At 36.6% G+C, this 144,179-nt stretch overlaps 2 protein-coding genes across 2 annotated transcripts; one reads left to right on the top strand and one right to left on the bottom strand.

The window, feature by feature from the left end:
- Positions 1 to 980: 980 nt before the first annotated feature.
- Positions 981 to 26,388, top strand: LOC134530943 (GPI-linked NAD(P)(+)--arginine ADP-ribosyltransferase 1-like). Its single transcript, XM_063366277.1, has 2 exons — positions 981 to 1,257; positions 25,327 to 26,388. Exons 1-2 carry the CDS (start codon positions 1,122 to 1,124, stop codon positions 25,899 to 25,901), a joined length of 711 nt encoding a protein of 236 aa, XP_063222347.1. The 5' UTR covers positions 981 to 1,121; the 3' UTR covers positions 25,902 to 26,388.
- Positions 26,389 to 42,260: 15,872 nt separating this feature from the next.
- Positions 42,261 to 119,516, bottom strand: LOC134530944 (heat shock 70 kDa protein cognate 5). Its single transcript, XM_063366279.1, has 14 exons — positions 119,156 to 119,516; positions 109,074 to 109,129; positions 108,839 to 108,984; positions 107,802 to 107,925; positions 102,120 to 102,321; positions 100,235 to 100,341; positions 83,154 to 83,316; positions 75,449 to 75,604; positions 67,831 to 67,977; positions 67,021 to 67,248; positions 48,364 to 48,586; positions 46,289 to 46,476; positions 43,855 to 43,995; positions 42,261 to 42,870 (listed from the first exon to the last, which is right to left on the bottom strand). Exons 1-14 carry the CDS (start codon positions 119,255 to 119,257, stop codon positions 42,772 to 42,774), a joined length of 2,082 nt encoding a protein of 693 aa, XP_063222349.1. The 5' UTR covers positions 119,258 to 119,516; the 3' UTR covers positions 42,261 to 42,771.
- Positions 119,517 to 144,179: the final 24,663 nt, after the last annotated feature.

The following is a 144,179-nucleotide window of genomic DNA, read 5'->3' on the forward strand; positions in this document are numbered from 1 at the left end:
TTCGTCAGTCCATCAGCTCCGACTGACCAGTCCACCGTTCTTGCTCACACACGACAGTTCCGACTGGTCGTGTGTGAGGGGCATTAAGGGCACGACTGTGGACTGACGCGGTAACCAAACATTATATGGCGGAGGAATGAAGACAAAGGTTTAATGCAATCCCCTTGAGTGCTTCCTATAATCTCTAACTGGGAGTTTAATGCATTAAATTATTCTGAAAACTCGCGTCTTATCCATTTTCACTATCCTAATATTACAGTTTAAAAATGAAATACGGAAACATAACCAATCATCCGCCCTCAGCGTATTCTTAAAAGCTCTTCGTAAACAGACCTCACTCTGATATCTTGAGCAGTTATAAAATCGCGTGATTTTTTTCTGAAACCCTGCACACCGTGTGTGTGCCCGGATATGCGGGGCTCTTAGGGCGTAACGTCTCGTCAACATAGAGGTCACTGGAGGCGACGCGGGGTGATGGAGCATGAATGGATCGGCGAGAGGAAACGGGAACACCCCGAGGCAAGCCACCGGCTCACGGCAACGTCCGCCATGTTTACCTCCTGCGAGCATTCCCGGGAATCTCCTTGGTGGGAGTCTGTGATCTGGCCTAAACTCCCGAACAAAGTTGTGTGAGAAATTTACTTTTAAAATAAAAATTCATCATGAATTTCCTATGCACTACCATTTTACGAAGCATATGTAGGGGATTGGAGGTATGAGGCGCCCGGAGAGAAGGCAGCAGGAGGGGTCTGAGACAAGCGGTCACACGCTGACCCGCAGCTCTGCTGTCGGCGGTCTCGCGAGTCAAAAAATATAAACATAAAAAAATGTTTTCAAATATTTTTTTGGCAGAATCAGAAAAAAATATATATTTGAGTTTTATTTAAGTAGCGAGTTTGTTCGCAAAGATGGAGCTCGCGGGCGAGTGGCTAGTGGAGTCGCCCAGTGTGACCAACCTTGCACTCGCGTCTGTGAACGTGGCAGCACTGACGCGGCAGGGCCGTGGGGGTTGGTAACGTCAAACGCGCGCTGGTCATTAAAGACTCGTCCGTGGCGGAGCGTCGAGGTTCGGCTGACACTTGGAGCTAGGGACTTGGTACTTTGCTGCCGCTCCGGTAGAGATGGCGCACCGCAAGAAGGTATCGAAGCCGACGTCCAGATACGTGGACAACGATTTCCCGGCAGGAAACTTTTCCCTCGGTCGAGAGGATTTCTACGACTTCATCGACGATCAACACTACGGCTGCCTGTCGCCGCGTAAGTATAATTAGTCTAATAGACCGTGTTTCGGTGTTTCTAGTCGGCCATACTTCTTAAGTATAGTAATTTCTCAAACTCCTTTGAGTTCAATTGTTCAGGGTGGCTTTTCACTGATCGTTCTACGCATTTTGAAAGATTCGAAGCGCAAATTAAAAAGTAAATCGATTAATCAAATATTCCCTATGCAGACTTAAAAATTGCTAAAAATTACTAAACGTGTTATTTTTTGGAATGATTACTGTAACAAAGTTAAACGTTTGATATTAATTTTTGTATAACAATTCTGGTACGAAATGTCGGAAAACTGTTCATTTTGATATTTTTGCTAATTAAAAAAAAACTTCAAAGACGAATATTTTAAAGTTAAATGTTGTGAAAGGCATACGTGAATTTGTGGAAGCCATTATATTTAACTTCATATTCAGCAACGCTAAATGATAATCGCTATCGTCAGCTGTCATATAGCCAAACATGGTACTTGTAAGTCTTGCAATCACTGGTGCATTTTTAATAAAACCACCATAACACTCGGGACATAATGTAGAGCGAGACCATTATCGTTCGCAATCAGCTACGAATGCAGGAACGCAGAAATCGGGTGCATTCATTATATATCACACCCAGTGTACTGAAATGTAGACATATGTCTTCGTAAGAAACTTTCCCAGTGTCATAAGCTTTACTCCAGTCAGTAAAGTTGGAAAACTTACGTCTACTCTTCTCGCAACTCCGACATTATATTGAGTTTTCATTGGTAGTTTTGAGTGTTTATAAATCTTTGAAGTACTAAATTGTTGAACGTTGTATTGTTTAATTTTCAAATAAAAAAATAGTTAAATCAATTGCACAACATGATTCATATATAAAATATATAAGCTGCGTAGATCTCGTGGGCGAGTGAGCCAGTATCACTCGCCTTGTGTAATCGACACACGCTGCTCTAGTAACACGTACTTACATGTGCACGAGCTCTTTCGTCGACGAGCAAATATTACTCGTCCAGTGTAACCGAGGCTTTATCCACTTTGCACAGGTGGTAGTCAAATCGAAGATTTGCGGCAAATATATTTTGTTATGACAAATATTTTATGTTAAAATACGACTGGATACGCGATGAAGCACGCAGTCTGACAGAAAACTATTGCCCTATGAACACGCAGTTTTTAGCCGTGCGAGAAACTTAAATAATATATGTAAGATATTTCTTGTCACTATACTTGCACTATATTTACAGCTATTAGTATTTAAAAGGTGATTTCAATTGATTTGAGTAGATTTTTTTAAATATGTATGATGGCTCATTCAAAACCCAAATTCTGACTGATTTCGATGACATAGCACCCGCGAGGTGACGGAACTAGAAAAAACAAATCGGGAAGTCTGTTGCGTCCTCGAATTTTTCCGCCCTGACGTAACAGATGTGTTGTGTGTGATTAGTTGGAAAAAATATTTTATTCGTGTCGCGTCCTTCGCGCGCTGTTGTGCTTCCACCGGTGGACAGATCAACAATATGATTTGGTGGTTTAACAAACGTGTGCACTTAAACCAACACAAATTATGGCCTTCCCTTTTGCGTGTACGCGAGCCCGTGTGGTCAGTATTGGGCTGTCTTGCATTTGGTCTCGCCGTCATAATACGACTGACGGAAGGCCGCAGGTTCGACTCCAACCCGAAAAACATGGCTGTTCACGAGCACTGAGTTCCAATTGGTTCTTGGATATTTCGCCGTACCCCTGGATCAGTGTTGCCGACAGACAGCATTTGGCTGCCAGTGAGAAGTTACCGTTATAGAGCATGGGTGACGCCCAAGAGTATAGCAGTAGCACGCGGCAGTGACTAGAGGTACGATCAGTTGAAATGTGCGTATAGTGTAAGGCCGGGTTTGTACGCTACGCGAGACGCTGGTAAACATCGGCAAGCTTTAAACTTCTTCATAAGTAGGACCCGATTTACGACCGGGCCGACCGGGTATTTCTGCAGAGTGCCACTCTTTGAGAGGGCGGGAAAAATAATTTTTTTTTACGTACGTTAATGTTTTGATTTTCAAAAATACATGTCAAGGGGAAAATTTAGTTTATACCAACTATTGCAGTGCAGTTAAAAATTAGGCCTTAAACTAAATACGTTAGAAATAGATTTAAAACTCGTTTAAAATTATGCGTGTTTTATTACGGTAGTTAACAAACGACCTATGTCTTTGAAAAAAAACTTAGTATTTAGTTGCATTATGCGCTGTTTTAAAACTTATAATAAATAAGATTGAATTAGTAAAATTTTATGACGTTTGAGGAAACTGGAAAATTAAGGGGGTCGACTAAAGATTATCTGCCTGAGCGCTAGCTGCCTGGAATCAGGCCCTGCCTGTATGTTAGGTGAAATGTTACGAAAACATTTTAAGATGCAGCGTATAATTGGTCTTATGTTTTCTTTTAATCTTACGCATCACGTTTTTACTTATTAATCTCACAGCTAAAGCAAATAACGCTTTTGTCTCCTAAGAGGGGTTGACTTTATTGACATGTTCTATATTCTTTTAAGAATCTGTTGAACGAATTTTGGAAATAAATAAATAAAAAAAACAGGTTTTCTTTGAGAATCCTTAATTATAAAAAAAATTGATTTATACAATTTAACAGTTTCAAGTCGTAGGGTTGGTGCCATCTTGTGACTTGCGTGTCTCACAACCTATCGTAGTCTTCTTTAATTTGTTGCGTTCTTGCACTCCTTGCGAAGTTTATAAGCCCGGGGCTACCGAAAGTGTTTCTCACATTGGTTAAAATGCGATTATTTTTTTGCGTGGATTTTATTTACGACTCTGCAAGCGGTCCTTATTCTCATTTGCAGCCTGGTGCATTAATTGACTTCATGGTCTATAGCTTAGCCCCGGTAAGCACTATATGGGTGCTATTTAACATTCGGACATTTTAAAGCGTGGTATTTATTACTGGGCTGAAGTAATCGCGTAATGACCATCGGTGGCCCTGCAGTTAGCACAGTCACCCCGACTGCGATCAGGCTTCTAGCCCCGCGCTGTTCCGATGTCTCCGTAACAGGCGGGTGCTGACAGGACTTCGCCCTTTGTTTGTTCAACTGAATTGGACAACTTATAACTCAATGATCATGGATTAATTAAACTTTGAATGTGTGATGTAGTCATTCTTTAGGGCAACAAAAAATGTTTCATTAAGTTATGTTATAATATAAATATATATATGCATATTTATTATAATTATAGCTTAATATTACTACATTCAATATTTAAAAAATTAGTTTGACCTTTCAGTAGAATAATGTAAATATTGTAAGCAAAACACGCTGCGTGACACACGACGCGAAGCACGCGATGCGACAGGAAAATATCGCGTTATTGTGAACATGCGGTTTTAACCAATGCAACAAGCAAAACTAAACAATTATGTATAAAATATTTCTGAACATTTAATATGCACCACACATACGACAGCCATAAATTTTCCCAAGTCTTAATCGGCATTATTGAGAATATGTTAAATCAAAATGTTTCGTTTGTTCGTAAAAATTGTGCGTGAACAAATTTCAAAGATTTCACAGGTAAGATTTGTAAACAAAACAAATCTAACCATCCGTCCCTAGAAAACAAAATTATGAAAATCATTTCAGGAACGTGGCAGCTGCAGAGCGGGTTTATGTATAAAAATAGGAAAATCTAAAGCATCTGAGAATTTTTCCACATTGGTGCCATAGTTACGTCGAACGTGTTCAAGTTGTGCTTCGAGCATAGAGCTGGAGTCACAATGACGGACGGACACGACACGACAAATCAAATTACACAACGTACAATGTTCCAGCGCGACAGAGTTAATAGCGTAGGGTCACAATACCACGACATCATTAACACGAACTCTTAATATGGCTGTTGCAAATATTCCCATGCCAAATTCGTTCATAAAATGCAGTATATAATAAGCTAAAAACTGTGTAGGCGCTACAGAAAATTTTTATTTCGTGTTCACAATGAACGTAAAAACGAAGTAATGAATTAACTCCATTCTTAGTTATGTGAAGAATTAAAATTAAATCTTGTCTAGATGTAGAATATAAACGTTGACCATAAACACGATGATGTATCCTATCATGTAAACAAGTTGAAGGCACACTACAAAAGTTAAAACGAAATTTAGTTTTTCAGCATAAAGATTTACTAAATAGGTAAATATTTTTTTAAGTTTAGTTTTGCAAGGTTTCGGGTTTCTTTCAATCGTACGGCACGACACGGCGAAATTAGAAAAGGAATCTACTTCTTGCGGATCGTCGGGGCGCGTATTTTGCCGGGGTAACGTCACTGTGACCTTGTATTTCATTGGCTACTGAGCGTGTCGGGCCTGCCGTGTCCATCGTGGCATTGTGACTCCGTCTCAACACGCTATAATTAAACAACTATCAACTCCAGTTGTAATTCAAATATGAAAATCACTTAGAAATCTTTGTTAAGTGAGACTAATTTTACATAAGAAAACTATTGTAGTAGAAATATCAGCTTAATTCTTTCTGTGGTCATCAGCTATGCAAATTACAACTCTTCATTCTGAAAGTATTTAGTCTTGAGTAAAGCTGTTACCTTTTATTTTTAAATGTTTTTTTATTTATTTTATAACAAGCTGTAGTGCCAGTTTTCCCTTCGGTTGGATGTTTGTTTATTCGCTTTACCTCCTTATACACTCAGCTATATTTTACGTTATTTTATATCAAAACATGGTTATTTTGCACGGTTCTTGGCGTCACTGAAGCAACATCATGAGATGATCGTAATTAATTTTTTTTTACCAGATGTCACTACCGCAATTAAATTTCCATACATTACGAGTGTTTTTCGAATGTGATTTTACCAATGGTTTGGCAGTAGTAACTTTCAACATCGGCAAGGAACACAGCTAATCCAGTTCACAACACAAGCCATTGAAACGGGACCATCTGTATAAAGTGAAACGTTTCGAAACTGCTATAGTCCTATGTTATTTGCCAGTTTTATAATTATGTTCTTGACCAATTTGAGCTCTTATCAGTTGAGTATTATTTTCGGGAAAGTGTAACAGAAGCCGCGCTAGATTTCTAGTTTAGGTGCGAAGTAGCTACCAGAGGCTTATGCACTTCCTAACCAAGAAGCCACTACCATTGCGGATGCACTAGGCAACCTCATTTGCAGATATGGGGGACCAATGGAGCTCAACTCAGACCAAGGTCACAATTTCGAGTCGACAGTATTTCAGGTGGTGTCGGTTACTGGGAATAAATAAAACCAGGACTACAGCCCTACATCCTCAGTCCGATGGCATGGTGGAGAGGTTCAACATAACTCTCAAGGAACACCTTGCCAAATTGTGGCCGATCAACAACAGAATTGGGATCAACACATCCAGTTATTTCTAATGGCATATAGATCTGCCATCCATAAAACCGCTATCCATGACTCCACTATCCATGACTCCACTGGACAGACCCCTGCGTGTATTGTGTTTGGACAGGAGTTGAGGCTGCCCTGTGACGTCAAGTTCGGTCGTCCTCGCAGGGAGCCGACCAGCACCACTGACTGTCAATCGTCTGTATGAGCGTATGACACTCATACACTAACAATATAGTATGATCCTCCGATTAGCGACAAACCTAATTAAGACGAGGTACGACGTGAAGGTTTAACTCTACTGGTTATCAGAAAGGCGATTTGGCGTGGCTGTACAACCCGCAAGCGGCATGGGAAGACCCATTTGAAGTACTGAAACTGATAAATGTGGTCTATCGCAACCATGGAGGTAAGAGGACGAATAAAAGTGTTACATTTGTACCGATTGAGAGAATATGCCGGAAGAGATGTGTACATGTACGGGTCGAACAGGTGTAAGAAGGGGGCAGTGTTACGAACGTGGGAGACAAGGGCGCGATGTGCCCCGCACGCCCGCTGACGTCACGGAGATTAGCGGCCCGGCTTCACCACTTCTCCCGCGCCCTCCTCCTTCGAGGCTTTTATATATCCCCTAGCGGCCTGGGAATTCCGCGTGGAGTGGCGTGAATAATCGCCGTTATTCTGGATGCTTCGAGAACCGCATCGGCCCAGGATGACGCGACACGTCACAGTCACTCAAATCGGTTCCAGAAAGACTGCCCAAGGTATAAAAGCGGCGACACCGGCCTACGCGTGAGTTCAGAGAGTTCGTACAGGCGAGTGGAGGGAAGTGAGAGTTCGGTACGACGCGGAGTGACGGGACCGTGCGAGTGTGACAGTGGCGTGAGACTGTGTGTGCGGACAGGTGCGAGGTAAGGGGCGAACCACAGTCGAGCCTAGCTCCAGTGAGGAGTGTCAACTGCGGACTGGACAGATATAGTGATTTGTGAACAGACATTTTTAAGTGCGAGTGATTTGTGAACAGACAATGGTGATTTAATTAGTAATGTAAATATGAGTAATAAATAAAACTGTATATTCAAGTTACTAAGGGTATTTCACAAAAATTGTTATTGAATCATTAGCTTAAGAGGGAGATAAAGGGCTTCATTTAGTGCTGTTTTAGTGGTCAATGCGACGGCAAGTAGAGGTCAAACCAGTTAATGCAGATGAATGAGATTTTTACACTTCTTTGAGGAAAGGTATAATGACTGATCCCAGTTGTCAGAATGCGGTTAATGTTGTTATTAATCAAAATTAATTAGTAAAAAGGTTTATATTAGCGCAAATTTGACAACTTGCAGAAAATAAAGTAATCGGAATAACAAAAATGTAAAAACTGAACGATTTACATGTAACATTATTTTATAGTATATGATTTTTGGAAATAATTATCTTCATACAATTGCGAATTACTTGCACACGCGTAAGTCACTGCACATTCATGTTTGAGCCGAAAATTTGCCAATTCACTGTTTGGAGATAGGAAACTTTTATTCCATCCCATCAGCAAGACCCGAGCGCTGTAGATAATCCTCGCCATTAGAGTGGTCGGGTTCTGGCTGTTATATGCGCCTTGTTTAGGAATGTGGGGAAGGGGTGTAGAGGAAGGTCTGGTTTTCGATAACACATGTCTTGTCGGGTTACTCTGCATTTCTCTTGTCATCGCATTCGCGTCCACCTCATTTACATTACTCTTAAGAGTATTCTTTGCACATATATATATTTTATAGTACCGTTTATTTACAAATATTTAACTGGATTGTGGATATACAATTAATAATTTTTATTTGCTTTTAGGTTACTTGGCATACATCTTATTTTCAACCAAATAATAATAGTTGTATAAAAATGAAATGAACTAAATATACTGTGGGATATTACGTTGCAAGGCATTTATTGGGGGATAAGTTTTACAGATCTTGCAGTTCAAACACTATAAGCACAGCACAAAATACGAATAATTACACAAAACTGTAAAGCTGATTTGTAAACAAAATACATTAGTTACAATAGTTTACCTCGCGGTTACATACAAATTGATAATATACATAAAAATATTACAAGTTTTCAAAGCTATCATGTTGTTTCATTACGTAGCATATAAAATTATCTATTGTTTGTATCCCATTTAACACTTAATAATGGACATATGTACTGTCAAATATAGGACGCTAATAAATGAAATGAAAAAATGAAAAAAAAAACTAAAATGTATTTTATATTTAATGTATCACATATATAACACATGTATATTTCATGAATAGTAGTTACTGAAGTAAAAAGGTTGTTCCTTTATTACAAAATAAAATACACAATATAAACTATTCATAACGTAATTTCTTCTTGCTTTTAGCACTCTCAGATGTTTCTGCAATTGACGTACTTTATTCAGTCTTTGTGCTTTCCTTTAAACTTAATCAAGTAAAAAAACATATGTTTTTATTTTATCTCCAATTTGCTAGATTTTTACCTCTATGCCGTTTTCTTCGCACAGACAAATGCAATTTACCACGAGCATTACCTTTTACAAAACGTGCGTTTGTTTTCACTATTTATAAATGAACATCATTCATATATCCCAAGCTAACACAGCGACAGCAAGGAAAACTAAATCCGACTGCCTCGCAGTGCCACCCCACCGCTTTCGGTCCTTATCGTGGGACTGAGAAGTGTCGCCTATCGCGAGGGACTTAGAGCAATATCGGTCTAACGTACAATATCAGGCGCACATGTTACGCTTCAAGCAGCTGGAATTTCTAGTAGCTATTTATCCCACTCTTAACACTTAACTTTTAAGATCATGTTAGAGAAAAAGAAATTTTCTTTTGAGTTTTGACTACTATGCTTGTACCATACTCAGTACAGGTATGGTTACCGATGTAGTGATACTCTTTGTGTGATACAAAACTGTTATTTTTTTTTATTATGTGAAGTAAGACGTGTTACAAATTTTCCAAATTGATCATAAGTTTCTTTTATTTAGTACGTGTTAGTTCGTACCTCTTGTATGCTTTCCATATTCGATGCTTTGCAACCAAGACAAGAAATCAAAATTATTAAATTTATGTTAGACCTAATTAGGAAATTTTCACCCGTATCTATTTAGGGAGGAGAACACGGGCAAGAAAGGAACAACCTATTGCAAAACACTTTGCGAAGCTATTCGGCTAAGGTGATCTTCCAGTCCCGCAAATTACAACCCTTTATTCTGAAAATATTTAGTCATAACTTGCCTCCATACCTTAAATGTTGGTTTCGAGCACTGTTAATGAACCATGGGCAGGGAATTAAGAAAAACTTTCATTTAGGAGGCAAGTAGTAACTGTGGAAAGTAAATAATCAACGTAACAGCACCAAAACTATAATTTTATAAAATGTTCCGTTTTTTTACATTCTAGGCATAGACTGCCTAGTGAGATGACTCACCATTTAACACCCCCCCCCCCCCTCCTCCACCAAAAAACCCTTGGGCAGCAGATTCGGTGAATGGTACAGATTTGCGCCCTTCGTACTGTATCATTGTCACAACTTATAAACACTGATGACACAGATTCCAAAAGTGCTAATTGGAACATTTTGGACTCTACATCTGACAAGTTATTCCTGTTAACTACTGCATAAAATTTAACTATGCTTGTCTTAAACCCGCCACGATTGACTTTGTAGCAACAAGTGCGTAGGGCTACGAGATGAATAGGAAAGGCGTGGGAGACGATCCCTAGTTAGAAACTTCGAAACTTTTCTAACATTTAGCCTATTAGTATGTTAAATTTTGGAATATTATTTATTGGAATATATTCTCTCATTTCATTTTTCACTAGCATTTTCACGTACAGGCCGAATTTCGCAACGAATAATGCCCCTATTTCGTATAATGTGGGGGAATTCTACAACCGACTAGTCTCAAAGGTTTGTAATATACACATACATATATATAAATCATTATTTAGACATTCGTCAATCATATCCAGTGGATTTATTAAAAAAAAAAAACTATAAATTCAATTTCCAGGTGTCTTTAGCTCCCTTAAAATTCGCGTTGTTGCTAAATATCTGTTAATTTTTCGACATCCATCTCGTGGTGACAGACCTCTTCTAGCAAATGTCGTAGAGCGTCTCGCAATAAAGAACTATGGAAACGATTCTACGGCAACGCGAGATGCGTGACTTTAATGCTTCAGAGAGGAACTGCGCTTAGCTCAAAAAATTAACAATATTACTGGCCGTTCTCGCTGAAGGGATGCCAAACGAAAAGTGATGTTTTAGGTTAGTAAATCGTTCAACTTAAACCAAAAAAGAGCAAAACGGTTTGGAGTATGTAAACTAAGATATTATGACTTGAATAAGAAAATGACATTGAAATAGTATTGGATCACATATAGAAACGTATTAAATAATAAACTTAAATACATTTTTTTTAGAATTGTAATCTAAAATTGCAGGTGTGATGACTAATGATAATATTTATGCTTAAATGATTAGTTAATTTCTTTTTAGGTTGTTTATATTAACTGGATGTATGTTGTTTTTGCAAATTTCTAAAAGGTCTCTCATGAACGCCATTCCCTAATGTTTGACATTTTACAAAAGGTAAGCTGGTTTTGTGATGAGACAGAGAAAATAACTCCGATCTACAAGCTAAATCTAAGTGTTACGATTTGAAATTTTTTTAAATTTCGCTACACAAGATATTGACCACGGACCACGTAAGTGTGCATGCCCAGATGCCAGGATCAGCTTGCACACAATGTGTGTGTGTGTCCACTGTTCGGCGGTCAAAGTACTGAAACCACGAAACAATACTGCCAACGCTAGGAAGGCGATCCATTACGAGAAAAGACTAAAACACATTTCCATCTCCTTCATTATCACGGAGTTGGCTACCTTGAAAATGAAATTTTTTGAATCCTTCCGAGAAAAAAAAACACTTATTTCGACTAGGCAATAAAATGGGAAGAAATAAATTTTCCCAGTAAAAATTATCTTAATACTTGTGAAAAGTTATTGACATTAATTTAGGTTCACCACCCACTTTGCATGTAATTTTATAACATAGGCCGTGATTGATTTTTTATGGAATACTTATAATCGTCACTCAGCATCCACATTTTGAAGGAACACTTTAGTAAGCCGTTTTCACGAAATGCATACGTAAGTGTCGAACGCGATGTTTGAATTGCGTGACGAGTAGGCAACATGCGGTACACGGAGACGGGACAGCGAAGTGGCATTAGACTTGGTGATGTACTCGTGTAGCTTGGAGTCGCCTGACACCGTCAGGCATGGTCAGCTGGCAGACATGTTGTGCGGAGGAAGCGGTCGTAACGGATGAGTTGAGACATCTGCAAGAAACTGTGGAGCTGTGGGAAGGACAGTGTGTGGTCCTGGGTTCGACACGTGCGTCTCTGGTGCAGACATGGCCGGTTCAAGGTAAATTGGCGCCCTAGGCGAAAAACCTTAAGGGCTCGGTTCAAGGTCACGGTTGTGATTCTGTCCCGCTGGAGAGCGCTAGTAGTCACGATCAGTTGAACACTCGTTATCACAGACATATATTCTTCCCGGGCGCCGCTGTCATCCGGGCAAAAGCGGGGGGGACACGATAATTACAACGCGGTGTTGCCAAGCGTTATCTGACACGTGACTCTCGCACCAAGGGCTATGGGCTACCGAAGACAGGCGGTACCGCGGTCGCTCTGCTAGCTATCCGAGGGCAGCTAGGCAATGCCTTCTGCTTCCGAATGGGCCCCAATTGGCGGCGTGTGCTATTTGCTTGCTGGTTTAACCATGGATATATTGAATAGCAGTCCGTGGACCATTTGGCCGGCTGGTGGGAAAGGCAGTCTGGTACGATTAAGGAAAAGTTAAATAGAATATTACCTACAAAATTATATTCAAATAAAAAAAACACAGAACTAAGGGCAAAATCCTAATACAGTGATTCAAGAATTAAAACAGAATTATTTTTTTGTGTATTCTCAGTTTAAAGTTATTTCCATAAAGGACATATATGTATTTATTTCAATGGTTTCGATTTTGGCAAACAATATTTTAATAAGTTAACGTAATTTTTTTTAGTTGCCTGATATCATCCCATCGGTTTTACAATTGTCTAAATATTTGATACATTCAGCAAAATACGTACCGTTTGTTTGTTTTGAAATGTTACTATATTTATATAAATTTGAAATTGTACCGTATTAAACTAACACTGGATTGAAAATAATATGTTGTGTGACAAACAGAAATTCTTCAGTGGAATATATACTAATCCAGGCTAATACTTTTTACCAATAAAAAATTTATATCTTTGAGGCCTATTGACTCGCGTTTTTATTAGGCTGGGATAATATGTTACAAAACGCAATCAGAATTAATAATAAATAAACGACATTTTAGCATTTTTTTCTACAGTTTATTTTCATCTCGTGGTTCCGGGTTATAAATGTCCAGAACATTTAATGCAATACTTTACTTGACCCAATATTTTTCACCCAAGATATATGTAGCCCGCGATTGCCTTGAGATCCTTACAATCTGGAGCCTCGGCTTATAACTTATATTGGACACAAAAATATTTCCTTCATTGCTGCGATGAACTTCCCCGTTTTTCACAGTCATTCGAAAGGAACCTTGAAATTTGACTACTGTAAACGTATACACTGCTTTATATTAACATAATTCCATGTAAACAATTTAGTATTTATCGAAATAATTTAGGCATTAAATAAATAACGCCCAAAAGCACCTCCTGTACTTTGAACCTCCGGAAAATCACGAATTCTACTCATTGAAAACAGAGACTTTACCACTCGCATCGGAACTACACATGCAGGTTTTATTTAATTCCAATAAATGATTGATATGAACTTAACCACGCAATGTTATGATTTATTTTCATTACCTACTTTCATTTTCTTACAAAATGAATATGACTGAATTATGCACAAATAATCAAATACCGAAGTGTCACGTTCACCCGACCTTTTCTTATCCAACATTTCGTATTATCCGACATCTCAAAAATAAAAATAAACTATTCTATCGGAAACATAAACGACAATTTGTGTCATAATAATTTTTGTTGATCCCGACTCTAGGTACTGCAACTTATTATTCAGCCAGATATTTTTGTTATTTTTTTGGTTTTAAAAATGTTTATTAGGTTTGAAATGTTTAAAACATTAGCAAATTTTTACGTTTATAATGTTTTTATTAGCAATTCCCTATTAATCCGACATTTTAACTATCCGACTTTCTGCTGACCGGTTTATGGCGGATAAGCGAGACACTACTGTACAACACCGGGACGGCCTCCACTGGGTGACTGAGGGGTCCCAGTGTGATTAGGCGCCAGCAGTGCTGCTCTAGGTGCTAAGATGAGCTGAGCAAGCAGGGGGCCGAGGTAGTGGACATGCTGGGAAGGGTTCCTCAGCCTCTGTGCATAGCCGGAGCTCTAGCGGCTTTTCTGATTGCGTATATATCGCATCCATATGCACGACCGTGGGGGCCCGGGGCGGCAGGGCCTTATGGCTAAGAGCGCCGGGTCAACAAAGAAAAGGGGGGAAACCCCTGACAGGTCTATGTACGACCACACCAAAGATGTATAATGATTTTGTTATAGGTATTCGATGAAACTCAAGCAATATTTAGTTTCCCAGGTAAACTTGTAGAGTTACAAAGTAGATCGTAATATATATATATATATATATATATATATATATGTATATATATATATATATATCCATGGTGCGATTTCGGTTTGTGATTATTTGAAGTATCACAATTGATTTGTCTACTGTTTATATCAAATATGATGTATTAATTACACTTAGCTTTATGCTAAGTAAAAAATTGGCATTCCAAACATATAAACGCTCGTCAGTGTTTTAATGTTACACAAATTTAGGTAAGTAAATATAAAGATTTACCGTGATAAATGTTTCAATTTTTCAAACATCATACATTTCACTGATTACAAAACATAAATTCAATCACAGAATTTGATTCAGTCTCATATTACAATAAATCCAGCTACAGCTTCCTTAAAAATAGAATAATTGTGGTAATAGTTTTAAGTTGTTTTCTAGGAGTTGTAAGAGGCCTGAATCGGTCTGCACTTCAGAGTCAAGATAAATCTTCTACCTGTGTCGCTGTAGTTACTTCGGGATCAGGAGGCTGGAAGTGGGGTCAGTATAAAAAATACAGGAAAATTCGTGAACACAATGCACAGTGATACAAATAAGGCCACAACTGTGATTAATCAATCACACAAGTACTGCAGTCTTCCTTACTTTACTCTCTAGTTTTGAGTTCATTTCAAAATCGTACTATATGGTAGGAACTCAATTAATAAACGTTACCCACTAATTTTGTGAAGCTACGTAGTAAATAATCAATATCCATGTTTAACTTGAGTAAGTCCCATAAAGAATACATTATTATCAGTTAAAAGTAATAGGAATTAAATATTCTAAAGACCATGACGAATTTCTTTTTTGAACTGAATGGTTCCTGCAGTGCACTGTCTTGTGTGTTTTTCTTGTTGGTTTAATAAATATGGCATTACATATGAGGGTCTGAATATCCCGTTTCCTTGTAAATTTATCCATGAGGAACTCTCAATTTGGCTGTTTTCAACAATGAGGTTTGGTAAATGCTCATTAAAATCTTCACAAACAGCCGAACTGTAAAATAAAAATAAGAATAAAATGTGCTTAACAATAATAAAATAAGAAATTAGTACAAATACATATTTTAACTAAATGTTGAATACATGACTATTGTTAAGAAAGCATGCTTATTACACAGTTATGATTTGGTATTTGATTCGGAAATATTGTTTTCAGACAGACGTGTTAATGATGCAAAATGGTCATATGTTAATGAAATGCATCGCTACAAAACCTCGATATTGTATAATCCTATCTTATTAAACGTTTTTAGGGCTTAAAAAACAAACTTTTTTAAAATGAATATTAGTTCTGATTTTACTTAAAGACTTTATTATTAATGAAATGCTCAGGATAACATGCTATATTTTGTTCTTGTGTTGAAAATGACAGAGGAGAATATTCTGTATGAAAACTAAAATTATTCATAAAATGTTTGTTCACATAGTAATTATCACTGGAGACAAGAATGATTCATTTAAGTGCATTTAAAGTAAATCTTAATTTCCGCATCGTAATAATGTAAGATGTAAACTAGCCCTATTATGTTAAAATTTTCCGTAGCAGGTTTCCTTTAGAAAAATTACTGAGATGTACATTTAAATAGCCTTAGTTAAATATTTATAATTGTTTAATTATTTCATATATTAAAAATAGCAAGACGAATAGTGGAACGATAATAATGATGTGGCTATCAGTCCTCGCGTATCTTTATATTATTACTTTTCTGTCGAGGTTTCCCCACTACTATACCGAAACACACAAGACCTTAAAAATCACAGTGAAAACCTACAGCTATAACGAACATTTCTCTACTTATTAAAAATAAAAGTAGCTATTTTGTAGTGTTTTTTTCCTGTGTATAAAAAATAATTAATAAGTTGTGGTTCCCAGATAAAAATGAAATAGCTTCACACGAATTCTTAATTCACACTTTTTTTCCAGCTCTATTTAATTCTATTTTAGCTTTTTAGCTAATTTCCTCAACTCTTTCAGCTCTAATATGTATTACAGTTGTATTTTGTATGCGCCGGCTTGAATATATGTTCTTTTTTGGGGGAAATAGTTATTTGCACTGATCTGACCTGAAGAATAAAATTTAGAATACATTTAGATTTTAAATGCTCAGGCACATTATAAAATGTTCATAAACTAATTCTATCAGTTAAATAGTTCGTTCATGTTTATCTTTTTCAAATACATGGTGAACAGCGTGCGCTGTGGATGTAAGAAACAACATTTATTATTTTATTTAACAGTCTGAAATAAAAGATGGAATTATTCAGTTTACCTATCTATTTACAATATTAAATGAGTTGTACAATTTAACTTGCTTTACATATAATTTAAATGTTCAGTATTTTGAATATATATATTCATAAATTAAGAGGTAAAAAAAAAAGCTGCTTCTAATAACTGTCCAAGCAATATCACAACGACTCATCCATCTAGTTGCTCACTCAATGATCCTCAGAAAAGCACTGTTCACCGTAGCTTAAATTGCTAACAGCTCGGCTGTAAGCAGACTATTACCAAGATAACGACTGGACATTGAGTCAGAAGTTCTTTGATGTGGTAATGCACAACATCGTGAAAATTCGCCCGCTAAGAAGTTTGGCGCAAATTATACTGAAGATTATGGGAGAAAAGAAACGTAATTGCAGTTACTATGTGACCACTTCACTACATGAACCTAAATGTAATTATATATATATATATATATATATATATATATATATATATATATATATATATATATATATATATATATATATATATATATATATATATATATATATTCCAGCCTCATGAACCATCTAAATTAACTTACAATTAACTTTGTTTAACATAGGCCTAATCAATGGCTACCATATCAAAATTATTTTCAAGGGCCTGTCGAATTACTACAATTTCGTAAATATAGTTTGTAAAGAAAAATAATTTTTCCTGTTGTTCAAATCAAATACAACCATGTTATAAAAAGAGCAACATAATAACATTGTGCGTATTATAATTGTAGTAATTGGCATGATGATAGTATTACATTCTCTTGTAAGTAAGAAATTTTTTAACTGATAACAATGTATTAATATCCTTCTTAGTAATATTAATTTTAAAACATCCAATATTTGAACTCCATTAATTTCAGCACTGACTAGTTTTAAAAACTTTGATACCTTATTTTATTTTACAGGTTCCCGTGTGCCGGCGGGTTTGTTAGGGCTCGGCGTATCAACTACCTAATCTTAGGAACACTAATGCCTAAATTTATTGGCCAATAAATGCAAGACAATGGCCGCGAAAGCCGGCGGAATCTTTATTACTTATACCTAAAATTTATTTCAAAATCTCTGATCCAGGTTTAGACGTCCATAGGTTTTTTGATAGTTTAAATAGTTTCATCGCATTTTATGCAGTAATTAAGCTTAGATAGTTTCTTGTGAAATTGTTGCTTTTCAACGCTCGCTCTTTACGTCTGCCAGTCTGGGGCGGATGGACAAATAAATTATATTAAAAAAATTATACAATTTTAACTAAATTCATGGCACACCCGAAATTCTGATCCAAATTCCTTCCAAAGGTACATAGCGACTTCAGCTACGGTCACCTGAAATAATACTGGGGAATATCGCATAGAGTGGTCATTTCATGTTGCACATTTAAACTGTATTGCTTGCAATCTTTTAAAAAGGCTTGCTGAATTTATAGGCAGGCAAAATAATAAAACTTTAAAATGTGTATTGTTTTTCTTGTAAGGCTGCATGTACCAAACACAACCTATAAGGCCAATAAAAACATTTTACGAATGAAATATATATTCATTTCCCGCTGGAAACCTTTAGCCCTAAGCCGGTTGTTCACTACAGAATTATATACTGTACTGACTGTTGATTTCAAAAGCATACTCTAGCCGTAAAACCCATAAAAATCATATGGACGAGTGGCCGCTATGCGCGTTAAAAGTGATGTATCAATATATGTAAGTGATAGGGGAATAATAATGTCTACGAATGTGTGGATTGTGTGCAAGTATGCAAGTGAGCAAGTAGACAAATGCGCAAGTATTCAATTAAGCGAGTGTGTTAATGCAAAAATTAAATTGAGCACCTCACTCCTGAGCCCCGTTCCCCTATCCTCCTTCGAGCACGACACTGCTGATAGTTGCCCTGTAAGCGTTACGCTTTTGTTATGCTGATTACAACATCGCCTCATCTTACTTTACCAGCTGTAAAAAGGTTACAATTAAATTTTCTTAAAATAATTGTTGCATCATATAAATATATACAATTTACTTTGACGTTTAGATGCTAGAAGGAGCTTCATTCGATTTTTCATGGACTTTCTACGGTGAGATAAAGGTCGCGAGATCTTGGAACACTTCCGCCAATTTCTTCCCATGGCTGTAGCGTAGCAACTGGAGAATTGAACCGAGGAACAAAATCACTTGAAGTGCGGGTTTACTGTCGCGTGAGAGCTGAAGATAAGGGGTGGATGAGGGGGAGATAGGCGAAGTGGCAACTAGGCCGTTCCTTCTCTCATTCCACGCGGTCCTTATCTCTTGTCCGCCGCCGGCGGAGCACGTCATATTACCAGCGTGCATTGCAGCCTATACATCAGGCACTTACACAATATACATTTAAAAAAATTCGTGTTGCTTGTATATTTAACCAGATACGTTGCCAAAGCCAAGGACTTTTCGTGAGATTGAGATATGACCAACGTTGTTACGAGATGATTAGGGGGGTAGAACATACTGACTGATAATTGTGACAAAATTAAAACTTAATTTTACAATATCAAACTTAAAAACTTAAATTAAATTAAAATTGTTTTCGTAGAAACCTGTATGCTTATAATATCTACAATTTGGTGTTTGTTTTAGTTTTCTATTACAATAACTGACGGAATCGCGTGCATTTAAGTTTAACCTGTAAATCCCTATCCCGCCATTCGGCTAGCATGGGAGTGAACCGAGCCCTTAATGCCTCCCCGCCGGACACCCCAAAAAAAATTTCCTTGCCTCAAAATACATCACGCAAGCCTAAGATTTTGTCAACAAACAAATGTAAGCAGGGTTGTATTATTTTTACTTTTATACTTATTACAAATCGTAAACAGGTCACCTTGGACTTTAAATAATTACTTATATCAATATAAACATTCCAAACTGTTACAAAAATCCATTTTCATCTAGTTTCAATAATCGTTAAACATATTATATCAGCTGTTGTGTGTCGTGCTGCGCCGCCCCCAGCTACTTGGCGCCCTAGGCGGTTGCCTAGTTCGCCTATATGGACGCGCTGGCCCTGCGTGCAGAACGCCAGCAGCCAGTGCACACACCAACACACACGCACCATATAGGCTAATATGCTGGACTGATGACATTTCCAAGATTTTTGTGTAAATTTAGTATTATCAATAGAGCTGTTTAATGCATATAGTACCAACATTGACAACGAAGATAACGTTATCTCTTAGTAAAACTTATTTTAAATTTATGCATATTTATGTGGGGGTGAGGGTAAACCACCGGTGCTTCAAATTTCTTTAAAAAGTGAATTGTTTGACATCAGAAAAATGTAACATATAATTTAAGGAATTATTTATAAAATATTTCTGTAGTCGCACCTCTTGCCGCTAGGTTATTTTTTTCACACTATCGCCTGTGTTGGTATAGAGATGTCAGGTATTAGTCTCTAGTGTGTTTGATATATGTGTACAGCCACAATCCCGCCCGCAGTTTCTGCAAGGAACAACTCCCGCAACCATTCACACCCGGGAAGAATAGATGCACGGAGACGGCTACCAACATGGCGTTTGTTTTCGCCCTTGTACATAATAATAATAATTTATTTCCCATTTTTTTACACTTTGTTAACAATATTCACTTAATTAACCAGGAAATTTAGCACTCACGAAAGCAAGCTTGTATGTGAGTGCATCTAGTCACTTCAAATTACATGCGGTATTTTGACGATTGTAAACATTTGTAAATGTATAATAACTGAGAAATAAATATATAAAATATAACCTAAGAAACTAGACATTAGTTATATAAAGATGAAAGTTAAAAAGAGCAATTTATTAAAATTCAATATTATGTATAAACTAAAAACTTATAAATTACTAAAATTATAACATTTTTACATGAATAAATGAAAATATAATTAAATAAAAATTAGTATTTAAGTAAAGTACAAGTACAAAGATATAGCAATATATAAAACTAACTTAAATACTAAAGCCATCTCTTCATCAGTTAAATTATGTAGCCAAATATTAACATATTTTTTTTAATTTGAAAATAATTTTTAGTTTTTAGTTTTGCAGGAAGAATAACAACAATTTTTGGAAGCAAAAATTCTAAAGATCTCTGAGATATTGTTTTATGAAATTGAGGGATTTGTAAATTTATATTTTGTCTATGCCATGTAGGATAGTCATGATCTATATAATTTAACTGATTATCCCTTTGATACATATTAATTATTGCCGCTCTAATAAACAATCTTTTAATATCAAATACATTTAATAATTTAAAAAGTTCCTTGGATGGGTACATGTGGTTTTTTTTAAAAATAACTCTTAAAATAAGTTTTTGAATTGTTATGTGACTTAATTGACGTTTTACTCATCCCTCCCCAAGCCAGAATGCCATACTGCATAACAGACTGAAAAATAGCAAAGTAAACCATTCTAATACCTTCAATAGATAATATTGTTCTTAGTTCAACGAATTTATACACCATTTTTCGAATCTTGTTCGTAAGATAAGAAACATTTTTATTCCATTTTAGAAAAGAGTCGAGCACTATACCTAAGTATTTTATATCCTGTACTATTTCTATGACACTAAATTTTTCACAGTTTACGTTTATTTCGTTGCATACATGGTTTTTTAGTTCATGTTCGATAGGTTGACCCAAAATGTTGCCAGAGAAAGTAATATATTTGGTTTTATTTATGTTTAGAGATGTTACATCGCTATCGTTCCTGTGGATCCGCTTCGCGAAATTTGTACGTCGACGAAGTCACTTTCATGCGTGAAGGTATTCGTGTTTTCGCAAGCATGTATGAGCCTACTATAATCTACATATGAACACCATTTCCGGTCAATCGGTGTTTGAAATAACTCTCTCGTGACGTGTGCGTGTGGAGACATTTACCTAGCGGTTCTCTACGAAACTTCGTCACGGTGGCTGCAGCGTAACGGTCCATCCACCCGCTTTACATAAAAAAAAGTGTAAGGTTGCTCTACACATGTATTTGGTGCTCGCTGGACTATTCGCAGAGGTCTTACGAACTGGATGATCTCCTGATATGACGCAATTCTCATCAATATGTTTCACGCTTAGATTGCAATACAGAATAAGTGGCGAACACTGTTGCCAGATTGATTCTACCTGCGTTGTTACAAAATAGTCTTATTTTGTATATCATCGTTAATCATAAGTTTTAATATATTTTTAACAATATTGTTACGAATTATTAAAATGAAATAATCTTCGTGGGAAAACTACTGATAGCCCAATTAAAGATTTTACTACACAGTTTTATTGATTGCCAATATTAACATTACTAACAAATAATCTTATAAAAATGCCTAATAATCAATAACACTTAAAAATGTTTACTCCCCAGTCACTCGGTTCTTACACACCGCACGCCTCGCTGGGCCGCACCTCTGGCGCAACTCTCGCCGCAGCACCCCTCGGGGACCACCGTCGCCGCACCGCGCCGCCGCCGTCGCACTCCCCTTCGCCGAGGATCCGCTCGACGTTTTGCTCGGAACTTCGCTCGGAACTCCCGCCGCACCCGCGGCACCCTCACCACCAAACTATCGCCGAGAAACTCGCTCGCCGAGGAACTCTGCCGCACCCGCGACCCTATCGCCCAGACTATCGCCCCGGAACTGAGCTCTCTCGCCGAGGAACTCCACCGCACTCGCTAAACTATCGCGCAGACTATCTCGCCCCGGAACTCTCGCCCCGGAACTCCGCTGCACCCGCGGCACTATCACCGCGAGCAAATTCCCCCGGAGGCCGACGTCCTGGACTTATTTAGGCCCAGGCGCCAATTCTAGAAGTCACGAGCGCGGCTGGGTCCAGTCGCCTCATTCTGCGCCGACTCGACGCCAGAATTATCGAGACAGGCGTCGGCAGCTCGCGCGACGGCCCGTGAAACTCCCCAACTGCCAGGTGTCAGGTAACGGCGCCGAGGCAGAGCGTCGCGTGGGGTGTTGAAGGGGGGAGGGGGGAGCGACGACCCTTGTAATCCACCAGGCGCGCGCGGCATGTCTCACGTTGCGGCGGCCACGTGACGTCAGTGGCCGTGCTGGGCCGCCAGCCAGCTCCGAACCTGCGCGCGCCGCGGCCCTGCTCACGTGCGTAACAATATTATTTCTACATTGTTCTAGGACAATAAAATAGTTATTAGATTATATAATGCAAACAGAAGCATTCAAAGTTTGTTAAATCTGAGAATTTTTTTCCAAGCAATAATACAAGGAGATGGTAGGATAAATTTTATGTACGCATTAAGTGTGCAACATAATGGGCTCCTACGAAATGTTAATAAACTAAGACCTAATAACATTTAAATGCTGTCTACATAAAGTCCTTGACAATGAGTGTTAAGTAAATATTTTATTGCAGTCATCGAAAGATTTATCAATTTATTTGTTACCAATATGATATAACAGGCGCCAGTTCGCCTTCTACTGGCGTCAGGTGAACCTGCCGCTCCATCCCTCCTGGAGTGAGATCCGATGCGCAAGCTCCAGATTTTTTTAACCTAACTCATTTCATACAATTGTTTTTATAAGCGCTGAACACATTCTTCCTTCCTAGCTGTAAGCACACGCGCTGACTGGCAGCCGAGCCTGTATGACGACGAGTACTGTCGCCCGCCGCCAGGGGCGCATGCGTCACTGGTGCACATCCAGATGCAAACAGGCACCAATGCGGACCGAAAAGTCCCAGCTCCCGACCCCAGCTCCCAACCACCACTCTTCTTCCTGGACCATCCTTCTTGTCCTGTGCTGAACCTGCCCTATTTTACCCCGCATGAATGAGCCAGCAGTTTTCCCTGTGTCGATTCAGGTTTTACCTGGACCCAACTTAACTAAAACAGTCGAGTTAGTCATGGCATAAATTGCTGTCAAGGCTGGATAGTTCCCGAACACAGCATACGATGCATGCTACCCTTTCTGCATGGCTGAAACCCACCATGATTAGGCATAAAGGCTTCGGCCTGGGATGCAAATTGTCTTCCCTAACAAAGACCCCTGCCAAAAAAATACATTTAGTTTAAGTTAGGTTAGGAAAAAAATTGTTGCTGCGCTGTGATTGGCCGAGGGCTCAAAGCCCAGCCAACCACAGAGCACTACGGTGGTCGGTGCGGAAAGCACCATTGTAGAGCGTTTAAATGTTGGCATCCCATCGGGATCGTAATTACCGAGAGATAAAAAAGTGGGTTTTGATGCGTTTTGTATTTGTCAAGATTTTTTTCTTGGTTTGGACGTGAAACTCAGCAAGGTTTCTGTGTTCATCTCATGATGTAGTGCCTCTAGTGTGCAGTATCTGATGGCGTCTGTAACCAAGCGAATACATCTGTTTTGTACTCGCAGTCTCAGGTGTGTTTTGGCTGCAGTAGCCCACACTGGGACTGCGTATGTCATAACTGGTTGGATGAGGGATTTATAGAGCAGCAGTCCATTTTTTATGCTGTCAGTCAACGCTCAGCTTGTCCATTGTTTTATAGGCATTTAAAAAAAACTGTCTACATAACACATGTTGGGTCTCAAACTTCTTTCTTCACTCTTTACTTTAAAACTCTGATCTTGAAAAATTGAGCTTTTATATTTAGGTTAAAATGCAGTTTTCGTGCAAATTATTGAAAATGCTGAGAATTTCAAGTTACCGGAGTAAATTGTGCAATGCTTTGGTGGTAAACGTATGGTCACTTGAAGTACTGTAAGCACAAAGTAAATACGGTGAACATCCTAAGATATGGTTTGCTCCTAACCACTTGAACACGGACTGGGACCTCATTTACATGCTGGAGTTTGGGGAAGTGCGATCCTCACAAGTGTCGTGCACTAGCGATCCTCGCCTCGCGAGGACCCTTACAATTGTTAGGAAGTTGTTTTTTGTATTAGTTTTTTGTTTATTGCCAATAACTAAAGTTGATGCACGAGTAAAAGCACAAAATGGATATATCATCCAGTGTAAATGCATACGTACTTAGCATGTATGTTAATTTTCTATCTGGAAGTTTCTGCCCACATCATTACGAACCTTGTGATAACAAATCTGTAATTAAATCACTAGAAAAGTAACACTTTGTTAAAAATACCTGAAGGAACTATATAGTATTGTTACATTGAGGTTTGTATTAATCAAACTATTACAAAATTTAATGTATTTTTAAAATATAATTTGTTAATTGATTTTTATTTTTATTTATTTTGTGCATAACTCATATAAAATAAATATAATTTCTTCAAGTAAAATTGCACACAATTTTAAACAGCACCAAATGTAATTTTTTAGTGATTGTAAAATACAATTTTAGTTAATCTTATACCCATTGCTCAAAAACATTCTTTTCAGAGGATGTAAGAGGAGGAACTATCAAGACATACCATAATTTTGGAAGAACAGTGTAATTTTTCAGCTTCTCCCCCTCCTTCCATCCTATAGGCCTACTAAACCAATGGCATCAGTATTATTTTTGTTGAAAATTTACGTTTGTTTACATATTTCTGGGATGATTGTATTAACCATACTTAACTACATGTGTTTACCCTTAGACCAAACACAATTTTGTCTTACACAATAACCCTACTTTTATATTAAACCAATCACAGCATTTTAACACCTATGTAATTTCTAAGGTCTGTGAAACAGTATTAATGCAAGTTTTGTAAGGTTTTATTAAATGAGATTTTACTGTAATTGTACTTTCATGTTGCAGATCGGCTGGCTTCTCAGTTCACACGCCAGATAAAATCATGTGGTATAGATTTTGACTACGTGTATGATGAGTTCCTGCTGGATCTCGACAGCCGTGAGAACATTCAAAAGTCTGCGGTGAAACTGTTTGCATGCGATGAACCAAAAGCTAGACCTCTTTACAAGCAGTTCAATGAGGCTACCAGAGCAGCACTCCAGAGAGAGATGTCGCTACGTTCCTACAAATTTGGATTATTTTTCTGGCTTCTGAACTGCATCTACGAGAAGAGGAACACCTGGAGGCAAACGAGACTTTATCGCGGTGTTAATTGCGAGTTCAATTTCTCTCTTAGGAACAGTGTGTTTAGCTTCAACCAGTTTGTGTCTTTCTCGGGACAAAAAAACATAGCCATGAAGTTTCTGAGTGAAGGAGGCACATTGTTCTTCATTGACGGTGTCTCTCAGATGCCCATATCAAGGTATTCTCCGTTTCCTTCTGAAGACGAGCATCTCATTCACCCTGACCAGGCCTTCAAGATAGTTAATGTGAGCATGTGTGACAATTTAGCTGTAGCACAACTCAAAGTACACAATTAAGTGGTGTTTTAGGTATAATTTTATATTAGAGAACAATAATATTCATCATTTTACTTATGAAAAAATTAACAAATAACTAGACCCAGAAGTTTTAAGAAAAAATAAAATTATTTACTCATATATTCTGTTTTGAACAATATGTAATGTACTCTTAAGCGAGTCCTTAAAATTCAATCAACGAGAAGGAAGACTTGAATTAGTCACTATGAGTGTTTGTTTTATATTTTAGTGGAACGTAAGATAAACAATGAGAAAGTACAACTAAAGATTTTAATGTGTTTTTATACCAAATATTTAAACATTTGTATTCATGTTTGTTACTTAAAAACTTAACGAAATTAAATAATTATATTAATGTTACATGGTGGAAGATACCAATTGTAATATATATAAAAAACGTTTCTGCATCCACCAAGCATGAAATAAGTGGGAAAACAATGTTTGTGAATTCTTTTTTTTTAAGTTTTGAATAAATTTCTCATACAAATTTGTATTGTTTAGACATGTTTTCTTTCTATAAAAACTTCCAAATGTTTTTTGGTGTATAAGAAGGGAAAAAAAATCTCTTTAAAGCTTAAAACTGAAAAAAAACATTGGCAGAGTTTAATATGACATGTAAGGGAGAGAAAAAAAATATGTTGCAATGACTCATGGCCAAATCCAAAGTCGTCTTCGATTATCCACTCGACAAAAGGCTTTCTAATAGAAATTGCTCGTGAGAGATGTCTTTCGATTGTTGGTTGACTGCCGGATCAGTAAAGCCAACCCCTTGAAAGTAAATGTGGTCAGGTGCTCATTTCGATGCTTGTTCAGTTGAAGTTCGGCGAGATAGTTGACGTGGTCAATACATAAGTTTTCATTAAAACATTTTCGTATTTGCTTATGAATTGCAAAAACATATTTGCAGCATGGCAGAAACGTAATTTGAATTCCTGTAAAATCTGTTTTGAAATAAAACTGGTAGGGAGAAAAATAATTTCACCCATAAGGATTACATAGGCAACTTGTGTTGTAGCGATGGAAGTAGATTTGGAGGAATTAATAAAGTGGACAAGTTTTGTGAATTCTTCGAAAGTATGAAAATCCATGCATTTTATTTTGAAACGTGGGTGACCACAGTTCAAAAAGCACGCTGGTCAGCACCCTTTGAAGATTTAAGCACAATTTATATACTATCTAAATATCACTCTGGCCAACAGCGCAGTGGCCATGAAGGTAATGTGCTTGCTTGCCACCCAGACGCTAAAGTGTAGATTCTTGTTGATTGTCACTTTTTTTAAAGTAATTTACACTTTATTAAAATATATTGTTTACAAATATTTATAATTAAAATATATTTGAATTATTTATTACATGTAACTTGATATTTTAACTACAGTAACAATTAAACCTTTCAAATATTTATTTTAATGAGTAGGTATAAAAAAAGTTATAAATAAAATTTATAATGTAATTAAAATTTATTTAAAAGTTTTAAAATATTCCATCTAAACACTTATAAAATATTTTGTTGAAAACAGATTTGAACTGACCTGAGCAGTTGTTTCCATCAGTTACGATTGTTTCTATTGAAAAGGATAATGGGATAAATTATTTTCCTTAGCCCTTTGTATATAATTATTCTACAGTTCGATCATTCATATTTCTTTGCTAACTCTGAACAAACGAGCCAGTTTATTCTTGAATGATAATCAGATCTACTTAAACAATGTTGTTCGTGTAAAAAATCTTTTATTAATTGTAAAAGATGAAAAAAAAAATTTGTTTGCAATGTTTTTATAATTATCTACCATGTTATTTCTTATAAAACAAAATATATGATTAAAATTTCTTAATAAATATCCAACTCTCGAATTTAACTCTTATTAATATAGCCCGTAAGTTTTATATAAAATAATATTTGATACCTAAAAATTATGTATATTTAAATTACTGATGTAAACAGATTTTTAAAATTTTTTAATTATTAACAAAAAAGTCACTCAACGAAAATCGAAACAGAGCGTTTGGGCAGCAGGCAAGCATGTTACATACCACCCTAGACTGCTGCGCCATTTACCAGTGTGAAACTTGGCTACTATATTAACTGTGCTTGAATTTTCAAATGCTTTTTTTTTCTGAATTGAGTCGCCAATGCACTTTATTAGTTTAAAGGGTTGAATACCTCATCGCAAAATGAAATTCCCAAGTTGTGCCCTTTTGTTAGCAGTTCATCAGAGAAAATGTTGAGCAGTGTTGCCAGATCTCTGCTGAAAGTGGAGGGGAACAGGCTCCCAGCTGGCAGTTGCTCAAAAAGCATGTATGAACTAAGAGGTGGATAGGCTACCAGGTGAATGTAAGTAGACTGCGCTTTCGAAAGACTTCTCAAAATTTGACCCTCAATGAGTCTGTCATCAATTTTATCACCCTAAAAATTGGGATTAAAGATAAAAATTTATAAGCATTGGAAAGTTATTTTCATCAGAAATAAATGATTACCAAATTTATTTCAGTAATCAGCTAACCTAATGCTATGAGACACATCTGAATGAAGTGAATGCTTAATATGTGATTCAAGAGTCCAAACAAGTATATTAAGCATTTTAACCAGAAAAAAAATTATGTATGTAGAAAATTAAAACATTCTGGTATGATATAAAGTTCAAATTATACCATAAACTTCTTGTTCTTGTCAAAATTTGTTCCTAAAGCTTTGATATTATTAAAATAATGTTACACATTATTTAGATGGTCTAAAATATCTTTGCAGTAGATTCATATTTGTTTCGACACTTAATGCATTTGAGGCAAGGCTTATCTTATTTCTCAAGACAGAATCTTCAAAATCCCAGTTTTTAAAAGTTGTAAATTAAGGAATTTTTTAAAGGCAGTGTGAAAGCAGTGTCTTCTAAGGCTTCTGCAAATATTTTTCTCATTAGAATCAAATTACATATCGCATATTACTATATTCTCGAAAATTAAATATTTTTTTAATTAAATTTTAACATACAGTGAATTTTTTCCCCACACTTCTCACAGGAGTCCAAGAAAAATGTATACAGTAAAATACAGGAATATACATGGAACCATAAGAGGTGTAAACTGTAGGAAAATAAAAATCTGACATACAATAAAATTTTAATTTTGAAAATTGTTTTGTTTATACAACTGATATATATATAAATATATACACATATATAAATATATATACACATATATAAATATATATACACATATATAAATATATATACACATATATAAATATATATACACATATATAAATATATATACACATATATAAATATATGTACACATATAAAAATATATACACACATATATAAATATATGTACACATATATAATTATTAGGATTGTTAGTGATTTTAAATAATTACAAATTTGTTAAACACAATCATACAGAAAACAAATCTAAATTTATCAATAAACTAGCTGCAGTACCCGGCATAGCCCGGGCTGAACACAGGGTGAAGGGGACCATAATTGAAATCAGATGTAGACAGTAATTGTCTTCATGATTTGAATGTTGAGTGTGCAAAATAATTATATCACTGGTAGAACCCGGTAGACATTCTGCCAGTGTTTGGTTATTTACCTCTATATATCTAAAAAATTGGTGGTCTGTATGTAATGTAGACTCTATAAAGCACTATAGATTACTTATATGGAAAAGATTCCATTATCTAGCTAATGCTCGGCATTCGTTGCAATGCCTCATTCAGTGTTGTTTTGTAATATGTTTGAAGTAGTTACACACATACAATCATCTATCCATCTCTCTACATATATATATATATATATATATCTTTTTCTCTATCTACATATATATCTATGTATCTCTCTCTCTATTTATCTCTCTATATCTACATGTATACATCTATACATCCCACCATTTCTATCTCTTCTATATATCAATCACTATATAGCTCTATACATCAATATATATCTCTCTATCTAACTCCATTTCATTCCCTATACCTAGTACTATCTCAACCTATTTCTGTCTCTCTCAATCTCACTCTATATCTATCACTCTATCTGTCTTTCTTTTATATTTAATTACATTGTGTCATGCGTGCACACTTATACAACGAAAACTGACGAAGTGCCGCTATATAATATGAAATAAACACATTTATTGAAACCACTCTCGGGCTACCTATTGTTTATATCACACATGAACTGAAATGTCGGTGTTTGTATTTTATTCAGTTCAATTCTGTGAATTATCACTGTTTATATTTAATTCAGTTCAATTCTGTAATGTATGCGCACTCATACACCGAAAACACACGAACTACTGCTAAAATATAAGAAATACAAACATTTTTTGAAACGATTCGAGCTCCAACTATTGTTCTACCCTCTCAGAAACCTTCACCGGCATGCGCATAACAACTCACCAAAATTTCATCGCAATCGGATGAATGGTATAGGAAGGCATACGACACAAACAAAAGAAAATTCAAGACATGACAAACGCATCAAACAATGGCAAGTTTAAAATTCAAGGCAACTCTATCTATATAGGAAGTTAAGAACTGAACTGCTATTAGTGCCGTTAGTTTGCTAGCCGCCGCGAGCTCCACTAAGCGGGCTGGTCTCACCAAGGAGAAGGATATGAATTTGCCAGACCTTAGTATGTATGCGATCGTGTGGCAGACATAGAGAAATGAAACTCACTCACTATTTGTATGTCTATGACCTATGATTTTTTCTGTTATAAAATTAAATCACACTTTCAATCCAATATGGAGGGAATTTCACATGAATATGTAGCCTATGTGTTAATCCAGGTTATAAACTATCTGTGTGCCAAATTTCAATCAAATCCGTTCAGCTGTTTTTGCATGATTGAGTAACAAACATCCATCCATCCATCCATCCATACTTACAAACTTTCGCGTTTATAATATTAGTAGGATTATCTTAGCCTTACCATAAACACCTCTAAGTCTGGCACCATTTGAGGAATGCACAGTACCCAACATCCCAATGTTCAGTCTTGCTTTTAATATGTAGACAGTAAGTTCATCTTTCAAGATGACAAATTTGCTAAACCTCCTCTAAGAGGCTGTCGTCTACAGAATTGAATTGCCTGTGATGTCTCTAGAAACCAATCAAATGCTTTAAAAGTTTTTAAACTTGCATTGCAATATGTAAAAACATTATGATTTGCTAGACTCCTGGAGAGTTCCTTTAGGAGAGTTGGCAGGAGAACAGCTAGTACTTACATGATGGCCACTTTTTGCATAACCAAATTCTAGATATTTTTGCAAGATGTTAAGGTTTTCCTAAAAACTTTTATGAAATGTTTACTATACATTAATAAGAATATAGCTAACCATTGATGGTTACATCGTACTACTATATATATGGGAAATTTTGTGAGGCAAGCAAAAACTACTGAATGGATTTGAATGAAATTTGGCACACAGATAGTTACCTGAATTAACACACAGGTCTCATATTAATATGAAATTCTATTCCTAATATAGTTAAAACGTGATAAATTCATTTTAATCAAGAAAATCAATGGTCATACACAGTGTGTGTCATTTCTCTGTCGGTCTGACAACTTCATATTCTTCTATTTGGTACGAACCAGTCCGCTTAGTATAGCTCACGGCGGCTAGAAATATAAAGAAGATACTAACAGTTTAGTTCTTAAATTCATCAGTAGCTAGCGTAGCCTTGAATTACAAATACACTATCATTTTTTAATGCGTGTGGATATTTATTTAACACACAGGCTACTAGCTTACTAATACTTTTTAGCAATGTACATTGTGTGTTGTTTCTCTGTCGGTCTGGCAACTTCTCCTTGGAACAAACAAATTTGTTTTTTTGTTTATTTAGATATTAGAATAGTATTTAAGTTAGTTTAAGAATAACTGTTAGTTTAGTTAGATACTGGAATGGTTTTAGTTAGATTGAAAATTTTATGATTTTTTTAAAAATAGTACTTGCAAAATCCCGCGAAAGCGTAAGTCTAATCTTTCACAAAGCTCTAATAAAGTTTAGCTATGAAAATAGCTAGAAATAACGAGACGTCTGAACAAGCCGACCTGCGAAGGCTTGAACAGGCGATGCGTGAGAAAGCACACAATGCTGCAGACACACCAGAACAGTTGCAAGATCAGCGTCAACAGCATGCTGAGTATCTAGCGTCTCAACAGGATGCAGACACACCAGAACAGTACCAAGCTAGATGTCAGCAGCAGGCAACTTGCATGGCGTCCCAAAGAGCCACAGAAACTTTTGAAGCGGCTGAATCTCGCAGACGCGCTGTTGCTGTAAGGACAGCACATCGTCAAATATTAACCAGAAACACATGGGAGGTGTTCCATAAAGCTGCATTTGAGTATGATGAAACTCTTGATAGTGAAAGTCACCAGCTTTAAAAAAAAAAATAGAATGAATGTGCAACGATTGCAGATTTTGCGAAGCTCTTAAATGGAAAGAGGAAGCAGCAGGTATGTGTTGTTCGGGCGGAAAAGTAGCCATTCCTTCCATAGACGAGCCAGTTGAACCTTTGAGATAGCTTTTCTCATATGAAACAGATGAGTCTCGCCGTTTCCTGAGAAGTATAAGTAAATACAATACGCGCTTTCATATGACATCTTTTGGAGATGATAAAATTCTCAATGCCAAGATTTTTCCCGACATTCACAATCCAAAGACAAGTATATGGCAGAATTGGTTCTTTCCTTCCTACTACCAATATACAACCACAATTTTTGCAAATTTATTTCATGGGTGATGAAGAATCAGAAGTCGATAGGCGTGCTGAGTATCAGCAAGATGAAGGAATTAACATTGTTCAAAAATTATGAGTTCTACATTATTGAAACATTTTGGTGCATGAAATTAAAACAGCTAGGGACAGAATGACCAATGATAATAATTACAAGGTAGTGAACCAACCAGACCGTGTACCACGTGGTCAACATGAGAGACCGTTCAATATCCCGACCAAAAATGAAATATCTGTCGTACTAATTAGTGGTGAACTAACTACGTCTCGGGACATAGTTGTACAGACGCACGATGGCATGATCACTAGGGTTCCCGACACACACAAATTTTATGATGCACTGGAGTACCCGATAATTGACATACCTCAGATAAATCCATTTGCCGAACTTCCCATGCCAAACATGTGTCCTGCAAAGACTTTTATGCTTATCACTTGATACATTGTGACAATTTTAATTTATTGCTTCGGTGTAGGCTCCTCCATCAGTTTTTGGTAGACATGTATGTAAAGATGGAAAGTGAGCACTTATAATTTATTTCTTTAAATAAAAAAAATGCGCACAGAAAACTACATTCACTTACAAGATGCGATAAGAAATGATGCAGATTAGGGGCCAATAACTTGGGTCAGATGGTGATTCTCCAGTCATCATTTGTGAATAGCTTGAGATACCTTCATGAACACTAACTGGATGTGTTCACATACGTGCTTAGTTACGGGAGGCCTGATCTATTTATTACAATGACATGTAACCCCCCCCCCGGGCCAGAAATCACCAAACAAAATTATTTCTGATCAAAGTTCAACAGACAGGTATGACTTAACAGCTAGATTATTTAAAATAAAAGTAAAGAAGTTGGTTGCTTTACTTACAAAGGATGAAATATTTGGTTACATGCAGTGCTTCATTACTTGATCGAGTGGCATAATCGAGGTTTGCCTCACATGCACTTACTGCTTTGGTTGAAGGAAAAATTGCTTCCTTACCAAATAGACGAAGTCATACATGTGGAGATACCAAACACGGAAACCGATCAAAAGCTCTATGATATGGTGACCAAGAATATGATTCATGGGCCCTGTGGTGCACTAAATTCTTAATCGCTGTACATGAAGAAAGGAAAATGTTCTAAAATTCTAAAAAGTATCCGACAATGCTTTTAAAAGATACTCAAACCAACAATTAAGGCTATCCTCTGTACAGGCGTAGTGCACAAGAATATAGTGGATGCACAACTCAAAACCCAGGCAGGAATACAGGAAATATTGGTGGACAGTAGCTGTGTGGTCCCATATTCTCCCCTCCTGTCTAAAAATTTTAATTCCTATATAAATGCAGAGTTCTGTACTAAGGTAAATATGATAAAATATATTTGAAAATATATAAATAAAGGTAGAGACCAGGCTACTTTTAAAATCCAATAGCAAGGGAATGTAAACATTGACCTGAGAGATGAGGTGCAAACATTTAGATGCAATCGATATGTTAAAACTAACGAAGCAGCATGGTGGATCTTGGGTCTGCCTCTGCACAAGAGACACCCAACAGTCACTCATCTAGTGATACATCTACCCAATGGTGAGGTTTACTACACTCAAAATAATTTTAGAGAGAGATTAGCAGCACCACCTAGAACGAAACTAACTGCATTTTTTTCTGTTGAGCAAAATGACGCATGTTACTATATATGGAATACATCGCTGAAGGAATGGAAACGTCATTTACAAGGAACACCTTTAAATGGCTGGCCAGGTGTATACGCAGGGGATGCTGTTGGCCGCATTTACACTGTGCATGTTAGCAAGTGTAAATGTTATTGTTTGCGAATGCTGCTAAATGTAATAACTTCTTGGATCTAAAAACTGCTGATGGCCAAGAACTTGAACTTTTCGACAGGTTTGTGAAAAGTTGGGGTTGTTGGAAGCTGACAACCACTGGGATGTCACCATAGAAAAGGCTGTGTTGTGTCACTCACCAGCACGAAAACTATTTGCCACATTGATATGCACTTGCAGTTTATCCAAACCTCTGCAACTATGGGACAAGTACAAAAATGCATTCTCAAAGGATATCTTTCACAGATTTAAAAGAATCTATCAAGTCAACAATGATCTTTGTTTCAATGAGGCATTGGTACTTATCGAGGACCAAATAATAATTTCCGGAATGTAATTGTCCGATTTTGGTATGTCCACACCACAACATAAAGGAGAGCTGTCAAACGATTTGATCAGAGAGTTAAGCTACGATCACACTATATTAGATGCTCACATGAGCGAAACTGGACAATGTCTGCTACCCAAGAAAAAAGAGATTTACCACGAGTTGAGTGGTGAAGGCAGTCTTTTTTCCTTGATGCCCCGAGTGATACAGGCAAAACTTTTTTGCTTAATTTGCTTATAACAAAAATTCGCAATGATATTAAAGTCGCACTAGCTGTGGCTTCCTCTGGAATCGCTGCAACATTGCTAGCGGTGGGCAGACGGCACAGTCAGTCTTTAAATTACCTCTTAATCTGGCGAGTGAAGAAACCCCAACATGCAACATCAGTAAGAGCAGTGCCAGTGGCGTCCTGTTGAAATAGTGAACGTTGATGCACAAATGTGCTACTGAGGCTCTTGATTACTGTATACAAGACATGCACAGGAATCAAACATTAATGGGTGGCGTGGTGGTGTTACTGGCAAGTGATTTTAGGCAGACTTTGCCTGTCAAGTGAGGCACTTCCGCAGACTAAATTAATGCGTTTAAAAGCATCATACATGTGGACCAAAGTTGAAAAGCTTCATCTCACTACTAATATACGTGTCCAGTTATGTAGCGATGTATAGTCAGATGCGTATGCTCAGAAAATGCTATCTTGCTCACGTGTTTCTGGGTCGCAAAATATGCATGTTTTGCTGAACTAAATAAATCATTTAACATAGTTTACAGGAGTATATTGCAGTATTTCACGGCTAGACCACTTGTGATAAAATTTGACATGGGCGAAGCAGCAGGCGGAAGCTTTATTTTATCAAGAATAAATTCCACACGTATACATCAATAATTGTATATAATGTTTTCCATAGTTTGCAAACATAATTTTGTGATGATATTTGTAAATTATAAATTATAATAAATATAATATGGTTTTACATTGTTTGATTCAACATAAGGCTTGACAAAAAACATTATACATATATAGTAGCATCCTATTGAAATCATTTTTAGTTTTTTTTTCAAGAGAACTACAATAATGGGCACTGAGGATTGGTGCTCTATTGACAAAAAATCCATTATTTTAACCACGGGAGCACACCTGCGGGTTACAGCTAGTATTTAATAAAACCAAATAATATTAAATACACCATTTAATATTCATTATATGAAATAAGTCATTCCAGTTAGACAGTATTACTTCTGTGGTGTTTTACCTGAACATAATTTAGAAGCTCTTGTATGTTGCTTAAACTATAAGAGTATCAATAAACTGCAAAATTTTACAAAAAGACAGCATTGGTATAAATACATAATGCCACAATTAAAATTAATTCCACAGTTGCCACCAGGTATAAAACAATTCACACATGACAATAAAAAATATTAACATAACTAACAAAAATACTGGCGAGAATTTTAAGTGTTACAAAATACGTTCCTAGCTTTAAATTCTTCATAAAGAACCTTTCAACACAGTATGAATTTTGAGTTGGACAAGTAGGAAGATATTATTTCCTATTCATCAGAAAATTGTTTTAATACTGGTTGCAAAACAAATATATTTACAAATTAATTTTAATAGAAAATCTTAAACATGTGTTTTTCTTAACAGCCCTTTAAAAAAATTTATATTAAAACACTTGAAAGCATAATTAGGGCACCATCCGATAGTCTAATTTCTTCCATGTTCAACAAAAAATTTGTTTTATTCTGCAATAGAGCTTCTAGTTTTTCAAGTGACAATTCAAGAATAGTTTTCAGTTTTGGCTTCTGTTTATTTTTACTGTTGGCGAAAAGCTTCAGATGTTACAGTAAAAAAAGTGTTAGTGGAGTCCACATGCAACAGAAATGAAACTTCTTGCTTATTAGGCATAGAAAGAGATAAATTATTTTTTTTATTGAAAATAATTGAGAACAGCAAGTATTATGATCTTTGAAAAAAAAAGAAAAAAATGAGTATTCCATAGCATTACTGCTGCGTCTTTTCTACCTCTCCTCTGCTGTCTCCTCTTCCGGCCGTTACAACTAGCTTATAGCATGCTACGCTACATACCTATTCAACCACTAGTGCATGTGTTGGAGTGGCATCGCCACCGATACTCTCATCCTCTACCGGTTCCCCCACCACATACCTAACTATTGCTCTCCCATGATCTGAATTTTCATAATGCTTAAATTGTATCCCCCTCAGCAAAGAAACACGAGAGAAGAAAGAAATTGAGTGGCGACTTCCTACATCTCCGACAACTCATAGTTTATCAGATGTCGTATTCCTTACATCTGCTGCACTGGGAGGTTCGCTAGTAAAAATTGCTCAGAAATGATATAAGGCAGTTTGTACGCACAGCATGCAGTTTTTCAACTAAGCTGTAAAGAGCACTAAAAGTTGATACAAGTGTGACAGTTTGTAAGCAACACTAGCAGTTAACCAAGTGCTTTCCAAATTTCTAGAGAGAGAGATACTTCCCTAATGGCTTTCAAATATTGATAGGTCTCTTGGCAGCAATAAAATTCACACCTAATTCAAGGTTTCTCAATTTTCCTTGTCAGGTGGCCACCCTACTCTACCATCTTGTGCCAGCATGCCAAGAAGGGTTAAAAGCACACTATCATAAAGGCTTAAAGGTGCCATCTGGTCGGGGTGTATGTTTAAGTGAGGTGGGATGATAAGTGCGACGCTCGCTGGTATTTTGAGCGCTGTATAGCCTCCCAGTGCAAGGCTCTGAACTGGCAGCCAGTCTTCTCGTCACAGGAAAACTGTGAAATTTGAGCAGTGACCGTAACATATGTCGGAGAAATGAAGATACAGGTGTAATGCAAGTACCTCAAGTGCTTTCAATAATCTGTACCGGTTGTTTTATACCTAAAAATTACTCCAAAAACTGCCTTTTAGCTATTTACAGTTATAAAAAAAAAGTTAAAAAAAAAAAAAAAAAAAACAATCTGAAATCAAAAGTACTTTTCATCCTTCATCAAATTCTTAAAAGCTTTTCGTAAACAGACCCCACTCAGATATCTTGAGAAGTTTTGAAATTGTGTTATTTTTCCTGCAACTCTGCGCACCGTATGTGCGCCCGGGCAGACAGCACCCGTAAGGCCCATTTACACTGGACGTATATATTGTACAACTAGCGGACACACTAACATTACCAATGTGAACATGCCAGACATTAAATGTCGCATACATATGCATCGCCATGTTGCACTAATGCATAAACACTGGCCAACCTGAGACCTAGTGTTCAATGAGAAAACTTGCAATATCTCAGATGCTTATTTCATGCAAGTTTGTATCACGTGTAAAAACACCATTAAGGCAATACTTGTATATCTGAGTTTTAAAGCTTTAGTTCAAGGGCTTTCTACTTTTGAGGTAAGTGTCAGACCATTTGTGAGTGCAATGGAAAGGAAAAAAAAAATGGCCAAATGGTGGTGATGAGGGATGTTCATGCTACAGAATATAGAAACAGTTGCAAGAAACATGTTTTGAAAGAAATAAGCAGAGAAATAGGACAATACCTAGGACTAGGAACTAGTAATGTTTCTAAATGGCCCCACTATGTACTTGAAATTATTTTTTAAAAATATATATTGTTTATCCAGTAAAATTATCAGTGTAACCTGTGTGTGCTGGAAATAAACATGATTGAGTGTACTTCTAGCTTTATTTTTGTAGCCGATACTTGATCCAGTACGATTATGTACTAGAAAGTAAGTGACACTTATAACAAATATATATAATGTGAGGTGTCTAAACACTAATCTCAGACAATGACATCTAGACACAAGCATCCACTGTTCTGATTCAGATGGTTTAAAGGATACATTTTCCAGAATTTGGGCTTAATTGAAATTTTTTAAGTAAAATGTGTTTTGGTGACAGCATGTATTTTCATTTGTTTGCAGTAAACTGTTGGCCACGTACTTGTGCAGAAATCAAAGTACTATTAAACTTTCCAGTAGGTAGTGTACATTTTTCCCACAATTAATGCAATATTGTCTTAGTATGGTTTTACATTCAAACCAATTACACTGTCCAGAAAACTACCTGCTACTTACAGAAATTTTTTTTTAATGCTTAAAAATATTTAATGTATTTCAACAGTAACTTTTTATTTAGATGTTTAGTACAAGGCTTTAATATTGTAAACCAAGCATTTACATAATAAAATTTTCCAAACATGCCTTTGCATTAGAAATGACTGATATGTACAAAATACAAATACAAAATAACTAATCGGTATTTCTCTATCCTAAATGAAACATGAAAATAACATAAGTTAAAAGTTATAGCTTCATGTTAAATGTCATCTTAGCACACCGGAGACAATTTGTGAAATAGTATGCAAGAGAATCTATAAAATGAAGGAAATGGCTACCATGCTTCAAACAAAAACCGTGACCTGAACGTGAGCCGAACTAACACGTAACTATAGTCGTCGTACTCTTACCATGAAAGTGTGCGGGCCATCAAATGTAATTTACTTGGCACTTGACAGAGTGCGCGTATTGCATGAAATCTGTGAGCTATTATTATCTATATTCAACTACGTGCACGCACTCAATATGGGCATCAATGAAACCAAACATGAATGATGCAAACTAGCGCTGGCTCCATTTTTATAAGTGATACATAGCGGTGACAAAGACGAACGGATAAAGGTTATATTGTTGGAAAACATCTTCAAAAGAATATTTACATATCAGATATCTTAGTATTTCTGATAATTAAAACCAGTAAGCTGTAATATCCAAACAAAAAAAAATTTCAACTTCAGATTGCTATTGCACAGTGTTTTTATCATATCATTTTTATTACCTAAACAAAGTGCTCACACTCTTAACAGCGCGGGATCAAAAACATCAAACCACATTTATGTAAATTTTTTTCTTTCAAATTTTAAAACATTGATGCCCTAAAATAACGGTGCAACGATTATGCAAGTGAAACGATTATGCGATAAAACATGGTAATTGTTTTACTGTATGCAAGGAATTGAGACGTAAAAATATGCCTTGCAGAGAGGGCTTCCTTAATCACCTTGGGCTGTACAACACAAATATTTTATTTCAGACCAGGTAACAATACTATGGTCTTAAGACAATTCACTTATATAACACCACCAAAAATTTTAAGGGTTTAAAAAATTATTTCAATTTCCCGTATTTAGGGCAATGTGTTATCCACTTATTAACAAAAAATTTAAAATTTGATTCTTAAGTGCCTCAAATCCAAATCTCAAGATTAGAAATAAAGTACATGAGCAGAAAAATAGAAACAAATAAATTTAAAAAAAATAAATTTATTCATTCAGTAATTTTTAAAATAAAAAAAATTGCCTGTGGGGTATAACATTTTTTTTGTCAAACATGTTTCCTTAAGTTCTAAAATATTCCCGGAGTACTGTATCTAATGACAGATTCATTTTTAGATAGTTTCTGTAGAGATAAATAATACCGTATTGGCCCGAATATAAGGCGACCCCGAATATAAGGCGACCTGCAGTTTCAGGAGGCCAAACAAATGTAAAAATAATTTTTGGTAGAAATTAATGTGAAAATTCATTAGACATACATTTTGTGTTGATAAATCGTTTTTGCATTTATGTATAACAATTAATTTATATTTATCACATTACTTATTTAAAATAAGTTTGAATGGCCTACCCTAAAAGTCAAAAGAAAACAATTAGAAAATATTTACATTTTTAAGTATTACATTAGAAATTTTTTCGTATGTTTACTCTAATGTAGCTGCATAATTGTCATCTTCAGAGCTGTTTATTTGTCTAGAGCTCGTTCCCCGCCGTTCCACCGATGTGTGATTCTGTGATTGTTCATTTTTCACAGTTTACTGTATCTACGAATTTAAAATTTTTACAATGGCTATTAATCACTCTTAAAATACAGCATTTAACTTTCCGTTTGACTTAAGCTACGTATTACCACAGAACAAGGCGTATTACTATTTAGTAGTGTGTTAAACGTAAAAAAAGCAAACAAAGAATGCATCTTGCCGGAACAAAACAAGTGGCTAGCTGACATGATGAAGCATACGGCCATGAATAACTCGGTTACGTGACCGCGTATATTTGTCCATATTACTCTCTGACAGAGAGAGTCTGTTCTATGAATTTGAAAGAATAATCTATTATAATTATGAAAGGTTTTTACATAAATAAAGAGTGGATTATTAAAATAGCTTTTGAAGCAACGTACCAAATTCCTGTTAATATGGCGTCTTCGTGCGTGTTCGGCAATGTTCGTTTTACAACAAAGAAATATTGTGGAAAGACAGTTGGCAGCCGTGAATTTCCAAACATTACATCCGAAATGTTTGTAAACGTAAACAATCGTTCTGAAAATAACTGTGATATTTTAGTACAAATATTTCCGTTAAAAATCTGAAGATAAATTACCGTAAATGTTAACACGCGATTGTACACAAAGTACAAATATGAATTGTGAAATAAAAGGTTGCCATTTTGAGATGCTTCAACATTCACGTTTTTACTCAAGAACAAATATTTTAATTTTCAACTTCAAACAATTGTGAATTACTGCAATATTAGGTGGATTTATCGTTTTTCCCCGTGTGAGGTAACAAAGTTTTAGTTAATATAAAAAATTGTGAACGTTTTGTTAAACAATGTTTCTACTGTAGCTTTCAGCTTGGAACTAATGTTTGCGGTTCTGACGTCTTGGGTGCGAAAATAAGGCGACTTCCAATTTTTGCATCTTTCGTTTATGTAAAAATGGTCGCCTTATATTCGGACCAATACGGTACTTTGTGAAATACTGAATTGCTAGCATTTGAAATTATGAATTTTCCTCCTTTAAATATATTTCCTCAAATATGAAATCTTTTTAATACTAAAGATTTGAGGATTTGTTTGGCCTATCTTTAATATTTAGCGTACAAAAATGTATTAACTTTGGTAACTTTAGAATCTAAAACTGAAATACAAACCAAATATATTTGGGCAATAGGGTTCTGCAAGTGCAGATAATTTAATTATTTGATGATTCTTGGGTACAGAGACAAGTTTAATAAATAATTTCATTCCAGCACTACAGAAATAGAATAATAAAAAAGGCACAGTTTCAACAAAAAATGTAATAATTTCTCTACTTGTAATTCTCAAATGCAGTTCTTATCCAGTACAATTTACTGTAAAAGTAATTGTTACAAATACAATGAGGAATGTGAACACATCACTATTTTGATGGGAATTAACTGTTAATATTTGTGCATATGATCAATTTGAGTTGCATATTCACAAGTCATGACTTCTTGAGGATGTAGCATAGCTAGTCAAGATCATTGTAAATACTAGGGGAATTAAAAGGAATCTATAAGTACAATTTGAACCTTCATATAGAAAATAAGAAATTAAAGAAACATTTTAAAGACCACAAATGTATTATTCACATATCACTAAAACTAACTGTACAATGGCAAAAAGTTCAATATACAAAAAGAAAGATACAAAAAAAATTCTAACAAGGTCATTCACATGTTCTGATACATTCTCTTTCACACTAATAACCATTCAATTCACTTAACTGTCCACTGCACACGGTTATTGGTACTATTCTCACAATGCCCTGATCGGTGGTGCTTCGACGGTCTACTATAAACACTCCATTCTTGGGTTGTGTGTGCGGAAGTCACGTGCAAACATGCCGTGCACAATGACAGTTTTTGGAAGAAAAAAAAAAATCAACTTTTAAGATCTGCAAGATTTTTTCGAGTCGAGCCTCATGAGCTCTTATGACTTGGGCACCTCTTACAGCCATCTAGCTGCAGTACATTTTTAGAATTTATCGACACGTTCAAAAATACAGAAAGCATGGAACCTATTGTCCTCGCATTTGACTCACGATTTCACAAAACTAAATCTACCCCATTCAGTTCTTGTCTTCTTTCTTCTTCTCAGTCTCTTCGCTTGTCTGGCCGTCTGTGCTGCTGCTCGTGCCCTCTGAGCCACCCTCGCGCTCAGCAGCCATCTGCAGCGACAATAAACCCCATAAACACATTGAAACATTATACTATATACTTACTGCAATTTTATACCAAGTATTATTCACAAAGCATTCAAAAAAGTGTTCCTGACTAATAAAAATCCTTCCACCAAGGCGACCTGGTATGCTTGATGCTTAGCTGGCACTTCCAGGATTTTGGTCTGCCTCATGACAGACATCGGTGGGTAGGGGTGTTTTCTCGAGGTGCACTCTCATTCATCCTCCTAGACACTCTCTTACTGGTTTACTGAAGAGACTCATTCCACAGAACCTTTCAGTGTATGGATGACCCCACCAAGCCTACAACTTAAAAGTTTGCCACTCGGCAGATAATGCAATATCCTCATGTTAACCTTTATCAATACTTAAAATATTTAAATATCTGATTCCGCTGGATAAATTGTCTATCTGACATAAATGACATACATACGCAAATAATTGCATTATTGTGTGTCAACTATAATAAAGTCAAATTTTTAAGTCATGGTGACACATATTACACTTTATATTGGAAACTACAAAGAAGAAAAAAGTCAACTTTCACGTGAACTGTACTTTAAACTTAACAAGTTCTACAACTGAACCAACACAATTGAAACACATTTCCTCATGGAATCATGGAACTTGAAAAGTTACCAATTACTAGAGACCTGGAAAATTTGCGGGTTAATTTCGTGTTATGCTAAAATTCAAATAATTATACCTTAGTGCTGCTTCTGTCATTGGTTCACTGTTAATCTGGAGGACTGAGGGCCAATTAGAGACCCTCACTCATACAAGTGTCGAATCACAGGCCACCCAGTCAAGACGACTCACAAGTCAGCAGCCAATGAACAGTTGGCATTTGCCCGAGTGTGTAGAGGATATTGGAGTCTATCCTGGAGGTCATTGAACCCGCAAATTTTCTGGGTCTCAACCAATTACTACTTGTAAACAAGAGATACCAAATAGGCAATGAAAAGGACCAACCTTTTTGTATGCCATCTCAAATAACTTGAGAGATGCTTGTTGCAGAGATGATGTTTGTTTGCGTATTTCTTCAGGATCCATGTCATCCTTCTTCGAGAGCATCTCCCGCACTTGCGTAATCTGCTCAGTTAGTTTATCACACTGCAACACAACCAACATGCAACACCATCAACAATACTCCTACTAAAGTAAAATGCAAGAGAGTCCAGTCTGTTGTTTTTTATCTTATTAGCCAACCATAAACCTTATGTCTGAGATAAGAAAAACTGCGGCTAAGATGACGGACATGTTGTATTTGTGTCTTAACTGAAGTGCTGATAAGTCTTACAAGGTTTTCTCGTATAATTGTTGCACATTATATACTAAAATCAAGTTTGAAAAGTAAGGGTGCGTCGTTTATGTGGGAACAAAATTTTTTGTTAGGTAAAGTTATTCATAAAAACAAAACCCATTCATGGAAAGTACGCTTATTTCCAACTTTAAATAGAAAAACAAAATCTGACCCGAACGCAAGCCACTTGAATCTGTGACATGAACTAACGCGTAAACTATCGTCGTAGTACACACTTACCACGAAAGAATGTAGTTAACTCGGCACTCGACAGAGAGTGAGTGTTGCATGAATCAGCGAGATACCGATATTCGACTATGTGTGCGCGCTCTATACGGGAAGAAACATAACCAAACATGAATAATGCCAATTAGCACTGGCTACATTTTTATAAGCAATACACTGAGGCAACGCAGATGAACAAAAAAAGATTAAAATGTTTAAAAACATCTTTGAAAGAAAATTTACACGTTAAACAACTTCGTATTTCCATTAATTAAATAAGTGGTAATGACCGAATAAATATTAGATTTCTACTTTAAAATACATTGTTTTATACGGAAAAGATACCTACACAAAGTGCTCGGAGTCTAATAGCAGGACCAAAAACATCATGTGAGGTTTACATGAGTTTTTTTATCAAAATTTTGAAGCCCTAAAATATGGATGCGACGATTATGCGATAAAACAGGGCAAGTGATGGATATAAATTAAAATAATTTAATTATACGTGCACATGTGTCCTGGACAAACTGCAAAGTCAGAATATAATGTGAGTCAGGTCACTGAAATTCTTCAACTTCTTTATAATTGTGTAAAGATTTATAATATACAACAATTTTTAAATTTTCAAAATAATGTATACTTATATTATATGAATAAATGATATTAATGGAAAATAGTATAAAAAATTAATTAACTACTATATTTCCTCAAACCACTTGATATATTTATAACATTGAAAATTGTGTATGTGTTATGTCGGCTAAGAGGTTACAAGCAACACACTCACACAATGAACGCTTATTACTTATTTCTAGGGGTGTGCGGGGACCCGACATTTTTGATTTCAGTTCGGTTCCATGACTACCCGAACTCGCCCCGATTAATTTTAATGGATTCGAAATGCTTCGATCCAAAGCCTAGACTCGACATTACATTTCTGTTTTTCTGATTATTGAAGAAAAATTACTATTCAAGTTCATTTACTGGCCAAGGAACAACCATTCTAGGAGAAACTATGGAAGACTCAGAAATTCCTACATACTTGGTGAGCTTAGCAAAGGTGTAGGTGAATATAATGAAATGTGTATTGATGCATAGCATAGCTAAAAATTGAAAATTTAATCAAACAAGAAAAAATATATATATAGAGAAATGAAAACCAAATATAAAAAATATAAAAATGAAACTTCTAGATACAACATATCTGGCTAAGAACTGGGTTGTTCAAATACACAAACTTAATACTATGACAATATAAATTCAAAAGTAAAAATATATAAGATTTAAATAAACACTGATTTATGAAATAAGAATAAAAATAACACTTAAACATATCCAATGTTTACATGAGTTATAAGTAGGACTGTGCAGTACCCGTATTTTTTGATTCTGGTTTTGGCTACTTTAAAATACAAAATAAAAAACTGACTAATCTGGGTAAACGGTTTAGCTGTTACGCTTTCCATATATAATCCAAGGATTATATATAGTGTTCCCAGTGCTGGTTAATTGGTTAATTCACTGAGGGCGGCAGACATTACCAAGAACCATCACTAGGTACTAGAAAGTAATCAAGTGAATACTCTACTCCACTTTACACAAAGGTATATCAACTAAAATCAGCTAGATCCTAATATTTGTAGACTCAACCATCTCTATTAAACACACATTTTTAACACAAATACCAACATCCAGAACATTAGACAATTTTCAGACACTTCCCAGTTCTTCCGAGCCCTGTTAACTGTTTTCCAGGTTTCCATGAATACAACCACCTTGCCACATTGAAATATTGATCTAAAAGTCAACTTGGCTACAAATTTTTAACTGTGGAAAAATTGTTGGCAGGAATACACCCAAAGTAAATGGCACACAGACCTCGTCTTTGGGCAGCTGATCCTTGTACTCGTTCATCTTGGACTCTGTGTCATGGACGATTCCCTCTGCCTGGTTCACAGCCTCCACCCGCTCCTTCTTCACCTTGTCCTGGGCGGCATACGTCTCTGCCTTGCGCACCATGTTCTCTATTTCATCCTTGCTCAGGCCTCCAGACGACTGGATGATAACTGTTGACAACACAAGCGTTCATCACGAAACTGGAAACAGTTCCAAATGTTACAGAGCAGTTTCAAATTAAATCCTACCACCATCACCACATTCTGGGTACACTACATATTTTATACCATCTGCCATTGACATCTGCACAACTGTTGCTAAAAATAGACCATAGAGAAAAAAATTTCAGAAACATTTATATATATTTAAGAAAATGATAATGTTTCAGTAAGGTCACAAAATATTTATTGAAATGTATCTGAAACATTGAATGCTGCATGAAAAAATTTAATATGAGAATTTTGGAAAACCACTATCTTATCATATTTCAGCAAAATCATTTGATATTAAATTTTTTATCGCATAATCGTCGCACATTTTATTCTAAAATCAAGTTTGAAAAGTAGTGGTGCGACATTTATGCGAAAAAAAAAATTTTTTTTGGTTAGGCAAAGTTATTCAAAAAACAAAACCCATTCATGGAAGGTATGTACGTTTATTTAAAAAAAAAAAAAAAAAAGTGGAGTATGCAAGAGCATGCCAAACAATTTATATTAATAAGTCATACAATAAAAACATTTCTTCACCTTCAAATAGAAAAACAAAATCTGTAACCTGAACGCAAGCCACATCAATCTGTGACGTGAACTAACGCATAATTATAGTCGTAGTAGACACTTAACACGAAAGAGTGCGGGCCATCAAATGAAATTAACTCGGCACTAGATAAAGAGCACGCGTTGCATGAATCTGCGAGATATCGATATTCGACTACATGTGCGCACTCTCTATATGGGAAGCAACATAACCAAACCAAACATGGATGATGCCAACTAGCGCTGACTACATTTTTATAAGCGGTACACCACGGTGATGCAGACGAACAGAAAAAGATTATAACGTTTAAAAAGTCTTTCAAAGAAAATTTACACAACAGACAACTTCGTATTTCCGTTAATTAAATAAGTGGTAATATCCGAATAAATATTAGATTTCTACTTTAAAATACATCTTTTATACGGAAAAGATACTTACACAAAGCGCTCGGAATCTAATAGCGGGACCAAAAACATCATGCGACGTTTACACTAGTTTTTTAATCCAAATTTTGACGCCCTAAAATATGGGTGCGACGATTATGCGATAAAACAGGGTAGTAAAAGATTTTTTTGTCCAGTGACTGCATGCTTGTGTGGAATGCCCCAATGTCTTTTTTTTTTTGCCTCTGTACACCGTGAGTTGACCTTTTTTTTTGTTAGCTTGGTTGAAAGAAATAATTGCCTGAGCTGTCAAAAGAGGGGGGGTGTGGGCATTGTAAAGAAGGGTGGGGGTATCAATGAGGGGGGTAGGAGTGGTCGAGCATCCATGACATCGCTGTACATTATCTTTCCAAAAAACAGTTCTCATTCATTTTTTAAGGCTGAAGTGGTTCTCTCCCAGAACAAAAACCGCAGTTAGCAGACACTACAGATGTTATTTATGGCCTAAACACTGGCATTGAATAAGTTTGGTGTATTCTGCTCTAAGAACATATCTTTGAAATCCTTTAATTTTCCTAAAGACTAAGTCCAAGAAAATAAATCTGATTCAACTTTGACTTTAAAAGGTCCAGTTATTGTGTAAAAACATAAGCATCTCGGGAATTTTATTTAGTTTTGTTTATTAGCTTCTTATTGTTACCATAGTAAGATAAAAATTTTACACTTCCTTTTTCTTATACATTTTATTGTCCTAGGGTCCCTTGAAATAAAAAAAAAGTTTCACTGTAAGTGTAAGATGCTCTAAACATGCACGAAAGAAGCCGATTCAGCCAAACTTATTGCTAATTTAACGGTTAAAGGTAGCAAACAAGAATAGGCCTCAAGAATATGCTAAAATACCAACTTGGAGCCACTCACTCTGCTGCTCCTTGCCGGTGCCCTTGTCCCTCGCAGACACATGCACAATTCCGTTGGCGTCGATGTCGAAGGTGACCTCAATCTGCGGGACGCCCCTCGGTGCAGGAGGGATTCCCACCAGCGTGAACTGCCCCAGCAACTTGTTGTCAGAGGCCATCTCGCGCTCCCCTTGGTGGACCTTGATCTCCACCTGTGTCTGCCCGTCCGCCGCCGTGGAGAACACCTGCGAGAGCAAACCCCGTGTGAGACTGCAGTCCCCACCATCACACAAGGCTACTGACATGCATTTGTGATTTCATTTCATTCCACAAAGTGATGTTATTTTTGCCTGAAAGTGGTGTTATATTTTTATATGGAAGAAGTGTTGTTATTTGCATATTTACTGCAATATTTAACAAAATATTTACATTTTTCTTATAAAAATACCAGTAGATACAGTTTAATTTCCAAAGCACTACAGCAGTATAAAGCAGGGCTGCCACCACTTTGAAAAAAACATCCTTGTTTTGAATATAAAATATCCTGTAAAATCCTGTACATTAAAAAACACAAAAAATGTGCAATTTTTATGAAAATTACTCAATCATAATGTACGTAATTATACTTCAATCAAAACATCACAATTTTTAACACTTTATACAAGTATTTACACACACACACACACACACACACGTAGCCTACACTTCACCACTGGCAGTATTTAAATATCACTTTTTCAGATGTTTTGCCCTATTCCTCATTTCTTCTGTTGGCTGGAATTCTGCCATATTCTTCCTAGAAGAGATATGCAACAAAGCATTTAGCATTGGCGATTCAAGACATGACTTGTGCGCTGTCTTGATAAGGTTGAGCTTACTAAATATCCTTTCCACCCCTGCATTGCTGTGTGGAAGAATAAGCATTGCCTTTGCAAGTTTACAAAGCAGTGGAACACATGGTTTCCCATTAATTTCATACTGTGACACTTTATGCCAATATTTGTCAGGCTCAAGAGTCTTAGCAGTGCTCAATTCTGCTGGTGGATTCCACAGTGAATATGCAACAAATTCAGAATTCAGTTCATCATATTCATTGCTTGCGATGACATTCGAAAATGCTTTGGCCAAGTTTTTCACCTTTACCCATTCTCCAGACTGCTGTTTAGCTGGATCAAAAATGTCTATGTTCTTCAAAACATCATTCTTGAGTGGGAGAAAATGATGCAACTCTTTTGTACCCATCTCATAAAACTTACAGAAACAATTGAAAAATTCTGTCTCTTCCTGTGAGTTTATTTGGTTATTTTCCATATGTGTTCGTGTGGCATGACCAATGAAGATTCCTGCATTTGGAAGTTGGCAGTCAACAGCTGTTATATCAGGTGCTTGTTGAATTGCACTGAACTGAACAAAACTAGCGGTGAACTGGCGTAACAAGACACTCATTTTCGAGTATAATTTGTGCACATAAGGCCGTTCCTGTTGAAATAAAAGGTTGAATTTCAAGAAACGCGATAGAGTTGCACTTAAAAAAAGAAAATACAGCTATGCTGACTGAGTGCAAAATTTTTTTTATGCGCTGTACTGACTCCATATTACTCTCTCTTGGTTCAATTTTCGAATCAAAATATTCTTAAAGTGCTGACCATTGTTCAAGAAGGCGATCAACACATTGCAGCATCGCAAGCCACCTGGTAAAACATGGGGGTAATATTTTATGTTCTGGTACATCAAGCAACTGCTGAATGTTTTTAAACTCATCGGGCATTTTGACAGATACTTTAAAATGTGTGTATACATCTTGGGTTAGCTGTTCACAAAGGTCTGGCAATTCACTCCAAGCATGTGATGCAGCCAAGTGGGCTACGTGGCAAGTACAATGAAGGAACCACACATTTTCTTGCTTGCCTCGAATGCGTGACAATACAGAATTAAATTCTCCTACCATTGACTTAGCTCCATCTGATGACTTGATAGTACAATTCTGCCAGTGAATGTTGTTTTCTTCGAAGGAATTGTTGACAACATTAAACAGGTTTTCCCCTAAGTGCAACTACTTTGTAGAGGTGAGTTTCAACTTCTGTTGTGAAAATTCTAGCCATTACAACTTGTCTGGTGACAGAAACATCTGTAGACTCGTCAATTAGCAGGGTAAATTGAGATTTTTTCATGCTGCAAATGAGCCAAGGGCTTAAGTAATAATTTGACTTGTTTTTGTACAGTTACAACTGAAGTTCACTGTCTGGGAACATTTGGGCCGCTAATTTAGAAAAGCTGTCACTTAGCTTAACTGGCAAATTATTTTTACATATAAAATTAGACCAGCGCAGTTCAGCATCGACGACTCCATGATTTTATTTTGTTACAAAATTTAACATTGAGCTACTACTACTATTACTACTGCTACTGCCACAAGCGAAATTTCTTTTGTGGTAATCCCTGGTTTCATGCCGCCGCAAATCCTTTAGTCCTCCTTTGGCGATGTCAAACTCTGAATTACAAAATTTACACACAGCATGATATTCATCTTTTCCTTTCTTTAACCACGGACATTCCGATTCCCACTCACGTTTATATTTCTGCCTATACACAGACCGTTCTTGAGATGTCTTAAATTTCTTCTCCATTGTTAAAAGTACCGTTGCTAGCTATGGACGAATATAAAAAAACATTTCAAATCAATAGCTATCGAAAGCAACGAACGTCACATTTCGTATTCCAATTAATGTTTGTTTTTGTCAACAAACTACACAGCCGCTAATATTTATCTTAGAGCCAGAAAACGCTTATTGTCGCTTTCGACTCTCACAATCTATCAATTTTCGTAAACGTCTAGTGAGTAAAATGAGCACACAAATCGATATAACCATGATGGAAAGAAAAAAATCGCTGTCGGCTAACCTGAAATAAAATATTAAGTTGACATGGTGACGTGATGTTTACTGTTTGCGGTTCGGAGGTTAATGTGATAGAAACACGTAAATTCCAAAACTTTTTGAGGAACGTATAAAAAAACGTCTGAAATATCCGTGTAATTTAGTTCTTTGTCCGCAAATCCGTTTTAACCTCTAAATATCCGCAGAAACAGATAAAATCAGTGAAAACTGCAGCCTTGGTATAAAGTATTACAATGCTCAGGGAAAAAAATATTTACACCAAACCATTTTATAATTAAATAAAAATGTCACATCTGTACATTATGTTCACGAATGCCAAAGCTGATATTTTGGAGGTAGAAGGAGGAACATGGCCTCCACATTCGATTACGGGCTCTGGACCCAGGATCGGAGACGGCTTCCCCCCCCCCCCCCCCCCCCGCGCGCCCCTACAATTTTACAGTCACATGCTACATTATAATTGCATGGTTATTTCTTACCTACACTCTTTCTACAATGTTATTTAACCTGAAAATACAGGGTAAAATTATGGTTACTATTTTATAACTCCAAACTAAGCTTTATTTATTAAGTTATTTTACTTTAAAATAACCACAGCAAGTATGTACGAGGGTTAATTTTTGTTCAACCTCCAATCGGCTGTAATAAAAAAACGGGAATGAATTGGGAAATTATTTTAATGTCAAAAAAAAACGTACATCTTTACTCTATTTTTCCACATAATCACCATGCAGATTGAGGCATTTGTCGTACCGATGCACCAGCTTTCCAATACCCTCTGCATAAAATGATGCCTCCTGCCTATTCAGCCACGTTTTAACAGTGCTCTGCAGTTCATTATTGGTGTTGAAGCATCGTCCTCGAAGCCACTTTTTCAACGTGGGGAAAAGGTGATAGTCACTCGGTGCCAAATCCGGACTGTAAGGAGGGTGATCAAACATGTTGACATTCCCATAACCAAGCTTCAACTGAGGTGTGAGTTGGGCGCTCCACATGGTTGGTGGAAGGGGGTAAACACTACGAGACGTGTCGATTCGTGTACGAGCGATTAGGGTATCGATTAATGGGCATGCCATGGAGAAATGAAACTAATCACACTGCAGGGCACTGTTAAAACGTGGCTGAATAGGCAGGAGGCATCATTTTATGCAGAGGGTATTGGAAAGCTGGTGCATCGGTACGACAAATGCCTCAATCTGCACGGTGATTATGTGGAAAAATAGAGTAAAGATGTACGTTTCTTTTTACATTAAAATAATTTCCCAATTCATTCCCTTTTTTTATTACAGCCGATCGGAGGTTGAAAAAAAAAAACCCTCGTATATTTATTTCACACACTGAGATAAAAATAAACAGGGCTGGGACACCCCCCCCCCCCCCCCAGGGCGGACCCTGGACCCAGGGGTCCACCCATCCCCACCCTTGTGGGGGCCATGGGTGAACATAACTGTGAGAAGTAGTCAAAAACTAAAGCTTGTAGTGTGTTATTCAGTTTAAAATTTTTGAAGTGAAACTTCCTTGGGTGCGATGAGAGTAAAATTTCAAGGCCGAATTTTGATGCAATGTTTTCGTAAAACATTGTTGTGAAACTTTGACGCGAACATAACGGAGAATAGGTAATTGGCCAAAGAGATATAAAAAGAGAGCACTATGCTATATAAGTTTCTGGGCTAGTTTTCATTCTCCTCTTTGTGCGATGATTCGTCCCCCACCAAAAAAAAAAATCTGAGAGAAATATATGAACAAAAGAATAAGAAAAAATGTGTGCATGTGCTGGTTTCAGAAAATAGATATAGCTATCGTATAGTAAGATGTGAGAGCCTTGAATTTTATATTTGTTACTAGCATGCTCATGTCCCTTCTTGTTCAACCAGCAGCATAGAGAGCACTGTCGAGACAGTCCCTGCATTTCCTGCATAGAACACACTACCTGTTAAGAATTTCATATTGCGTTCAAAGATTTGGCATGTTCCAAATGACAGAATTGTTTGAAGAAACAGTCACACACACAGTTTTTCTTTATAGTGTATTTCAGCAGTGAGTAATATTTATTGTTTCATTCCCTTTGATTCCATATGGCAACACAAATTTTAAACCTCTCTTGTGAATGCAAATATAAATATAAAGGAAATTCTGTTTTCCAATGGTTGCCATATGGCCACGTCCTCAAAATGTATATATATTTTATTAAATTTCTTTTTTTAATATAATTGTAATTATATATATATATATATATATATATATATATATATATATATATATATATATATATATTCATCCGTATTTTACCTAAGAATATTTTTTCTATTTTCAATAATTTGGGAATGAAAGGGTTAATCATTATTGATTGGAAAAAAAATTATTGATTCCCTTTTGGAGTAACAATGTTCATAATTCAGGTTTATTTAGAAAATTGTATTATTTCTCTCTTCCTCTCTCTACGGCCGTCTTAACCCTTACGATACACTTATGAGTCGAGGTTTTAATTGCCAAAGAAGTTCCACTTCTATCGAGTGTACAGAGTTATGCGCGCTCTTTTTTTATTTATCTTGTTACTGGAGGCTTGGGGTACAAGTACAAACATTATCCATCATATTTCAGAAAACCATACAAAATTAAGATGCGTGAGGCCAAATAACATGTGCTGACTTTGCTTTAGAGTAGACCTAACCTCAAAAAGTTAAAGAAACAAAAATACTTAACCTATAAAGTTAAGCAGTTGATAAATGACCAGTTATTTTTTAAAAAAAGTACTGCTTAATGAATCAATATTTTCATCAGAACTCTTTCAATGCATATAAACAAAACCAATGTACAGAAGTTGAGACAAAAATTCCATAGAACCATTGGTACTCAATCTGTTCCTGGTTATAAGCAAAATGGATAGAAACTCATTAGTATATAGACCGAAATATTGATTGTGTAGCCTTCCACATCTGGCTGCTGGCATTCACATATAGAAGGACTCAATTTTTGGTAACAGTGGCATATTTTTCAACAAATGAAACTGACCAATTAAACTCAAAACAATAATTAAGAAAATCGTGTATGCAGACATTTTTTTATTGTTTTATTGTAATTTTTGGGCCCAAATGATTATGGAAAGAAATGTAAAAATATTTAAATGTAAATTTCACAATATTCTGAAATTTGGACGTGAATTCTCGCTATTTTTTTAAAAAAACGCAAAACAATTCACTTTTACATCCAAAAAGACCAAAATTCACATAAAAATTTGTGACATCGCAAATGTGATAAATGCATGACCCTACCATGACAGTCATATGCTTGTTCACATTCTCCAAATGTTCAGAGACAAAAAATATTTTGCATTATTGCACATCTGCTGATAAACATAATGCATGTCCCTTCTAAGCAATAACAAACTTTACACTATAGTTAGACAAACTCAGTTTACTGTCTCCACACTTTTAAGTAGTTCAGAGATGAAAAATTATTTGCATTATTGCTGGACAAGATTTTATTGTTTTATTTTTAGTCTAATTTTTTTTTTAAAATGTGATTTCTGTTTTTTTATTTTTTTATTTTTATAAAAGCTGTTCTGTAATACTTACTCAACAAAATAGTGGTAACATTATATGCTGCAATTTGACTTCAAATTAATGTGTGTTAAATTGGTCTAAAACAAAATAGAAACAATAAAAATTTGCGGTTTGAAAGTGATTCAATAAGAGATACACAATAAAACAAATTAAATTAATTTTCCTGATCCATGCACTTTGGTTCAAATTTTGTTCGGCAATGACAGTCCTCCAATTTCAAACATTAAAAGCTTACTTTTTTTATAATTGGAATTAAGTTTTGGTTAAATACTACTATTAATTCCTATAATTAACTTGCATTTCGGTGCTATATAGTAATGTATTAACTTGCGTTTTGGTGTTATACAGTGTTAAAAACATGCTTCTGTGTTATTTCTGTTTTATCGCAATTCACCACATAATATTGTCCCTAATAATTTAACATCTGTTGATAACACGATACACTATATGTCCCTCTTACGCATAACAACTTCACACTATGGTCAGACATGCTCAATTTACTTTCTCCACACTTCCAAATGGTTCAGAGACAAAAAATAATTTGCATCATTGCACATCTGTTAATATATCTACTAAGCAATAACTACACACTATGATCAGACATGCTCAGTTTACTTTCTCCACACATCCAAATGGTTCAGAGACGAAAAATAACTTGCATCATTGCACGTCTGTTAATATCTCTACTAAGCAATAACTACACACTATGATCATATATGCTCAGTTTACTTTTTCCACACATCCAAATGGTTCAGAGACGAAAAATAACTTGCATCATTGCATGTCTGTTAGTATCTCTCCTAACCAATAACTACACATTATGATCAGACATGCTCAGTTTACTTTCTCCACACATCCAAGTGGTTCGGAGACGAAAAATAACTTGCATCATTGCACGTCTGTTAATATCTCTCCTAAGCAATAACTACACACTATGATCATACATGCTCAGTTTATTTTCTCCACACATCCAGTGGTTCGGAGACGAAAAATAACTTGCATCATTGCATGTCTGTTAGTATCTCTCCTAAGCAATAACTACACACTATGATCAGACATGCTCAGTTTACTTTCTCCACACATCCAGTGGTTCAGAGACAAAAAATAACTTGCATCATTGCACGTCTGTTAATATCTCTACTAAGCAATAACTACACACTATGATCATATATGCTCAGTTTACTTTCTCCACACATCCAAATGGTTCAGAGACAAAAAATAACTTGCATCATTGCATGTCTGTTAGTATCTCTCCTAACCAATAACTACACATTATGATCAGACATGCTCAGTTTACTTTCTCCACACATCCAGTGGTTCAGAGACGAAAAATAACTTGCATCATTGCACGTCTGTTAATATCTCTCCTAAGCAATAACTACACACTATGATCAGACAAGCTCAGTTTACTTTCTCCACACATCCAGTGGTTCAGAGACGAAAAATAACTTGCATCATTGCACGTCTGTTAATATCTCTCCTAAGCAATAACTAGAGACCCCGAAAAATGGTGAAGTGCGAAATTCACGAAATAACACGAAAATTTGATACTTTAAACAAATTTTGTGACTTTCCTTTGATTTTGACATAGTCGCGAAATTCACGAATTTTCGTGCAAAGTTCACGCTTTTTCGCGCAAAGTTCGCACTTTTTCGCACAAAATAATGTCCTTATGTCGCAAGTTCTATTTATTTACGCCATCAGAAACATAGTCGTGAAATAAACATAGACTGAAAGACTAGTGCCGTGATATTATCTTCGTTTTGACACGTTACTGAAATCCACGTATTTTTATTACTCTGTTTACAAGCAGTAAATAATGCCATCGCAAATGAAAACAAAATGTAACAAATGTCAACAATCAATATGTAAGCACTACCAACATAAAATTGACTCCACAGTTTTAGTTTTTGGATAATGGTCGTTTCTGCCGTAAGGCGCACTGGTGTCGATTTTTCTAACCTAATTTAATCGCATGGAGCTAAGATGGCAGTCATTTTTGCGTGCACATATCTATGAGTGTTTACAACTACCGTCCACATTTTGTAAGTTTTGTGATACAATTGAATTTAAGGCTAAGATGCCGAAAACTTCGACAATGTTTGATCGCGAAAGAGAGATGAAATTGAATGATTTTATATTTTTGATCAGTGGGACAAAATTATGATGTGCAAGTTCTGCAACGTGCGGGTTGATTGGGCACGCAAAGACACGTGCAAAAAGCATGTGGTAAATGACACACACACAAAACAAAACAAAAAAGACAATTATTTTGTCAAGCATTCTACAGTGTCTAAACAAATCTCGATAGGCGACAGCGTGAATAAAGCAAACAAGCTTGAAAGTGCAGAAAACAAGAATTTTTTTCTGATTTTGTTAATATGATGCTGTAAGTTAACATTCCTTTGGAAAAAGCTGATCATCCAGCTATGAGGGAATGGTGTAACACCCATGTTGAAGGTTAGCCTTATTTATTTAGAAATGTTTTCCCCCTCTAACAAAAGTTCATAAGCATATGTAGGCCTACAATATTATTGATTAACTTACCTTTAGGCCCAACTTACCTTTACTTCAAATAAATATGCAAGTATCTCAGATTAACAAACACATAAATAGGATGGATTGCATTGTGAAATGGTGGGCACACCACAAGATATTTTTGACTGATTGATTGATGGTTTGACTCTGTAATCCAGCAGTAATCTTGAAAAGGTTAGGTTATGTTTGGCTAAGAATTGTTTTGAGTAGTGGTGCACCAATATGACTTTACCGATTACCGATTTGATTACCGATTATGAGAGCAATAATCGGCAGATACCGATTCAGTTACCGATTATAATGAACAAATTTTTTAATGTGTAATAATGCACACAACATTTTTTATTCCCATGTAAATTTAGGTAAAATTGAGAATACAGTTATAATAACAGTATAAAAATATATAAAATACACTATTAAGTCATTGCAAAGTGTAAATTTAATTAACTTCTATTTATATTTGTTATTGTACACAACTTGAACTACAGTCTAATAATTGTAATTTACAATGGGTACGTATTTGTTGCGGAAAACTAGCATTATTATCAACTATCACATAAGGTTGCATCGAGAAATTACCGTTTAACAATGTAAACATGTTGCTTTATTTTGTTCACTTGAGTTTATAGAAAAATGTTTCCACAGATCACTTTTTTTCTCCCTACTCGCCATCTCACTATCATTATATAAAAATGACTCAAAACCAATTCTAGCACATGTGATTTTATTTATGTTGACTGAATATATAAAATTATAAATACTTTTTCACTTTTCACGTCACGTACAAATAACACAACAACGGATAAAGTTACCAAAGACGCCCATTACGAGTTTGTAAAACGCAGTGATAAACTCTAGAAGGTATCGGGACCACGATTTTGAACCGCTACTACGACTCGAAAAGATTGATTGTCATAGAATCCACTGCAACTGTTTGTGGTATTTTGATTGCGTGCCATCTATTTTACGTCTCTGGCTATAGGTAATGTACAAGACCACTAAACAAAAGACAGAACAAAAGACGAAACGTAAATAAACGTGTAGGAAAAATGTATTTTTTATTGTTCGAGGCAATGAGATTTATTAAACTTAACGAAATTTCTGTAATCATGACATGACGGAGTTAAATGAATTTTGTAATATATACAAATATTACCGTATTTCGTCTTAAAATGTGTAACAAAATATTACACGGTAAAAACCTACTTAATTACGGCGTGAAGTAGATAATCGGCAAAGTAATAGTTAAAATAATCACTGATTACAATAAATCGGAAAGTACCCATAATCGCCGATTACCATTCATCGATATCCGCATCGGTGCACCACTAGTTTTGAGTAAATTAGCCCATTAATATTTTCAGCTATAACCTTATAAATGCTATTTATAAGTATATTGTAAGATATGTATACATTTTAGGTGCAGGGGATTTGCCATCATCAGCCAACACTCTTACAGAAACTTATGTCCCAAAAATTGGCCAGGCAAATAAGGAAGCAGTAAGGCTATGAGGTTTTTTATACACCGCCAATGGCATAATTTTTTCACAATTTTTTTGGGTCTCTACTGATTGCTTATTTTTACACCGATTTTTTGCACCGCTAGCTTATTTTTACACTGAATTTTGCACAGCTTTTATCATTTTTTTACACCGAAATGAGCCCGTTTTATTTACCATTTTCTGGGGTCCCTAGCAATAACTACACACTATGATCAGACATGCTCAGTTTACTTTCTCCACACATCCAAGTGGTTCAGAGACGAAAAATAACTTGCATCATTGCACGTCTTAATATCTCTCCTAAGCAATAACTACACACTATGATCAGACATGCTCAATTTACTTTCTCCACACATCCAAGTGGTTCAGAGATGAAAAATAATTTGCATTATTGCACATCTGTTGATAAACACAAAATATTGTATCTCACTCCTATGCAATAACTTATCTCGCACTAGAATCAAACATGATAAGTACATATATGTACGTTCTCTACATTTCCAACTAGTTAAGCCTAAAAAATAATCTGCACCGCTGCCTTTCTGTAATCTAACACAAATTACTTATTTTCCACTCCTACAACACAATTTTAAATTTCATGTGTCAATTTGCTCAGTGATATCTTCCTTATGAATTGTATAATAAGTACTTTCCAGTTTATAAGGAAAGTTTACAAAACTTCAAAATACACATAGAAAATACTTTTCCACTTTTTTTCTGTTGGCTGTGGCATCAATTCAAGCTAAAGCACAAACATCTTGTGTAATACATCCTATTTTTGTTTCACCTCTTTTAAATTAATAACTCAAATTTCTGAAGATGTTGATAGCTGCAAGATACCTAAAATAATTATTTTTTAAAATATGAAATTTGTGTTTTTATTTTGAGTTCATTTTAAGACAAATGGGGAACTATAAAAATTGTAAAGCAAAATGCTGGTGACTGTGAAAAGAAAAGAAAAACTTTTTAAATGTTTGATTAGCTATATTTACAGTATACAGTAAAACAATAGGCAGAAATATTAAAAAGAGGCAAGTTAATTTTAGGTTTATGAAAATATGACATAATGATTATTATTTTTGCAGAATATTATACATTGCGTGAAGAAAAAAAAAACTACTGCTAGCATTAACTCTCAATGCACAATATATACCAGGGTTGCCGTTTTTACGGATTTTATCCATTTTCACGGATATTTTGGAGTTACACCGGATTAACGGATAAGCACTTCGAATCATAGATATTTTAATTGACAAACGCACAAACATAAATATTTACTTATTGCTCCCGCTCCACTTCATAGATAACATGTCATCAAAAGACACTTCACTTTGCTACGGCGTTTCAGTTTTTCTAAAATGATAACAATTCACGCTCTACCTTTTATTTCTGGAAGCATTTTTTATTTCACGGATAAAGTATACCGTGCATCGTATTATCTATGACAATTGTTTTAGACACCGTGTTCTGTTTCTCTCTTTTGCGCAATGGTGCATTCGTGCGTGTAGTGGAACACGCCCAGTAATATTTGAGCGAAGTGATATCTGTGACGGTGTTTTTACAGTTTGTGTTGTTATACCGTGTAATCACGATTTCTATGATGGGTTGACGGAGTGTTTACAGTTTGTTGTTGATTTTAAAGTAATTGTTACGTACAAAAAATTCGGCTTGCATCTTTGTGAAGATTGTAATTGAAAGAAATGGAAAGAAAACGCAAGGCATCTCCAGATCGAACGCTGTATAAACAACGATATAAACGTGAGTGGGAAGTAGAATTAAAGTGGCTGAAACCCGGTAAAACGGACTTTACTGCAGTGTGTTCATTGTGTCGGTCGTACTTTATAACATTCAATAGGGTGGTCTGAAAGATCTTCGGCATCACGACAGCACACAGATACCAGAGAAATCAGAGGGCTGCTGAACAAAGTACTTCTCTCACATCTTTCATCAGCAAACCAGACAACAAAATTGTGGATGCAGAGCTCATGTGGGCAAATTTAATTTGTGTCTGTGTGTATATTTTTTAAGTGATTTTTGTGAGAACCTCATACTGGTACTTAAACTTTATACATATAAACTTATCAGTTATTTACCTACATTCATTATTATTACAGTCAAACCTCTATCTATTGTTTTTCAGGGGACCAACAAAAAAATTCAGTAGATGCGGACTTCACTCAAAGAATTTTTAAAAAATATTTCAACCTCAAAATTAGTGTCAGAAATATATCAGTTACTTATCATTAAAGTTAATCAGTTGAAAAATAAATAAAAATGGAAGTATTTTACTAAATTCAATTTACACTTGCAAAAAAAACAACATACGCACAATAAATCTACATGGAAATTAATGTCTTTTTCAATATCCTGAAGTCTGAAATGTGTTTACTCATGTCATCAAATGTTGAGCTGTACTGAAGAAGCCGATTTTGCCAATATTTAGTTGAATCTGCATTTCTGCCAACTTCCGATACGCTTGTTAATTTTCGGCCGAGATTACTGAAAAACGAGAGAGACTGCCATAACCTAAAAATCCACGATTACCCTTTTCACTTTTCGTAGTAGTACTGCATTCTTTCAGATCGCATTATTTCTTCGCAACATGTGCCAAACGTACATATAAAAATTTAACATCCTTTTTTTCAATAATGTTCTTTAATTTTAATGTCAAATAAATACATTACCGTCACGGTAAATATACATCTCAGTTGTTACGGTAACTGTAGTGCAAATGTGGTAGCTATCGTGCTTCAGCAGTAATTATGGTATCGACAAAGAATCTTTAGTTCCTTTTATGGTAATTATCTTAGGATAACAATTGGGTTTGTACTGTAGTTATGGTACATCATCCATATTTCTTCGTAAGTTGTTGTTCATTTGTCTTTTCTTCATATTTACGTGCTCCATTACTTGGCTGCAGATTTAAGGTGATTTTTACTACTGTATACTATTGTTACTGTTTTTATGACGGTTTCTTTCTAAGATATGGTTATTTCTGCAAAATCTTTATGGTTAAACGATCAACTATTATAATTTATAGTGACGGGACCACATATTTTGTACGATCAATGCGGACAAAACGGTAATTCGAACATCGGTTCAAGCAGACTTTTTTAACCTTAGTTGTATGGCAATTTTGCCGGGACCGTAGAAAGTATACGATAAACACGGACAATCGATACATGCGAGTTCGACAGATAGAGGTTTGACTGTACAGTAAACTCCCGGTATATCGCGCCCCGATTGATCGCGGAATCGGGTATATCGCGGGTCAAACCATGTCCCCCAGTCAGAAATGAATAATAATGGAATAAATGGTTGATAGCCGATTATTTTGCGTTGTAACTAACAAACTAAGCATCGGGCAGAAGAAAGCCTAGGCGTAGAAAATGTTCGCAGTGAAATTCTAAACAAGATATCTCCGTACATTATTCCTCTATCTTGTAGGGTTTTCAAATTATGGTCCAATCCAGCCCAGTGATATTTTCTGAAAGACTAGTTCTTAACGTCGCTTTATCTCACAAATGAAGCAGGGGACCTGATAAAGCCCACCGTCCAGCGACATTATCCAGCGTGACTCGGCTGGGGATTGATGTTGGATAGGCTTGGTTGTCTGCAAGCGCTGGATAGGGAGAGGCAAGCCGAGAATATGGAGAGAGGTAGAGATTAGAGCGGGCAGAAACAGGCCGAGGGGGAGTGGGGGAGGGAATGTGTTCACGCAGCACACAGGCAGAGCATGAGTCACTTGACTGAGCAGCGTCCCTGCGTACAAGGCAAAATCAGGTAGTCCGGTGTTTAAAATTCCACTCCAGAATCTTAATTGGTACTTTACTGGACATCTGTATATAAATGTTTTGTTACAACTTAAACCTACAGACGTAATATTATTGGGTAATTCATTGTATTATACACGTTCATCTTTTTACTTTGGTATAATGTTTTAACATTAAATGGTAAAGTAAATCAGCTAGCGTATTTTTAATCTTTGCCCAGGAATTCCCAGTGGTCCAATACTTACGTGAATCATACTGTACCACTTTTGCCGTGAGGTAGTAAACAATTCCCGGAAATGTTTGTGTGTAGCGGTCTCCCGACCTTAAACCAGAGGCTGGGGAATATAACACTTGCCGATCCGAGCCACACACACTCAGCAACTCGACACAGTGTTTGGTGAAATAAGTAAAGACATAGTTTAACACGGTTTTTAATACGACGTCACTGATTGCGCTAAAATTAAATTGGCTCAATTTTTGTTTCCCACACGTAACCATTTATAATTTACTGTAAGCATGGATAATAAAGTTTAACCACTTGACACGATAGACGATTCTTTATTTTTTATTGTACGAATGCTAGAATAGTTTTTTCCTGTATCTGCAGCCTACTTCTGCAAAAGACAAGCTATCTGTAAGTAAATATAGAATTTTTATTTTGTCAATCAAACTTGGTACTTTGCGATTCATATTCGGTTTGAATTATCACTACGGCCTTTCTTTTAGAAGACTTCGACCACAGAATCGTGTGTAACCGCACACACTGCACTTACTTTGTTACGGACACTGACGAAGCAGATACTGTGGCTGACACCACGAGACTGGCAGCAGCTTGTGTGCCGCACGTGTGTATGGCGGCGTGTGGCGCGCTCGTAGGCCGTGCGACAAACTGTGCGTGGCACGCGGAAAAATAAAAACAATTCAACATTTAATATTTATCTTTAAAATTTATTATTTTTATTTTTTCACCCGCGTTTAGTGAAAACTGCGGATGCAAAGTCCGCACAACGGCGGGCCGTCTATACTGTGCGTGCTTGCCGACCTATTAGAACACAGGCGGTGTTTTATGCCTTTTGACCTTAATCACATCGAAACATCGCGGTTATGCAACAACGCGGGTAAAAGTTATGTCCCCCGACAACCACGTTAAATAGGGAGTGTACTGTATTTTAAATTAGGTTAATGCAACTGGAATGAAGGAAAAGCTGATTTTTGAAGAAATATGCTTATAATACTTTGTTTTCTCCTGTGTCTTAGCTGTAAAAAAAATGTTGGCGCGAATGAAAAACCTGGTTACAGAAATTTTCTTCTTACAGGATATTTTATGGTCTAATACAGGATTTTATAACCATTCTTGGTGGCATCCCTGATATATACCATAACAGTGATATGTACTTTAATGTGATAAGCAACTTCTGAAATGCAGTAATTGCATTTCTGTGACTGGTATCTTGTTTCCTCCGTAGGGGGAAAATGTTTTGAATGAAGGTGTTGATATATCTCTTAGATTCATTTGATGGAAACTATGAAATTTGATTGGATCTTCCAACAAATCTGAAAGCTAGTACATTGGCCCCAAGTTATGCACATAAGTTGAATTTGTGACCCATATTTTCTTTTTTTTTAATTTGCGCTGCACCAGGTATACATTAAAATATTGTGTTCCTCATCAACTGATGAAACAACATGTAGGTATTCCACACCCAGTATTCCACTGGTGTGCGAACATGTCTGAATCATGACTTGAGACAATTTCAAAATTTCAAAGTATTTTTTTTTTAATTTTGATTAATTTTTTTAATTTTTTTAACATTACTGCACAACAGTTTTGGCATGTAAAAATATAAAATAATAAAAAAAACACTGGTATCGGAATGGTATTGGGGTATCGGTATCGGAACAACTAACCCTAATTAGGGTTGTGCGAATGTTCGGTATACCGATACCGAAATCGAAATTTTGCTACTTTCATTTTCGATTTCGGTAAGAATTTCATCTGTCGAAGTTCGTTTTTAGCGAAATATTTCGAGCCGAACGAAAGTTCAATAGCTTACCGAAGTTCGTTTGTTCTAGTTGAAAAAGAAATTGTAATTTAATAAAAATGTACAGTATAATACCGGTACAATAACGTTTCTTATTATAAAGTATATTTCACTTAACGAATTTTTTTTAAGTCCCCGCCAAAAATCGTATCTTCGCCATGCAAAACGGTTTCAGTTTAAAGTATCATTTTCACTATAACGTATAAATTCTACTAGTAGCGTGGCATTACTACACCAAAATTTACTTAAACTGGTAAATAAATTTCCAGCTAAATGATTAATGTAGTGGAATAAAGATACACAAATACCACCACAACGTATTTTCTAACCTCTAAATTCTCAAAACAAAGTTAACAAACAGTTGCGCGCACAACCATAGATTATACCGTACGTAGTATGCGACGTGAGCAACACAACACCATTCGATACATCGAAAGACGGAGGTTTGAGAGAAGTATTAATTATTTAGACCAAAGTGTTACGCTACGCTAAAAATACTGTTTGATGTCTGTGCCGGGATTGTTTATTGTTATTGTTGAGTTTATTTTCAGGTTACGTTATTTAGACACCGCATTGTATTTGTGCTACGATATGAATGATCCTGAAGATAAAAATAAACGAAAGCAATTCACGCTTAAGGAAAAAGTGGATATACTCAGAGAACTAGACACGGGGAAAAAAGCAAGTCGCAGTTGCGAATACATATGGCATTGCGGCTCTCCTGTAGCTATTTTTTTATATATATTTTTTTCTCTTTGTAAAGATATGTATGCATGTTTCAGTGCTAAGTACAAAAACTTGAGGTACCTGTAAGTACTTAGCACTGAGATTCTACTGTAATGTCTTTATGATTTGCTTGTTATTACTAATAATGTAATAACATATGCAAATCATATAAAGACATTAATTAGAAAAAAGATTTCCATTAAGATTAATTTACGTGGTGATGAAAAAAACTCACGTTAATGAAAATACGGTAAAATCATAATTTGAACAAACATGGCAGATAAAGTAAACAAAATTCAACCGTGATTACAGTAGGTCTAGGTATCAAAACAAAATCATGCAATATTTGAAAAATTACCTGATTCATTTGCTTTCAAACAGTAGTGTAGGTACTATATTCGTAAAACATACATTCCAGAACTGTTAGTACACTATTTAGTATTTACCGTATACACATAAACAAAGAACGTACCTACTTTTATTCGTGCACAGCCAAACAAAAACATTGTCGTCTGCTTTATTTAAATTTTACATACTCTGACTGGCATATATAATCCTCATAATATACAGCCAATTAGACAAAAAGGTCAACAAGTCACTGCATGTAATGACCACTTGGCAGCAACCATTTGTTATGTTTTGACCATGTCCCTTGCCTAGTTTACAGCTTCCTGAGCTAGCCATGTGTGACAGTGGTGCAAGATGGCGGCCGTTCCGCAGTATTCACGTATTTTTTCATCAGTACCATGCACGTGATAAATATATTATCATAGACTGCGACATTACGACTGTAAAGGAAATAGTCTGTGCGCTGAAAGATCTGGATTGATTCTTGAAATTTACGAGTGACATGGGGCTGTGTTGTGTGGTCTAGGGCGGATGTTGATTTTATTAAATAGTAATATTTATATATACATCAAAAGGTACCAAAATGATTTATGTAATAGAATTTATTACTGAAGAGCAAATTTTGGGGCACTTTTTTTCTTTGTTAATTAAAAAATTTCGCTTAACTTTCGTTAAGAATATATTTATCTCATAGAAAAATTCATTTTCGTTTCACTTTCGCGAAACTTGATAAATTTTCTTTCACTTTCATTTCGTGTGGATAAAGTCACTTTCGCACATCCCTAACCCTAATGTTACAAATCTATAACTTACCATGAGATACTTTCAAAATTGGTGTCAATAAACACATAGAGAATATAAGTATATTGCGTAGAACTTCGGAGTTTCCACAAATAGGCTGAATTTTCACTGGAAACTTTGTTTTTTTGTTGTGTATTTCACACTTTTACTGTTTCTTGGGGTTTCGTACAATTACCTTAGTGTTAAGGTAGCAATTCACTGTTGATGTTGGTTTATTTACCGAAAGAAAAATATCTTTACTGTAAGTTTTCTATCTGGATATATGGTTCGTTTTTCAAGGATTCAATACAACTTAAAATACTTTCAACGGTAATAGTACGTCATGATCATTTTAATTATTAGCTTTCTTTTATAAACATAACCCCAATGCTATGTGATCAAAATTATTTTATTTTTGTATTAATCTCGATACGAATCCCACGTCAAATATAAGATTCAAACCCCCACTCCTACTGTTGACAAAACATGAAAAAGCAGCTATGCACCTACCTGACTCTTCTTGGTGGGGATGGTAGTGTTCCTGGTGATGAGGCGAGTGAACACGCCTCCCAGTGTCTCGATGCCGAGAGAGAGGGGCGTGACGTCTAGCAACAGAACGTCCGTCACATCTCCCGCCAGCACGCCACCCTGCACCGCCGCCCCAATCGCTACCGCCTCGTCCGGGTTCACCGCACGGCTGGGCTGCCGCCCGAAGATATCCTGCACCGTCGACTGCACCTGCACAAAACGGCCCCCCCAGTGACGTGATAGCCTGCCATGCACGAGTACGCAAAGCCCTACTTTACTGCTCCAAGCTCGGTGGCTTTCCACCACCTTGCAAATGTGTTTAGAGGGAAAAAAAACATCATTGCTAAGCAAATACAAAACCTTTAGAACCTGGCCACACAGAGCTTCACTAAATAAGCAATGGAAATTACTTTTCGTTGTTAGTTTTCCCACCAGATACATTACATACATTATCTTTGTAAAAAGTAAGCATTTATTCAAATTTAATACTAATGCCTAACGAATAGCTGCATAGTCATTCATGCATTAGAGGTTCTGTGATTTCATATCTGGGTAATGCAAACAAATTTACTTCTATAGTCTCATTTTAAAAATATTCTTTATAGATATCTGGAATAAGACCAAAAAAAATTAATATATCCCAGATGGCAGGTGAAACATAAATGTAGCATTTGAAAAATTCTAGTATTCCTACATAAAAGAGCTATAAAATATAATCAAAAAAACTAAAAACAAAACTCCAAAAGCAGTTTTGTATGAGTGCCATGGGACTTCACAGAGGACTTCAGTAACCTTGGGCATCCTCGTCATGCCTCCAACCAGCAGCACCTCCCCGATGTCGGACTTTGGCACCTCCGCATCCTGCAAGGCCTTCTGGCACGGCGACACTGTCCTCTTGATCAGGTCGCCCACTAGGCTTTCGAACTTCGCTCGCGACAACTGCAAAACACCACCAGGGCAAACGATGCAGCCACCAACATCACCATGCTATTGCAACTTCCCTTACATTTTGCTGAATTAAACCAGCCAACTTTCAGCAGCTGCCAACTCCCAGGCATACCCATTAGTAATCAGTAACCACGTACACCCGAATAATAAAATACGATTCAGTTTACGCCAGATACTAAACCTAGAAAATAATTAACACACTTATACAGTAATAAGCTAATCCATCTAGTAAATGGTTTAATAATTATAAAGGTGTAAAACTATGTTCAGAACAAAATTAGATGTGTATCAAGATTTATAATAATGTTAAGTAATTTTTTACCTTATTATTAACATTTGCAGGGATGGAAACAAACTGATTAGCTCAAATTACTGACTTTACTGATTGGAACAAGGAAAAAAACTGACTTTACTGACTGGAGCAAGGAGAGGAAAACTGACCAAGTACAAACTTATTTAAACTTTACAGTGCATTAAAGATGCAGAAAAAATGTACAAATTTCTGGCCTCTACCATCCTTATAGCCAGCCAACTCGCACCTTTAAATGCTTCAAAAATTTTAATCATACAAATATAATTTATAATACTATTTACATAGTCATAAAGTTCACAAACTGGATTGTTACAACATTTTCATAAACTTATCAGTTTGCAGATGTTACAACATTATCAAAACAAAACTTGTTACATGCTATGTCTATTATATAACAATGTCCATTAAATTAAAGCATACTGAATATATTAAATATTAGTTACAAACACCGCTGACCATTCACAATAATCATAATATTACAGCACACACTAATTTAATTAAATCTGTCTAGTTACATTGTTTGCAATATAGTACACTTTATTACTAATCAAATAATCTTAATTTTTGTAATATTGCACTTAAATTGATACAAACACTGTTAGCAATAAATGTAACCATACACACATTTTACTTAAACTTCTTAAAATTGCACAAATACCATATAAAAAATATTGCAGATACATCCAAAATTATTTCACAAGGAAAGATTTACTCTCAGTTTCTTAATGCATCATATAAGCTACTTTAATGGAATAAAACAGCACCAACACACAAAGTATAATTTTTTATTTGTTTGCTTTTGGTTTTTTGTTGAAAAAACTTGTAATAAGAGTTGACATTCTTTTCTCTAGAGACCTCTGTACTTTATCAGCATGTTTTTTTCTTTTCCTCTGTCTCCTACCTTACTTTTGTTACACTGTGTACTTACTGCATTGGTCCAAAAATTTATTCTTAGAAAACAAAAAAAAAAGAAGGTAAAACTACAGAAAAACTGACTTTACTGACCATTTCTCATTTTTACTGACTAAATACTGACTTTGCCAAAAAAAACCTGACTTTTACTGATTTTACTGACCAGTTTCCATCCTTGCATTTGACAAATGTATGCTTGGAATATTGAATCTTTTTGAGAATAAATTTATTTGCACATTCATTTCACTATTCCCGAATGAACATCGTCAAACTTGAGCTGTTTTGGAGTCAAAATTTGTTGGATGCCGAACAATTTTTGTTTTCATCGCTAGTTGGGTTTCTTCCTCATAAGAAGAGGATACATCTATTACTGAAGAAGAATAAACAGCTGTTGTAGAAGAAGTACCTGATGTGAAACAAATTGCTGAAGATATTTCTACTGAAGTAGAATGACTGGTTAAAGAAATCTGTGTGTCTGCAGTAGACTGTGTGACAAAGATTTCTTCAGATTCCGATGGTGATTCATCTTCAAAGGTTTCTCTATCAAAATAACTGTTAAGGATTAGTTCAAGAGCCTCCTCTACAGTAAAAAATTAAAATATATAAATATAATTTTTCATCCGTGATGTATTTACGTACATCCGCACAGCTCGTAAGGGTAATGGAAAACAATGAGTAAAATAATTTATTCATTACCATCCTGTCAGTTGTCACCCCAATAGGGTAGGGCAGGCAAATGCAGAAGTAGTTTGTCAAGGCCCAGTGATGTGCCGGTTCGTATTAAAACTGCTGGGAAAAGGTTTTAGTAAAAAAAAATTGGTTGTCTGTAAAGTCGGTTTACAGACGATAGTTTAACGTGACATCATAACAAAACATTGATGAAATGATTGCATACTTTTATGAATAAAATTGAATCATTTTTATTGAATTATCACTATTTTGTATGGATACAAAGAAGGAGTGAAATGAAATCTACAATTTAATTCATAAATTTAAATTTATTTTCACTCATTAATTCAAACATGTTTATTACTTTAATGAAGAGATTATTTTAACTATAACTTTTATACATGTTTGCTATTTAACTTCTTCCAATCTGTGTTATTCTGTTAAGGATAGGACGATGATAGGAAAAGTAGGAAACGAATGGGAGTCTTTCAAGTATAATGTGCCTCGAAAAAGTCAAACTGATGGTTGTTCCAATCGAGTGGAAGAGAGATAGATGTAGCGCAAGCGTACAATGAGCGTAACGGGACAATGAGTCATCCCTTTTCGTGCATGCAGCCAGCGTTCATCAATTTATTAGACGTTGTCACGTCAAAAAAGCTTAAAACTGTAAACCACTGCTATTTAGCAGCTCCAGTAATAACTAAAGACTCATGAGACAATCACTATATGGTTCTAAGGTCAAGCTTCCATTAGCTTCTCTGTAGTGAAACAGAAAAAAACAGATGGCCTGACTACTGAAGCAGTCCATCAACTGGCAGGGCCGAGCGAGGACAGACCAGCCAAGTCTCAACTGCTATACAAGTCTGACTGGAGTTAAAAGGGTTAGAAAAAAAATTTTAATCACTTACATAAACAATTAGAGATATATAAGTGTCCCTTCTAAACTGAAAGCTATTATTTTACAACAAACACACAACATAATTAAACATCAAAATTCAAATTAATTCATGTTCCAAAAACATGTCCATAGAAAACATTAAATGAATTCAACATGAGAGCCTTTTAAAGTTCAGCTAATTCCGCAAACCAGAACCCATCAATCCATTTGCATACAGATTTTATTACATGGATACTGTCACATGGATATGTTCACACTAATATGCTGCTCGTATGATTAATTAGCTCAAAGTTTATCAGTACTGTCAATTACCAGTTCAGTAAAAAATATTCTGTTTTCTAGTGGGTTACTTATAATTTTGCATTTGGTATTCAAATTCAATCTGAATTGATTTTTAATAAATATTTGGTAATAACTGCTGTAAAAACTTGAAAGCACAAATATCAAGCAGTCAAAACAGTTCATCAGCTTCAGAACATTAGACGTGATTTATCGTTCCCTCACAAACATTTCAGGATGTGTGCTGTATCAGCAAGGCATCATCAACTAAAATGAACTGAAGGACACAAAACAGGGAATATACTAATAAAAAATATTTTTAATAATTGCAGATGGCATCTTGCAAGCACAAATGACAAACAGTGAAATCAGTTCAACAGTTTCAGAACGTTAGAGGTGATTTATCATTCCCTCACAAACATGTCAGGATGTGTGCTGTATCAGCAAGTCATCATCAACTAAAATGAACTGATGGGCACAAAACAGTGAATATACTAATAAAAAATGCTTTGTAGTGATTGCAGATGGCAACTTACAAGCACAAATATCAGCTTCAAAATGTTAGGTAGAGGTGATTTATATTTCCCTCACAAACATGTCAGGATGTGTACAGTATCACTAGTCATCAACTAAAATAAACTGACATACAAAAAAGAGAATATACTAATAAAAAAGACTTTGTAATAATTGCAGATGGCATCTAGCAAGCACAAATAATGTCAAGCAGTGAAATCAGATCATCAGTTTCAAAATGAGAGGTGATTTATCATTCCCAACAAACATGTCAGGATGTGTGCTGTATCAGCAAGTCATCATCTACTAAAATGTTATGATGGGCACAAAACAGTGAATATTCTAATAAAAAATACTTTGTAATAAAAGCAGATGGTATCTTGCAAACACAAATCAGTTCATCAGCTTCAGAACGTTAGAGGTGATTTATCATTCCCTCACAAACATGTCAGGTTATGTGCTGTATCAGCAAGTCATCATCAACTGAAATGAACTGATGGGAACAAAACAGTGATTATACTAATAAAAAATACTTTGTTATGATTGCAGATAACATCTTGCAAGCACAAATGAAAACAGTCAAATCAGTTCATCAGCTTCAGAACGTTAGAGGTGATTTATCATGCCCTCACAAACATTTCAGGATGTGTGCTGTATCAGCAAGTCATCATCAACTAAAATGAACTGATGGACACAAAAGCAATGAATATACTAATAAAAAATACTTTGTAATGATTGCAGAAAGCATCTTGCAAGCATAAATGTCATCTTCAAAATGTTAGGTAGAGGTCATTTATATTTCCCTCACAAACATGTCAGGATGTGTGCAGTATCGCTAGTCATCAACTAAAATAAATACACACAAATAAAAAAATATACTAATAAAAATATTTGTAATAATTGCAGATGGTATCTTGCAAGCACAAATCAGTTCATCAGCTTCAGAACGTTAGAGGTGATTTATCATTCCCTCACCAAATTGTCAGGATGTGTGCTGTATCAGCAAGTCATCATCAACTAAAATGAACTGATGGACACAAAACAGGGAACATACTAATAAAAAATATTTGTATTGTAATAATTGCAGATGGCATCTTGCAAGCACAAAAGTCAAACAGTGAAATCAGTTCATCAGTTTCAGAATGTTAGAGGTGATTTATTTCTCCCTCACAAACATGTCAGGATGTGTGCTGTATCAGCAAGACATCTTCAACTAAAATGAACTGATGGGCACAAAACACTGAATATACTAATAAATAAAAAATACTTTGTAGAGTTTGCAGATAGCATCTTGCAAGCACAAATGTCAGCTCAAAATGTTAGGTAGAGGTGATTTATCATCCCTCACAAACATGTCAGGATGTGTGCAGTATCAGCTAGTTATCAACTAAAATAAACTGACATACAAAAAAGAGAATCTACTACTAATAAAAAATACTTTGTAATAATTGCAGATGCCATCTTGCAAGCACAAATGTCAGCTTCAAAATGTTAGGTAGAGGTGATTTATCATCCCTCACAAACTTGTCAGGATGTGTGCAGTATCAGCTAGTTATCAACTAAAATAATCTGACATACAAAAAAGAGAATATACTACTAATAAAAAATACTACTGTAATAATTGCAGATGGTATCTTGCAAACACAAATCAGTTCATCAGCTTCAGAACGTTAGAGGTGATTTATCATCCCCTCACAAACATGTCAGGTTATGTGCTGTATCAGCAAGTCATCATCAACTGAAATGAACTGATGGGCACAAAACAGTGATTATACTAATAAAAAATACTTTGTTATGATTGCAGATAACATCTTGCAAGTGCAAATGAAAACAGTCAAATCAGTTCATCAGCTTCAGAACGTTAGAGGTGATTTATCATGCCCTCACAAACATTTCAGGATGTGTGCTGTATCAGCAAGTCATCATCAACTAAAATGAACTGATGGACACAAAAGCAATGAATATACTAATGAAAAATACTTTGTAATGATTGCAGAAAGCATCTTGCAAGCATAAATGTCATCTTCAAAATGTTAGGTAGAGGTCATTTATATTTCCCTCACAAACATGTCAGGATGTGTGCAGTATCGCTAGTCATCAACTAAAATAAACACACACAAATAAAAAAAATATACTAATAAAAATATTTGTAATAATTGCAGATGGTATCTTGCAAGCACAAATCAGTTCATCAGCTTCAGAACGTTAGAGGTGATTTATCATTCCCTCACAAACATGTCAGGATGTGTACTGTATCAGCAAGTCATCATCAACTAAAATGAACTGATGGGCACAAAACAGTGATTATACTAATAAAAAATACTTTGTTATGATTGCAGATAACATCTTGCAAGTGCAAATGAAAACAGTCAAATCAGTTCATCAGTTTCAGAATGTTAGAGGTGATTTATTATTCCCTCACAAACATGTCAGGATGTGTGCAGTATCAGCTAGTTATCAACTAAAATAAACTGACATACAAAAAAGAGAATATACTACTAATAAAAAATACTTTGTAATAATTGCAAATGCCATCTTGCAAGCACAAATGTCAGCTTCAAAATGTTAGGTAGAGGTGATTTATCATCCCTCACAAACTTGTCAGGATGTGTGCAGTATCAGCTAGTTATCAACTAAAATAAACTGACATACAAAAAAAAATACTACTAATAAAAAATACTACTGTAATAATTGCAGATGGTATCTTGCAAGTACAAATCAGTTCATCAGCTTCAGAACGTTAGAGGTGATTTATCATTCCCTCACAAACATGTCAGGTTGTGTGCTGTTTCAGCAAGTCATCATCAACTAAAATGAACTGATTGTTTACAAAACAAGGAATATACTAATAAAAAATACTTTGTAATGATTGCAGATGGCATCTTGCTTACAAAAAAGTCAAATTTATTTTACCAATGCTGTGTATATAACAACAAAGATAATAGCAAATTTTTTATTTTTAATAAAATCGGAAATTTATGTACATATTAATTACTGTGTATAATGTAGCATTTTTTGGAGGCTTACTTTGCAGTGTCAGTTCAACGTGGTTATTTTGTTGTAACTCAAATAGTTTTACTAGCAAGCTAATAATAGTCAATTTGGTTGTTTATTTCTAGTGTTAATTAGAAACAATCCTACATCATATGGAAAGATAAATTTTAAAAATTAATATAATCTATGTCCCTCTAAAATAAAATAGCAGTACAATAGTAGAAGACCTTTTAAAGCCCGTCCAGTAGTTTCCGAATTAAATTTTTATATACAAACTCACATTCTCTCTTCAAATTGTCAGAACAGATAATGTAAAAACTTGCTATTAACTATTTCATGAAAAAGTGCACTTTTCTGACATTACTGCAAAGTTAAACTAAGCTGTCAAACCACACAATATTAATATATTAAATAAATTTAAGTACTTTTTTTTTTCTTCAAAGTACTAGGCTAGTCAACCATTAAACAGTATTTGTATCCATAAATAATGGAAGAAAATTCAGCAACCTATCTAAAATGTAGATAAAGTTACCTTCATAGAAAAATGTACTTGCTCTTGGATCATGGGATGTACTTATCTTCAATAAAATAAGCATGCTTAGTTACATTAACATAAGCTGAAATAAGACTAATATTAGGTATTGAAGTGGTCTGTAACCAGTACAGAGGACATCATTCGAGCAAAATGGTATGCAATCGTGACAATTTCAGAATGTTAAGAGATGATTATCAGTTCCCCAGAGTTAAGTTGGAAAAGTGCTTTACCAGCTGGTCATCATCAAATGAACTGAACAGAACAGAACAAATATTAGATTTAAAATCATTCCCACATATTTCAGTTATTATTAGGAACAAAGAAGCAGTATTCAATTAAATAAACTTACCTTGAGATTCATGTGTTTTGGTCCTGAGGAATCCATCGTCAGATAGGGCAGACTAACATCTGTTTGCAACGAAGAAGACAACTCAATCTTAGCCTTTTCTGCAGCTTCTTTTAAACGCTGCATGGCCATTGGATCCTTCATGACATCAATACCTTGCTGGAACACAGTTACACACAATATCAATTTATATCCAGATATAAAAAATGTAGTGATATACATTTGAGGTAATATAATTTAATGTGTCTAAACTACTTTCTTTGTTAAAATACTTGATTTGAAAAAAAAAAAAAAAAAAAAGAAGCAGCTTAATACTGTGTCCGGCAGATAACTTGGCGTCTGAGCTCCCTAGTCCTGTCTGCGAAAAGGGGAGGACGAAGAGAAAGCGATACCCTATTGTCAAGGTCAGCGGCCAGGTTTGTACTAGCAGAACAGAAAACATTCGGCACGTGACTTCCTACACTACCTAAGTCTGTATCCACGCCTGTGGGGGCCCCAGCGCGGTAAGACCTTTTGGCTAAGAGCGCCGGGTTACCAAACCAAAAGTGAGAAATCCTATGAATTGTACTTGTACTACATAAGTGTAACATTGTGTAAATTTCAGTGGTTGTTCTCGAATATTTGTACTCATCTGTCAGGAAAAGTAACAAACTATTATCTAAACCTGCAATGTTTTACTTTGTCCCATCAAATATACTTACTCATTATGCTAACTATGAAAACTATTATGAAAACTAGGTCACTTAGTATGTAAAATAAATTTGAAACTATGCTTCTCAATTCATTGTGTTCTCAAAGTTATTTTAAACAGTCTCACAAGAAAAAAACCAAACGACCAATACATTACGCAGTTGTAGCTCTCCGCGCGAAAGCTATCTCACTGTTGATGATGCAGGAGCCATTCTAGCCCTTATCATTCTCAGGTTTCCATACCTAAAACGTGCCATTTAGCGCTGGATTTACATTTAAGTAAAAATGGAGGTTGTTATGTTATATTTGCTGCTTTAACTTCATGTCAAGTCGTTTAGGAAACACCTGACTACCAACGTTAATGGCATTTAAAAAATGCTTGTGTATTTGTGGCTTTATATTTTAATGCACCTTTAATCGATTATTTATTATAAATGTAAATACAATTTGCATTGTACTTCCACTTTAGAATGCATATTATAACCTTTAAAAACTCATATATATTATATGATTTGTTTAATGTAAGTGTGAAGTTTTCTTTCCATGATAATTGATTGTATTAGGTGACGTAAAACAAAATTAAGTTAAAATTAATTACTATTATTACTATTCGATTGTCAGCATTCATAGCGTACAAACAATGCAGAACATATTATAACTTACAATTAAAACTTTCAATTTAAGCCAGTTTTGCGCTTTTTTGGAGCAATAACAACTTATACCATAGAATAATAATGTATTAGTATAATAATTACATAATTTAATAAATTCTGGGAAATGTATCCAAAATCACCCAGAGTGCATTACCGACAAACAAAAAACCACAAAACTTCATAAATATCACAAAATATCTGAAGATAAGAGAGTGAAGTGAAATGATATGAGACAACGCAAAATTACGTATCACATAACGTTGGTACCCTTTACGACTTGAGACCTTTATTTTTCGCTTCTTCATCACAACACTGCATCATGGTTTTTATTATTTCCTGCCCTCCGCTATGTATCACTTTACCGCACCTCTGCGAGCTGCCACCTTCGCCTTCCATTTTCGGGTTTACACTGAAGGGCGATATTTTCCTAACAGCCACTACACGGCTCTCGGCTACGTGTCGCCTGCTTACCCCCTCTTCTTTCTCCGGTCCCGCTGTCCCCGCACCCGCACGCTGAGAGACGCCAAGTTAACTGCCGGGCACAGTATATATATATTCAAAAACTACCACATATTTAGATAGTTTTTAGGGTGTTAAGGGTTCATCTTAAAAACTATATTAACATGCTATTTTTTTTTAACTTCTATACTTTTTATGATTTTACTGTAAAAAGATAGTGCAATATTTCGAGTAACAGTTTACCAACTAAACAGTACTTAAAGTTAGCTACTAGGGTATGAAAAGCTTCGGAAAGAAAATACTTATTTTCTTTGACTTTGCAAAAAAAAAGTAAAGTGTTTGTCCATTTGATTAACCTGCAAAGTTTTTGCTTAGATATAATTACCTGACTCTGCAAACGACCCTTAGCATCCCAAATTCAACTCTATTAACTATACAGCTATTTATTTTTTAGTACATTTCACTTGTTAAATTTTGAATTCAACTCAAAGAAACCGCACAATAAAAAAAGATAACCTGAATTCAGTCCTTTCAAGTTTGATATACTGAGGTTTTACTGTACATGCTAATGAAAAAATAATTCTGCCTTAGGTTATGAAATATTACAATTATCACTTTTTCCTTTCACAGAATGATTAGAAAAAAAAAGAAGAAAATGGAAATTGGTTTTTTATTCCCATGCACCACTCTCCTTGACAATTTTAAGATTTTTTAAATCTTACAAATTGAATATATATATTTTTTATTAAATATAATTAATGCTCTATAACAGGCCTGCCACCAAATTAGGTTCCTAAATCCTCTTTACAGCATTTAAAAATCCTGTAAAATATATAGCCTTAATTGACATATTTTATTTTTTGCGGTAATTTTAAATATACATTGCATTCCAAAACACAATTTAAAAAAAAATCATATGAATGTAAATAAATTGTTAAGATTTACTACTTACATTACAAAATTAATGGTTGGTATCACAATAAAATGGAAAGTAATTTGAAAAGTTTCTCTTCAGTATAGGCTTTGGTGCTTTTCATATTTACAAACTATAAAAACATCCATACAACTGAAGTTATTTACAAGTTTAAAAAACAAATGTACAGTAAGTCCTCTATTTACGTCGTACCGATTTACGTCGTTTCGGATTAACGTCGCTAATGTTTGAGTACTCATGTTTCAATTTAAGTTGTCGCCGATTCACATTAACGTCGTTTACAATGACCGTAAATCTTTATTTTAACCAAAAAACCGTATATAATTCGTTTATAATTCTTTGTTTCCTTCGGTAGTTAATTTATGCTATGTAGCGTAAGCTACACGTTCACCGCTTTATCTTATCATACATCATGAGGGACGCTTCCTGCTCTCCGCTGCTCTCCGCGCGGTGATGCAATACTACCAGCCCGCCCGCTCGGCCACCCACGTATCTCGCACGTAGAAGTGTTATCTACTTCCCGCAACGACACAGCATTTTCTCCTACCCCTTTTCGTCCAACTCCTTGGCACTTCAGTAGAGGTGTAAAAGTAACTAAAAAAAGTGTACCCGTATGTATTCGTTACTATAACAATTAGTACTCGTTACTTTCGTATCGTTACTCGTTACTTCTGATACCGCATAACATGGCACATGCTATGTTATGTAACAGCAACGAATCGAGTCGTATTTCGTACGCGTACAGTATGACGTCGCGTAAATAAAAATAAATCGAATATAAACAATTAAAAGTATTTGATAATTAACAGCTTTTGTTAACCAATAAACAATAAAATCTCATTAGAGCAGCTTTATTATAATATCTCTTTTAAGATAAGAACAAAAAACGTGAAAATACGCAATAAAAAACAAAAACATACATATTTATAATATGTAAAAAATATTTTGTTACGTTGTTTCTGTTCCAATCTCAAACTTTGTCTACACACACAATACCTTTAATAAACAGTAAAAAACTTGGACGACGAATTTCCAAATTATACTTTTCTTAATAAACAAACATCGTTCTTTGTAACGAATAAGCGCGCGCATGCGAAAAATGCGAGTAACGAAATGCATTCGTATGTAACGTTTCGTTACTCGTTACTAGATGCCGCACCCGTTACTCAGTAACGAATACATGCGGTTTGCTACAGGACAGCTCTACACTTCAGTCGCTATGATATCATTGAGTTGGCCGGAGTTTTAAACGTTCCGTTGTTAACTTTATAGTGATTAAATGCGTTTGTAGTAGGCCTACAGTATCAGCTCACTGCAATTTATGATTTTTTCTTCATAAGATGTCTTCCAAACGACTATATATCTGTTTTTATATTTCAATCAATTAAGGTAATAAAGCATCTGGTTAAATAACCATTCTATAAAGCAAAGAAGTACTAGTTGGACTTGTTTCCCACGCTGTCGGTTGTCATTTGCTGATAAAATTTCCCGTTGTCACGTCTGTATGCCAGCGCTTCCGGCCGATCTTGGGCCGTGGTCGGCCGGTGGCATGAAACATGGCTCATTTTGCGTCGTTTCTATTTACGTCACGGTTTTCAGGAACGTAACCCCGACGTAAACCGAGGACTTACTGTATTTCACATCATTAACTAGCTACTTTTTCATGTTCTGTGCTCTTTTTCGCATCTCGTCAGTGGGCTTGAAAGCCAGACCTGCAGATGTTCTCATTCTGCAATGCAACAGCGCATTTAACATGGGTGATTCCATTGATTATCTGTGAGCAGTTCTAACCATCTTGAGATTGCTGAAAACCCTTTCCACAGCAACATTGCTGTGGGGAAGAATTAACATGGTTTTTGCAAGTTTTGAGAGCACAGGGAAAACCACATCATTTTGCCTGTGTTGAGACACTTTGCCAGTAGGAATCTATTTACTGATTTGGTAAGGCTAGTACAGGTTCCCATCATGAATAAGAGATAAACTCATCATTAGGTCTGTCCAGGTCATCTGGCCCGATGACATTCGGAAACCTGTTGGCAAGCTTCTCTACTTTGTGCCAGTCTCCTGATGACTTGTTGCAGGAATCAAAAACCTTAATATTTTTTAACACATCATCCTCAAGAGGCAGGAGGCGATACAGCTCTTTAGTTCCTGTCTGATAAAATTTTCTGACATTCCCAAAAAATCTTTTTTCGGTTTGGTGGCTAATTACAGGTTTCCAGGAAATCTCTGGTTTTGTGAAAAATAAAAATTCCTTCATCTAGCTGTTGGTTTTCACGCTTGTCTACTTTAGTGATACCACATTCCTGAATTATTGGAAATTTCACATAGCTATCAAAAAATTGCCTGAGCAGCACACATGTCAGGATAGAGTTTATGGATGTATGGTCTTTCTTGCTGAAACAGTGTTGAATTTGGAAAATCTTGGCAGTACAGCTTGAAGGGAAAAAAAAGTAAAGTTTATCCAAATCTGAGTACAAAGTACTGACAATGTGATAAACAGAATCTAATTTGCTTTCTTTCCCATCCAAATTATTAAAATACTTGATCAGTGCAGGCCACTGCTATAACAAGCGCTCCACACACTGTAGGAGAGCCAACCATATTGTGAAACATGGTCAAAGAATGTTGTGGGTCTCCATTACCAACATTTCCTGAATATCCTTTAATTCATCTTTCCGCTTTCCTAAGGTTTTGAAGTGCACGTAGACATCTTTAGATAACTGTTCACACACGTCTGGCAGCTCACTGCAGGCATGAGATGCTGCTAGGTGAGCCACGTGGCATGTGCAATGTAAGAACCATACATTCATTGCCTTGTTGTTTCACCCTGGATAGCATTGAATTGAATTCTCCAACCATCGCCTTTGCTCCATCAGCTGACATACCCGGTACTTAAACAATTTTTCCAGGGAATTATATCCTCTTCAAATGAGAAGCTCACCAAAGAAAAGAGATTTTCTCCAGTTGTAGCACCACTCAAAGCCATTACTTTGTACCGATGAGTTTCAACAATCTTTGACAGAAAGAACCTTGCTAACACTACAACCTGCCTATTGACTGTAACATCAGTTGATTCAGCAATCATCAGTGTGAAAAATTGTGTTCTCATAGCATAGGAAACAATCTGCAGCTGACGTACCCAAAGAATGAATAATTATCTGGCTAGTTTTAGTAAGATAACAATGAAAGTTTCTTGCGATTTCGCTATCTGGAAACATTTGCGGGACAAGTTTTGTGAAATTATCACAGAGTTTCACAGATAAATTGTTTTCACAAACAAAGTTCGCCCATAACAGTTCCGCATCAATTATTTTGTTTGGTTTGGTTACAAAACCCATCAAAGAACAATTCTGATCTGCAGCTCGTTGGATTTCACAATAACTTGCGTATTTTCATGCCGCCGAAGATCCTTCAAGCCACCCTTTGTCACGTTCAGTTCCGAGTTGCAAGTCGAAAAAAAGGCTGAAAATTCAGTTTGGCCACGCCTCAGCCATTTCAATTCTTGCTCCCATTATTTACAATAACGCTGTTTATAAAGTGACCTGTCCGGCAAAGCCTTTCGTATTTTCTCCATCACAATCAACTAAGCCCAAAACTACTACTTAAATAACGTAATAAGATTGTAAACGAATGCAGCACCTAAAACATTGAAATGGCACACCAAGAATTCAAATGTTTACTGACGCCATGACACTTCTTAGCGTTTAACTCAACAAAAAACACTTCCCCCAAAACCATAGATATTGTACTTCATGAAACTCTATGTGGGAGTATATGTTTTTGGTTTGTGGTTTATAACACTTCGAAGTTCCATGGTGCTACACCTAATGTGAGTGTTGCTTTACTGTTGGACGCTTGTATGGTTTTACAACTTCAAATCGCTAGGTGAATGTAAATATATACACAAACGAAATTCAAATTTGAAAATATTGGCTAAGCATCATAAATATCCATGAATGTCACTGTTTATCGATTAGTCTGTTTTAAGCTTCAAATATCCGTGATAACTGATAAAATACGTAAAAAGGCAGGCCTGCTCTAAAATAAGACTAGTTAAAAAAGCACATTTTAAAATATGATTTTTTTTTAAATTAAGACATTTATCAGCCCCAGATAATATAGAAATGTGCACTTAAATGGGCATTTACTATATCTTTCAAATGCAGGATTTCTGCCTTTAGTGCTGTCCTGGTTCCATTGTGCTCTGTTGCCAGATATACCCCAGATAGTAAAAATATTTTAAACACAACATTTTAATACAATAAAAATTCATTAAAATGTATATATATGAAATATTTTGTAAAGTAAAATTTGGGATGAGAATTCTGAGAATACATTTTCCTGTTGTATTTTATCAAGAACATCATTTGATAATTTTTTTTTTCTAAGGGGTTGAAATTGAACACCATCATGGTTTCAATTGTTTTTGTCAAAAATTTTTAATAACATTTAAAACTCAACAATTTTGTTTTTTTGAGCATAGCACATAACTTTATGGAATGACTTTCAATTAAAATAGTTTCTTCTGTGAAAAGTAAGTGATGTTTATAATTGAATTATTTTTTTTTGTCAGAATGACTAAAACTGTGAGAATACTGACATTAGACACCATTTTATGGTCTAAGAGTAAAATCTAAAAAAAAATATATATAAATATAATTTAAGAATGTACACAAAAAGGTTTTTAATGTTAACAAGCAGATAGTTACAATCTGGCAATAAGGGTCACAATTTACTCTGTTCTGTGCAATCTAAAGGTAAGGCACAGTTAAATAATTTATAGTAAAGTTTTGGTAGCAAACTAACACTTCCTCCTCGAGGGGCTAAAACTAACCCAAGTCACTTGGAGCACTTGCCAAATGAACTAAATGACAGCAGCAGCTTTCCTGGTCTAAAATACAGCAAGAAATCCAAAAACTCACATTTTTTTTTATAAATTTACCTATATCTTAGCACATCAAATACTAACATCTTTCTTGAATTCTGCAACAAGATAATTGACAAGAGCATTGTCAAAGTCCTCCCCTCCCAGGAATGTATCACCATTTGTTGACTTCACTTCAAACACTCCTTTCTGGATTTCCAATATCGAGATGTCGAAGGTACCGCCTCCCAAATCATACACGGCGATTCTGAAACAGAGAAAATACACTAGTCAGAGAGAAAAAATAGGCTATTTGGGGCAAAAGTACATAAAGCATTCTTTAAAAAATCTTTTATGTCAAATTTAAATACTATGTTTATAAAATATCACTCACTGTTGCATGAACTCCATTACATTAGTAACATAATAAGGGTCTGAAAGTATTCAACATTTGTGTATAATTTAAAACTCAATTCAACATTTCAAATCAAATAAACAATATAAATATATATAAAAAGCAAGTGTGTGTATGTACATACAGGGTTTTCTTATCACCACCAACTAGAATCTACTCCCCGTTGTGGTGGTAGATACCCCTTGGTCTCCTGCTGTGAATAAGGGAGTTTGGACGGAAGGGATGGAAGTGGGTGGTTGTGGGTGGTAAAAGTTTTGTAATCTGTATGTCTATTCTTTTCTATCACATAAGGACTTTTCTAAAAATTCTAGATTTTGCCAAAATGTTCTAGAATTCTCTAGAATGATCTAATATTCAAAACTGTTAAAATGATAGGTGATCTATAATCATCTAGAATGTTATTTAATATTTCAGAATGATCTAGAATAATCCAATTAAATTCAAAGACTTTAAAATGATTTTCATTCAGAATGCTCCTAAATGTTCTAGAATGTTCTTTAACATTCTGGAATGATTTAGAATAAGCAAATTTAATTCAGAGACTCTAAAATGATTCAGAATGGTCTGTCATCATCAAAAATATTTCTAAACGTTCTACATTTTCTTTAAAATTCTGGAATGATCTAGAATAATAAAATTTAATTTAGAAACCCTAAAATTATTCAGAATGGTTGGTCATCATCCCAAGTGTTTTAGAATATTCTATAGTAATCCAGAATGATCTAGAATATTCAAATATACACATACAAAGTTTGATTTTCGTGAAATTTTTTGGATTTCTGAAATTGAATATATCTGAATATTCTAGAGTGTTCTATTACTGGAAATTTCGATTGTTGACAGTATATAAGGAGCAACTCGGTGAATTTTCGTCAGTTTCATTCTGGTATCAATCAAATGAAGATCAATGGGAATTAAAAGTGAAAGTGAACAAAGTCCAGTGCTTTCTAGAACATAGTAAAGAACAAAGTATCTGAATCTTCTAGTGTGTTCTGGTACTGGAAAATTCGATTGTTGTCAGTTTATAAGCTGAAACTCAGTGAATTTTGGTTAGTTTTATTGTGGTATCAATCAGAAAATCAATATTTATTCACTTTTATTTCAATTACAATGCCAAGGCGTAAGGAAGTGTTTACACAACCTCATGTGAATCTAAAAGGCAAAAAGTAGCACGTAAAAATGAAAGGGAAGAACGGCTTAGGAAAACTCGTGAACGAGTAGAAAAAATTAGAGAAAATCAAAATGAAGAGCAAAGAGCAAACATTAATGATGAAACGTGAGCTAGAGTAAGAGCAATTAGAAGACGTCAATCAGCTTATCAACATGAAGAGGAAAACGAAAGAAACAAGGAAAGAATGGCCGCTTTACGCCAACAACGAGCTGCTGCACGTCAAATCGAGAGTTTATTAGAGCTTCAAGCGTTCTATTATGATCCTCAAAAAACAATACAATGAAAATCCAAATATTGTCATCGGAAAAATGGATCAAATATGCGAGTATTGTCACGCAAGGAAATTTAAGGGCGAAACTGCTGGTATGTGTTGTTCGAGTGGTAAAGTCAGATTACCAACATTATGTGTACCACCACCAGAACTACTCGCTTATATGAACAAAACTGCACCAGATTCGAATCATTTTCTACAAAATATACGTCGATATAACTGTTGCTTCCAGATGACTTCATTCGGGGCTACATTAATATATAACGAAAAAGATTTCTGCTCTGTTTTCAAAGTTCAAGGCCAAATTTACAACTGCCGAGTAGGCTCACTTATGCCTATGTCCAATAAAGCTCTAAAGTTTCTTCAAATATATTTTATTGGTAATGAAGAACTTGAAATAGATCAATGTTACACTTACATTCAGGGGCTTCAACGAGTAATTATTCAGAAGTTACAACGCCTACTTCATAACCATAATCAGCTAATCAATGTATTTAAAACTTCTCTTGACAAAATGGTTGCAGACCATTATAAAATTGTCATTTGAGCAGATAAAAGGCCAGTCGGACAACATAAACGAAGGTTCAATGCACCTCAAACAAATGAAGTTGCAGTAGTAATTGTTGATAATGAATATAGTCATTGTGCTAATGTTATTCAACACTGAAGTAATCAACTACAACATATTGCTGAAACACATTGTAGTTATGATGCACTACAGTATCCTCTAATTTTATGACAAGGTGAGGATGGTTACCACTATAACATTCAACAAATCAATCCAACTACAGGTGTAAAAACTAACAATGCAATTTTATGCTTAGCGAATTATGATTATAAATTGTGAATATAACCATATTCTAAATTGTCGACAGTTATTTCAGCAGTTTATTGTAGATATGTACGCTAAAATTGAGACAGAAAGATTAGAATTTATTTGACATAATCAATGGAAGTTGCGTTTAGATTAATTTATCCATTTAAGAGATGCAATGATGAATAATGGAAGCATCGATAACAGAGGATAATTGGTTATCTTGCCATCTACATTCACTGGGAGTCCAGGACATATGTATGAATATGCTCAGGATATGATGACTTACGTAAGAAAATATGGCCGACCAGATTTATTTATAACTTTAACATACGACTCTTCTTGGGTGGAAATCAAGGACAAATTACAATGTTAACAGGCAGCCAGTGACCAACATAATATTTTTGCCCAAGTTTTTTGTCAAAAAAAAATTAAATTTGTTGACACCATAGTAAAAAATCAAATATTTGGTGATGTCATCTGCTGGATGTATTCAAATGAATGGCAGAAGCGAGGGCTGCCACATTCTCACAACTTAGTTTGGCTTCAAAATAAAATACAAGGAAATCAAATAGACAATATCAAGGCTGAGTGTCCAAACCCGGAAGAGGATCCCAAACTTTATAATATAATTGTGAAAAATATGGTTTATTGCCCGTGTGGCGAGCTAAATAGAAATTCTGTGTGCATGAAAGATGAAAAATGTACAAAAAGTTATCCGAAGGCATTTCTGAGCAAAACACAAACAGGCAAAGATGGGTATCCAAAATACAGATGTCGATCCCCAGAAGAAGGTGGATTTACAGCAAAAATTTAAAGTGTGAGGTAGAGAAGAAATTGAAGTTGTAACGTGTACACGTCCCACAATTAGGACGACACTTTTTGTAAAGGGATTAAACATAACCTTAAAATAACCAACAAAATTGTGCTCTGTTATTTCGACTTGTGTAGGTTATATGTACTAGCTACAATGAAAATCATAGCTTTCTCTAAACAAGCATAAATAAAATATTATTTTATTAATTAATAAGTTTTCATAACTCCTCCAATAATATTTACAATAAATATACATTGCTAACTTCCATGTTGCCAGTAAGTTGCACACACTTTATCAAAAGTTTTTAAATGAGCAATTTTTACCAAACAAAATTAAATTATAAATCTCAGGTTAATTTTAGCAAGCTAACTCAATCGGTAGAGTTTGAAATTCACATATCTGGACCACTGAACCTGGCAGTTGTGTACAAGAAATTATGAAGTTTTACAAATTGAAACACTGTTAATTTAATAATAATTTTCCAAATGCACGACGTTCTTAGCAGCAAAACACTTCTTGAATAACCGAAATAAACGGTATAGAGTCACTCCAAAGTTATGATGTCACCATACCTGAACTGAAGCCTTAGTAACGTCTGGCCAAATATTCGTGAATACTTTATTCACAAATGAAAATTATTATTTCCAGACGTATTAATCATCAATATTCGCCGTAGCACACAGTTCTACAAGACGTAGCAAGCAATAAAACTGACGAAATCAAAAATTTTGTCGCACACATTTTCGTCTCTTGACGCCATTGTCATAGGCCTTAACACACTCTTTCGTTCTTTTTCGCCTTGGCCAAACACAAATCCAGAAAATTAGCGTTACTTAATTAATAGCCAATCAAATCATAATGAGGCCACTTGTGGCGGCCTCAGTCGTCTTGGATATTATTATTATTTTTATTTTGCGTAGAGTTTATTCTTAAATGATTTAATTTTTTATAACACTATTTATGTCCTTATACTATTTAATGGTGTATTTTAATATTTATTTATTGTAACTTTTTAACAGTATACTTGGTTTATTTTACGTTAAGTACTCTTACTCTGTAGTGGGACCAACAAGAAGTAACCAGAACGATCTAGCGGAGTGAGGGGTGGTAGTAGAGGAGGGGGGTGACGTCCAAGGAGCATGTAAGAAGATCTGGAGTGGACATGTGTAGGGCGAGAGCGAAGCCAGCCGGTTGCGAAGAAGGGATGAAAAGAAAGAGGAAGAGAGCGTATTTCTACTGCAAACACAGCCCCAGCCCACTTGTCCTTGTTTGAGTGGCGCTGGTGTGCGGCTACAATGGTGATTTCCTGTAGCGCATATGGCTGTACAAATCGATGGAATTCCAAGCCGGATGGCGTTCTTTTCACAGGTAATATAGATTTTTTTTTTTCATTTGTTAACTAAATTAATTCCCAAAACTTTTGAAGCATCAGAAAAAAGTGGCAAATGTTTTAAACAGAAGTACATAACTAATCTTCAAACTTTTTGACAAACCTAAGAAAACTAATTAACAAAGAGAAGTTGTTTCAGTTGTAAGTACAATTCTTTACTTTTTTCATAGATTTCCAAAACGTGACAATCAACGACAGCTCTGGGGAAAAAGCGACAAAGCAGAAAAATTGGACTGCGTCTCCGAACCATGCATTGTGTACAGTGCATTTTGAAGACAAATGGGTCTTAAGATACGAAAATCGAACTAGATTAAAGGATGGTATGGTGTTCGGTATATTAAGGTTTCCCTCAGAGGAACGGTTTCACAATGCTTTTAAGATATTAGTTACATCCCAACATAAGTTAAAAACATTTCTCTTAAGAATGTGCTTCGTAGCATTAAAAGACGCGCCTTAATTATTTTGAAAATTTATAATTGTTATGGTGACAAGGTCAGGGTTTTTTTTTTTTTTTAGATATATAGTACAGTATTAGCAACTACGTTAAGAACTGTCATTTTATTCACACAGACAAAAGAAATACAAAATGCTAAAATTTCGCATCTGTCTATTTATATCCTATATACTTAGGCTTGTTGTTATATGTGTGTTGTAACATGTATAAAAATGTTAAATATATTCAACAATATTTGGTAATTATATATTTTTAAAAACTTTTATGTACGCTACTTGAAACTACGTGAAAGTTTTTCATTCTATAAAGGCATATTCTATGATTTTTTTAAATTAATAATTCTTATGCAAACAATTAATAAAATTGAAAGTTTCTTACATTGTCAGTATATGCATAGCATTACAGTTATTCCAAACAATTCTCTACCAGTGTTTAGCCAGGTTTGCATGTTACGTTGGTTGAGTAAGTAGACTGGAACATGAACATATTGAAAAGACTTCTAACTTCTACTAATACACGTATATTACAAGAGATTTGTAATAGATTAAATGAGGTAAGTAAGAATTTGTTTTTATAAACGTGGTGTATGAAATTATAAATTTTGAGACGTATAATAACAAAAATAAGTGCATTCCGAAGACATGTCGGTAGTGTTACCCACTGAAACATTACTCCCACTTCAACTCTCTGTAAAAATAAAAGTATGGGGTTGAATGCGTCAAGAGGGGTATATAAATCAAATTTGAGGCTTCTTCCTTATTTCATACGCTGGTGTCCCCCACTTATAATTGCAAACAAAAATGTTTTCACGATGTTGTAATTTACTCTGCGTATTCACAAAAATGTTTGGCAGTAAATAGGTATTTAATTTTTAAAAATGAAAGTGTTCATGTTTCGAAAAAAATATTAAAGCGGTGTGGGGAAAAATGTTTACAGATACTCCAGTAAAATTTTCAGTTTGATTGTTTTGATAGTTTCGGAGCCGATGCGAGTTTAGTTTGGAGGATTTTTCGGCCGCGCGAGGCAAGTTTGGCTCGTTTTCGTTTTCTTCCAGCGTAGGAAGCAGGGAACAAAAGCCGATACCCGGCTTCACCTCGCATCCTCTGCTGGCCTCCCCTTGTCCTCTCCAGATGTATTACTGTATATTAGCTCCATGGTGACGTCAGCTGACGTGACAAGGGGAGACGGCTGCCAGCTGTTTGCGAGGGGAGTGTGTTTGAGACCGCCGGCCGCGGAACTGCTCGTGCTGAGTAGAAATCGCTTCCCAGTAATGGGCAAGTTGTGTTACGTTACGTGAACAAGAATTAACGGCAATATGAAGGTAATGCCATGACACGTTTGGCGAAGCTAAATAAGTGGTGGTACACGAGCGCGCGATAGTGTGGGCCTAGTGCACGGGCCACAGAAGCATTGCGATGCAAGAGGCGCAAAAAGTGAGTGGGGTTTACACCCGACCCTGGCAGTCACCGGCTTCAGAGGTATGCTTCAGTAACAAGCAAGTGTGAGAACTGGATTTTTGTACTTTTTTCCCCGGCTGTTACGATTTACAGAAGATGTGTATTAAAAACAGAGTGCGGCGACGGGATTTAGTGGTTGGATTATCTAGGCTGAAGAACGTCATAATTTCGGTTCTCCCCCCCCCCCCCCCTCCACCGTAATAGACTTTTTTTTGACTTTGGATTAGAATTAATTATAGTGCAAGAGTGTCTGTAAACCAACATGTCGTGAATGTAATTATACCTATTTAAATGATACCTAAAATTTACCTTTAAGTCCCTTTGCCTTTTTACAGTATTTAAGTTTGAGCATCTTAGATTTGGTAATTCATTATTATACCTATCACGATAGAGTTTCCAGGACTGTCGGTAAATTTAGTATGCTAATATTTTTTTTTGCACACTTGCCAAATGTTAGACCAGTCAATGCGCGTCTGTTAAACTTAATTTCTTTACACTCTCAGTATCAGTATGTCAGTGGTGACGCGTACACGGGACTGGCGTGTGCAGCTACCCCGGTATAAGGGGAGTTGGCCACAGTAATTTTTAAAAATGTTAATTGTTGTCTCTTGGCGTCCTAGTCACGGCGACTGTTTATTTTTGTAGTTGTCCCGGCAACACACGAAAATGAATGCCGGCCTAGAGTACCAACATACAAATAAATAAATACCGCACATGCAGTTGAGGCTGTGAAAAACGTAAAATAAAGAAAAACCTTACTCTGTACTGTGTATCAGTACAAAGTTAACAATCAATGGGTAGTTCCATACAATCCACTTTTATCTAAAATGTTCAAAGCACATAATGTTGAATATTGCAGTTCTGTTAAATCCATTAAATATGTAGGCAAATATATTAATAGGAGCAGTGATATGGCTGTCTTTACACTAACAAAAGAACATCAGCATGATGAGATAGTACAGTATCAATTGGGTCCGTACATTAATACTAACAAAGAAATTTGGCGAATTTTAAGTTTCCCAATACACAATCAGGATTCACCGGTAATTCATTTAGCTGTCCACTTAGAAAATGGACAATGCGTGTTCTTTACTACAGAAACCGCAAAAAAAAGTTGCAACACAACCAACAGCGCGAACAACTTTAACAGCATTTTTCAAACTATGTCAAAGATATCCACTTGCTAAGACCTTACTTTACTCAAAAAAAGGACCAAGCTACTACGTATACGTGGGATACAGCAAGTAAACAATTTAATCCACGAAAATATGAAGTGCCAGTGGAAGGACAATAGGTCGAGTTTACTTCACACTATTCGTGGCTCAGCATGTTTTAAAGATCTAGAAACTTTCAACGGTTACATTTGTGAAACATATCGTGAAGCACGTCAACGATTAGGTCTACTAGAAAACGACTATCACTGAGAGTTGGCTATGAACGAAGCAGCACAAACTGCAAAAGCAAATCAAATTCGCGAACTATTTGCAATTAATTCCGTATTGGCCCGAATATAAGGCGCCCTGCAGTTTCAGGAGGCCAAACAAATATAAAAATAATTTTGGTAGAAATTAATGTGAAATTCATTAGACATAAATTTTGTGTTGATTAATCCTTTTTGCATTTATGCATAACAATTAATTTATATTTATCACATTACTTGTTTAAAAAAAGTTTGAATGGCCTACCCTAAAAGTCAAAAGAAAACAATTAGAAAATATTTACATTTTTAAGTATTATACTAGAAATTTTTTTGTATGTTCACTCTAATGCAGCTGCATCATTGTCATCTTCAGAGCCGCTTATTTGTCTAGAGCTCGTTCCCCGCCGTTCCACCGATGTGTGATTCTGTGATTGTTCATTTTTCACAGTTTACTGTATCTACGAATTTAAAATTTTTACAATGGCTATAAATCACTCTTAAAATACAGCATTTAACTTTCCGTTTCATTTAAGCTAGACATTACTATTTAGTAGTGTATTAAATGTAACAAAGCAAACAAAGAATGCAGCTTGGCGGAACAAAACAAGTGGCTAGCTGCCATGGTGAAGCATACGGCCATGAATAACTTCAGTGACGTGACCGCAAATATTTGTCCATATTACTCTCGGACAGAAAGTCTCTGTCCTATGAATTTTAAAGAATAATCTATGATAATTATTTTGTTTGAAAGGTTTTTACATACATAAAGGGTGGATTACTGAGAAATTATTAAAATAGGTTTTGAAGCAACGTGCCAAACTCCTGTAAATATGGCTTCTTCATGCGTGTTCAGCAATGTTCGTTTTACAACAAAGAAATATTGTGGAAAGACTGTTGGCAGCTGTGAATTTCCAAACATTACATCCGAAATATAATTAAAATTTTCTGTTTGTAAACGTAAACAATCGTTCTGAAAATAGCTGTGATATTTTAGTACAAATATTTCCGTTAAAAATCTGAAAATAAATTACCCTAAATGTTAACACGCGATTGTAGACAAAGTACAAATATGAATTGTGTAATAAAAGGTTGCCATTTTGAGATACTTCAACATTCACATTTTTACTCAAGAACAAATATTTTAATTTTCAACTTTAAACAAATGTGAATTACTGCAATATTGGGTGGATTTATCGTTTTCCCCGTGTGAGGTAACAAAGTTTTAGTTAATATAAAAAATCGTGAACATTTTGTTTAACAATGTTTCTACTGTAGCTTTCAGCTTGGAACTAATGTTTGCGGTTCTGACGTCTTGGGTGCGAAAATAAGGCGACTTCCAATTTTCGCATTTCTCGTTTATGTAAAAATGGTCGCCATATATTTGGACCAATACGGTATTAACTACATGTAATCCATCAAATCCAAATTGACTATGGCTGAAATATAGAGAAAGTATGAGCGATGACATCTTGGCTGAACTACAACACAAAACCCGGACTTAGAAATTAATTTTAATGACAAATTTTTAAAAAAAGCTTTGATATTACTGGAAGATAAATGTTTAGCAATATCTAACCAAACGCTAATACAATTGGGAGTTCAATCGCCTGAACAAAGTAATTTGGATGCTATGAACAGTGAATTTTTCAAAGAAACAAGTTATAATATCAATGAATTGGAGCTTTATATTCAAAACAACAAACCCTTATTAGTTCAGTTAAAAACAGGCATATGATATAATAATGGATTATTATAAAAAACAACAAGGTGGCATAATATTTCTAGATGCACCTGGCAGTACAGGGAAAACATTTTTGATAATTTTAATTCTAGATGAAATCCGTGCAAACAAAGAAATTGTTTTTGCCCTGGCATCATCGGGAATAGCGGCTACGCTTAAGGATGGTGGACGAACAGCACATTCCGAATATAAATTACCTTTAAATGTAGCTGATGAGTTTCCGGTATGTGACATTACAAAATCATCAGCACGTGGAAAAATATTATAACAGTGCAGGCTATCATATGAGACAGCACAATGGCTCATCGAAAATTTTTTAGAAGCACTGAATAGAACACTTCAAGACTTACGCGGTAACACAAATTCGATGGGAGGTGTCTTGTTAATACTATCAGGAGATTTTCGTCAAACACTATGTGTCAAAGCCGGCTCATGAAATTAACGCTTGCTTAAAAAAAGTTGTTAGTATGGGAACACATTAAAATAGTCAAATTAACAACAAATATGAGAGCTCAGATTTCAGGAAATGAAAGGGCACAAGAATTTTCTAAAAAACTTTTGCAAATAAGAGAAAGTACTTATCCAATAGACGAAAATACAGGTCGAATAGTATTGACTAATGAATTGTGTAATATTGTTGAAACACCTGAACAACTCATAAATGAAGTAGGTATACCTGAATATCGTCGAAAATTATACAAATTCAGAATGGTTATGCGAGCAAGTTATTCTAGCAAAGAAGAATGATATTGTCAACGACATCAACAGGACTATCCAGGAAATGATTCCAGAGGAAGAAAAAATATACATGTCAATTGATACAATGACTGATGAAGATGAAAGCGTCAATTTTCCTACTGAATTTTTTAAATTTATTAAATATTCCAGGAATGCCATTACATTGCCTTAAATTGAAAGTAGTCTCACCAGCTATTTTATTACGGAATCTGAAATCACCGAAACTGTGTATTGGTACAAGACTGATTCAAACAGCTACAGAATAACATCATTGAAGACAAAATGACTGGTAAAGAAGAAGGGCAGATAGTATTTATACCAAGAATACAGCTAATATCATGTGTATTGCCCTTCAGTTTTTAACGATTACAATTCCCAGTCAAGTTGGCTTACAGCATGACTATTAACAAAGCACACGGCCAAACAATCCAATAATATGGCGTTAACTTAACGGAACCCTGCTTTCACATGGACAATTGTACGTCGCATGCTCACGAGTTTGATCACCTCGAATATTTACAGTCCAAACAAACTATAAATAAAGTGTATAAGCAAGTATTGTGAAGAGAAATAATGTAACTTAAATTTTAAAAAATGTAAATATTGTTTTTTATCGCATAATCGCCGCACACGCGTAATCGTCGCAACCATATTTTAGGCTGTCAAAATTGGGATAAAAAAAACTTATCGCGTAAACGTTGCATGATGTTTTTGGTCCCGCTAGTAGATGCCGAGCGCTTTGTGTAGGTATCTTTTCCGTATAAAACGATGTATTTTAAAGTAGAAATCTAATATTTATTCTGTCATTACCACTTACTTAATATATTAACGGAAAAATACAAAGTTGTTCGACGTGTAAATTTTCTTATAAAGATGTTTTTAAACGTTATTTCCTTTACCTGATAGTCTGTGTCGCCACGGTGTAGGTACAATCTAAAATTTGTTTCGGTCATTACCACTTATTTATTTAATTAACGTAAATACAAAGTTGTCTGACATATAAATTTTCTTTCAAAGACGTTTTTAAACCGTATTTCCTTTATCTGATTGTCTGCGTTGCCGCAGCGTACCGATTATAAAAATGTAACCAGCGCATCGTTCATGTTTGGTTATGTTGCTTCCCGTACAGAGCGCGCGCACGTAGTCGAATATCAATATCTCGCCGAATGGATGCCAAACGCGCTCTCTGTCAGGTGGCGAGTTAACTACATTTGATAGCCCGCATTCTTTCGTGGCAAGTGTGTACTACGACACGTTAGTTCACGTCAGATTCTAGTGACTTGCGTTCGCGTTAGAGTTTTGGTTTTTCTATTTAAAGTTGAAGAAAGGTTTTTGTTTAAGGAATTATTAATATAGATTCTTTGGCGTGCTCTTGTATACTCCACCTTTTTTTTAATAAACGTACATTCCATGAATGGGTTTTGTTTTTATGAATAACTTTACCAAACAAAAAATTTTTTTTCCGCATAATCATCGCACCCCTACTTTTAAAAATTGATTTTAGAATAAAATGTGCGACGATTATACGAGAAAACACGGTACATATTATAGATATAAAAATGTAAATATGTGTATATACACAATAAAGGATAAATATTTCATTTGAATAAGTTTTTTTTAAATTTATAATTATTTTAATTAACTAATTAGTTAATTGTAATTTTTTGCTTTATATACACCGTATATTTAATGGTAAATAGATCTCTACGCTCTACCTATCCAAGATAGGAATTTGTAGTATCTAAGTTAAAAAATGGTGTCTATCAACTCCTCATGCTATTAAACATACGATGTATTCTACCCGGGCAACGCCGGGTTTCACTGCTAGTTTAAATTATAAAATGTATGATACAATGAGATTTATTGATAAATTACTACATAGATACAAAAAGGGATTTTAAGGGTGAATTCAAGGCACTATTAACCCTTTGGTTGGTGAGGTAAAAATTAATTTTTGTGTATCCTCTAGAGGGAAGTTTCCAAAAAAAAATTTTTTTACTAAATTTTTATTTCTTACAGAAATCTTAAGATTCTTTACAAAACTACAAAATCTTATATATTTTTTGCAAAAACAATTATTAACATTAGTTTTAAGAACCTTCAAAACATTTTAAAACTGACATTTTAAATTACATTTTTAAAAAAAAATACATATAATAATAACATATACACATTGTACACACCGATCAGATATTTAAAAAAAATAATCAATATTTCGGTGATCAAATGTACTTTTAATATTTTGAATAAATATTTTGATATTTTAATAAAAATTTAAAATCTTTACATACACAGTTTCTTACAGTGCAATCCATTTTGACTCGAAAAAAGAATGTCTATGAAAGATTTTTATTTCAAGTTTTAGGATGAAATTATTTCGGTACTTACAATATTATACAAATATAATAAACAAAATCTGTTAACAAATTTAAAAGTGTTTTATTGTGTGGAATGTGGTGAAGCATGGATGTACGCAGAATCCTACATCACATTCTGCACACATCCACCTTGTTTCTTTTCGCCTTGGTTTTGTCTTTGTGCTGTGCTTGCACACGTTACACTGCCTTTGTGGTTTGGCCTTCGCTGCTGTTGATGGCACTGGAGTTGGGAAGTGTCGAGCAGTTAGCCGCAATGGTGTTGGTGTGATGACAGCTGAGCGCTGCCCACCTTTTGAAGGCTTGCGCGTAGGACAAAACTCTTGCAGTAGTTGTCGAACCAAATTGAGTCTGAACTGCACCAGCCTAATTTTCTTGTTATGTCTGATATTGTACATAATACAGGCATTCAAAATTATTATGTCTAATATATGGAAAAAACAATTTTTTGTACCATTTTATTGTCTTCCTAGTACTATCAACAAAACTTATCTGCATGTCAGCCTTATCCACTAACCCCATGTTTCGATTGTAGTCAACCACGGACCGAGGCTTCATTATGCTTTCACCCGATGTTCGATCTTTTTTGTCGATTTCGACAAACACGTGATTATGAACAGTAGTAAGCATGCAATCCTCCCTTTTGTCATGCCACTTTTCAGCTAGAATGTTTTCTGTGTGTGAGACTGCACACTGACCTTTTTTTTACTTTTTGTGGAATTATCGGCATTTCTTTCCTGTTTGGGCGCACTGTTCCGCAAGCACCCGTCTGATGTTCAAAAAGAAATCCGAACAGTTTTGGGCTTGTGTACCAATTATCTGTAAACAAAATGTGACCTTTGTCTAGGTAGGGCTCCAAAAGTGTAATGACGATAGAACCTGAAATGCCAAGATCGCTGATTTTGACAATGTTGGTTTCACTGCCAGTGTAAACAATAAAATCAACATTATACCCTGTCTCACAGTCACACAAGACGAACAACTTAACACCAAATCTGTGCCGCTTGGATGGAATGTATTGCTTGAAGACCAAACGACCCATCCACACCATAATGCTCTCGTCAATACATAAATTTTGATGCGGCTTGAACAATGTCTTGAATTTCATTTTGGTAGTTTCCAAAATAGTATTAATTTTGTACAGACGATCTCCGTGTGGCTGACTGTTGCTATCAGAAAAATGTAATAGACGAAGTAAGAGCAAAAAAACGATCCTGTGAAAATATTTTTCCAAAATTAGGAGTAGACAGAATTGGGTCAGTGGACCAATAATCATTTATATGGTTTTTAGCTGTGTGGGGCATGAGTATAACTACAGCTAAAAATGTATAAAATTCTGAAACATTAGATTTCACCCATTGTTTGAGTTTTGATTTTTCTTTGACTTCAAATCTTTCTGTTATGTATGAATGGTAGGTACTTATCCGATTCATCAACTATGTGCTGGACCAAATCTTGATCAAACAATATTTTGAATACATCCAATTCACTGAAATTTTCCGGCAAATTAAATTCATCTGTGAGCCCCGAAAAAGAATTGTCAAAATTTAATGTCCTTGGTTGGAAATTTTCATTGTTTTCCCAATGGAAAGAGTTTTCTGTATTAGTTGGAACATCTATGCTCACCTCTGTTCCTGTAGTTGCATTCATGGCACCTAGACTGGAAACTGCATCACTGTCAGTGTCTATGTCACTTACACTTTCATCACTTCCTGATTCCCAGTTAGCGATAATTTCTTGTAATTCTTTTTCAGAAAGTATTTTTCTTTTGCGAGATGTGGCCATTATTACAAAAAATTTTTAAAAAATCACATACGAATAACAGTCATAAAAACATTCGGTAAAACAGTAGCACTATATTTCTACTTCTACGAATTTATGGCCAATAGATAAACCCCGGGACTGAACATCGTTTGCACGAACAAGCCACTTGTATATCTTAGTAATTCAAATTCAATGACACAAGCATAGCGATGGAGTACATATCAGACTGAAAAATAATTGCAATAGAAAAGTGGTCTATACCTCCGCGAAAATATTGTGTTGTAAAGTTCTGAAAATGATAGCTATAGGCTATCCATCTTAGTAAGCTCCCAGTGGAAAAAATTTTGTACTTGCTGCTCAAACAATTCCTTCATCCATACGATTACTAGAATAGTATATTGTATAGAAAACAGAAATGTGATTCATAATATTTACAAACTTTATTTTAAATCCCTTTCTTTTTTCGCACAGATTTCTGGCTATTATGAAGAGCCTATAGTTCAGTATCTGTGACCGCGAAAATAAAAGCACTCTCAAATAAATACACCCCTGTTCACGTTACCGGGAGATAATAGCAGATAAAAGATTGACTCTGCAATTCTATAGGTGTGCGACTGTTACTATCGTTCAAAAACCCCACATATAAGGACTTGACTACGCCGATATCTGACGCATTGTGTTTCACCACCTTGTAAAATACGCAAGAACTTTAAAAATCACTGGGAATCATTTTGTAAACTGTACAAGAGAATGTAGGACATTACAAAACATTATACTGCTGCCAAAACGTAAAATTATGGTCATACTATTAAATTAAAGTTAAAAACGTACATTTACGTTCATACTCTCTAATACCATTAAAAATATGCCCGTACATGTACGTTCATACTAGCCAAAGGGTTAAGAATCAAATTTGAGATTCCAATTTTAAAAAAAATGGGAAATGATAATCGGTTATAACATATGTAACAGTGAGACAAAATAATTAAAATGTTTTGAACAAAAAGGTTTGGTTCCAAACTCAAAACAAGAGGTTGAATTACATAACTATTTACATTCTGTATCACAGATCTAGGCGATACCAGCAAATTATGATTTAAAACCCTTTGTTTTGTAGTGGTATTTCTATGATACCACTTTGAAAGATGTCACTATTCGCAATGTTTCAGTGGTATTGCCAAAATACCTCGCGTGAGTAAGCCTTGTGCTGCTATCTGGTGATCCTAACAAGAACAAGCAACATTGGCTGCTTTAATTTTTCCTTCCGCCACGTCTGCTAGAAGTTACACAATAAATTCTAATTAATTTTAATATATTTCTGTGTGCCTCAAAGGGTTAAAACCTGATATATTGTTACGAACGTGAGCAAGGCCACGTCACGCGCAGGTGCAGAGCTAGCTGGGCTGCATCACATGCCGCCGCAACATGAGATGTGCCGTGCGCACCTGGGTCGCAGCTTCCTCTCCCTCCAGCCCTACACTCTGCGCGGTGCTGATAGCTAGACATCTGACACCTCCAGCTGGCAGCCGCCGACACGTGTTTCGAGAGATTTCTGCCGTCGGGTCGGCGTGGAACGACGCGACAGGCCCCAGCCGCGCTCGGGAGTTCTGGAAGGCGCCTGGGCCCAGATGCCAGCCTCGAGGGAAGTTCAGTGGAGAGAGAGTAAGAGTTCAGGCGATAGTGCCGCAGGTGTGGCAGAGTGGCGAAGTCCTTGGATGAAGGTTCCAGGGCAGAGAGTTTAGTTCCGGGCGATAGTGTCGCAGGCGCGGCAAAGTCCCGAGCAAAGTTGTGAGCGAGGCGTTGAGCGGATGCTCGGCGAAGGCAAGTGCGGCGGCGGCGGAGTGCGGCGACGGAGTCCCGCGGCGGAGACCCACGAGGGGTGCTGCGGCGAGAGTTGTGCCAGAGGTGCAGCCCAGTGAGGTGTGTGGATTGTAAGAAACGAGTGACTGGGGAAGACACATTTTCTAAAGTGAAAATGATTATTTGCTATTTTAGAAGATTATTTGTAAGTGACATAAGTAGTGGCCATCAATAAAACTGTGTGTGCAATAAAATCTTTAATTTGGCTATCCGTTACAAACCCGCGGTAATCGTAACAATATTAAATCTCAAGATATGAGATTATTGATTGTAATGAGCTGTGAAACGTGAGATGGTACAAATGAAATAACTGGAGAAAAAAAAATTTAATGACAATGATTGTCATATTTACCAACAGAAATTTTGGGTTCGACCCTGTTAAGAATAAACCTTAATGACCTTGGTGCGAGGTGAGTACTCCCACCTTTAAACCACCATGGCCCAAGGCTGCCTAGCTCAAAGAAATTTTAAACATAAAACTTCTCACTGCAACACTCACATTTTATCTTCAGTTTTATCCATGCCATATGCAAGAGCAGCAGCTGTTGGCTCGTTGATCACCCTCAAGACGTTCAGACCGGCGATCTGACCTGCGTCTTTGGTTGCCTGAAATGCACAGTAACCACTTTGTAGCAACCAAGGCTCTTACCTCCCCATTTTTTAAACATTTTTAAAAAAAATGGTTTGTTTATCTGGTCAGAGATTAATCTTGGTTAGGTATTCTGGTAAAATGTAAATAATGACTGATTTAATACTAAAGGATTCATAATTTTTTCAATTTTTTCAATATTTTAGGCTTATATTTTACTTCATGTTTATAATAATTTCTGGTGAATTGCTATTTTTTTCTTGCCGGTTGGTTATGTTTTCAGTCATCAGTAATTGTGTTTTACCACGAGTCGTAAGTAACCACAGGATTTTAATATCAATAATAACTAAATAACCTCATCAGTTGTTTTGGTACCATTTATGAGTAAATTGTTTTAGAATCAGCAAACTTTCTTTGTGAATAATCTAGACAGTGTTTTTCACTGTTCCCAAGATGGCCACCATTGTGCATAGTAAATTTTCAGGGGAAGATAAAAAAAATTTAATCCAGTAAATGTTTTGAGAGACCTTATTTCATTCAAAGATCACTTATAGTAACAGTATTTTAAAGAACTTATACAGTATTTTTCGGAGCAACAAGTTTTTTTTTTATTAGTGTGTAGGTAAACGTCGGACCAAGTAAAGCTAGCCAGAGGTCTGAACTGTTACAACTTAGCTCATTCCTGCCCCACCGAAGAGTGAAAGAACTACTGCATTATGATGCATGCGTGTTCACAGTAAGGGAATACACAGTGTTCAAAACAAACATTCAATGCAGCTACTGGAAGGAAATTTTTAAATAAAACTGTTCCTGTATGAAACATAATAATTGAGATTGTTAGTATTTTATTCATGACAACACCACCATACTGAATTAATGTCAAGTATGACACTCCATAAAATTTAAAAAAATGCAATGAAGCAAACACTTCCTTTCTGAACTAAACTTAGGTATAAGAATAAGAGAATAACCTATGGCAGAAGACACTAATTCAATAAAAGCTATCCTCATTTTGATACTGCTAACTTTTTTGTGTGTTCACATAAGTACATATGTGTGGGTGTGTGCATAAGTTTACATACATACATGTTCACTTATGTGTATTCTTATCTGAACATGTGTGCACATAAATACAAATGTTTGTAAACCTCATCTAAGAACAGTTAAACGTAATTTGTACAGTCTTACCTGGGACCAAAGTCAATCTGGACAATGGAAAATATGGATAATCTGGATAATGTGGCTAATAAGCAAAAAATATAAATCCTTAAATAAGAAACCTTACCTTTTGTTACGATAAAAACTAAGTAAAGGTAACAAAAATAGATAATTTACATGACCATTTTAAAATCATAAACAACCTTTTTTTCTGAGTATATTACTCTGTTGAACGTCATCAGATAAAAATTAAGGAATCGGAATCGGATTCGAAGAATCGACCCTTTAATTTAAGAATAGAAAATGGAATCGGAATCGGTATATTTTAGGAATCGGCCCAACACTACTTTTAATTAGGTTCTTGCTAATGTAGTTAAAAAATTGTATGCAAACATTAAATAAAATTTCCTCTAATCTGATCCGTATTATCTGGAGAACCGAATTAACGAGGGCCAGATAAACAAGGTTTTACTGTATACAGATGTAAAAACTAGCCAAGTTATGTAAAAGGATAACATTTACCATTTTTCAAGTGCATAATTTCTATAGGGGGGGAGGATACATACTTGGAAGCAGGTACCTACCCCAACTGAATATAATCAAAAATTTTAATCTTTATTCTAGTGCAGGCTTATACCTGTCGTTGTGAATCGTTGAAATATGCTGGGACCGTGACCACTGCATTTTTGACTGGTGTGCTGAGGTAGCTCTCTGCTGTTTCCTTCATTTTAATCAACACAAATGCTCCAATCTGGCTAGGAGAATACATCTTGCCATCTGAACCCTGCACCCATGCATCGCCATTGGATGCTTTCACTATCTTGTATGATACAGTTTGCCTGGGAAGAAATTAAACACAAAATTAAAGTTACAAAATACTACAAATCTGAAACTAAACTAGAAAAAAAAACACTGAACAATCAAAATCCAATCAGACAAGGATATACGTACCATACCTACTGATAATACATCTTCTGTAATTTCAAAAAGATATATTTTTGTATAAAGTATATTATTACACTGTGTCTAGCAGATTGAGCTAACAACATTTCTGAACAATTTCTGCACATTCTTGTACACTTCTAAAAAAATTCCCATACAAAAATTTTGCACTTTGGTCAGTTAACAGAAATTGAACTGTAGTGATTTCCAAGTTTAAACCATTTTATTTTTAACTTGCAAAGATATGGAAAAGATTTACCAAATCCACATATATATGCATACATACCTGTGACTATTTTAAATGAAAGCTTTTGATTGAAAACCTGTCAGTGGTAACAAAAATTTACTACTCCCGTTAAAATTTAATTACAGTACTAACATACAGTGTAAACTCCATTTAACGCCACTCGTTTTAACGACAAACTCCATAAAATGTTGAAATTACTTGACTGGTTGGTTTACCTTGTTATCCATACAATGACACACTATGTAGCATCACACCCACTCTAAATAATGACAACAATATGTCATTATTAGAGGCACGATTATATGGTAATGCGCGATAAAACGAAATAACACCGAAAATCGCTTGAAAACACGAAATAAAACGAAATTGTGCGAAATCCTCGATATGTCACGAAATTTCGTCTATCCTGATTAATACGTTTTTCTTTCCATTCTGTAATGACAATTCACTATCTTCAGCACAATCAAATATTTCTGACAGTAACTAGCAGCCATATATATTATATGCGACGGTGATTCATTATAGATATTAAAATGAAGTCTCGGAATTAACGTAATATTTTCTTTAAACTGTAATCTTGTGTACCATAATAATTTAAGATGTTGATAACTTTGATACAATGGCCGCCGTTCACTTTCTGTAAATACAAAAATAACAAACGTCTAAAATATGTTTTTCTAAGATTACGTTTTTAATCATTAAAATATTACACACTAAAGCGCATTGCTTTTACTGTTTATTTAAAATAAAGTACGTAGGGTACAAAAATAAAATTAACCCTGCTTAACGTAACAATTGTAAATAATAAATAGTACACATTTATGTCGGTATTAATTTTCACGTACGTATGTTGGTATTCGGTATGCGTTTGTATTCGCATCTATTCTCCATTGTTTTGATCTTTCCAGCACGGCAAGTTTTTGCGTATTAAGAGGTTAAATTCTTCCTATGTGATTAAAAATTTTTGACAATGCCTAAAACGAAGGTTTCTGCCAGTAACCGATCAAAAGAATTTTCCAGCGAAGGATTTTATTTCAGTGATAAAATTTTAATGTGCAAATTCTGTAACTGTAGGCTAGACTACGAGAGACGCGATACGCTTGTGAAACATGTCGCGAGTGAGAAACATAAGCGTTTGAGGCAAAACTCATCTGTTAAACGACATCCTTGTCTAAGAGTCTTTAATGCCATTAATTTGCTGTTTAACCCAAGAAATGTGAGTAGGGTTAGCATAGAAGATGTAAACCTACAGAAGTCTCTGCATAACTTGCCTTCTGTTTCCCATCTTCTCATTGATACATTCATACATGGCTATGTTGCTTTCAAAAAAATAATTGAGGATGAACTTTCAATGCCAGAAACAAGCCAAATTGATGTTGCAAAGGTACTTTGCTCCCTTAAAGGACTCTACAGTGAATTTGCTCAAGCCAGTTTAAGGGCAATCTGGTTCCCAACATCAAATGTTGATGCAGAACGTTCATTTTCCAGGTACTCACTGGTAGTTAGTGACAGAAGACAACATCTCACGCCAGAAAATGCGGAAAATTTAACTATGATAGCATTTCAATAAAACTGTCTTAATAGTAACTTTGGAAGTGCTTAATTGTGTAATTTTGTAGTGTATGTGATTGTAATTAAGTCGTTAAATTTTTAGTAGTTATTTAAAAGTTTGAATTTATGAATTTGCAAATGAACTTAATTATCAATGAATTTGCAAATGAACTTAATTGTAATTAGATCATGAGGTTTTAGTGTTTATTAATATTTGTTTTAATAAATTTGCATGTCGTACAGAAAAGAAGAAAATCTTGCCGTGGGTATTTTGAGCAAAAAAATAAAACCATATAAAACCGAAATCTTTATTTCTTTACACCGAAATTTGTCTTAAAATAACACCACAAAATCTTGACTAGTCATTATTAAGCAATAAACAGTACTTTTTAAGTTGTCGAAATTAATAAGAACTGCAGCTGTGTACGTTCTTTTGTTTGTTATTTCGTTGCTTTATTGTCTAGCACGTACATAAGATTTTAAGAATTTGTTATTTTGTTTGTTGTGATTACCTTGGACGTGTTTACCTCAACTGCTAGACTGTCGTTAGGTTGTTATGCATTGTCTACACGTTATATTCTTATTTGCTTAAAAAATTTCAGTGGCAAGTAAGAGAAAATCTTTGTGTATTGACAAAAAAGTATAATTAATACGTGCAATAGAGGCAGGAGAAAAGATAAGTGATGTTGGAGAAACCTAAATACAAAAATTTGGATCAAGCTATGTATCATGGTTTCACAGACAGCACCAGTATAATATGTCAGTCTCGGGGCCGATCGTGAAAGCTAAGGCAGAGAAGTTTTCTAAAGAACTTGACTTAACGGCTTTCAAAGCATCAGAAGGATGGCTCGGAAAGTTCCAGCAATGTCACCATATTAACTATGGTAAATTTAATGGAGAAGCACAAAGTGTTGATGCAAATGTTACTCATGACTGGATTAATAGTGTGTGGCCAAAATTTGAAGAAAAGTATGCTCCACATGACATTTTTAATGCTGATTAAGCTGAATTTTCTTTAAGTTGGCCCCCGATAAAACTTTTAAATTTAAAGGAGAAAAATGATTGGTAGGAAAACTCTCCAAAGAGCATATCACATTGCTTCTCTGCTAACATGAATGGCACATGAAATTTAAAGGAGAAAAGTGAGTGGAAGGAAAACTCTCCAAAGAGCATATCACAGTGCTTCTCTGCTAACCTGAATGGCACAGAAAAAATAAAGCTGGTGGTAATAGGCAAATCAAAAAATCAGCTGTGTTCTAAGTACATTAAACAGTTGCCAGTCATCTATACAGCTAATAAATCAGCCTGGATAAGAAGTCAACTTTTTGAAGAAGTGCGAAGGTAGAATGCAGAATTAAAGGGACAAAAAATCTTGCTTCTTATTGACAACTGCCCTGCTCACCCTCTTATGTCTAACCTTCAAAACATAGAGTTGGCATTTTTTCCACCAAATATGACTAGTGTTTTTACAACCAATAGATCAAAAAACTATTAAAAAGTCTCAAGGGTCACTACAGAAAGAACTATTGATGGAGCTGGTCAAATCTGAGGGTAAAACATATATTTATATGTTACATGCAGCAACAACTATACAGAACTCTTTCTGTCATGCTGGACTTTGTACCAGTTCTGAAGAAACAGGACCAGAGTTTGAAAGTGACGATGACCTTACATTAACTGAGTGGGTTTAACAGTTCAACAGTTCAACATGCCACAAAATTTCACTGAAAATTTACAAACCCACATAGAAGTAGATGACAGCCTGGCTACAACAGCTTCACTTACAGATGAAGAAATTCTGGATTTGGTGAGAAAAACTAAGGAACAACAAGGGGATGAAGAAGATGAAACGGATGATCCTGAGCCTCCACCAAGCATTATACAAGCACTCGATGCAGCGAACTTACTAGAAAAATAGTTTTTGTATAACCAAATTGATCCCACAGAATTCCAAGATATGAATAAAATACATAATATACAATACAATTGAAATACTGGAACAGTAAAAAATGCCAGACGAAGATAACAGACTATATGCAATAACCATTGTTATTTGTATCAATATTAATGCTTTCTGTTTGTAAATTTTATACTTTATTAGTAAAGACATATTATAATAGTAAAATAATATTGATTTTTCTTCTTTCCATTTAATGACAACTCTCAGTAACGCCATAAAATGTGAGTCCCTTAAGTGTCACAATATAGAGTTTACACTGCATGCCTAAATAAATTTTAAATACATTTAAATAAAATACATATCAGAATATAATTTTAAGATTGACAATACTTAAATTAAAATACAATGTAAAAAAGCTCACTATCCATATTATTTACATAACAGGGCTTGGAATTAATATAATGTTATTCATTTAGGGCAAGTAAATTCTAATAAATTTAATAAAGTATAAACTTAACATTTTCTATTATTAGAAAGATTATTTACCTGTTAACTAATCTCATACAGATATGCACTAAATATGTGTGTGCCATGATTTGCCACTAGCACATCATGGTAAGCACAAGTAAACACGGCCTGAAAGATTCTGGTTTTCCTCACCAGAGCTGCTGCTGGCATGCGGGATGGCAAAATATTAACATTGCATGAAAACTCGGGCGTCTGAGATAAAGAGCAAAATATTGTTTGTTGATAAGTCACATTAATTGGTGCATTCTATTTAATGGTACATTAGTACCATTGCAATTGTGCGTGCACAGATATAAAAATTCACATAAATAAAAAAAGTTCCACTTCAAATCATGCCGTAATTCAGTGGTGGCGTTACTTTAAAACTGCACATACTGAACAGTGTTACTTCAAGAGGGCTGGTGTAAAAGAAATCAATAAGTAACAATGATGATACTCATGTTTAACCCCTGCTTCAACACCCACGCCACATAAAAGAATACATCCTTCAGAAAAACATGATCAACTACCAAGCACTGATTAGGTAAATAACAGAGTGAATGACTTGAGAAGACCAGAGAGGAATAACAGAGCGAAATAAAATAAACTTAACGCCAACAAACTCTTATCTTCTTTCCTTTAACTTCCCTGGCCCAAAAAGTACAGACCGACTGCTTTAAAGGCTAATAATTATCAGTACATAGTCGGACTTCTGATAAAGCATGACATAATTCTTATTGGGCCCTTCCAAGGCTTCAGAATTACTGATAAAGATTTAAATGTGAAAATACATTGGAAAACCACAACAGGGAAAAAAAATATTTTTCAATCCTAAGCTAAAATCCTATTCAATTCCTGTTTTTTCCTCTGCTTGTGAAACTAATACACAATTGCTGAATTTCCCGGTTAATAGACACCCTGTATTACTTTAATCTCTACCAGTTTTAAGAAAAGAATGATGGAAAAGGATTATCTCAATTCGTGATGAAATGGTAATTATATTTATTTTATTTGTTTTATTTACTTAAACATTACTCATGCTTTCTCAATCATTAACTTTGTAGATAAGTTTTATTATTTTATAATTTTTGACCCTTTGATTTTGCTTCTGTTTCCATTTCTTGAGCATGCATTCAACTGTAACAAGGCAAGAAATTAATTATAATACTCACATGTCCTTCTTCACTTCAGGATCCGTAAACTTCCTCCCTATGAGACGTTTGGTTGCGTAAAATGTATTTGCAGAATTAGTAACAGCCTGCCGTTTTGCAGGCATTCCAACCAACCTCTCGCCATCTGCACAAACAAATCAATTTCATATATAGCCAAATATACAACACTGAAACACTCCATTTGTACATGCAAAAGCAGTATTAACAAAATTATTCCAGAAAAACTTCTCTTAGACTGCAGCATTCAGTGTATTTGTAATGCATAATTCTGCAATTATTAGTGTTCACCATTATAAACTAAGCACAATGTTGGTTGGCAACACTGCACAACATTTACTTTGTTACCAACTGCTGCACTAACAAAACCTACCCAAATTAAAACTGAGTTCTATTTTAAATTAAGTCAAGATTTTTTGTAAAAGGCCAACCTAGTCAGGAGTGTGTTTTTGTTAGTAAGGCTAGATGATAATGTCGACGCTCGCTGGTTCTTCTAGTACGGTATCCCCTTTATGCCAAAGGCTCTGAACTGGAACGTAGTTGTCTTGCATAGGATAACATTAGATGGTGGAGAAATGAAGCTAAAGATATATAAACAAGTCCCTTGAGTGTTTTCAAAAATATGTAACAAACATTTTGTGTCTAAATTATTCTGAAAACAAATCTTTTAGCCTTTTCATTCTTATAAAAATAAAGTTTAAAAACTAAATATGAAAATAGGACTACTTATATGCCCTCAGTGATTTCTTAAATGCATTTCGTAAACACACCATTGGGATATCTTGAGCAAGTTTTAAATTGTGTGGTTTCTTCTGAAGCACTGCACAACGTGTGTGCCCAGATGGACGAGCTCTTAAGTAAAAACAGGACTTAATATTAAAATATTTTGGCACAAGAAAAGGGGCGTTGAGTGGTACAGTTACCTCAAATCTCAAGAATTACTGAATCTGCAGAATGTATACAAAATAATGAGTATCAGGATATTCAGTGTAGACACCTTACAACATTTTAAAAACATACTTAAACACACACTAACTAACCTTTTGTAAAAGCAACAACCGAAGGTGTAGTTCGGGAGCCTTCTGCATTCTCTATAACTTTTGCCTGCTTGCCTTCCATGACGGCAACGCAAGAGTTGGTCGTACCAAGGTCGATGCCGATGACTGCACCCTTGACTCCTTCAGACCTGCACCAAACACCACGGCATTTAACCGCACGCTGTTGCTTCTGCAAACTACGCAACCGAGCACTAGACAACTGCCAAAAAATACTTACTTGTAACGTGCCTGATGACAATTTTGGTGTCCCAAACACACTGCAGGAAACCCATTCTGGAATGAAAAAGAAATTAAAAAATTAATTAAAGTTACTAATAACCTAATACAACACTGGTGCTCCCAGTTAATACTGTGCAGCTTAACCAAAGTATTTGTCCATAACCAATAAGGCAAGCAGTTTCAGTGCTATCACACCTGCTGGATCTACAGCAGAATATTGCATCATGTGCACTCACAAAAATATTTTTATGTGTTAAACCACAACCAAATCAATAAAAATAAATTTATAGAAAAATAACAATGAATTAGAGCTTAACATCTTATTGGCATTGGAGTCATTATAGACAACGGGTGACAAGAAGAAAATGTAGCATTGATGGAATAAATGGATTGTGTGGGTTGGGGGTACAGGTAGCATCCTAAAAACAACACACTACTGGGTCATGGTAAATATGCCACGTTTCACACTTGCAATAAATATGGTTGACCCTTCCAAGAAAACTGAACCCAAATAATCCTTAGTGTGTCTAGTCCAACAACTCAGCCACTGTGACTGCTTCAATGAACGAGTCTTGTGTGTTTTTAAAAGTAAATATTTTTATCAACAGTTAAAATATAAACTATAAAACTATCCTGCCCCCCTCCCCCCCGCAAGTTTCTCCCTTTCTTTTACCTATCAATTTTTCTAATTATTAAAATCATGATTAAAACCTCTTAACCATATTTATCTTCATTGTTTAATCTAGGATGAAAGAATTACTAAGACATTGGGGTCAACTTTATGGAAAAAGTAATTAAACATGACATATGATGCAAACCAGATATATCATGCAGCCAAAGATACAGGCTAACGAATTAATACAAAATATTTTGTCAAAAATGACATACACAATATAAAATTATGCATTCTGAATATTTGAATACAAGTGCATGCCCATGCCTACTAATATAAGCAGTTTTCAATTATTTCTTAAAAGTTTTCTTTTAGTCAATAAAACATTTCTTAAACTAACAAATTTTTCACTAACTGTTTCAAATTCCACTTTTAAAAGAAAATTTTATGGTGAGTTATCCTGCCTGTCATCACTTCTTTGATGGCAATGGAAGATAAGACATTTTAAATAATTTGTTAATTTAGAACCTACTCTAAATTATTATTTGATGTTGCCTAAATGGTTTCAATGAATTTTAATCCTTTCAATACAAAATACACACAACTGCCCTGCTGCACATGTATTGAAATGAAATGTAACTTCCAAACAAAAATAAAATGGTTTCCAGCAAAATAATTTAAATTTAAAAACTACGTACAGTTCTATATTTGACATGGGAAGCTTACATTATATGTTAAGATAATAATGTAAAACATAAGATATTGCTGCATATACATATTTTTGCTGTTTGAATCAATATTAAATTGAAGCATGCTGATGTTGGCCACAAGCCTGGTAGCAAGCAGTCCATCCTTCAGCTTTCTCCCGAGCTGTACCATGTTCCTTGGTAAAACATACTCTTTTCTAAATAATTCCATTCTCTGAACTTTTTATGACCAGCGAGGTTGTTTATCCCCCTTCCGTTCTTCTTCTCTCTGTAATACAGTTTCCAGTGTAATCTTTCTTGTATCTAGATTTACCATTTTCTACCCCTGTGACACAGCTTACCCCGGCCTACCACTCCACTGATAATGATAAACAACCTCTCTATTACTATCTACTTTTTAGCATCTCCCACCCTATTTCCTTCATTTTCTCCGACAGGCTAAATTATGCTATCGCTTTTCATCCTATCTCCATTTTCCTTCACATCCCATTCACCCACCTAGCTCCTCTCGAACAATGCTGTACGTATTCAGATCCCACATTGCTGCAGCATGGGACTTACCACTGTGAGTACACCTTCCTACTCCGGTCAGCACTCCTCAGGTCTGTCTGTTGTTCTTCACTGTTTTCCCCACCAACTCCCCCAACTCCAGGTTTCCTTGGAGAACTATCCCAAAGCCCTTGTGACTTTTGACCTCTCCCATTTATTCTCCCATCCAGCGATAGGTCACCTAACATTAACTCACTTCTTCTTTGAAAACCTAACAACTTTCGTCTTGTCCACATTTATCATATTATTCCTTTCCACCCGATCTCATCTATTCAATACTTCCTACAAGCCTCCCACCTTTGCTTTTCTGTATACCAAACAGTCATCCACAAAAAAGATGGATGTCCCATTTCTGTCTAATCCCAAAACATCGACATGATGGTAAACAGCAGTGGGTGCATTACAATGACCTGCGACACACAAAGCTCTCTACACATCCCGGGTACCAGGTCGCCATGACAACTAACTTTTCCTTGCTGGAAACTAAAATCTTCCAAGATTCCAAGATATAAATAAACATTGGTTTTTTTTAAACATCAGCCAATTCTGTTACAAAATCTTGTTGGAACATAAATTAATGTGTCCAAGAAACTAGGAAGGCAATGAAATCAAAATAAGTTAACTATAATTACTATAATTGTACCATGTGGCCATATAGGTACCATTTAGAATGTTTACCACATGGTTATTTATTTAATATGCTAATATAGTACCAGTTTTTAATGAAAAATATACTTTGAAAGCCCCTGGCAATTTATTTTAGGACGTTTTTCAATATACTGATGATTCTGAGCTAATGCATGTTGATTTTTGCTAATATTAGCTTGTACACCAATCCATCACTTAGCATCTTCAAATTGCATGAATTCATTTAGCAATATGTTAATTTTACTGTCCCAGTCTCGAATAGCATATCTGTATATTCGCCCGACAAAAAAAAAAGTCAGGCATGACATAACACAGTATGCTTCAGCTCGGTAAACAACATATGTGCAGTGTCATACAGTTTGTTATACCAGGGGGGAAGAGATAGACACGCAGGTCTGACAACACTATAAGCTGTTGTACAAACATCAGCTATGAAAAGTTCAGTTGTGGCTATGGAGTGTAAAGGAACAAATGTTTTTATGTCCGCGTGTATGCCGCCGGGCCATGATGAACTTCAGTCTAGCCAGTGGCAGTGAACTGATTGCACAAACACAAGCAAAATCTGCCCATTCGTTTGCCAGTAACTGCATGTGCACAAGCACCTGCAGTTGGAATCATAGTGGAATGATGGCATCCATGAGCGTAATGCAGTGTTAAAGTATTTGAGACAAAACTAGAAGTATTATGGCCTGCAGAATGTCATGAAGGCCACACATTTAATGTTGGTCGCACTTTTGTTTTAAGCAAGTTAACTGTGCACACAATCGTAATAAATAAGGACTCTAACAAAAGTTTATATAAGTCTGATGCAGTTGGTTGTATTAGCAGGAACATATTTGACATTACATACTGTAACTAAAAAGTAAGATGATTCAAATGGAAAAGGTTGTTAAATGAATGGTGCAATGGAAAAAAACCAAGGGCCTGACACGACTGGTGTGAACCAAGCGGTGATATGTGAATAAGAACTTTAATTTTTGAAATATTAAAATGTAAATATTTAGACAGTAATATCTGTTTCACGGCCAGTAAGGGATAGTTTGGAAAGTTCGTGGAAAGGTACGCGACATGAGTTGAAGTTCACACCCCGACAGGCAAGCCAACCAGCCGATTGACAATAAGTATATAACCACTTATCTCCCGTTACACAGTGTCATATTTGTCATACGAAGAATTTGATAGTAGGTTTATAAAGATAAATGGTGTGAAATATATATAGTTGAGTGTTATTCTACAAATTATTATTATTATTATGTAAAGAATATTTCCCTACACATTTTGGAACAAATTAAGTTAGCCTTGCTAATTTTTGGAAACGAATTCTTCAGAATACACGATACTGAATAACACAAAGATTTTTAGGAATGCATTAGTCGTGCTAAGTGAGGGATTGGTTTATAATGTACTAAGTGATTCATGAAGGTTAGTACATGTAGTTAAAAAAATATTTTAACATGTTATTATGTTCCAAAAAATACAATAATATATATTGATAGTAGCTTACAAAAATGGTAAAAACTTAAACAGAAATAAATTCATGCTTTTGTAACTGAATAAATAATTTATTATACTTGTCTTATAATTTTTGCTAGGATTACATTTATTTATTGAAAAAATTCAATGTTAATGGCTAATAACATTTATAGTCCAACTTACTCTAGTAAACCATATAGGCAATTGAAATATGAAATGTCGCACTGTGAGCTTGCAACTTTTATGTACTTCTATTGCCCATATGGTATACTTGAATTTGGATGGGTTCAATGTTTGAATCATTTACCAACCAAAAATTTAATTTTTTTTAGATTAATAAATATTGAAATAAAAGGATAGACTAAAATTAGTATTTTTTTTTACATCCCATTCGTATCACGCAAATTTATGGCAATTTACTTTATGATTCTACCTTTTTTCTCATAGTTACAATGGGTATGTATCCTAGGTGCATTTATTCTACCTTATAAAAAGTTAAAAATTGTTTTGTTCAATTATTTATTAATACCAGACAAATAAAGTGTGAAAATGAATGTACAAGTTATAAAGGCAATATTTACACTTTATAGAAAGTAAATATTTAATTTCCTGTAATATTTATTTAGTTTCTTGATATTTCATTTCTTATGTTTATTTGGACTCTATGATCAACCCAGACTGTAAATTTCTTTCGTTATCGTTTGTCTATGTATTACTCTATGTTTATTTTTAAATATTGTCAAAATTAGTATAGCAGTAGTATTTTCAATTAACGATTAATTTAAAAATGAACACGTCAGAAATGGTTAGTAATTTTATTGTCTTTTGTTTAAAAAACAAACCAAAGAAAATTGTTTATTAGTGACGGAAAAAAATTCTTTTAGAACGAATAGAGACTTGATCAAGACAGCAGCTAAAACGCAACGCATTTTGAAATTGATATATAATTTAATACATTTATTCGAAGATTGGAAAAAAACCGCTACTGCAAATATTAGTTGAGTTTGTATGAAATCGTAGTAAATCCGTATTCAAGAGACCGCCAAATTCATTTGATATTCTATGACTACTATGAAGATTGAATACCATTTGTAATACGAAGAAAGAAGTATCCTGTCGAAATGAGAAGTCACAGTTCGAGCCCGGGAAGGATGAACGTCGCGCAGTCCAGTCCTGTCGCAGCACATATTAGGAAGAACGGAGGTGTTACAGCCGCACGCTAGAGGACGGAGAAGCAACACAACTACCGCTGTCATTGACGTGTTGAACCAAGGAGTCTCCGAGAGCCTACACGTCTCGTGGGTATCCTGCATCAAGGTTTAGTTCCTTACCCCCCCATCAACTGAAGACTCGCTGTATAGAAGTCCCTGAACTAATTTCAGTTTAAGCGAAACGAACATTGTTTTGACCGATCTAGACTCTGTAATATTATAATGAATATCCTCTGTAAAGAAAACATTCTTAACTTGTTCATTTTTAGATTTAGAATCAACTCCCAGAATCGCAATCCGATCATGATAGAATGACTCAGTACAGATGGAATTTGGTAGTGTAATAATGTGTTATAATCATTTGCTGACAAGTACTGCTTGAACGTATCAGTGGTCCACGCTCTACAGGACTGATTTTAGTTAAGAATTGATAACTTACTAATTTTACCTTATATTTTAATGGGTGACTTTAATTGTACGAAATACTTTAAATTACACTTAAATATTTAACATTTGATAGTGAAAACAACTCACCCAAGTGTTAATAGAATTGTTGGATGCTTGAAGTTGATAGTCATATCAAATTCTATCTGTAGCTTAGAATAAGGTAGTTTAAGGTAAATCTTCATGTTAAGTGTTGTTTTATATATATGTCAAAGTGTATTTTCACCATCATAACACGCACTACACATGAATATAGACAGTTCATTGGGATTTTGATTACACTTTATTCCAAGGTATAAAGTTACAATATTATTATTTAACGTACCTTTGAAACACCTTACATTGACTTTTACACTCAAGTATCGTAACACAATTCGGTAAATATGTAGTTGAGCGGGATTTGCGAAAAAAAAATATGTTAAAAATCCGAAAATACTTTTATTATATGCTCTTTACCTTCCTCTTTTCATTAAAAGCGGCAGAGATAAGAAATTCCAAATACTTTAGGAGATATTGAATTTTTAAATTTCAACATTGTAGTTCAGCGGTATTTGCAAAAAAAATGTTAAAAATCCGAAAATACCTTTATTATATGCTCTTCAAATTCCTCTTTTCATTAAAAGCGGTGGAGATAAGAAATTCCAAATACTTTAGGAGATATTGCCGTTCTTATTTTGCTATACAAGACCTGTGTAATCGTTCGACCGACGCAATTTTTTTTATTGCCATGTGTTTGTGAATGCCTTACTAATGAAAATGGTCAATTAGGTCAGGTCAGTTACATTATAAATACTTTGAATCTAAGCGTACATTAAAAATAATATGAATTAATTTCAATGGTTCTTTAGTTTTAAAGTATTTATAATGTAACTGACCTGACCTAACAAACCGGGACAAAGGATGAACAGTAACACCTCACGTAAAATTTTTTTGTTACTTATTACTTGCACAACAATAGAAACCAAATAACAAATAAGACTTTAAAATTAGAAACGTTAAAAACTCGCCTAAGTTGGAGGCGGTAATTAAACACTGTTTTAAACAATAAATTAACTAAATAATCACGTATTGGTTCATTTGAATTCTGGCCTATCACGAACAATCACGTGACATCATTATCCAATAAAAAAAAATTGATATTCGTAAACAAGAAACAATGGACCACGCCACATGAATGCACTGGTATTATGATGAAATTTAAAAATTCGATATCTCCTAAAGTATTTGGAATTTCTTATCTCTGCCGCTTTTAATGAAAAGAGGAAGTTGAATAGCATATAATAAAGGTATTTTCGGATTTTTAACTTTTTTTTCCACAAATACTGCTGAACTACATATGATGATATTTAAAAATTCGATATCTCCTAAAGTATTTGAAATTTCTTACCTCCGCCGCTTTTAATGAAAAGAGGACGTTGAAGAGCATATAATAAAGGTATTTTCGGATTTTTAACATTTTTTTTTTCACAAATCCCGCTCAACTACATATTTACCCACAATTCTTGATACTGAGAGAGTTCGGCTAGATTTGAGGAAATTATTAAATAAATTAGATAATTTCATTTTTGACACTAGCTGGCTCCACAAAGTCTTTAAATTTCTTAAATGATTTACAATTTTTTCAATTAAATAATTTTGTTTCAGCGACAAAATTTGCTGTGGTTGTAAAACTTCAATCAATTAAAGCATCCATGCTTTCATGTTCTAACTTAAATACTTTCTTCATTATTTAGAATTAAAATGTTTTTCAGCCCCAAATTCAAAGACATACACCAGCCTTGGAGAGTACCATAAGTTGTATAGATGTTTTCAACAAATGTAGTGATAAAACTGCATCCAAAATTTGTCAGTCAAATTCAGACTCACTCTGTATATGTATATGAATGATTAATAAGTGAAGATATGCACTTTATATAAGTTTATAACTCAGTCTAAACTCTAAAGTATAACCAATGCAATATGACAAAACATCAAAGAATCAAAATTGTAGATCTTTGCTAACTATATAGACATGCTAAGTTTGAAAACTAAAGATTTACATTAAGTGTGAAAAATTTCTGATACATATTAAGATATTAACTTTATAAGATATAAATATAATGTTTTCACACCTGTAGGACAACAATTTTGAGATAAATATTTGCATAATAAATGGCCAAAGGCGGTAAATTTGATGGTTACAACTGCAATATAAGTATGGGAAAACATAAAATAATGTGTGAACATTTGCACTAAATCTAAGTTTCAACTCAACATAATGTTTTTAAACCAATGGAGACACGACAAAACAGCATGGGACTAAAATTCTAGATATTTTCAATGTGAATAAACTGACAGAGTTTAAAGACTGCAACTGTCCGGTAGCCTAAGTGTAGAAAATGATTGCAATGTTACATTGTGGAGGGGGCGGGCTAAATTTTCCCTTGATCTAAAAATGTGGCAGTGTTCATTTGAGGTGTAACCAATGGAGATATGACAAAAGTTACAGGAACAAAATTGTAGACCTTGCCACATCCAAAACAATAGTGTTAGTATTTTCATAGGTCAAACAGTTTGACCTCCAAAGAAATGTTGTCACTTAAAGGTTAATAAAAATTTCAGATTTATTTTCAGAAGTTAAAAAGTAAAACTTTACCATTTTTTTGCGATTTTACCATTAGCTTCCAGCTCCTCTGTAAGTGGGTTAGAATTTGAATAGTTGAGTGAATGAATGAGTATTGCAAGTGAGTTGTATACAGGATTTGATAACCTATAAAACATTTTCAAAATGATGATACTTTAAAAAGTATAATATACGTTTGCTTGCAAACTTCACTTTCAGTTCGAAAATCCTTGTGATATAATTTCCAGGGGGACATGTACATAAAATTATAAACTTCAAGCAAATTCAGACACAGCTTAAGTTGAATACAACAAATTTTCTTGTGCTTTAAAGTTAAAATTATTGCAACATCAATAAAGGACAGCCATTTGCACAAAAAAATAGTCACTTATTTGAACTATGGCAGAATTTATAAATTAAACAAGAAATGCAAGATGCAAAAAATCAACACATGCATTGGCAAAATTTCAATTTCTTGCACTTCCAATTGTGTTTCAGCCTTCCACATTGAAAGCTAAGTAAACCTAAAACTTTTACAGATACACATAACATTTGCATACAAGACCAAATTGTTTTATACTAAATACATTACAATTTTATTCAAACTTTCGCATGGTGAAATATTTCAATCAAATTATTGACAGTTTCATAATTATTTTTTCATGATAAGAATGAATGATCCTAACAAGCCCAGAGAAACAGTTTGTTACTAGTGTTAGAATTTAAAGTTATAGTGTTGGTGAAATCTAGCAACTTTCGTACTTAATAAATGACAGTCATTTTCCTGCGCTTAGGCCCGTTCCACAATGACACGGAAACGAAGACGGATTTCACGGAACAGAGCTTCTACAATAGCACGCAAACGGAGACGGACCTACTCAGCAGTGCTGAAGACTTCCGTTTACGTTACTCCGTTAGACCAATAGGAGCACGTTATTTATTCACTGCAGTTGTCAAGCTACAGTTGCGCGGTCATGTTAATTAAGATATTAGTTTTGACTAATGTTGGTTTCCGTATTTCTCAACTACTTTTTTTTTTATGCGTAAACAAAAAAACAAGATTTGTTTTGAAATTTGAATTGTGCACGTGGGTTTCATCATGACGAATTTTGATGAACTTTTAATTCTCATGGTTAAAGATATACCTGCTATATATGACAAGACGGAGAAGGACTACTTTACTACCGCCACAACGCAAATAAAAAAAAAATAACAAATCGACTTACATTACCAAGTTAACAACCATACATTTCGATTTAACAGGTAGTTCACTTGACACTCATAGTTTTCAGTTACGTCACGCTCGCTCTTTCTTATTGGCCAAGATTTCTTACGGGTCCGTGTATTGTAGAACGAGAAAAATACGGACGGAACGGAACAATACTCCGTTTTCGTCTCCGTTTCCGTCTGTTCCGTTTCCGTGTCATTGTGGAATAGGCCTTATTGTATGTTAAGACTTTGCGTATCTTGTGTAGTTTATAAACCCAGCCTTCGTTATTGTGATTGCATCACTCCGATTTCCAACAGACCACGTGATTCCAAAATAGATAACCTAACTGTAAATTCAAATGTAATGCTACGATTAAATAATCAAACTAAAATCATAACTACAATCATAACTTAATAACATTTGAAAAACGTTTTAATAAATTAGAAATACCGGAATTTAAAATTAAGAAGCACTTAAAGCAAAATGCCGGCTTCTTGTTTAACAAGGATTTATGTACGATTACTTTGAGAAGAAACTTTAACAATTAAACAAAATAAAATATAAAATAACGTATAACAGTATTTCATTAAATAACATTGAGTATCACATTTGATTAGATTTACCTTCCGTAAGAAAGTGCTGAACTGTTGTTTCGAACATATATCACTTGTTAAACACGTGTAATCAAAAGTCTTGCGACTAATTAACTTCGTGACAGACCACATTATTGAAATATACAATTTCACAGTACAAATCACAATTTCTTCACGACTTCAAACCAAAAAATATATTCCTCCTGCAGCGAAGCTTACGCAATTTCCATTTGTTAGCTGAAGGTTCAACTATCTTCCGTTTTACAGTCAAAGAAAACACTACTACGTTCTAGAATATTTATCTGTTTGTGAAGGACAAAAATAATCAAAAACATAATTTAAATAAATTTCAGTGATAATAGTTAGAGTTTTAAACCATACAAACAATCTTACAAAAAAAGGGTATATGTATGAAGTTTTCCAAATAAATGAAACTTTAAAAAATATCAGTTAAAAACAAATATTCTATTGACATTTCATTTTAATATTCTCCATTATGTAAGTAATTTAGTTTAAAGAAAAAATATAATTAAAATTCATTTCTAGTAGACTTCACACATCACAATATGGTAAACAAAAGTACTCTAAACATGTGCAGATAAACTTTGTGACAAAAAGGTGACACCTACTGCCTTCCTGCACTTGCGATTAGAGCGAAAATGATGGGCACTAGTTGGCTGATAGGGTGCTCATACATCACTAACGAAGCTATGAGACTCTGGGTACTCTGGGAGTGATGTCAATACATAGTGTGCAGGCAGTAGCATGTTTGGGTAAATACAATTACCCCGGGGTATGGTAGCCCCCCAGAACACTGCTAACATTACATAATCACACTCGGAACACTAGTATAAATTGTTTAATGTTGCAAATCCTTTACAGCAACTATACTTGTTTGGGACCTGTCCCTCTGTGTCCAGTCCATATATACTGTTCTATGTCTCGTTACAGAAGGCGGAGGGCAACTGGGTCCCTAAACCATTGCAGGATCTTCTGAGGTAATCCACAGCAGTTCGATTACCTGATCACTGATGCACATGTGATACGTACGTGATTAGTTACTTGGAGTGCAAAGAGAGTACAGTTTACGTCGACCCAAGTGTCTCCCGTGCTCATAAAGTCCGTTATGCTGCGCCAACTCCTGATCCTCCCCTGCCCCGTGCAGTGAATGTGTGTTGTGTGAAACATATTTTATATTCAAGAACGTGTCATTTTTATTATGTGTATATATTATAATTTTTTCGTGAACTTTTGTTATTATAATTATATGTCTTTCTAAAGTATAATGTTAATTGCTGTAACCGGGCGACGAAACCGAGGCCAACACCCGGAATCACTCCGAGCACTGCACGTGACACGAAGTGGGGGGGATGACGGGCGGAGAGGAAGAGACGCGGCAGGAGGGGGCAGTAGTCATCTGGCGGCCGAGGAAGGCGGTCACACAGCGAGACGAGTGCGGCAGCGAGACGTGAGCCAGAACTGGTGAGACTGGATCCGGACAATCGGGACTTTCACGTTCACGGCCGTTACGCTATCGGTCGTCATTGTAACTACTTTAATTGTAAATAAGTATTTTCTTGGTTTTGTTGAGGCGGGACATTGCGCGCATCGGCGGACAAGTGCGTTCCGCAACGGGAAGGACTTCACGTCGCTGGCGACGGCATTCCAACTTAATTGGGTTCTCACTATCATTAGGAAGGGGCAGAGATCGTTCATCATTAGCATAAAGAACCAGGGTTGCAGTCCGCACTTGGCGCCTGCCCAACCCCAAACACGTGTAGCCGAGCCTCACTCCGCGAAGGGACGGGTGTTGTGCCGCGGATTGCCCATGTACCTAGATTAAACGAAGGGCTCAATAAATACTTGTGTCAAACTGTCAAAACATCATTGTAGCTCGGATAGTGTTAATTTCCCTCGCCACGAGGCCTGAACCCTCCCTGAGAATACTACGCAACCCGCATCACGGGGGTGATATCCGGGGCTACGACACATTACGTCTTAACGTTCAACTTGCACAGGAAAGACAAAAGTATATCAAGTTCTTAATAGAAAGAGTGCATCTTTGTAGTTGCAAAACACCTGTTTTTCCAGGTGTGATTCAAGAGTATTAAAACGATAAAAAAAACTTCCTTCACTCAACATTCAAACACACTTCAAATTCTGAGGTTTAAGTGCTCTATGTGAAAAGTAGCAGAATAATGAACAAACGAGTCAAGTCGGCAAGGTTCGTATATGCTCGTGTCATTTCGGCTGTCTTGAGCGATTGCTTCGTCAAGCCAAGAGTACGCCAAACAAGCTATGCTTGAGCATGGAGACTTCATAAAGCTTATAATTATCACGGACTATGAAACATGGATATTGAAATCGCTGCCTTGAGAAACAAGACGGTCTTCGCCAAGATGAACTCAAGAGAATGCTCATGACACGACTATTAATACCAGCCCTAATCATGCTTAATTTCAGCCAAGCAGAGAGGATAGCATGCAACATGTGCTGTGTTTGAATATTGGCTCACCATGGCAACAATTGACGTCGTACCGACCATGGCCTTTAAGCCCGTGCTCCGCACCGCCAGTACCGTATCCCGTTTTCGGAGCGCGCCCCTTGCCCAGCCGGATTGAGTCAGGCGAGCGTCCCGGGCGTGACCCCAATAGACAACAAACCTCATTAAAAGTCACCGCGGCCACTGGCCTTAATTAAAATGCCCGTGACTATGGTCGTGTCAAATTAGAAGAAATCTAACTAAAACAGCTCACAGTGAGACAATTTGTTGATAAATTTAGTCGCCAACTTGATGCCACAATTCAAATAATTAAATACTACTATAAAACAGTTGTTAAGCCTTAAGCACACAATTACCAGGTGCTACTTTTTAATTGAGCACCTGGAACGTGTTTTTAGCTTATAATAGTGCAAATTAAGTTAATATAAGTTTTTGACGCCGACTCACAAAGAAGAGAAAGTTTCACTTCCTTGCGAGGCGGCCATGTCCGGCAGTCTCGAACCACTCCGCGCCGGGAACAGACGTGCGTCCGTGGGCAGCATCCAAGTTTTCTTTCTGTGATCATTTTATTCTGCACTAAATATTTAAATTTAAACCTATTATTAATTCATAAGCTGCCCACGTCGACTCGGCGAGTATTTTACGGAACCGGGCCTATCCCGACCGTCTTCATCGTGCTACCGCGCTGCAGATCGTATCACTCACGTAAGTGTTTCGCCTAATTTAGGAGCCCGCTCATAGAGCCCCCCCTGCACCCGTTAATGTTCGGCGCTGGCCGTTTCCAGCAAGCATCGACCCGCGTCCCGCGAGACTGCCGCGGTAACCATTAGTGTCGCGTAGTGCTATGTTTTTTGCTGTGTTAATTGTGTAACGGCTAGACGTCGCCAAGTGTTGGTGAGAGTGTTTTGTAGCGGGACTAGATTAAAGGTAATTCTCACCAACTCGTGTATACTAATTTTCCGGAGTCTCCTGTCCTCCACACGGCCGAGCGGCCTTCACAGTCAAGGGAGAGCCATTCAGGGTAGATTCAAGCCGTGTACCTGGCGGGGCACGCGGGGGCAGAGTACCCACGACCCAACACCAACGGCCTAGCAGCCCGCTAGCCTGGCGCCCCTCCGGACAACAAGAGCACCGCGACGCCCGTAGCGCCCGTCAGGTACCCCCCGGGCCTTTCACATAGGTCGGGTGACGGCACAATAGATCTGAGTTATATTAAACTTTTATTTTATTCTCATTTTGAATTTTAAAAATGCACCACAGTGCTTGATGAAAATTGTGAACTTGTTATGCTATTGGTGCATTAATTTTTTTTCTTAATGTGTATAAAATTTAAATCACAATAATATTCATTAGATAAAATAAATGTTTCTGCTAACAGCCATTGCATGCCTAAAATAACATCTTCCCATTATGTGTCATTTACAAGGGCTGGCACACACATCTGCAAATCCCTAATACTCAATTCAATGTGTGTTCTCCCTAGGGTTACACACAAGTGACCTTTGGCTGCTAACATGACAGTTTCGAGCTGACGTGATATATTTTTCAGCAAAATTAAATGAGATTTCACAAAGTCATGAGATGCGGCAGTATCAACTAGAGCTGTTGTTGGATGTTTATTTACTATCACTGTGATGTCGACCCAAGTGTCTCCCCTGTTCATAAAATCTGTAATGCTGCGCCAACCCCTGATCCTCCCCTGCCCCGTGCAGTGATTGTGTGTTTTAAGGAACATTCTTTTATATTTAATAACGTGTCATGTCATGTCATGTATGTTATGCAAACATTGCCATCGAGTCGCACTCTGCTTCCACTGCTGTTTGTAAATAAACCATGGCACCTTCCCATATGACTCTGCTTAACATACCTCGGTATTATGGCTGCACTCGCTCCATGATTATTTGAAGTCCTTTTTGTAGGGGTACAATTTAACTATTTACAGAAATGATAAGCTGCGTAACCCGCGTGGTCGTGAAGTCGCAATTCCCCTTGACACTATCTCACCCGTCAGTGCTCTTGGCTCTGCATCTCACCGTGCGACCGCCTCATCCAACCGCCAGATGCCAACTGCCCCCTCCTGCCGCGTCTCTGCCTCTCCGCCCGTCCTCCCCGCCACTCCACGACACGTGCAGCGCTCGGAGTGAAGCTCGGGTGTTGGCCTCGGCTTCGACGCCCGGTGACAGTTAACGTAAAATATCCCATATTTTAGAAACACGTATAACAATAATTACAAAAGTTTACAGAAAAAATAATACATACAAATAATATACATGACACGTTATTAAATATAAAAGTATGTTCCTTAAAACACACAATCACTGCACGGGAAAGGGGAGGATCAAGGGTTGGCGCAGCATAACGGACTTTATGAGCAGGAAAGACACTTGGGTCGACGTCAAAAGCCCTCCCCTCCCACTAGACCGCTATGTGAACCAACGCCCCTCTACACTAAACATATTTACAACAAATCATAATCGGGTACATGCTGTGTGCCGACTGACCGCCCTAGGGATGTCCTGTCTGTGTTACCCCTGTGAGCGAACCAGGGCAGCAGGTTCATCATGCTGACGCGTGGCGTCTTGTCACAAGTAACTGTCTGTGTCGGAAGTGGGTGGTAATCGTAGTCCTTTAGGTAGGCCGGCGCCCTGCGTGCTCGGGAGGGTCTCCCTGTCTCGTCCCCCTAAGTTGCGGGTCCCAGCCCCTCCCCTGACGTCGTGGACCCCTAGAAAGCTTCGTCCGACAAGTCGCACGATGTGTCTACCAAGATTCCCACCGGTACCTCCGTGTGGTCGTGAGCCCCCTCTTCAGGACACGCCGGACAACACGTCTGCACAGGCGCCTGCCGTCAGCGTGGCGGGTTCTTCCTCCCCTGGACTGACCCACTCACGTCCGACTCCTCCCCTTCCGACTCCGGCTCCGTAACGGAAACCGTAAAACTGGAGGTAGCCAGGCTGACGTCCACTGGCCAGATAGGGCTGTACCAGTCCCCTAACGACTCCGTGTCCTCGCTGTCCGCTTCTGGCTCCGTGACGGTCCCCTCTTGCTCATTCCCCGCCAACTCGTGGCTCGACGGCCACACTATTATGTCCCTCTCCTCCACTTCTGTAATCTCAATCTCCTAACCTTCCTCAACTGTCAGTTCCCGTACCCGCCCTATGTCGTGTTCCCCTTCCTGCCCCTTAAGACACGCCACCTGCTCTGCTTTACCGTGACACGGGTATGCCTGCCTTTGGCCCCGCCCCTTTTTACACGTTACCCCTTCCCCGCTAGCAAGCGGGCTCCTGTCCGGTTCCCTCCCGGGGCTCGTGTCCTCTGTCCACGTGACAAAAGCTCGCTCCTGGCTCTCGTGTGACTCAACGTCCACAATCTTGAGCCACAGGGCCAGTCGCGGCTGACCTGGCGGCAGGCCGACTGAGGGCAGCGACGCGGAGGCCCGACAGCCCGCGAACAGCAGGCTCCCCGCTGCAGGTACTGTCCAACAGAAATGTACCACTGGCACCGCAATGCCCCGTCAAGGCTGCCGGAGAAAGGGGAAACTGAGGTGACATAACACCATCGGGAAACGCCTAGGTGAGGGCGATGAGGCAGCTGGGCCCCGCTCTCCGAAACTCCAACCAGCCATGCCGCCCCACCTATCTAACATCGGTGGGAGCTGTCCGCGCCGGCCCAATGGGCCGTGCACCGAGTCTCCGGCGAGCTCTGTCGCTCGCCCCACGTCGTCGGCGTCTCCACCAGCAGCTGCAGGCACGAGTGAGCTACCGCCCCGCCCACCTGACGTCGGCGGGGGCAGTCCGAGCTGGCCCGACGGGCCATGTCCCGAGTCTTTGGCAAGCTCTTCCGCTCGCCCCACATCAACGGCATCCCCGCCAGCAGCTCGGGCGCCAGTGATCTACCACCCCGCCCAACCTGACGTCGACGGAGGCGGTCCGCGCCGGCCCGACGGGCCGTGCCCCGAGTCCCTGGCGAGCTCTGTCGCTCGCCCCACGTCGTCGGCGTCTCCACCAGCAGCTGCAGGCGCGAGTGAGCTACCACCCCGCCCACCTGACATCGGCGGGGGCGGTCCGAGCTGGCCCGACGGGCCGTGTCCCAATACTTTGGCGAGCTCTGCCGCTCGCCCCACATCGTCGGCGTCCCCACCAGCAAATGCGGGCGCCAGTGAGCTACCGTCCCGCCTACCTTACGTCGGTGGGGGCTGTACGCGACAGCCTGAAGGGCCGTGCCCCGAGTCTCTGGCTAGCTCTGCCGCTCGCCCTACATTGCTGGGGTCTCGACAGTAGATGCAGGGCTAGAGGATACGCTGTCCCGGCTCGGGCACATGTGTCCCGAGGAAGGAAGTCTACATAAGGTACCATGTTTGCCAAATGGACGCCATAGTGCTGCATCAGCTACGAGAGGAGCTGATCCTGGGAGCCCCCTGGCTGGCACAGGTCGATGCTACAATCGAAGTCCGTGCCGGGCACTTGCACCTTGGTACCCGCGGCCGCTGGACTGTCTACGGTATCCACCGGCCTATTCCATCCCCAGCTAGCACAGTTGTAGGTTTGGTTGAGCTGTACCACGGAGTTCCAACCGAGCACCAAGTTGACATCAACAAGGTGATAAGGGCTCATTCGCAAATGTTTGCAGCTGCGGACCAGTTACAGAGGACTACAATTACAGAGCATTGCATACCCCTGGTGCTCCATACCCCTCCGTTCCAGAAAGTGTTTTGGTTCGGACCCCGTGAACAGGATGCCATACAGGTGCAAATCGAGGAGATGCTGGCGAGTGGCGTCATAGAAACTAGTAATTCACCTTATAATAGTCGTATCATAATGGCCACCAAAAAAGATGGAACGCTGAGATTTTGCGTAAATTTCAAAGCAATAAATCACCTCACCATTCCGGCACCACCACCATTAATCAACATCATGGATGCCCTCTCTGGTTTGAGGAATGCCACCATATTTTCAAAGCTTGACCTGAAGTCGGGGTACTGGCAAGTGCCAGTATGCCCCGCCGACTGCCCCAAAACAGCCTTTAGTGCCCCAGACGGTAGGCGCATCCAGTTCTGCATGATGCCGTTCGGCCTGATGGATGCTCCTGTGACCTTCCAGACCATGATGGTCCGTGTCCTGGATGGCTACATCGGCAAGTTTGCCCAAGCCTACCTGGACGATGTGATCATCTGGTCATGTTTGTGGGAGGAACACGCACACCATCCGGCCTTGGTGTTTGAGCGACTCGTCAGGCACGGGCTGACGTGCGCCCCAAGGAAGTGCCACATTGGGGCGGAGGAGATCGAGTTTCTGGGCCATATTGTGGTTGTGGATGGTTGCCACCCGCTGCCCAAACAGCTGTCCATTATTAAGGGCAAGCAGGCACCCAAGACACGGAAGCAGCTCCAGAAACTCATGGGGGTGTTGAATTGGTTGAGGTCATTTGTTCCCCACTTCGCCTCGATAACCGCGCCCATGACCGAATGGCTTTCACCAAAGCACAAATTCCGTTGGACCCAGGCCGCCGACCAGGCCCTGGGCCAGGTAAAACAACAGATCCGCAACTGCCACACCCTGTCGTGGCTGGTGCCGGACGAACCATTGTTTGTGCAGACCGATGCAAGACAGGAAGGCATGAGGGTTGTGCTGTACCAACTGGATGGCCAAGGCCAGAGATGTATCGTCGAGAACGCGAGTGCCAAGTTTGGCCCACTGGGAAGACTATACCATGTCAATGAGCAAGTCTCCCTCGCTGTGGTGTGAGCACTAAAAATATACCGACACTACCTCGAGGGGCGCCCCTTCATTCTCCGCACGGACAGCCAGTGCCTCAAATGGCTGGATTCCGTGCAGGAGGGCAAGTTCACCCGGTGGGCCCTTCTCCTCCAGAGCTTCCACTTCACGGTGGAACATGTTTCCGGCCGGGAAAATGAGCTCGCTGACGAGCTTTTTTCCGCCACCCGGACCCCAGAACCATAGTATACGGTGACCAGGGGTGGGACAACCTCCTGCCCCCGTTTCCGATTACCAACTAATCGGACCTGGCCCCCGATGAGGCCCTACTGTACATGCTTCCTGGGCCCAGCACACCAGAGCCGGCCACCCCATTTGCCACCATGGCAGAGCTGGTGGCTCACGTGCATGATGCCCAGCAGGAAGACCCACAAACGCGGACCCGACTGGCCGAGTGTGGCGACCAATCATTTCCCCATCAGCGTAGTCTCGATGGCATGCTTCAGACCCGTGGTGCTCGCAGAGGAAGCCACTGGAGAATTCATGCACCCCCTGCTGCACGGCTAGCCATCCTACTGTTTTTCCACAGTCATGAGCTGGCTGGGCACCTTGGGGCTGAACAGACCCTGCGAGAAATCCGCAGGACGTTTCACTGGCCTGAGGTCATGGCCGACGTCAAGCGGTTCGTGTGAGAGTGCCATTGCTGTCAACAGTGTAAGGCGCATCGACCTGATGACGTGGAGCAGCATATTCCCCGTCGCCCTGACCACCCGTTCCATGAGGCGGCCCTTGACATTATGGGCCCCTAACCACGCACCTCCCGGGGAAAGCAGTTCATCATTGTAGTCACTGATGTGTTCACGCGATGGACCGAGGCGTTTGCTGTCGCCAATGTCAAGGCAGGAACAATCATCGCCCTACTGGGCCGAGAGGTGTTCCCACGGTATTGGTATCCGCGAGTGCTGCTCACGGATAATGGAGTCCAGTTTACGAGTCACAGCTGGCGGAAGGCATGTGGGCGTTGAGGGGTCCATCATCACACCACCCCTACCTATCATCCCAGATAAAATCCCACTGAACGCCGCAACCAAGACATTAAGACCCAGCTCCGTATCTGCCTTGATGAGAACCCACTAAGTGGGACATTCACCTCCCAACCCTCTTGTACTGCCTCCGCCGGCGCATGAACGAGGTCACAGGATATTCTCCAGCTCAGCTGCTCCACAGTCACAACTTGGCATTGCCAGCCAAACTGGGCGTCATTCACACAGAAGAACCTTTCCCAGTAAAGGACCTACGGGCTGGGGCACGCAGGCATCAGGCCCAGTTTCTGGATCATCGAACGCCCCAGACCTTAAATCCACCCCCGCAGATCATTCCAGGGCAGTTTGTGCACGTAAGGCTCCAGCATCTGTCGGCCAGGGTCCTTTGGTTTTGCGCGGGCCTCGCGCCCAAGTGGTCCGAGCCCAGGGAGGTTGTGGCTCTCTTGGGGACGACCACTTACCTGGTGCGGCAGCCGAATGTCCGAACGGCCATAATACACCGTGATGCCTTGCGGCTAGCCACGGTCCCGATGCCGCAGCAGCCGTCAACTGCAGGAGCCGCGGATGGTTTTACAACCGGGACAGCCCCAGTGACCAACCAAAGACACCGCGGGGAGGCCGTTGTGCCAATTCTGACCCGATGCCCTTAGACACCGATTCTGGAAGAAACCACTGCAGTAGGGAAGGAAGGAGATCGGACTCACCTCAGGTGCCGATGAACTTCGGCGACGAAATGGTCACTGTCAATACCAACCCAGCGGGTTGCGAGGTTTCTTTAAATCCCGAAGCTCCAGTATTTTCCCGAGAAGCTACGTCCACCCAACAAGCATATGGGTACAAGCCCAACGGTTTCACCATGGACCACCTGGATGAGCTTGCTGACAGGCTGGTCTCTAGGGATGCCCTTAACTCCATCGTTAACACATCTCTTACCCCAATCCCTGATGGAGAGGACCCTGAGTTACCAACCATTGACACCATCCCTAAAATTGTATTCCCCGAGGAAGTAATGGAAGGTTTAAATGGGGATGGGTGCCACCACCACATAGGTTATCCATCTGAAGGGCCCTGTGGCCCTGAGGAAGGGGTCATCATTGAACACCTTTATGAGGTGAAGAAAGGGGACAGATCCCCACCTATGCACCCAGATACCGCCCCGAATTCCCAGGTTCCGGAAATTGCCGCTGTTCCACTCGTCACCGCAGGCCTCCCTCCTACCTGCTAGACTATTGGCCATGGGTACCCACCCAGCAGGTTACTCCTACTTCCACCCATGGGATGCCAATATGAATGCCCGAGTTCCCGAGTGTTAATGGTGAAGTGCGTGTGATCGTAGCATCAGCGGGCAAAATGGCCTCAGGGAGGGGGGCATTTGACGTCCTCCCAAGTGCTCCTACGGCTCGCTGAGGCCATTATTGCCCGTTGCTGCTTCAGGCTTGCGTGTGCGCCGGGTGCCCGTGCGCGAAAGTGTAACAAACGGCCTTGGACGAGAGGGGAACGCCCTGCAGGGGCGCCACCATAACAGTGATGTGTCTTTTCATAAGTGAGTGTGTAAATATCTATTTGTGTTGTTGTGTACCTGTAGATGTGTTTCCCGGGCGACTTAGTCGCGTCTTCCCGCCTGTGACCATGTGGGCTCCACGCACTCGGTCACGAAGGGAAGAGGGGGGATTCTTGTGCGCGTGGCAAAGGGGGAGGCCGCTGAGATGTCGCGGAGCATGGGTCGATTTAGTCACCTGAGTGGGATGAGAGAGTGCGGTCGCGAAGTTGTGAGTGAGAGTCGAACGGACACTGTCAGTCGTTTCAACGTTTTCACGGCCCCATCATTCGCATTGTCAGTCACGTCACCGTCAGTCACATCACCGTCGTTCGCGTCGGCAGTTATGTCACAGTCTTTCGAGTCATTGTCATTCATGTCAATGCCAGTCACGTCACCGTCATTCGCCTTGGCAGTTACATCACAGTCTTTCATGTCATCATCATTCACGTCATGCCAGTCACATCACCGTCATTCGCATCGGCAGTTACGTCACAGTCTTTCTGTGTCATCGTCATTCACATCACTGCCAGACACATCACCATCATTCATGCCACTGTCAGTCGCGTCACTGTCGTGTCACCGCCAGTCAGGTCACTGCTAGTGTCGTGTCGCACTCAAAGTGCGAGGAGCCGGGCCTCGCCCTGATGAACTGTCACAGATGGGAGCCGTGACAACCCATGTACAGTGTGTGATGTGTGCAGTAAACACAACTTAACATCATAAACTCTTTTATTTCACCCGAGTTAAGCTATTTCCCTTGCCACGTGGCACGAACCTTCTCTGCCTGAGCAGCTGGGCAGCGACTCCGAACCATGGGAACGGCCGTAACGTCGATAGTTTAATAAGTTAGTTTCGATCAAATATTTTTTAGTGAAACTTCTTTGGGCATGATGGGAGTAAAATTTCAAGGCCAATTTTAATGCAACATTTTGATGAAACATTGTTGTGAAACGATTTATAATGCTAAATGGTTACGGACGGCGCAGAGAACTAGGCAGGATGTGGGGTCCACGTGGCTGTGTGTGGCTCAGGTTTAACCCTGCCATGTTGTAGGGATAGGCCGGTCGCATCAGCCGATGCCTGATGCCACCCTGAAATGGGCAGAGGGAAACACAACAGGGTTTGAGGTTATTGTGCTGTCCATCTTCGCAAGAAAAGGGTGTTTTTTTTAAGTGTGTATTATTTTAATTACTTGTGTAAATCATTATTGTTAAACAGTGTTAGATGAGTATTGTTTTAGCTGTGAAATCCAAATAATCTTTTGCTTATATAATGCTTTTCACATTTTAGTTTAATAAAGTAATTATTTTTGTCAATAGGTACCTATTATTATCTGATTAACTAAATCATACACCATATTATAATTATGAGCCCACGAACATGTAAATATGGTGAGTCCAACTCAGAATAAGCTAGTTTTCCGTCGTCCGTGTTCTCGTGTTCGAGATCCGGCGTAGTTCCTAGAGAGAAGGTTGGTTTTTTACTGAAAATGTGTCCGGGAGGGTGCCAGGCTAGCTCTGTGGCTAACCACGAGGTAGGTCGTTGGGTGCGAATGCCCCTGCGTGGCCCGCTAAGAACGGCGGTGGTGGTCGTGGTGTGAGGGATCCTTGGTTATTGATACACTACTGGCCCTACACAGCATAGCACGCTGATCTCTAACTGGATTGGGGAAGTTTACAAAATAACATACACAAGTGTGGTTTGCACTGTCGTATACACGTCTCGCACGGAGTGTGCGGAGTGGACGTTTAATTGAAATTGGCAGTTACACTTGCAGTTACAGTAATTTTTCCTACACAAATTAAACTAGGTTGACACTGGGCGCTCTGACGCGCCGTCACTAATATTAAGTCTTCACGCCAGTCGAGGTTGAGGGGTGGAGTTCGATTAGAGTTGGCCAATCCTGTAAATTGCGAACGGCGATGTCCGGGCCCACCTGTGTGGACCGCGGCTCGCTATGAAATTCGTTAAAAGTCTTTAAGTTGCTGTGGCCGGTGCCTTTGCACTTCGGCGATTAACCAAACGTCTGTGATTGTGGGAGTCGGCCCATGCCGTATGCTGCACTGCCCCACGTAATGCGTTGTGCGGGCAGTTTAAGTTTTGACACCGTCCCCGTTGCCTGATCTGAATTTTACGTGAATTAAAAATGTTTTGATTAATTTTGGTCTCAAGGGCGGGGTTCCTGGCCTCGTGGCTGCAGGCAGGGACGCGTCGACAAAGGACTCCCCGGGCTGTTATGGCCTCCCAGGACGCCTTATTAATAAAAACACACACGTACTTTTTGCTGGTTTATTCCGTCGCACAATTTACACGTTACACGCTCACGTAACTGGCCGCTTCATCGTCGACCTAAGCTCCATGCAAGCCACCCTCTATTGGCGGACTTGTTACGGCCACACGGTAACCCGGTGGCAAGTACGTTGATAGGGGTTGTTCCCGGCGAGTTGCGAGTGGGATGCTCGGGTGAACGGTAAGTCTGTTCCTACCTACGTGAAAGTCTGCGGAACGCAACGTGAAATGCGTGGGCGATTGGTCATACAAAATTACTTAATACAAACACTACACTACAGTCACTGTGGTTAGCCCCGGCTTCGGACCAGGTCCGGTTGTCCCACACAGGTGGTTTTACAATGGCGGCTACTCCGCGTGGTGGCTGGGGCCACGTTACGCTGGGTACAGACGCGGTGGAATCCGGCAGGATATCGCACTCGCGACTATGGTACGTCCCAGTTAATGACTCGTCTTAACACTTAGGTTCGCGTTTGGCGCAGTGCCGCCCCGCGTGGACGAATAACTATTTACCGAGGTGGGATTTCACTAGCGTGAGGCGCAGGTGCCACGAGGGGTCACCTAATTGATTACGTAGCACACGAAAAGCCCGGTATCGGGCTACACATTATATTAAAGGACCGTGCGAAATCTCGAACGGCCGATTCGGGCCAACCGGGGAGCTGAATTAAACGGTTTGACAATATTTACCTATTGTAGTGACTGGTGAAGTTGGCGCGAAAGTTGAGAGCTCCCCGTGTGTGGGCTGCCGGCCCTGGCGAGTGCTGGATGGCGACTGCCTAACCTTCCTGGCCACCGAGGCCAGGGAGGTGGGAAATTCCGCGGGAAACTACGGAGCGCAGGAAGATGATTTCGGCCAGTTTTGTGAATGATCCCAGTTTACAAAATGATTATTAAATTAACATTAATTATTAGTTATTTTACAAGTATTAGTTTTTGTTTGTCTTATCAAATGCATGAACAAATTATTTCGTTGCGCAGTGCCACACCCGGCCGGGCGCTTTGCACACGTAGGGGGCCGTGACTGACGTCACGCCGTTCGGGGCACTGCACTATGTGGCACGCACGGGCGCGTTAGAGGCGCGGCACTGATCAGGTGTTGAGGACACATAACAGCCTGTGCTCTCAGATGGAGCACCGACGGCGGCGTCAGTTTAAGCAGAACATTGTCAATGCCTATGAATACACTGTAGTATGGATAGGTAGCCTATCGACAATATCTATTTGCTAATCTTTTACAATTGTGTTGGAAAATAAAATTGATTGGAATTAAGTTACTTTTTAAAATGTATATAATATCTAGTTCGTATTATTTTTGTGCTATATATTGGGGGTGCTGAATATCATAATATAACATTTTATGTTGTGATTATTTCATCAGTGAATATTTATTGTTAATTAATGTTGATTTATTAATTGTGTTGAAATGAGTAATGTTTATTTAAAAAAAAAACGGTTTTCTTTCTGTTATCGCTCTTTTATTTTACCCCTTACGAAATAAATTACGAGTCGAGGTTTGAATTGCAAAAGAAGTTTCACTTTTATCACTTACTGAGATATACGTCCTTTTTTTTTTTAATATGTATGTTAGGAGTGTTTCTACTAATCTATATTACCTACTTATTATAGTTGACTGCCATTCTTTATGCCAACGGCTATACAAATATTTAATTTAACGAATAATACTAAGTTATTTTTGAGGTTGCAAATGTGATATAAATAAAACAATTTTAATAGAATGTCGGATGTAATATGTGTTTCTGTAACTTAAAACAAATTACAAAACAACAAAACTTTCAATATGGACGAATATTACGTTATTAATGTTTTGAAATGCCCAAATATTTTAAATGTTCAAATTATTTATCTAGCACTGTGGCGCATAATTTTATTTCCAACATGAGTGGCCAAACGAAAATGTTGCGTTAGACATTCAAAAATTAAACTTTGATATTGTGGCAAGATGTTTAGGAACCGAAATTGAGTATATTGGTTTAACAGTTTTATCTTTTAATATTAAGAATTCCTCCCCCCCCCCCCTCCCCTTTTCCACCTTTGATGCTTTGATGGGCTGTGAGTTTTGGTACCTCAAGAGACTTTCTGAATGTACAAAATATTGTCAAATAATTAATACAGTTGCTGAAATTTTAAAAAAAAATATTGAGTATTAGATGCGAAACTGAATCTCAAAGTATTAAGTGCTTGAAAACTGAACTTGTCTAGTGAGAGAGTACTTAAAAGAAATAAACAATAGCACTGTTTATAAAGTTTTTAAAAGTGGCGGGAAATTCAAATTTATTAGTGCTTATGGCACATTTTATATTGCTTCATCAACCTGAAGGCTTGCACACCTATGAGTGATATTAGTTAGAGTTGAGTAATATTCCTTTCACATAAATTATAAATAATGGAATTTCATCATTATTTTATTTCTTGCTATATGTACTGCATTTCTTGCACTATGATAATATGATAAATGAGAAAATATTTCTCATTACTGAAATTTTTTTTGAGTTTGTACAATTTATAGCAGTAAAATTTGATCCAATGATGTAACTTCAACTTTGTCAATTAAAACTTATGCAAGGCAAAATCATTTAGAGGATATATATATTTTTTTTTACAATTGTTGATAACATAGAGGCTTTATAAACTGCAAGGTGAAGGATGCAAATATTTTTATTTTTTAAAATTAATTTTTATCAAAATTGGTGCTTTAAATAATTTTACCAGGTATTTAATCATTCAGATACCAAGTATTCAAATGAAACCAATTCTGTGAACTTTTAAAGTGTAACTTTGATTTTCTCCACAAGAAATTACCTTCGTAAGAAGCAATGCAATCTAAGTGAGAACAGTATGAATAAGTCAGTCTACTCATCAGTTGTATTAATTGCTGTTCTTATGACAATCGAAAGACATCCAAGATAATTTACTTAAAACATTATTCTTATCCTTACACTTAATCTCATTCAAACATTAAAAAAAAAAAAAAGATATATTCACTATTCACATATGTACAACTGGAGTACTGCTGTCTGGTATTTGCCTGAATCTTACTGACCTAGTCCGCTCCTAGAGTCGGACATGCTTAGACAATTATTACACACTGGGCTCTTGAGGCGTTCCATATGCCTGGTACCAGTCTTTTAGGGACATGTGGTTGCAAAACGCAGTAAGAAACATCTCACAGTTAACACTATTTATTACTTAGTTTTCATGTCTCTCATACTGTCCATTAGGTAAAAGGTAAAAAACCTTGCAGCATTAATTGTTATACTTTGAAGTCGATCACCCTTTTGGCTGATACCTCTCAGAGATTTGTTTGAAACACCCCTAATGGAGTAGATATAATTAAGTAAAACAGCTCGCCCACCGAGACAAGCCCTGGAGATAACTAAGAAAACAATTTGAATGATTTAAATACGGAAAAAGGAGTTAATAAGTTAATGATGGCAAACAATAAAGTTTCTGGGTGCACACGCTGCCTGTCTTGTCAGGTGATGATGATGAAATCTGCCAAATACTGGACAATGGCGAATGACTTTGGCCCCCTGGTGATTGTTACAAATACATGTACATATTATAATTTTTGCCTCTTGCTTTTGAGAATTAATACATACTAAATTCAAGAAAATTAATACACGTGCAAATACATAAAAATACCCCTTAAATGATAATGCCAGTTCTTAATTAAATGTCACAAAGTGTTCTGCTTCAGGAATTCTCAGCTCCAATTCAGAAATGTTCGGGATATGGCCTTGTTTCAAAACCATTTAATACAAAAAAAAAAAGGCACATATTTTGGAGGAATGTAGAGAGAAACAAAACTTTGGGTCGAAAACAAAAAAAAAAACAATATTATTTTAGATTATTTAAGGGCTTGGGGCAATAATTCTAAATACCCTCTTTCAGGCCAGTGGTGCGTGATTCAAATTCACTCATGGCACATATGCTATGTTCGTCATGCTAACAGAGTGGAAAGGATGTGTCGTGGATGAAGGGGCTCAGGGGCGTAGTCCATGTCGATGTCAATATATGTGTGTGTATCTATATATACACATACACATTGCATATGAATACTACATATGTATCTTACATATTTCTAGAAAACCAAACACTATTTTGTTGTCATGGGGGTTGATATGGACATTCGTATTTAAACATGTATATTTATTCTACAAAACAAAATAATCAAGGAATGTCTAGTGTATGGATTTTTAGAACTAAATATACTTATTATGCATTTCAACTAAATTTTATGTAAAATTAAATGCATTTTAGTTACCGTAGGTGACTCATGTGACACTGCTTTTGTAGTATGAGATAAATATGTCTGTAATTTAAGCTATAAAAAATCATTTGAAGCTGTGGCAATATTATCAGATGCATTGTGTTTACACTAAACAGTTGGGCCTTTAAAATATCATAAATTTTTTTCTGTGGTTTGTTTTTCCTTCATTTTCAGATTGACTTTCTAATGGTGTAAAATTTTATTTTGAAACAGAAAAATACTACAGAAGCCATGTATATTGCTTGGTTTCCATCTATGCTTTAGTAATAAAAAATATATCAAACTGTTTGTATTTATTTCCCCACAGCTGACCTGTACTTACACTGTATTATGAGCACTTCACTTACCTTTGTTCAGAACATTGTCAAAAAATGTAAAAAAATTAAAAGGTACAATAATGTAAAAACTATTTTCGTATATATTTATCAGTTAAAAAAAAGGATAAGTTAATTATTGAGTAAAACACACTGTCTGTACACCAAGCAACATGTGTAAATTGGGTAAGGAATATGCTGAGAAGTAATTGGTCTTACTAAGGTGGCTTCTATCTGTTATCATTAACTTGATACTCTCATAACAGTGTGTCTACAAATACCTAGTGAACCAATTTCAGGACTTTTTGAGAACCTTTTGTCAAAATTTTTACAAGTGATTTTTTTATCAAAGGTTGACTTTTAAATCCATACATACTGTTACAAATGCGGGAGACAAGGCTGCGAAGTGCGCCACTTACCTGAGCTGCCTTGCAACCCTGCAATCACTGACGTCACACGCATACCTTTGGGGATTATAACGGCCTGGCCTCACCACCCCTCCTGCCCCCGCATCCTCCTGCCTCAGCACTGTTATCCATTCCTGGCAGCCTGGGAATTGCGCAAGGTGTGGCATGAACAAGCGTAGTTATTCTGGATGCATCAGATCCAGCGTGGGATGACGTGACATGTCACAACCTCTCCAGTCGGTTCCAGAATTACTGCGAAGGGTATAAAAGAGATGACGCCGGCCCCTGGGGAGTTCTGAGAGTTCCGAGAGTGAAGTGTGAGATCGGCGAAGAGGACGAGAGACCCTGACAGTGGCACGAACTGTGAGTGTGGACGGGTGCAAGGTAAGTGGAGAACTACTATTAAGCCTAGCTTCAGTGAGGAGAGTGAACTGTAGACTATTCTAAAGGTAAGTTTAAATATTTTTAATACTGAACTGTATGGTGGTCTCTGGAAGCACAGCTAGCAGTTGTAAAATTCAATGTTTGCCAGGAAGCAGATATAGCAAAGCACTTGGAAGACAAAGAAGTGCACCGGACTTTAGCGGTGTGGGTTCCACATCATGCAGCACTCCCCTACCCTGCCCTTTCCCAGCCACAGCACCAGGGTCGACCTATGGGAGGGGCAGTAGGGGCAATTATACCCTCCCCCCTTAACAATAACCTCTCCAGAAAAAATGTAAAGTATTATATCGTTCACAAAAAAATCGAACAGACTTCAAAGGCCAAGTGTGTACTGCAGTGTATGTGTATGTGTGTCTATATCATAGCTTAGCTAACAATACCACCTAACTAACGTTTCAGTAACTTTATAAGAGGGACAAAAAACTTCTTATTTTTGAGTATTTAATGTACTACTATTTTTATTTTAATATAATATTTGAATACTTTTTTTATTATTATAAAGCAAGGATAACCTACTACATAGACTCCTCCTATTACCTCAGCAAAGAGACTACTGCTTTGTGTATTTGGGAGGTTCCATTTTTGTGAAATGGTGCTGCTATCTCTAGGATTTTTGCAGTAAAAATTGCATTGGTGGATGCGAAACATCCACTAGAATGCGTTGGAACCAAAAAGTCAATTTTGTTAAAAATATTGGGCGGAATTGTTTGTTAGGCAACCTTATGTACACACATACTCACACACATACACACACACAGACACACAATGTAAAATAATATATTTTTACACAAAAACATCTAACTGATTTCAAAGGTCAAGTGCGAACTGGAGAGAGTATGCGTATACACGTGCACACACACGTGCATACACATACACTCCAGTCCGCACTTGACCTTTGAAGTTGGTTTAGTTTTTTTGTGTAAAAATATAATATTTTACATTTTTTAGGATTACTATACTGCATGTAATTTTTATAAAATTTGTAGGTACTGGTACTCTTAAAAATAAGATAACACCATAGATTTGATAATGACTTTCCAAGATGCTAGACATTCATTCAAATAGCCAATTAAGGTATTATTATTATTATCATCATCATCATCATCATCATCATGACATTTTTAATTCCCAATTAACTCTTCAGTTATTGACCCTTCCCAAAATTCGAAGCAAGGTCTGTCATTCCACGGAACTCCTCTTCCTTAAAAACCAGAGACAATTTTCAGTGCATCCCATGTAAACAAATTTTCATAGGAGTTAAACAATCTAAGCTATCTGTAGTTAGTTTTCTTTTTTAATGTTTACCTTGTCAAATTATTATAACTGTAGTTCACATACCTACAGAAAACCTAGAAAACTTCTTATTTCAGCCTAGTGTAGGTGCCAAAAGTGCCTTGCGCACCCTCATGTTTGGAGATCTTCAAACACGTCGAACACACCTTTGTTCAGCAGCTGATTCCTTCCTCTGCTCTATGACTTCTGCCTCGTCCAAAGATGTTGAAGCATTTTTCATCTGTCTGTCTCTTCTTCCCTCACAAAAATAGGTCTGTTTCTTCCTCCCACTCGTATTTTCACTTGCTTTTAGGGTGTAAGCACACACATGACTATTATTCTCATGAAGTTTATTTATTCTTTTCAAGAAAAAGTACTTTTGAAAGTTTACATGTTTGATCCATGCTCAAAGAAGTGGTCTTCAACAGTGGTGAATACTAATTCTCGAGAGAGAGAAAAAAGATGGCGGTTAAAATTTTTTTTTTTCTGTTTAGCCAACTTTTTTTTGAAAATGTCATTTACCCGGTTAGAAGAAAGAGGATACAAGGAAGCTTCAGCTCCTAAAGCCAGCCCAAAACGATACCCATTTCCTTAGCGGTTTTCATACTTATTTTCTGTTAGCGCCCCTGCTCTCGTGTAGGTAACATTCCAGCCCCTTCCAAGGGGTCTGTCTCTGGGCATAAAAGCTTTCATACCCAAAATTTTAGCCAAAATCTCAATAGAATGTGATCTATTTTCCTGCTATAACCATGAGCTGGAGTCGTCAAGATGGCGAACTCAAGTGTAGCAATATAAACCCTTATACGTATAGTCCCTTTTGTAAACATTAGGGGATGAAATTAATGTAATGGTATGCCAAATAAAATTTTATGATAGTAAAACTACCCTGGGATATATTTGGTAAACTAAAATAGTCACGGAAAGAAGTAATCACAAGTTTTAAAATACGTTATAAAACTGCATTACGCTGTTAATAACACTTAAATCTCCTTCATAAAGTAAGTACATCTCGGTAGCGCAGTGGCAAAGTATTCAATTGCGATGCCCAAGTGGTAAATTTTGACGTGTTCAAAACCTAGACACAACATTTTTTTACTTTTTGACGTGACAACGTCTAATAAATCGATGAACGCCGGCTGCACGCACGAAAAAGTGTCCCACTACGGATGTATCCTGTTTGCTCATAGTACGCATGCGTGGCATCTCTCTTCATGCTCATTGTACGCATGCGTGGCATCTCTCTTCCACTCGATTGGAACAACCATCGATTTGACTTTTCAATCATATTTTCGTCGCTTGAATTATTAATATTATGTAATTTAACGATCGTCCACGTACACATAATAATTCAAATTACACCCAAGATCTTTTGCACAATTTTTTAAAAAATATTGTAACACATTATAAATAAGTTTGGTGTATTTGGGATGCGTATTTGTTATAAAATTGTGTTAATATTATTCCCCTATCGTGAACAAAATTTTTATAAACATATATAACATCTGAAACTAAATCATTTTAGCATGGCCTCGTGGGTGTGTGGTTAGCATACCTGACTCTTGAACTAAAAGTTGTTGGTTCTAAACCTGACTGCTGTGAAATTTTTTTTTGTACTTGTAAAAATAAATACAGCGCACGCAACATTTCAAAAGTAATAAATATATTTGAATTAATGAATGCAAATAAAAGTAAATTTATTAATTCAATTGCACATTTCATTTCACTCCTTTGTATCCATAAAAAATAGTGATAATTCAATAAAAATGATTCAATTTTATTCATAAAAGTATGCAGAGGTAGAATTTATCATGCAAAAGAAAGAAAAATTTAAAAAAAATTCTTCCTCAAAGAATATAATATTTTTAATGCCTAAATGATTTGGTTGCAAAAACCTATTACGGCTCAGTCTCAGGCCGAATATGATATTTCCTTTTCTTCTGGATTAATCATTTCATCAATGTTTTGTTATGACGTTGTCACGTTAAACTATCGTCCGTAAACCGACTTTACAGAAAACCAATTTTTTTTTTAATAACAGAGTACTGGATTATATATTGTGCTATAAGCAAATATATGATGATACATTTTGTTTATCTTATTCCTATAATATTATTAAACACATAGATCAATACACTGCATTCATATTTAATACTAGGTAGGCTTAAATCCTTTATTTTTACTTAAAATAAATTTAAAGTATATGTTCACAAGTAATTTAAACAAAATAAAATTATTCTATAACTAAAAAAAACCTGTGTTTAATTGGAAATAAGTGTTCATACATTATTAATGAATAAACGAACACTTCATAGAAAGCCACACCTGTTAGTCTAAATGAAAATGCAAGATGGTTTCCTTTACTTTAGATTTAAGTTAATTATGCGAATTATGTGTGTTTATTTATCTCACTGGGTAACAAAAATTGTTAGTTACAAATTTTCTAAGTAAGTAGTAAAATAAGTTAGTAATCAAGTTTATATATATGTAACATTAATCAGACAGGTCATTCAGATAATTCACAGTATAAATTGTGCTAATGTCATTGTAAATACATATTTTATACACACACATACACACACACACACACACACACACACACACACACACATATATATATATATATATATATATATATATATATATATATATATATATATATATATATAAATAAATCTACATTAAAGAAAGCCAATATACCTTTTATCCTTTAAATTGTATATTACTAGATTTTGAACCAACCTACCAATGAAAATTCACTCTCGTTAATTTCAAAATTGCTCTTTATTTGTTTTTAAAAACTAAATGAACTTTGTTATATTTTTTCAAGTGAAGTGAAGGGGATAAAATATCAAAACATCATTCACCAGGTTACAAAGCTGGCAATTTTCATATTTTTTCCAGTATTTGGTTAAATTGACAGCAACATGTTTATCCTACCTCAATAAGCTTGCTCTGGTATGCAAATGTGTTGGCTGGTTTTCTGTTAGCATTCTAGGTATTGTGTGTATTGAGTTATATGTTATTTCTTCTCTTCTGCTAAACAAACCTTAATACCCACTTTTATACACATGGGTATAACAGAAGGTATAACAGAAAATGGGTATTGTGTGGGGTGGGCTTGAAGGGTTAATGCGTTAACTCCTCTTATCATGTAATATGTACATAATTCAAGCAACACCAGTGAGTGCAATATCATTTCAAATACAAGCACTGCTAAACAACTCAAAAACTTTCAAGGCAATGACAAATACACTGCTATACTCGCCACTCTCAGTTTAGCGCTGTCTTCTTGTTATCGCTGCTCTGATTTCTCGGACGAGTTAAATACACTTTTCATTGGATTATGGTTTGGGAAGGGAGGGGGGAACCTAAAATTATCCCTATGCATACAGCTCCAATTTGCTAAAGCAAATAAAAAAGTCAAATTTAATTATTTTCCCAACAAGGACAGGATCAACATGGATGGATTGGGGCTGATGCTCGTAGGAGCCGACATTCCTCCCAGAAACACAAGATATATTTAAACACAAAATACATTACTCCACTCACTCCTTTTACAAATATGAAAAATTAGTGAGTGTAGCTTTAGCAGGCTTTGTAAATTTAAGTTACAAGTGACTCTTACGCCATGCCAAGACGCGGTGGCTAAAAACCAAATAATTCACCATACTAACTGAATAAATAGCTGGCTACAACACATCACAAAAATGAAACTTAATTATCAGTAAGTCTCTACTTCTCCTGCAAGCTGAGCTGACAAGCAATATATACCTCTGTCTAGTGGCGTAGCCAGGATTTGTGTATGGGGGGTGTTAAGAAGCATGCCCCCCCCCCCCCCCCCCCCCCCCGTATATTAAAGCGGGTGGTCCGGGGTCCCTCCCCCGGGAAAATTTGGATTTTAAAGTGTAAAATAGTGCTATTTTAGCAGTTTTCAGTACTTAAATTTAAATATTGTAATGGTAAAAATTTTATTAATTATTAATATGAAATTTGTTTGATTGATGAATAAGAAATTTAATTAAAGATTTGGTGCTAGGGGGGGGGGGGGGGTTTAATCCCTAAAACCCCCCCCTGGCTACGCCCCTGCCTCTGTCACCTTTCTTTTCAGATGATTTAAAAGAATGTTTTAAGAAAAAGTAAATTTTAGCTGATGGTTTTAATAACATTAGTTACTAAAATAAAAACCTTAAATGAAAGAAATTCTAATTTAACTAAAGAAAAATGCTTTCAAACTAAATATCTGGCTCATCCTTCATAAGACTTAAAAGGATGCTTTAAGAATACGATTTTTAAAAGATTATCCTACAAGTTCAGTAGTTTTTGAGATATAGAACAACAGAAATTGCAATAAGTTTTTTTCGAAAATACTACAGTTTTTTTTTTAGTTTTGATTATACAGACTACACGAGAAAATATTTTCAATTTTTTTTTTTCTTTCAAAAATATAATATCACAGACATATTATTGTTACAATTTTCACTACAAAAACTGATTTGTATGTCGCCTTTGAAATTTAATTTCTTGCTCAGAGTGGATTGTTAAAAATTGTTACTGCTGTAAGACTTAATTTTAACAAATTCATTATCTTTTGTGTAGAAATATTCTACTTACTCTCTGCATAAAATAATAACTAGTGAAAAATGTATGTTTAAAAATGTAGGAATGTAAAAAAAATAAATTTAATACAAATAAAAAACCCTTCTTGAGAAAATATATTAAAATTTAAAGATACTAAGAATAGCTAAACATAAGATGAGAGTGTTTGATTAAATAGTTACAAATGGTCATCAAAATATTAAAACATAATTCTATAATACATAGTAATGTTGGATGATATAATAGTATTGACAAAATAATTTTAAGTTAGTACCTATTAATATTTGCTCAAGCTAAATTCGCAAGATGGATTGATAGAAGTTGGGACCTAACAAATAAATAACTGCTGCAAAATAAAATAATTCAATAAGCCAAATGAGCATGCCTGACCATGGATAGTAATTTATGTTTTATTATTTAAATTTGGTACATGAAAATTTTTTAAGCTAAGAACTAATTGTTTAACTGACAACACACATACAAAATATTATTGATGACATATATTATCAGGGGTATACACAGAATTTCATTTCAGGGGAGGATAGAACCACTTTGCCTACTGTTTGTTTTCAAATACTTTACTTTTGTTGGTGCAAATAATAAAATTTGAAATTTTTTATTTTATTTTGGGGGGTACATAC

Source organism: Bacillus rossius, chromosome 3, assembly GCF_032445375.1.
Source record: "Bacillus rossius redtenbacheri isolate Brsri chromosome 3, Brsri_v3, whole genome shotgun sequence".
NCBI lineage: Eukaryota > Metazoa > Arthropoda > Insecta > Phasmatodea > Bacillidae > Bacillus > Bacillus rossius.

Bases quoted from the DNA above. Each gene is read 5' to 3' on its own strand.
- LOC134530944 (XM_063366279.1), bottom strand. From the start codon at position 119,257: ATGTGGTCTGTCACGAAGTTAATTAGTCGCAAGACTTTTGATTACACG. The intron at 107,926-108,838 runs GTTAGTTAGTGT...TTGTTTGTGCAG, and splicing joins GGTTGTTGCTTTTACAAAAG to ATGGCGAGAGGTTGGTTGGA. The intron at 100,342-102,119 runs GTATAAGCCTGC...TGTGCATTTCAG, and splicing joins TCAACGATTCACAACGACAG to GCAACCAAAGACGCAGGTCA.
- LOC134530943 (XM_063366277.1), top strand. From the start codon at position 1,122: ATGGCGCACCGCAAGAAGGTATCGAAGCCGACGTCCAGATACGTGGAC. The intron at 1,258-25,326 runs GTAAGTATAATT...TTCATGTTGCAG, and splicing joins CTACGGCTGCCTGTCGCCGC to ATCGGCTGGCTTCTCAGTTC.